Genomic DNA, 144,179 nt, shown 5'->3' with positions numbered 1-144,179 from the left:
ACACAAAAAGATTTTAGAGCAATATCTGAACCATACATCACTTACTAAGGGTTAGCTTTTATTTTGAGAGAACAAAACAGGAAGCCCATATTTCACTTAAGTTAGGAACGTTCTTTCTGCATTCCTGGCAGAGGGAGCAGGATGTGCAAGGGCCCTGGGGCAGGAAGAAGTTGTGAATTCAAGAAACTAGACACAGACCAGAGGATAGCGTGGCATCAAGTGAAGATGTGGGGCAAACTGAGGCCACATGAAGCAAGTTCTTGGAAGCCACTGTGAGGATGTGATCTGGGACCTGGTAGCCGTGGAAAACTTTGGAATGCTTTTTAGGCAGGGGAGTGGTATAGTGTGATTTGCACCCTTTAAAGATTACTCTGATGGCTGAGTGGAGACAGGAAGGGAGGGGAGTCAGAGAGGCTATGGGGAGAATAGAGAAATGATTTTAGCAATTTGGAGAGGAGAGTCAGGCACGCTTCCCAGGGACAGTTGTCTTGGATTAGGTCAAGAAAACTAAGAAGCGGAGTAGAAGTCGGAAGTCAGAAGAAGCAAGAGAGACAGCATTTTCGGATGCCCATTTGCACGGAGGAGCCTGATGCGTATGGAACAAAGAGGGATACAGGGTGACAAGCAGGTGGGAAAGGCAGGTGGAGTCACAGGGTGAGAACAACAGAAGATGAGTGCCGCAGCATGGTTCAGACGCCCAAAGAGACTGTCCTGTCCAGGGCTGCCATGTACAGTGGAGCAGGCTGGTCACTGCATAAGGGTACACTTGTAGGGTGCCCCTGCCCTGGTATAACCCCTGCCGTGGTCATCCCGGAGATGAGACTGAACACATCTCAAAGCTCCGGCATCTGTGGTGGGGGCAGAACAGTGGGGAGGGGCCACTGCTCAGTGCTTAAGGGATTTCCAGCAGAACTCCTGCCCTGTCAGCCTCCTTCTGTTCTGGGAAAGGGGACAATGCATTCTCCTCCACTCTGCTCACCAGAGTCCTGGGCCTCAGAAAGGATTGAGGGAGCCTGCACGGCACCCAGGTCTCCCTACAAACCGCCAGGTCCCCACAGCGGGAGGCATCACGCGTGTGCTGTTACCTTGCTAGTTTCTGCAGCGCGTTCTAACCCCACCTCTGCACACGGACTCCTGACCTCCAGGTCACCAAGAGACCTTCCCTGACCACCGGTGGTCCCATTCCTCTTAACGTTGCTTCCTTCCCAGCAATCATCCCCACTCGTACTTAGCTTTCTATTTTTTGTTTGTTTCTTTCCCCTCATGAAACTACAAATTATATCCATCTCTTCCATCTCAGCTGCTTTTGAACCTCCGGCACCCAGATCCGTGCCTGGTATATGTTAGGTCCTTGATAAATATTCATTGAGTGACTTGAAGGAGTGAATGGGTGTAGGGCCCCTGGAGAACCTCTCTGTATGTCTCATATGCACTGACACCCTAGTACTGCCCGGAGGCGGCTCTGAGGCTGACCAAAATGGGGGCGGGGACAGGCATCTGCTTGTCCTTTCTAGAAAGTGGCAAAGAAGCCGGGAGGTGGGGTGGAGGGGTTGAATATCAGCATGAGAAGATGAACGAAAGAGAAAGGGGCTAGGTGCGTATTTTAAATTTTGTTGCAACTTCTCCGCATTTCCAGGCTGTGCCCGATGCCTGGAATGCTGCAGCTGGTCCCTTGTTGCCAAGCAGGCCTCAGTTAAGAATGGTTGATCTGAGGTCCCTTCTGTCTGATTTCACAGAACGAGAAAGCCAGGTCATGGAGACGTTAAGGGGGCACTAAAAAAGCAGAACCTTTGATTCAGATCCATCGGGTGTTAATGAAAGATTGTGAGAATGTTTTAGAAAGGTGTTTTGGAGCCTCTGAGATGCTTCTGTGGAGGCTCCCATGGAGCAGGGTTTTAGACGTACAGCTGAGAAACCGCTCTGTAGTTTCCCTCTGCTGGGCAGCCGGAGCAGAGGAAGAAAGCTTTGGAGCCTTGTTCCACGTCCTGCTTGAGTTTCTGGGGAATTTGGTCTTGCCATCTGCTCTGAGCTCTCTCTCTCTCTCTCTCAGCTCCCGAAACAAGCCTGCCTCCCCGCCTTGAAATTTCCGGAATGTACTTAGGACTCATCTTGGAGAGAAGCTCCTTGGAGCAAGCGATCCATGCATCTTGGTGAACTCTTCAACGCAAATGTAGAAAAATCAAATTTTTTCGTAATGAGATTTCCCTAACGTCAATTTATTTATTGGATGCTTTCTGAGCTGTCCTCGGGTGCAGAGGCTGTGGCCCCAGCCCCTGGCTCAGTCATATACGATTTCACTAATCAGAAGGGTTTGGAAAATATTTTACCCTTGACAGTGACCTGTATTACAATTAAAGCTTATGAGGGGGCCTCTTATTTGCCTAAGGAGACAACGAGATTTGCTATGTAATTTGAGAAGCGCTTACAGTACAGCTACCATGCTGTAAGCTGATTATAAATAAAGTTCAGCCCAACTGCTTCTCTAAGAATATCAGGATTCACAGTCAAAGAAAAGGACACAACCCCAATGTGCTGTTGCTTTGCATTGCTTTTGTACATAAATCAGATTTTCTTAGGAACTGCTGCATATCATGTTTATTAAACACTTCCTGGTTATTACAGAGCAGGGTACTAAAAAATCCCTCTCAAAGTCTCAGAAAATCTTTCCACACATCAACTATTTTAAAAGTCTCCCAGGAGTGGGGCGGGGGTGGGGCACGCTGCCTTCTTTCTGCACAAGGAGGCACTTTGGGGGCTCCCGGTATTGGGTGGGCTCTGGGAATCCTGTGATGAGAGGGCTTGATTTTATTTTATTCTTTTTTTCTTATTTTGTTTTCTCCCCAGCAAAGCAACTGGTTGGGTCCTCATGCCGTGGTCCTCAAGGTCCCATCTGAAGGATGGGAAATGAATCTTTTCTTTTGTCACTGCAAACAGAGAACTGGGGACTCTTTGAGTTCCAAGGGGCTTGGGACATTGCTGGTGGGACAGAGGAAGAGACCACAGAGCAGAGGGGGGAGGCAACGTGTGCCCACGTGCCCACACGGGAGTGAAGGGGCAAAGTGCCTGTCTACAGTTCTGGGCTCCGCTTCAGTGCACAAAAGCTTTTCAGCTTCTTCTATGCATCCAGCTGTGTTCCTAATGTCTAGTATTGGAACAGTGCACACTTAGAGAATGCAAAAGGCAAAGCCCGCTGCCCCCACCACTCCCCTCCCAAGGCCACCTCCCTCCTCCCAGCTACACACGGTATGATACCCGAAGCAAGATGCCCATGGGATCTTTTGCTATCAGTGTGTGCAAATCTGCCTCTCGCTTTTTGCTGGCTAAGTAGTATTCCACAACACAGACAAACACCATGCATTCAATACTTCCCTGTTTGAAATATTTAACTCCCTTCCACCTTTTTTTTTTTTTTTCCGGTTACAAGCAATGTTCCAGCGAATGCCTTACACAAGTTATCTGCAAGGTATTTGAGAATTTCTCCGAGAAGATGCCTGGGAGTGAAACCGCTGGATCAAAGGGTATGTGCGGTTTAAATTTTAATAGACATTGCCCGATTGTTCTCTAAAAGGACTGAACTAATCCCCATCCCCCCAGGGGTATTGGAAGGTCTCCCAGCAGGCAGATAACTTTGCTGACGACTTCATACTAAGGACCTCATTTTAAAACACAGTATTTCAATTCCAATTAAAGATGTTATAAAAAATAAGACCTTAAAAATATTATGCAAGTGCAGATTCCATGGTAGAAGGAATTAGCAAAGGTGGAAAGAGAGGGAAAAAAATTAATAAAAGCCCAAATCACCCAGAACTCCCCCAACCACTGATAATCACACTTAGTGAGCTTTTCTTCTAGGCTTTTCCTAAGCAGAAGAGATGCGCCCGTAATACAGACACGGATTCACACCACACACACTAACGACGGCTCTCATATGCTTGCAGAGCTGGAGCTCTGTCCAAGGCAGCTCACTACCACGAATTTGCACAATCATGTCAACACTGGACAATAGTTCCCAATCCCTTACAGTTGGACCCTTGGCACGTTTCCAGTTCTCCGCCATGGTGCGCAACGCTGTGGCTTCTGTCCAGGCGTCCGCGTGCTCATGTCCCATCTCTCTTATTTATCTCATCCCTCTTTCCTGCTTCTCTGCTCTTGTCCCAGAGCCCCCTCCAAGGTTCCTGACATAGGCTGCTGCCCCTTGCTCGCTGGTGGCATTTTCCTGGAGCTCCCTGGGCATGCCCACCTCTGCCTCTCCCCCCTGGGGCCATCAGGGATGGCCCTGACCTCCTAAAATGACAAAAGCCTGCCTCTGCCCAGAGAGGCCTGTGTTGGTTTCCTGGGGCTGCCTTCCCATGGCCGACAGACATGTATTCTTTCCCAATCCAGAAGCTCTACATCTGACATCAGGGTTCTCTCCTGGAGAGCTCGAGGGGAGACTCCGTCCTGGCCTTGTCCACCTTCTGGAGCCTCCTGGTCTTGCCTCATGCTGATCCCTGCCTTGGCCTTCATGAGACCTTCTCCTCTATCTCTGTGTGTCTCTTATAAGGACTCGTCAGGTGCAGGCTCCTCCTCCTCACCTAATCCAGGATTAGATAATAATAATAATTCACTTAATTTCATCTACAAAGACCCTTTTTACACATAGGGTCACATTCCCAGCTTTCAAGGACCACACTGAAGCCACGACAAGACCCTTCGTGGGATCCTGTTCCCACTAGAGTCTCCTTCCCGCCGTCACGGCATCTGCACCAAGACCTCTTCACTCATAAAACCCCTTCTCACCGCCAGAGCACTCCAGGGCCTGTGGGTGCTGAAAGCTTTTGAAACCATGGCTTTTGGGGCTGTTCCTCAAGTCTTGGCCAAAGAATGAGACCCTGTTTGGGAGGGCCCAGCATCCCACATGCTTCTCCAAGCAGATCTTAGTCATCTGCCTCCTTCGAAGATGGTTTCTACACTTGTTTCTCTATCCAGCCTTACCCTCGTGCACTGTGGCCCAAGACATGAGGCCAAGTGGGGCCGGGGTCTGGGGTCCCTTAGACAAGCAGGAATGGCACCAACCAAGATAGTAGGGTCGTGCACGAATACCCAGGCCCATAAGGTAAGAAGAAGTAAGATAGATTTGTTGGCATTCCAGAGCCTTCTGTTCCTTGTGGGCATCTCCTGGACCTTGGCAAATCTCCATTCTCTATGGACAGACTCCATTTTTAGAAACGATCACGAGCCACAGGGGACTAGAACAATTCATGAGATGGGTGACAAAAAAGCTGGAGAAACCATCTGGAGTGAAGAAGGTTGGGGGATGGGAAGCCAGAGGTAGGGGGGTACAAAGAGCAACTCTGGTGGTCCCCTGGGGTAGAGAGCCCCCCAAGTCACTGCTCCACAAGGGACTCCCAGCAGTCTCCAAAATACTCACATTTTTGTCCTGAAAAAAGAGAGGAGCACATTGTTCTTTCTGTCCCTCAAAAACAAGGGGGGCCGTTTGGTGGGGGACACGTGCTTCTTTGCTTCCCAGCTCCTTCTCCTGCCTCCAGTGCAGACATGGACCTGGGGTATTCAATCAGGAAATCCCAGCAGAGCCCCAGCCTTGCTGGTTGCTCTGAGCCCTTCTTGTTTTGAGCCAAATACTGTGGGCATCAACGGGACTCAGCGTCATTGCCTGCTGTGTTTTGTGTGTGTCTGTCTGATCAAAAATATAGACACAATAAAACAACTTCTCACGTCCAGTCGCCATCACTTTATAAACAAAAGGAGGTGTTAGCAGCAAAAATGTAGCAATCCTATCATGTCTGAGCAAAGAAATCCTCCAAATTGAATAGATTTGGATTTAAGAAGATTTTACCGGACGAGTCTCATTTTTCTCACTTGGCCGCCGGTTAGTGACAACTTTGTTGATAAAGTGACGCTAGCTGACGATGAATGGGAAAGAGAAGACTCCAAGCCACAGAGTCAGGTGGTACCATCTAGAGGACCTTGAACCCCAAAGCAACTCTGCAAGGCAGACACTGTGGTCCTACGTTCCGTGGGAGGCCAAGTCACTTTGCTCACGAGCACCCAGCGGCCTGTGATGGGGAGGACTGGGAACCAGTGGGTCTGGTTCCAAATGCTGTGTCCCTTCCCACCCTCTGTACTGTGTGACAGCCAGCCCAAGCGTGCTCTCTGGGGAAGGAACCGAGGGCTTCACATGCACCAGCACGGGCCTTGGTGGAGCCAGTCCCCTGGGGGAGGTCGGGCCAGGCCCTGGGTTTAGGGACTAGAATAAAGTGCCCCCCCCCACAACCCCAGCTGGCTCTCGCCCCAGCCCAAGGAACCAGCCTGTTGACACAAAATCACCAATGACACACAGCTGGGAAAGCCATGCCACTGAGAGAGGTTGCAGGGTGGGAGGGTCTGGGGGGAGACGGCATGGAAGGCACGCAAGTATTTTGTCTTTAATCGACATGGAATCCAAACATGCAGGTGATAAAGATGACAACAACTTATCGTCAGAAGCAGACGAGTTTTTCCGGAGGGCGGCTTGACCATTTACATTATTTTTAAAGACCTGTGTTCCCTTTGAACTGATAATTCCATAGCTAGGAAATTGTGATTATTATTACTATTATTATTTAAAATTTATTATTTATTTTGAGAGCCAGAGAGAGTGCATGTGAGTGGGAAGGAAGGGGCAGAGGGAGAGTCAAGCAGACTCCACGCCCAGTGAGGAGCCCGACGGGGGGGCTCGATCTCATGACTCTGAGATCACGACCTGAGCCACAACCAAAAGTCAGGTGCACCACCCAGGCACCCCATGTAGGAAATTATTTTAAGGGCATAATCAGAGGACAGTGTGTGAAGGTGAACATCTCATGGACGTTCACTATAGTCCTCCCCGTGGCGTGATACAGGAAGCCTATTTGAAATATAAACTTCTGTCCTCAAGGAGAGTTCTGCTCCATAAAGAAGCATAAACTGAGGGAAGCCATGCATGGATTCGAGGTCAAGTACTCCCGTCGAAGAAGAGACAGAGAGAGGTCTGGGGCCAGGCATGGCTGGAGGCCGAGTTCGTGACCTCGAGCAGGTCACAACCTCTTCGATGCTCAGTTTTGGGCTAAGGACGTGGCAAGAAGAGAAACTGCCTTCCCAGAGTCACCACGGCCTGCGAGGTACAGGACAATAATCCAACCAAATCTATCAGTGGCGGGGGGGGGGGGCGGGCAGAGAGGGGAGATAGTCCCTGCAGGTGTCAGTGGGAGTTGTCATTTTAAAAATTCATTTCCAGTTTCAGCTCTAAACCCTTCGTATTACAGCAACCGGTGCAGGGCGAGTCAGACAGGTGGTGGGGGGAGGCTGCCTGTCTGCACGATGTAGGCCCTGGGGCTCCCTGCTCCTGGCAGCCCCGCCGCCTGAATGGGGGTGCAGAACCGCAGGTCTGTACCACTTGGGTCATTTACGTTCCCCTGGTATTTAGCACGAGAGGAGGAGTAATTGCCCTGGCAGTGTCCTGGCTGAGTTCCAATTTGGGTGATTACATTCTGCCTACTTAAAATTCCCCTCTCTGGTATCCATGGTAGAAGCAATTCTTCAAACCCTCTCCTGTTAGGGGGAAAAAAAATTAAAAGAAAGGAACCAGCCTCATCTTCTCCAGCACAAAGTATATGGGACTGCTCTGAGCACCCAGGAACGGTTTCTTTTTAAACAGGGAGTCAACGATCCCCATTGGAATAAATCTGTCACACAGGCTGGAATTTTCCAGAAAGGTCCCGTTGAAGGAGGGGAAGCCGAGGGAGTGGGGGCTGTGTGTCTGAACATGGAGAATCCTTATGTGGAGTCTCTTGGGTGAGGCCGCCCGGTTGCCTGCTCAGGTCGGGTGCCATGGGGTTGCAGCTCAGACCTCAGACGCTCCCCCATCTGGCCCCCCGTGCCCCCAGCCCTCCCCAGAACACCTCCCTCCTGTTGCATGCTCCGTATTGCTTAATTATAGAATATGAAATTGTTTCCTTTCATTTGGATGCTATTGGGAATGATGTATGGATAACAGCTTGAGAATTCAAATTATACTACAGATCAACATGACCCGAGAGAAGAAAAAATGTTTTGACTATTACACTAAACAAACCGGGCTGGGTGTCAGAGAGACACGGGCTGTGCAAAGCTCCCCGTGCGTGATTTGCACCCATCCTAAGTGGCTTTATTAATTAAAGTGCGCCAGGACCTTGCAACTAATGTGTTTTCTCGACACACGCACGCACAACAAACAGGTCCGTGAAAAAACAGGAAAGTTGGATTTCATCAAGTTTGCCCCTCCCTCCATGCCCTTACTTGCAAGTGGTTCTTCCGAAGTCTCAGGCTCCCGTGGCCACTGCTCTGGAAGAAGCACAATTAACCCCTGATTGACAGGAGGGCCAGAGGGTATGAAATATGGGAAAGATCCGCCTTGGAGCGAGAAACGCAGTGAGACTCCTGGGCCGGGAGGATGCTGGAAAACCCATCTTCTAGCACCGTGTCTGTGCTCTGGAATTTACAGCAGCTGCATAGAACGGCAAGACACTCACGGCCGTTGAAGCCCGCACATCTCAGTGTGGATCAACCCGTGTATCCGCCCCCCTCCCCCCACACACACCGTGTGGCACAAAAGGCAAGTGGCCCTGCACAGCCCTGTGTTCACCCTTCCCCTTGGAGGCAGCAGTGGCCGTGAGCTAATTCTTTCACGGCGGTTTGGGCGCTTTTCAAACCTCCTCAGTGTCTGCTTGAGATGGGAATCACACGCAATTAAACCGTACCTCCCCTAGTCATCCGCTCTCAGATGGACAGTCAAGGCTGCATCTTGTGGTTTTGTTCTGTGGATGCCGACGTGAGCCAAAAGGAGTCGTGCTGCCTGGAAATCCGAGTAACCTGAGGGCATGTGCCCAGGCACCTGGCTCCTCCGGGGGAGGCGGCAGATCTAACTGCCAGTATGTCTTCCGGAGGACCTGCGGGGGCTCCTGTCACTGCAGCTGTAACTGCCTGGGAAGATCAACCCTTTGGTGGACGACAAACTCCGTTCCCTTGCTCTAACACTTGGAACCAGCCAGCTTGATGCTAGACAGTTTCCATCTCAGGCCGGTCCCCCGCGGCCCAGGAGGGTGTGTTTTGGTCTGGAAAACAAGGGAGGATAGCTTAGGATCTGGGCAGGGAGGCAACTCAATGCCATCCCCTTCTGTTCTGTAGTCTTGCCCTGCAAGTTCTCTCCCGCACACACACCTCCCTCCTTCCTCCTTCCTTGGTGCGTCCTGCACGCCTGGAGATCCACACCGTTAACCCCGGTGAGTGCCATCTCAGGTGGCCCTCGCCTCCGAGCTTCCCACCACCACGCGATGGCAGTTGGGGTTCTTTCTGCAAAAATAAAACCTAACGGGATGGGCTAAGACCCAGCAGCAACAGGAGAGCAAAGGGACAGGTTTCCGTATCCTCCAAATCGTGAATGTATTTTTCTATCATTATGTTTTTCTAGCTCCAAAACCCTGTTTCAAGGAATGTTTCAGGAACGCTTGCTGAGAAAGCATCCGTTGCGAAAGCCCTCTGACATAGCAGTGCCATGGTAGCGGGGATGGCTCAAAATAACATCCTACAAGAGAAAAGAGGAATAAAATAAAGGTGATAGTTCTATCAATAATGGTAAAAATATGGCAATCGGCACGGCTCCTTTCCAAGTGGAGTGTTCCTTTCCTGGTCGAAGCCATGATGTATTAATATCACTGCCTGTAACTACCGGGTTTTATTTTCTTTCAGGGCAGCTGACTGACAAGAGGTGAGGAGTGAAAATTGCAATTTGAGAACCTCTTTGGTCAGCTATTGGAAAAGAACTAATTCTCTCCTGTTAAAACAAGCTCAAGGTTTTTCAAGAAGCCAGCGTGAGCAGCTTGGATTCCAAAGCCCAGACAAAAGTGAGTGGCAGGACTTTCAGGGGGAGGGGGAAGGAGAGGGGCTTCTCCTGGATGCTTCTCCACTTTACCGGGGCTTTCACTGGCTGGCACTATTTACTGGAAAACAAGACCCATTCTGTGAGTCCTTCCCTGGGTAAAGCACAGAGCAGCGCCCCCCCACACACCCCTACCCCTACCCCCGCCCCACTGCCTGCATCCACGGCAGCTGTTCTGTTCTTTACATATATTATCACTTTTAAAACTGATGGTAGAGGAACGAATATATTCATTTTTCAGCCCAACGAGGCTGCAGGAAAAAGCAGGTTCTGCTGCTGAGGAACAACATGGCTTAATGTTTTTCAAAACACCACCAGCTCTGCCTCCCTTCTTTTAATGGTATTCATTTTCCTTCTTAGAAAAGGGGTTAAAATTAGTAGGCACATTTCATATTAGCGTATTTCATGCAATAAAGCATAAATTATTTAAAATAACACGACCTTTTATCTTGCACCTTTTGAAGGAAGCAAATTAAAAATGTAAATTGGGAGCTAATTAATATGCAAATGTATTCATTCGCAGTTAACAATTAGCAATTAAACCTGCAGTGTCTACAAAGAGCACGGACAAAATTAGTAACTTAATTTATCATTAAAAAATGAAAACGTACACAAAATTTTAATTGACTTTCAAAATATTTCCCCTGCTTTTTTCCTTTCATTTTTTTAATACCAAAAAAAAATATTTTTTTATATTACGCCTTAGCTCTGCAGATGAAACTGGGTACATGCAGCATTTGGGGGAGTTCATTAAATAGGATCGGAGGAAAGCATGTTAGGAAAAGTTTGTCTTTTATATGAGGTATTAAAAGATGACATTTAAGAGTGTTGACTTGTGTTTCGTAGTTGAGTTCAAGAGAGAAATAAATACATAGATTCTCCTGTGTTTGGGAATATAGGGATGCCAGACATTTGTACATTTAAGGGGGGTAACACTCTGCCTGTGTGCATAGACATGGGACCGGCTCTGTGTGTGTGTGTGTGTGTGTGTGTGTGTGTGTGCACGCGCATGCTCGCACAAGCCAGAGCCTTCTAGAAGACACAAAACAAATGCACAGGGTCATTTAAATGCTTCTGGTTCAGCTTTGAGAATTCCAGTACAAAACAGTTACATAGAAAATTAGTAACCAATAGCTTAAGATGTAAATAAGACACTGTAGGTTGGTCACGATGCATATTAACGTTCCGTGTTTCATCTGTCTTTCCTCACTATGGCCGGGACACCTTTTTTCCACTTTCTGTTCTTCCCCCGGATTTAAAGCACAAACCTTTTGCATATTTTCCTGAATTGGGGGTTCATTCTCTACATCTCCTTGCCACCAGCCCAGCTCTGTCTGCAGATGTGGGCTTATATTTTTACACACTGCCTCTCTCATGTCATGCAGCGGAGGGAAGAACCCAGCAGACATCAGATCTGTTGCTCGCAACCTTATTTTGGTTATTTAAACAGCACCTGCTGCTCCAGCTCCATTGAGAGCTTGCTAAGTTTCATTCACAAGTGTTCTCTTTCGGCTTTTCTTGACTCAGGGCTGACTTAGGCTAGCTGTTCTGCATCCTCTCCCTGGTGAACTGTATTCCTGTTTCAGACAGGGCTGTATCTCGCTCCCCGTGCCTGCAGGTTGTCATTCTGGTGAGAGCTGGACGGGGTTCTCATTTGCTAGAGCGGGATTTCACAGTCAACAGGACATCGCCATGTGTCGCTGCAGCACTCGGAGGGTACTCTGAGCTGGGATGGGGCTCTGGCTGCTTTCCTCGCCAGGCCCCAAACTGGCTTGTGTACAATTTAGCCTGCATGTTCCACCAAGCTCTTCACTTACAATCAGAGAAAAACAGCATCGAGGGCGAGGAAGTCAAAGACCACAAGGCCATGGCAATTCACATTAAGTCGATTTCACTTGGTTCCACAAAAGGCATTTTGGCCTTCCCAACTGATGGAACAACACTGAGAAATTGTCCTTGATGACACTGTTATTATTCTCTTGCATTTATTTAGCTGTTGGCATACTTTTAGGGAAGATAAATGTGTTGGGGCAAAAGGAAATATCCTATCTTTTCATAATTGTACCAAAGCTACATTTTTTCCTTCTCCTAACTGTCCTTCTTGGGGGCCCTGTGATATCTGTCCAATATATTCCATACTCCACAACCTCCCAGCCATAAGAATGGCCACTAGAAAAAAAAAAAAAAAACACACCTTAGTTTTAGAGGAAAATTAGATAATACACTAAATACAGCTCTTGACTTGGGTAAAATTTCTACTTGCCAGGAGGGAATTTTAAATCAGATCCCCCGACCCCCACTCTAGGGATAGAAAAGCTCTTCATTCTGGTGAACAAGCTGATACCCCGGCCAGAAACTGTGTGACTTGGAGGTTCATAGAAGGCACTTAGAAACCAGCTTCTAAAAATCGATGTGTTCTCTTTTTGTAGCAAGCAGACACTATTCTCTTTCAGGGTGGAGAAAGCACGGACCTCCTCAACCATCACTTTTCATGCACTATTTAGATTTTGACCATCTCAGAAGCCCCTTTATGCCTTCTGCTCTCCTTGGGATGCTGAAGGGAATAAAGATTTCTCCCTTCCAGAACGCACATTTCATGATAGGAACTGTCACCAAACTCAATAAAAATCGAAGCCTGCACACCTTCTCACACATCTGCCCCCAGAAGATCCAAACGGCCTTCCAGTCTTGCTGTGTGTGTATGCGCTGGGGCGCCTGTGATATTAAGCAGCTAACAACGATCTGAGAATTAAGTTACCACAATTAGGAATTAGAAGCAGGTGGCATAATAATGGTGCTTTTTTCATTTCATTTATTAGCAAAAAGAGAGAGAGGAGCTTCATTTATTTTCATCAGCGCCTCAGTAAAAGCATAGCAATTTGCAAAACAAAAATCATTTCAAGTACCTCAGCCTCTCGCAAACCTCGCTTTTCTTTTTTTGCTTTAAAAGCCTTTTAAAGTTCACCCCTCCCTCCCCGCATCCTGAAAGGGTGTTCTGTGTCTTCTGTGCGGTGGTGAGTGCAAGTGGGATCTGACTCTCTCCTCCTAAGCAGTTTTGGGGTGCAGTTTGGAGACCAGGGTTGGAGGTGCGGGGGTCCCGGGAGTAAGTGGCATCACCCCGCCCACCGTTCCCCCACCCCACGCATCCCCTTCCGTTTCACACATGCTTGTCTCAGCTTTGTCAAGGCTCCACGCAGAAGCATCTCCCCCAAATAAAGTGCACGACATCTCGACATCCGTTTGCAAGGCATCAGCCACCCTGCCAGCGCCCCCGCCCCGCGGTGGCCCGCGCACCCCACGGACCGCCGACACCCGGCTCCCTGCAGGGCACCCCCGCTGTGCGCGTGTCTCCCGGGCAGCTCCTAGCGGACCCGGCGCGACGCAGCGACCCTTGCGCGCCCTCTAGCGTCGACATCTGGGATCGCCGCGGGCCGGCTGGCCCTCCCCGGCCAGCACGCAGGGTTCCGGGAGAGGGGCCTGGAGCTGCAGGGGGTGGGGGTGCAGGGCGGGGGAGGGAAGCGTGCCGGCGCGTGAGTTTAACACGCGTCCCCTGCCAGGAGCGGGGCCGGGGCAGATGCTATGTCTAACTTCGGCGAACTCCTTCCACGGCTGGGGCGTCTCGCTCGTGGTGCCCCGCACCCGAGATCCTCTGGGCGCAGGGCGAGTAGACCCAGGTGGGCCAGCCGCCCGCGGTCGTCCCATCCCGCCGCCTGAGTTCGCTGGGACCCCGCGGAGCTCGCAGCGCGCCGCGGGACAGGATTTCCTCGCGGGCCCCGGCTCAGTGCGACCCTCTTCTGCCAGTCTGCAGCCTGCTCTCGGTGTCCCCTCGCCCTCCCGCCCCCCGTGCTCGCCCCTGCTGAATCGGGGGCGGGGGGGGGCTGCCCCACTGCTGCGCCCCCGACCGTCCGTCTCCATCCCCGGGCTCTCGTTTCCTCTCCGTGTCACTGATTTTAAAGAGCGAGTCCTCATCCCCATTCTCTTTTCTCCTAATTTCGGCCTCGCCTTTCTTTCTCCCCTACAGTTTTCTCGCTGCTTCTCTCCGGTTTCACGTTTTCTTTTCCCACATTATCGCCCCACGATCTCTTCGCTCCTTCTCAATTCCTGTGTCTTAGCCTCCAACTTTGCATTTCTGATTATATTTTCTTTGCCCCGTTCCTCTCCTTCCTCTTCCTCCCCCACCCCCTTCTCTCTCCTGCTCCCCCGGGAATTTCACAAATAAATCACGGGCCTCCAGTTTAATCATCTCTAATGCAAGCCGACTTCCCCGTCATCCACTGCATGCGAATGAGCTGCCGCCCGAGCCTTGTGAGATGAGCCACGGTCTGTATGCGGGGGTCACTGTAGCCCGACCTGGCCAGGCTGTTGGGACTTCTTAAGGCTTTGTTTTGCTTGCTTGTTTTTGTTTGTTTTGTTCTTTTTTTGTCTTTGCTTAAGGAACACAGATGAATAGGCAACTCCTTTGGAATCCACTGCCCTTATGGGAGGAATGACATTAGGTAAGGGTGGAAATGTGGCTGGGGGGTTGGCCCCCCAGGCTGAGTGAAATCCCTAGAGTCACTTGTCAGGGAGAGAATGGGTGTGGGGGGGGGCTCACAGTGTGGACTTTCCAGGAACAACTGTGGCACTAACTCGGAGGCTTGGCAGCCTCTGAACCCAGTACACCTTTCTTAACAAATGCATACAGCTTCAGTCACCAGGAAACTTTGGGAGGGTTGTTGAGCCTTGAGAAAAGCATCGGCCACTCAGCCAATGAAAGGAATTCCCGTTCCAACAACGAGTCACTACCTCCATCCACCAGGCGGGCACAGAGGAGCATAAAGAAGTTCCAGGCAGGTGAGAGGGGAGAGAGGAAGGAATGCACGCCCAGCTTTGGAGAATATAAACCCATACAGCCCTTTTGGAAAGAAACTTGGCAATCTGTATCAAGGACCTTTAAAATGCTCATACCTTTTGATCCAGTAATTCCACTTCTGGGAATCTGGCCCAAAGAAATCATCTGAAATGCGGAAAGAGCTTTCTGCCCAGAGATGTAAATTTTGAGCTGCCATTTATGAAAGAAAAATTGGAAATTCCAGAAGTGGACTGTTTAAGTCAACTGTGGTCTCTCCACTGCCCGAAATTGAGGCCGGCATGGAAAGTCGTGTTTGGAAGAGGACAGTGACCTGGGAGATGTTGGTGGTCAAATGTCAAGACAAAAGCAGGATTCAAAGCTGCCTGGACAGTGTAATTACAATGCTGGCCAGCAGAGTAAAAGTGACACGCAAAAACCATGCTACAGCCCGCCTCTGTATGGTGGAACTAGGTTGATTTCTGCCCCACCCGCCTTCTCCTTCTACCTCTCTTTTGCCTTCTGGTTTTCTGGAAGGAGTGCATATTTCCCTTTAGAATAGAATGACACAGATATATTTTGTGTTTTTCTCTTTTTCCCTTTTCCAAAGCGGTGGTAAAAGTAACAAGGGCTAGAAGAAGAAAGTTCTAGATGACTGAGGGGAAGGAACCCCATTCTGGATGAGCAGGGGCTGTGGCATAGAGGAGGTGGGGGAGCTCAGTTTCTAGGATGATGCAGGGGTCAGGGACAGGGCTTGCGCATTAGAGAAAAAGGGGCCCCGGGCTTGAAGCTGGCTCTACTCCCGGACCTGGGCAGTGCTAATTTCCACCCAGTACTTGGTGTCACCTTTGCTGTCCAGTGTGCGGTTGTTTTCTGAAACAGCTGACCTGATGACCTCTTTGTGTCCACATCTGATGCACTCCAAGGCCATCACCCTCCTCCTTTATGCTAATGGCACCCGAGGAGAGAAAGCTACTTCTCAAATGGGGTTTCAGCCAAAGCCAGACCCTCGGTTGCCCGGCAACTGCACATTCCCACAGTGGAGCCCCAGCTCTGGGTTCCAGGGACTAGAGACAGCTACGCGTCCGGACAGGCATCTCCCAGAGTGTGCTCTGGGAAACACTGTTCTGGAGATGGCTCCAAATGCTTGGTGTGTGCGTTGAGCACCTGCTCTGTGCCAGGGCTGTAAATTCCTCAGTGAAAGGCGGTAGACTGACCCAGCACCTTGACTTTGCTTTCTTTCGCTCAGTCCCTTCTTCATTGCAGGCTGGCCCTTGGTAAAATTGGTAAGTCCAGGAAGTTTATTTTAGATGACCTTGCCCCTCCTGTTTTGGAATTTCCCTTCCCTTGGTGGGAACTCACGCTCACCCTCCCTTCTACCCGACAAGCCTTGTCCAATAGGACATTCTGTGATGCTGGAAACATTCCGTAGTCTGAGCTGTCCAGTATGGTAGCCGCGAGCCACGTGGGACTACGGAGCACTTATGCCATGTCTAGTGCCACGGAGCGACTGAATTTTTAGTTTAATTTAATTTTAATTAATTTAAATTTAAATCAAATAGCCACATATGGCTAGTGACTGCAGTATTGGACAGTGCCGCTCTATAAAAACCTGTCCTCAGTTCTGCCTCTGGTCTCACTCAAACTCAAATCTATCTTTTATAACCACATGGTATGAGCTCTCTGAGGCTCAGCTGGATGCCGCGTCCGTGGTGTGCTGGAGCCGGCCTGTCCTGGCCACACAGGCCTGTCCCAGCGCTCGAGAGCTGGGACTTCTTATTATAGCTTGAAATCGGTTGTCGTGGGAGTCTTTGTACCACAGACGTGGGCCAATACTGCACACGAGGTCTGTTCTCTCCATGGGGCCAGTTGTTTGGTATTTACCAGCAGGTGACAGGGTAATGGCTTGCATGCTCCGAAGAGCCAGGACCCCCTTGAATTTTGCTCGCTGGACACATCACTGCTCTGGCTCTGTTGAGTAACCTCCCGCCAGCTTCCCCGGGGCAGATGGAGCCCATTGTCTGGGAGACAGGGACTTGCAAGGCTTGCATCTCTCAGTGGACTGTCCCACGGCATCTTTTTGTCTGTCTCCTCCGTTAGATTCAGAGTTCCTTGAAGGTAGGTAGTGCCCGTGTCCTGTCAGATGCTGTAGCTCCGGAGCCTAGTGCACAGGAAGGAGTTGATGGTTGGAGTCATAAAAAAGCTTCATGGAAGGACTTTGGAGCCCCAGTTGGAGTCTTGCTCTGGCTCTTCCCAGCTCTGCGATGTTGACTCTGTCTTCTCTGAGTCAGGGTCTTTATGTGTTCCTTGGGCACAGTGAACGATCTCTTTCCTGCCAAGCATACTGTAACAGGGTCGGTAGCATAGAAGGAGCGTGTTGAAAAACCATGCAAATAGATAACTTGCTTTTGAATGTCCTACGGCACTTTGAAATCTCTGTGGTCCTTTGCCTTCTTAGGTTTGTGGGCAAAGAGGACCAAAGGGGTCTGTATTCTTCCCCTGATTTAAATGAAATGGGCCCAGGGCAGCAACCCGCCAGGGAGGACGAGGACTCAGGACGCATGCTCGCATTTGCAGCTCAGCCGACAATGCTCTCCCGGGAAAGTTTGCACGTGGTTTTCTCTCCCTCACCGGGGAAGGTAAACTTGGCTTCGACCAGAGAGCATTCTTTCTGTTTGTGGACTTCCGTGAGGAGGGGCGGGGCATGGATGGTGAAGGCTGAACTCTCGGATGAGAGATGGTTTTCTTCTGACATTTAGGGAAGAAGTTCTCTTTTTCTAAAGCCCACAAATATTTGTCAGTTATTTTTCTCTTTGAAACGTGTTTTTCTCAAATCTGCAAAGCTAAAGACCATCGTGGGCATTTCAGCTTCCGCAGCCTGTGAAAGTTGACTGCTTCCCAGGGCTGCTCCAAAGGGGTTAATTGCATGTAAGCATTGGAAAGTGATTATCTAATTAAACTTTGAAATGGAATGGTAAAAACACTGGGTGACAGACTGTCTGTAGGAGGGTCCCCTGAGGTGCTCCCCATTTATTGCTAATCATCATCCCTGCCCAGGCTGTGCCTGTTTCCAGTTGAGCCCAAGCTCAGACCTCGCTCTCTGAGCTCAGGATTCATTCAGAGATTTGCCAGGCAGATTTCCCACCTCCATGTTCTGTGCCCTGCCTGCCCTCTTGCTCTCACTTTGCTGAAGTGCCTGGCTACCCCAAGACTTCCATCACTGGTCTTTGGCTCCCCGATTCCTATTTCAAACCAAAAGCTTATTTCTATACTTAGAAACACGAAATCAAAGAAATTGGAAGTGTTCACAGTTAGTCTGGATATTTTTGGACACTGCCCAGGGAATGTGGGTTCAAGTCCCAGAGCGCACGTGTCGTATCCCTCGTGTTTAAAATCTGCCGGGTGTATTCAGTCCTGCGGAGCAAGGTCCCTGGAAGGCACCCGCTGGACGCAGGGGTGACTCAGAAAACCTCGTTCTCGAGCAGCTTGCAGGTGGGAGGGAGGCTGGCTGGACGGGCAGGCATTAGGATGGTCATTGTGGCTTAGAGAACTAGCTCGTCTGCTCCTCCTTCCTGCCTTGTGATGTGGTTATCTGCAGTGCTGAGGTGGAAACTGAGGCTCAGGCTTCTTCCCCTGAGCTGCTTCCTCAGATGACTTCCCCGGGGCCTTCAAAGCAGGGTTTCTGACACTGGGATCCACGTCTCTTCACCCGCCGCCCACGATCAGCAGCAGCCTGTGCTGGTCCAGACCTTGAGAAGGAGGGGATCATCTCCCCTGTGGGCGAGGAGGAGAATGTCATAGAGGAGGTGGCGTATGAGGACAATTTTCACAGATAGGGCTTGGTCCGTAAGAGGGGAGTCACGGAGAAAGGCCAGTGGCATCCAGTTTGGGGACCAGCAAGTTGGCAGGAGTGACCTGAGACTTTGTGCTTTGTTTTGATTTCTTATTTTTGAATGATCCCTTTAGGCAGCAGTGAATGCTTCCTGAGCACCTGTCTCGTGCCACATGCCGGGGGGGGGGGGGGGGGTTTAGGGAAAAACGGAACAGTCAAGGCTCTGCCCCCGGGGGGGACAGTGGCCGTGTTTTGAGCACGGGAAGATGTGCTCAGATCTGAGGGTTAGGACCATCACCTTGGTGGCAGTTGGGGGGAGGGGCTGGCGGTGGTGGGGTTAGATGCTGGGAGGCCTTGAGGAGACTTCTGTGATAGGCTAGGGAGAGACGGGGACCTGCCCTGGGGCCATGGCAGCCTGGATAAGGAGGAGGGGACAGATCTGAGAGAGGCTTAACTACAATTCCTTTGTCTAGAATCAAGGCGCTTGAGTGACTTAAATTCCCCTTTAGAACTGCGTCTGTGGACCAACACTTTAACATTCTGCCCTCAGCAAAGATTACACGATGGTGTAAGAAGAGCCACCCAAGGAACATCATTCCTTTTTTTTTGAAATGGCTATTGGGGACATCATTCATTACAGTGCTCAATGCCACTTATGCAAATGTCCCTATGACAAATGCATCCTAGGGCACTGGGCCAAGAAAAATCGGTCCTCCTGACATGCAGGCTGGATCCTACCTCTAGACGAGAAGGACCCCGTGGCCTGCCATCCTTCCCTCTAGACTCCAGGTGTCCGGAGCTGAGAGGGCAGTTTTGGGCTTAATTTCTTTAGTGTCACCTGGAATCTTGTAGCCCCCGCTCCACTAAACTGTATTCTATCTGTATTGTAAGCTGCCGTTTGGAAATGGAGGTGGAGAGAAAGCCCAGTGATGAAGGCAGTCAGCACGTGGTTTAATATACCTTCTGGCAGCATTAAACGGAGTTTGCGAACACCATTTCCCAAACTCTGTTCCGTGGCACATGGAGGTTCCAAAGGAGGGATGTGATCACAGCTGCTGATATTTTTCATCTCCCACTTATTTTAAAGTAAAATGTTAGAAAAAGGCTAAGCTTATCGACAGAGCTGTTCTAATGGTTAAACAAGAGAGTCTGGATGGCACGACGGCTCCAAGTGCAGGCTCTGGACCCGGAATCCTCAGGCACAGCCTGACCTGGGAAGTTCCTCGACCTGTTCGTGACTCAGCTCCTTCATCTATAAAATGGCACCAGGGATGGGAGCTGCGCCCGAGGACTAGAACAGTGCCTGCCCCTCAGTGATCCTCCGACTTGGGATAGCTGTTCTTGCTAAGCGATCATCTACCTTTGGGAAGGGGTCTGCATCACCTGGCAACCCCCGAAAGTCCTGAGGCAGATGGCCACAGGGAGCGTGAGTTTCAGGAGCACGTTGTGTATTTGCCTCCCCACTGCCAAGCCGTGTGTTTTCTATTTGACAATTGCTGGTCTTTGTTAGGCATTTTTATCTCATAATTCTAACATTTATGGGTGCAATTATTCAATGTTTACTTTATTTAAGCATATGGATCACATTTTGATCATTTCTTACCGCAATTAATTCAACTGCGAGACCATTTTGGTGCTGTCGACTTTCATTTAAACGATACTGTGGGAACTTCCATTGGCGCCCCGACAAAACATTACGATTTGAGTCATCTTCATGGTCAAACTAGTTTGGGAAATACTGCCCGAGGTTACATCTTTGCTGTGTATCGTAGTCTTTGAGCAAGAGCGCTCAGGTACTTGACTAGATGACTTGGACCTTCAAAGCCTCACTGCTCTTCATCATGAAAATTTGATCTGTGTAAGCCATGGGTGTTCTTACCGTGGATTAGATAGATCAAATTTTCACCACCTTTAAAACAATGCCTGTGTGTTTATCACTGGTTCATTCATTTATTTAATAATTATTTATCGAGGCCCTGGGAGGTGCCAGATGCCATGCTATGCATTGTTTTCTATCATCCACATTCTAGATCTGTACTGTCCAATATGGTAGCCATAAGCCACACAGGGTATTGAGCACTTGAAATGTTAGATACACATCAAACTTCGAAGACTTCATGTGAAAGGGAATGCAAAATATATATTTTTAAAGATTTTATTTATTTATTTGACAGAGATCATAAGTAGGCAGAGAGGCAGAAGTGGGGGGTGGGGGAAGCAGGCTCCCTGCTGAGCAGAGAGCCCGATGTGGGGCTCGATCCCAGGACCCTGAGACCATGAGCTGAGTTGAAGGCAGAGGCTTAACCCACTGAGCCACCCAGGCGACCTAGGAATGCAAACATCTTTAAAATAATACATAGTTCATGTCATATTTGTTATACATTAAATATATATAAGTATAGTTTAAATAATATCAGTTACATGTTGGAATAGTAATATTTTAGGCATATTGGGTTAAATAAAATTTACTATTAGAATTAATTTCAGCTGCTTCTTTTTACTTTTTGAATGCAGCCATCAGTTGGTTCACATTCTCTTTCTACTGGACAGAGCTGGTCTAGAAGGTTTGCAGACATGGAACTGGTTGATTAGAGAACAACAAGGGGAGTGCTGTCATTTTCCACATCTCCTTGGAGCTGGAGCCTGACATCGAGAGGCTTCCGAAAAGGCAGGCAGGAGAGGGCAACAGAAGCCCTAGCTCTGTGAGAAGCCTCGAGGCGCTGACTGGGGTTGGGGTGAGGAGGTTGGAATTGTAATCCATGGTGCCGAGAACGAGCACCAGAATCCTGGGATCCAATGGTGACTTGAGAGTATATACATCAGTTTTTGCTGTGTAACAAACAGTCACAAAACCCGAAAGACATACAAGATTATGCATTTGCTTCTCATTCATGGGATTCGACGGGGCTTCTGCTGATCTAGGCTGGGCTTGGCTTCTCCCTGACAATTGGGCTCAACTTCAAGGCCGTTCAGTTCAGGGCCCAGGCTGAAGGGGCAGCAACCAGCCGAGAGAAGCAGTCACATGATGGTGTAGGTTGTGCAAGTGCTTCCAACCCTCAGCTCAGTCACACTGGCTGACATCCCATCAGCCACAGCACATCACATGGCTGCGGCCCATTGTGGCAGCAGAGAAGAGTACTCTGCCTGAGTATCCTACCAGGGCGAGTTGTAATGGCCAAGCCCTACTGTGCTGGACAGAGGAAAATACTCCTTCCTTGGTAGTGGGGTTGAGGCGGGGAGTGCATTCTGTGCAACTATAATCAAATCTCTCAATGTGGGGCCGCGATTAGGGGCGGGGTCGGGCAGGTCTGTTCTGAATGGCTGGGATAAAAGGGGCAGAGGACTCATGGTCCATGGGAAGGGTGACCATGTGGTTCACCAGTCCTTCTGAGAGTGAAGGGGAGCTATTAGTAATTCCACTAGGATAAGGATAAACGGGGATGATCCCAGGACCACCGTCACTGTGAGCCAGATCCCCAGTACAGATGTTCTTTGTTTTACTGAAATATTTTCATTTTTTTCTTTAAGAATAAATTTGAGAGGCACCTGGGGGGCTCAGTCATCTAAGCGTCTACCTTTGGTTCAGGTCATGATCTCAGGGTCCGGTGATCCAGCCCCTCATTGGGCTCTCTGCTTAGCAGGAAGTCTGCTTCTCCCTCTTCCTCTGCCCCTCCCCACTGCTCATGCTTTATCTCTCACCCACCCCCAAATACATAAATAAATAAATGAAATCTTAAAAAAAAAAGAATAAATTTGAATGTTCTTTAGGGAAGCCTGTGTTCTCATGCTCCACACAGCCCTGGCACTCTGTTTGGTCTTCATCAGATCACCTGCCTGGCACCTGAGTTGCAGCTCCCGATGAAACAGCCGTGGCTTGCTCTTAGTGGCCACACTGAGCAGTTCCCACATTGGATCCCCAGGGCTGCTGTTCCAATTACTGCACATTTGGTGGCTAAAACAACAGAAACTCATCTTCTCACAATTCTTGAAGCCAGAAGTTTAAAATCAAGGATGCCAGCAGGGTTGGTTCCTTTAAAGGCTCTGAGTTAGAATCCATTCCATGCCTCTCTTCCCACTTCTGGGGGTGGCCAGAAATCCTCGGGGTGCCTTGGCTCATGGCTGCATCTCTCCCATCTCTGCCTCCATCTTCATATGGCCTTCTCCCTGTGTCTTCCTGTATCCCCGTGTCAAATTTTCCTCTCCGTTCTCTTATAAGGACACCAGTCTTGGATCCGAGATGATCTCGTCTTGGGATCCTCAGTGTAATTGCATTTTCAGAGACCCCATGCCCAGATATGGTCACGTTCACAAGTACCAGAGGTGAGGATTCCAACGTATCTTTTCTCAGGAGCACAATTCAACCCAATACAGGTGGACTGCCAGGTGGGCTGGGGAGAGCACAGGCCTGGTGTGGGAGCGGCTAACGTGGCTCGGAGGGGGTGGCCTTCAGACCCCTTACTCCTGCCCTGTTTGGACCAGGCGAGCTCACCTGGTAAGACTAAGTCTCTAGGGACTGGCCACGGCAGGCACCCTTCCCAACGAGGTACGAGGCAGAAAGACCAGAGTGGCCAGAAGCGTTTGGGGGGGGGGGGTGGAGTCCGCAGGGAGGGAGTCCCCTGCCGAAGGGCGCAGTTGCTGGAAGCGTGAGCGGAAGCAAAGGCTGGAGGCCGAGGCGGGGAACTCAGCGCGGCTTAGGTGCACCGTAGGACCGTGAGAAGGTGTCGGGGCTGCATGTGGGAGTCCAGCCCACGGCAGCACCTGCCGGCTGCGAGGCGACGGCGGCTGTGACATGAGGTGTGCCGCGGGTTCTAACGATACGGGACGGAAACCGCGCGGAGCCCCTCCGGAGGCAGCAGTGGTCTTGGCGCTCATTCACTCATTCATTGATTCATTCCACCCGTGAGCCGGCGTGAGCGCCTCACACAGCCTGGCCTCCGAGGCGCAGCTGGTGCAGAGGGAGGCTCGCAGGCCACCGTAGGCGGCGGGGGGGAGGGGGGGGGGGGGGCGGGGGGGGGGGGGGGGGCGGGCCCCGGGGGGGGGGGGGGGGGGGGGGGGGGGGGGTTCCTAGAGCGGAGCATGCGCACTGCCCCACAGAGGGCGGACGTGGGTGCGGAGGAGGCTGTAGGTGGCCCCTGTCCAGAGCCCCGGGGCAGGGTGCCCCCGATCACAGTGGCGGCCCCGAAGTGGACCCCTCCCTCACCTCCGGAATGACGCAGGGGGTGCTCTCCAGGTACAGAACTGTGCCTTCCTAATTTACCAGTGAAAGCCTCCTTTGTCCCTCTTCTTAGGAAGGACAAGGCCGTGGTCTGGTCCCCTTGTGCTGAGGAACTGGAAGGCTCTTGGTGGATGTTAAATGCAGTAACACCCACTTATTTTAGCAGTGTCTGCTTTGGTGCCCACTGGTAGCTCGAGAACACACACACACACACACACACACAGCCCATGGGGTCTGGCAGATGCAATTAGCCTCTGGGTCCCTCAGAATTAGATGCAGGTGGCTAATTGTCCATGCCAGGAGGCAACTGTGGGCACAATTAGTCATGTCTCTCCCCCCACTCGGGGCTAATAATGGGTGGGGAATCTGAGGGGGGAGGGAGAAAATCCGATGGGGCTCGGTCTCTCCCTTAGCCCTGGGCTCTGACGCGCAGCCTTGAGTGAGAGTGCTCATCCTTTGGGCCTGGGGAGGAATAGGGTTTCCAGGGCAGGTGAGGGGGAGGGTGGCGGCTCTTCTGAGGATGCAGGGGCTCCTCACCTCCCCTTCCCCGCCCTGCTGGGCAGCCGAGTCTCCACGTCCCAGTCTGCTAATGATGACAACCCCCTGCTTTTGTGTAGCTTGTTAGGGCTTTCAAAGCCCTTTTGCATACATTATTACATCCAACAACCCCATGACTGAGTGGAGCTGTGGTTATTACATCCCACTTCACAGATGAGGAAGTGGAGGTTCACTGGGCCATTGGCAGAGCCGCTGGTAGAACCCAGGCCTGGGACACTCTGCCCCTGAGCTGCCTTTGTCATTCTCCTTTTTTCCCCTGTGGGGGCAAAGGGGCAGCTCCCCAGGGGCCAGAGAGAGCTGCTTAGAGCCAAGCAGGCCGTGGAAATTCCAGATGTAAAGTTTACTTCTATAAATTTTAAATGATTGTTTAAGCATTTAAGTTCTTCCCTGTCCAAGACCTGTTCAAGGAGCCATGGGGTTCTTGAGATGGGGCAGGCACAGTTCCGGCTTCTGAGGAAAGTACGGTCCAGTAGAGAGAATAAGATGTGGGCATCATATCCATCATCCCAGCCAGAATGCTTCCCTAATGAGCCCCCTAAACTGCGGGGTGACTTTGGTCACTTCTGCTTGTCTCTCTGGGCCTCCGTTTCCCGAGCTGCTAAAGTAGGGTGTTGAGCCTCAGTAATGTCTTGGGCTCTGACCAGTTCTTCCAACTGATTTCTAACGGTGCAATGGAATCAAGAAGGACACAATTCCTATGACTGGGGAAGAGAAACTGAAGGGGGCGCACTGAGAAGCATATTGCATTTGTTCTTGGCAAGTAGGATTTCAGCACGGGAGAGGGCAGAGCAGGTCTGTATTCTGATTCAGGCTCTGAATTCAGGCTCCAAACTTGCTTTTGATTGCAAGTAGTGGAAGTTTAACTCAGAGGGCATCAAAGGGAATATATTGGCTAGCATATTGTGGTCACCAGTGTCTAAAACTGTGGTCTCAGCAAATCAAGCCTGTCAGCACACATGCCTTGTGTAGCTCCTCCTGTTGGATCTAGGTTGATCCAGAAACTTGCTTGCAGCCGGAAGTGGCAGAAATGATGCTGCCTGGCTCCTGGGACTGAAGTGTTAGAGCTCCCACCTTCTCTTGGAACCACTCATCCCAAGGAAAGCCACATGTTGTATGAAGTTCACCTCTGATGATACTTCCATGCTGTGAGGAACCCCAAACCAGCCACGTGGACAGGCTGTGTGGAGAGAGATGTCTGATCAGCCTGCAGGGGGTCCACCTAGCCAACAGACATGTTGGTGAAGATGCCATTTTACATATTAAGTTTGCTTCATATTTGAATACAACAACATGAATGATTCCGAATCAGAACCACCTAACTGAGCCCATCAACCCACAGAATCATGACAGTAATGATGAATTACTGTCACAAGCCACTAAATTTTGGGATTGTTTCTTATGGCAGCAATAGATGACCAAAATATGTATGTAATGCAAAAGTCCAGGGAAGGCTGGTTTCAGGTGTGGCTAGATCCAGAGGCTCAAATAATATTGCTGGATCTTGTTTTTCTCTCTTTTTCATGTCTTTTTCTCTTCCATGATAGCTTCTTTCTAAACCACTGATATTGTCCACTGATATTGTCCAAAATTTCCAGACTTGTATCACCCCTGCTTCCAAAAATCCCAGGAACACACTTGTTCTGTCTCAGTAGGTACATGAAATTCCTGGAAATACATCCCATCAGCCTAGTACGTGATCTTCCTTCAGGTTAAGGGTGCAGAAGGAGCATTCTCCCCCTCTAGAAGCAGGACTAGGCATCAGCCAAAGCCAAAACCATGTTTGAGCATGGGGGATGACACTCTCTAAAAGGATCTTTAAGGGGAATATTATCATGGGAGAGTGGAAAACGGACCCTGGATAGGCACAAAAATAGGTATTCATTTCTGTCATCTTGTGTAAGATACAGAACTTCTCTACATCTTTGTCTCCTTCTGTTTTAGAAAAATTCAGGGAATAATTCCTATCCTGCCCAAGTTATGGTGAGGCTCAGGGTTGGGAACCATGTGCTGGTAGGCCTGTGAAAGCTGTCCACGGAATCTATCTGGAAGAGGTGACCATCAGCACTAGTGGCAACCTAGGGATGCCTTAAGAGCTGAGTAAAGCAGGGCAAGATGTGGCTCCCCCAAACCCAAACCCTGTTTCTAGATCAGAAGGCAGATGTTTGTGTCACCGGACACTCTGCCTCTCAGGAGTCGTTTACCCTGTGTTCCCTGGGTCATGCATTTCTTTGCACTAGCCGAGTCTGTGTCATCTAAGGATTTTCTGAAATCGGGGTCCCAGCTTGAAGTAGGGGGGAGGAGACGTCCACCTGCTGGAAGGAGGAGTTCAGATTTTCCCTAAACCTGAGATCAGAGACCCAGCTCAGGAGGCCCCCATCTAGAACGATCCATCTTACCTGAGAGCATATGTACTATCTTCTCTGTAGCCATCAATATCAAAAGGCCAGGAACATACCTAAAGAAAAGAGACTTTTCCGTTAGTCAAGGGCACAGGGCTAAAACACAAGGCAATATAAAAAAAATAATAAAAAGAAAATGCTAGAAGCAAGAAAACCAACACTCTTTCTACTATGCAAGCAATTCAGTTCTTAAAATCTGGTGTGCACTAAAATGCTATCATGCATTCATCCATGTGTTGATGTATTCATGCATCTGTCTGTCCCCCTAGCCTTTCACCCTTTGCTTTTTTAACATGGTCAACTATACCCCTAGTCATACCCATACTAGCCTCAGTCAGAGAAAAACTCCAGTGCCTGGTAGAGGCCTAGAGAGAAATTCTTAGAGCAGAGAAATAGTTAAAATAAATCAAAATAAAATCGGAATTGGCTGCGGTGCTTATTCTTAATGATACACAGGAAACTATAAACCAGCCATGCTACATAATTGACCACTGAGGATTTTTCGCTCTCAGTCAGTTTGAGATGTACCGAATCCAATATCATATCAGTGATTTGATTTGTTAATAATCAAATTGCAAATACCTTTTCATTTGGCTTCAAAAAGCAAACAGCCATTCGGAATAATTTTTATGGGTCTCGGAAAGCAATATAAACTTAAAATATTGTGTTTGCAAGTCGTATTGGCATGACCATATTATAATTTATATTGGCCTATTTTGATGTACAGTGGCATAATGAAACTTTAAAAAATATATTCTGCAAAGCTGCATCTAAGCCCAAGCTAGCAGCACAGATTAGTGTGAGAATGTCATGGGGATTCTTTGCATATTTTCTTAAGGAGATTTCTAGGGAATGATGGTTCTACTCACCAAAATTCTAACTGAAGCAGAGATTGCAAAGTGTTTCAGAGTTTTGCCCCTTGTCACCTTTTCAGACCCCCTGTCTGACACTTCTCCTCCTGCCCTATGCACCCTCACCCCTGCCCTACTTGCTTTTTTCTGAGTGTATTGTTTATGTACATTTCCATATTCAGTTTCCTGTTCCCTCTGTCTGGGTTGTCCTTCCTCTCTTCTCTGCTTGGAGAATATCTCTTAGATATTCTTCAGCTCCTGGGTAAAACGTCGTCCCTGCTGAGAACTTTTTCTTACCCTGCCCATGGTTATTACTTCCATTCTCCTATAGCAATTTCAAGGGGACTCTATTATAGCACTTGTCACAGTGTGTTATTGTTATATGTTTACACACAGAAGTATCTTGACCAAGATGGATTCAATTTGAAAGCCCCAGTGTCTACCACTGTGGTGCATAATACATGCTCAATGAGTGTCTGTGGAATGGTGCTGTGGATGGGTAGATGGATGAATGGGTGGGTAGTTGGATGGGTGGGTGGGTAGTAGGTTGTGGGTAGGTAGATGAATGGGTGGGTAGATAAATGAATGGATGGGTTGGTGGATGGATTGAAGGAACAGATCCTCCTAGAGGATAATGTTTTCTTTGGCACTGGAAGCATTCCAGCACAGGTTGTAGAGAGCCTTCAGGACCTAGATGGCTTGTCAGACAAACTAATCTGTTAGATTTCTTCCACCCAGAGAGCCCCTAATTCCATTAAATTCCTGTAGAGTTTTGCCTCAGCACAGAAATGCAGTAGAGACTTACTACCCTCTCAGAAACTTAGACATCTCTTTTTACTCTTGTAATAGATAGATGTGTGGGATTCCCGATTATAGCTGAAAAAGAAAGAAGGGAAGGAATAGAATTTACTGAGTGCCTACTATATGTCAGGCATGGGGCTAGGCATTTTCCAGTCATTTTCTCATTTAATCTTCATGAGAATCCCATGAGGAACTATTATTCCCCTTTTGTAAGCAAGGAACTGAGTCTCAAAATCTCCTATATTTTAGCACTTACTGAAATCTCTTACCACTTCTAGTCGTTCTTAGAAGGAAAGCAGATAATGTTGCCCACACATAATGGAAATTTTAATTTTCCTTTCTAATAGTTATTATTTTTTCTCACCTAATTGCTAGGATATGGCTAGGACATGCAGCAAAATGTTGAATAATACAGAAAGCAGGTATTCTTTTCTTGTTCCTGATTTTAATGAGAATGCTTCTACGATTCACGACTTAAAATTATGTTTGCGGTGACTTACGGTAACTACTGCGTTCCCATGCTGGTTAGGGCCTTGAATACTGGGCACCACAAAGCGAGTCTAGACTACCGTGGCTTAAGTAAGATAGACGCTAATTTCTCTCCTACGTAAGAGTTCACGGTGATGGTCCAGGTTAAGCAGCCCAGGGCTAGTTCCTCCAGTCTCCCTAAGAAGCTTCCACACTCTCCAGGAAGTGACATTTTCCGGCCAGCTGGAAGGGGAAAGGGAAATTCAAAGGAAAACAGACAGTTCCCTCTTTAGGGCCATAACCTAGCAATTGCAGGTATCATTTCTACTCACATCCTATTGGCTTGAAGTGAATCACCTGATCACACCCAACTGCAAGGAATGCTGGGAAATGTAGTCTCTGGCTCGGTGGCCATATTGCCCTCTAACACTGGGGGGTTAGGTACAACTGGTGAAATGGAGAATGTTTGATGGGGGACTAGAACAATGTCTGCCACAATACCCTTTATCTACTCACATAAATCTCCTTCTATTTCTAGTTAACAAGCAGCTTGTTTTATTTTTTAAATGTAGGATTAGATGCTTGGTTTCACCTGATGATTTTTCAGTAACTTTTGAAGCAACCATATGATTTTCTACTTTAATCCATAAGTGAGGTGGACTTCCTCATGTTGAACCATATTTGCATTTCTAGCATCCGACTCTACTGGATTAAATTGCATTACTCTCTTAAGAGACCACTAATCATGTTTTATTTAGGATTTGCTTCTGTATTCATAAGAGATATTGACCTATAGTTTTAATGCGTCATTCTTGGTTTTAGTATTGGGACCACCCCATCCTGAAAGGCCGAACTTGGAAACTTTCTGTCCTTTCCCACACTCAGTAACAGAGGACTGTGGAGGATGTATCCTGAAACGCTCTATTTCTTAAAGGTTTGGGATAATTTGTTCATAAAATCATCCAGCATGGTGTTTTAGGTTTTGTTGTGGTTGTTTGTTTGTTTGTCTGTTTTTAAGAGAAAGATCTTTGACTCCTGTGGCCCATACTGCTGGTTGTCCACAGTATCTGTTCTCTCATTTTTCAATTTTTAGCTGGGTATAAATGCCTGGAATGAGACAACATTTCCTAGCTTCTCTTAATGGCTGGATGTGACCAAGTCCCAAAGTTCAGGTTGGGGAATGCAAAAAAAAAAAAAAAAAAAAGCTTCAGAATGCAGGTTGTAAAGGAAGTGAGGTTTGTGTGCGGTTCCTGGCATGTGCCTTTAAACGTGGGAGTGTTTCCCTTCTTTCCCCAATGTGCTGCTTGGAAGGGCCACTGAGAGCTGACAAGAAGCTGAGATGTGGATCAATAGAAGGAGCCCAAGGTGAGACCTTAGTGATATAGCCTCTTTGTTTTTTGCTACAACCACTGACCCACATCTAATTAATATAAGCTACATTTTCAAAAGCTTCTATTTAAAAACAAAAAAAACAAGGGGCACCTGGGTGGCTCAGTGGGTTAAAGCCCCTGCCTTTGGCTCAGGTCATGATCTCGGGGTCCTGGGATCGAGCCCCACATCGGGCTTTCTGCTCAGCAGGGAGCCTACTTTCTCTTTTCTCTCTCTCTACCTGCCTCTCTGCCTATCTGTGATCTCTATCTGTTAAATAAATAAATAAAATATTAAAAAAAAAATCTCCTCTTTGCCTCTTTGTTGTATATTTTTTCTCGCCCCACCGCTCCCCATCAGTATCTTTCTTGCCTCCTTTGCAAACATACCAGGTATATGCCTCCTTGAGCATATTTGCACTTGGTCTTCCCTCTGCCAGGAATACTTTTCCCCAGATATCTTCAAGACTTTGTTCCCTCCTTCCCCCTGGTCTTTTCCCAAATGTGCCTTCTCAGTGAGTCTCCACCATCCTCTTTGTAATTGTGAACCAACCCAGTCTAAGGTTCTGTATCTTTCTTCCATGCCTTTTCCCTCTCTAGAACATTCATCCTCATCAGACATTTTAGATTGACTTGCTTATTAATTTATTGTCTCCCCACTTCCACTAGAGCATCATCTCTACAAAGGTAGGGGACCCTTTGCTCTGCTCAATTTCTTTTCCAGTGCCTGGAACAATACCTGGTTCATTGCCTATGTTCCAGAATCTTCAGTGAATCTCTGATGAAACATACTTGCCGAAAGTATTTCTATTCCATCTGCCTCTCAAAGTGCAAGTGTTTGTTTTTACTGACTGCCTATTTTCTGGTTTTCTATTTAACTAATTTCTGCTTTTGTGTTTATTAATTTCTTCCTTCTACCATTTTTTGGTTTATTTTCTTATTTCTCCCAGCTCTTCAGTCTCCTGAGTTAAATGTTTAGCTCATTTATTTTCAATCTTCCTGATAGAAGGATTTTCAGATAGAAGATTTAGGACTATAGGTTTTCCTCTGAGTATTAATTTGGCTGCAATCCATGGGTTTTTATATGTTGTGCTCTCATTATTGCTCATTTCTTAACAGTTTTTAATTTTGGTTTGCTTTTCTCTTTTATTCAGGAATTACTGAAAATGACATTTTAACATTTTGCGGCAGTTTGACTCTATTTAGCTATCTTCACATTTGCTGTTAATTTCTAACAGTATTGATTTGTGGTCAGAAAAGTGTTTGTGTTCACCTTTTTTTTTTTTTTAAGACTTTTTATATGGCTTACTATATGATCACATTTTGTGAGAATTCCTTGAAAAGAAAATGGGTTCTCTGCCTGCTGGTTCAAATTTCTATGCTTCTATTATATGAAGCTTGTTAATTGTGCTATTTGAATCTTCTACACATTTCTTTCTTCATTTGATCCCTTCATTTTTGAGAAAAGTGTGTTAAAGACTTGCAGTATGATTTTATAGGAGTAAATTTCCTGCTCTGCATCCGTCTTTTAAAATAATGTTGTCAGGTGCAAAAAAAAGTCATAACTATTAACATTTTCTTGTAAATTATACTTTTTATTAATATGAAATATTGATTTGGGTTGTATTCAATGTAGTCTTCTATTAACATTATTACCACAATGGCCTTCATTTTTGACTCGCTCCTCGTCTTATGTCTTTATTTCAGTCTTTGTGTGCCATTTTTAAATTGTACCTCTTGAACGTGATAGGTATTTGCATCGAAACAACTCATTCTGAGCTTCTGACTTTTAACGTAAGAATTTAATGCATTTACATTTCTTTTTCCGCAGACATGATTTTATGTTTTTGAGTTACCATGCTCCTTTCCACTCTTTCCAGACTTTTACTGAAAAGATTGGTTTTTCTTTGTTCCATTCCTTTTTCCTTTCCTAGCATTTGGAAGCTCTGTGTCTCATTCATATCTATTAACTTTCACCCTTTAGCCACAGCACGTATATTTAAACATATAGCCCTGGCATCAGCTAGAATGGGTATTCTTCCACACAAGACAAGAACTGCTGTTGATTTGATGTGTATCCCCGCAGAGCCTTTCCTTGGCATTTATACACATGTGGATAGTCTCCTACGAGGTAGACAGACTTCTAAGAATGACTGCTAATAACCCTTTTCCTATATGCGCCTTCTGGGTGTGATTGAAACCCGCCAATATGGTGAGCTATCGTTCCTACAGTTGCGTCCCCTTCCATGACAGAGGAAGGTTATCAGGGTGGGTCTAACCTAATCACATGAGCTCTTTAAAAACAAGAGTTTTCTGTTTTTCCAGTGGCAGAAGAAAGATCTGAGGCACAAGAGGGATTTGATTTGCTGTAGCTGATTTGAGAATGGTGGGGACCCCTGGCAAGGACCAGAGAGCAGCCGCCATGAGCTGATGTGACCTCCCAGTCCATAGACAATAAGGAAATATGGGTCTTGGACTAAGAACCATAAGGAACTGAATTTTGCCAATAACAGAAATAGCTTGGAAGAGGACCTGAGCTCCAAAGGAAAAGTCAGCAGGCCAACACCTTCATTTCAGGCATGAGAGACCCTGAGCAGAGAGTCCAAGCATACCATGTGTGACATCTGACCTACAAAGCTAACTCCTTCCTTCCTCCCTTCCTCTCCACTTCCCTTTCTCCTTCTCTCCTTCTCTCCCTCTCCTCCTTTCCTTCCCTCCCACCTTCTCTTTCTTCTTTCTTCTTCCGAGGTCATATTACATAAGACACCATATACATATGCCATTGCATAAGACACCTAGACCCCAGGGTGCTATTAAAATGCTCACAGCTTGGGAAGGGAGGCCCCAGAAGGCACACTCAGGTGCCTGCATTAAATGGTACAAGACAACATCCTCCAGCTTCAAAGCAGGTGGGCCTTGACTAACCAGGAGTGGGGAATGAAGATTCTGGTCCATTCAGTGACCTGCCTTTTGGGTGTATCCTTCTGGTAGGACCACAATACCAAAGCACTGCACGCTGGCAGCTTAAGCCACAGAAATGACGTCCTCCCAGTTCTGGAGGCTAGAAGTCTGAGATCAAAGTATCAGCACCAGAGAGGACTGCAGGTGCTCTGGGACGGCTGACACTGCTTCCTGGGGTGGGCGTTCAGTGCTGTGCAAAGCTATTTGAGGTATGGTCTCCTGGGAGTCACACAGCTGACCCGTCTGAGTCTCCGTCCTGGACCCCCAGGGACTGGCTTTTGAGCTGTTTTATGGTCCCTTCTGTTGATGAAATACACCCAATGTTATGTCCTTATTAAGGACGCTTCTAAAGAAAGCTTTGAGTAAGGACATTCTCCTCAGATCTGAGCTTCCTTCTCTCCTTGTCAACTTCAGCTCTTCAAGTAGGTAGATAAAGGGGGTTTTCCTGAAAGAACAGGACTCTATGAAAAAACAAAGCCACTTTTTGAACACTTTGAAGATCTGTCTGGGGCCAAAGGCAAGGCTCCATCTCGACGTGAACACACGGAGGTGTGTATGTGTGTGGGGTCATGGCCAACCCACCTGGAAAAGTCGGAAGTCCCAATTTTACAATTTCTCTGGTGCGGGTTTTACTTTTGAGAGTATTATACGTGAATAAACTGACATACAGCGAGGAACTAATAAGGAAAATGAGGTAAATTAACATAAAAGATCAATTCATAATAGGCCTCCATTTCACAATAATGTCTACGCACAAAGGCCCCAGGTTAGAGCATTCATTTTGAATTTGTTACTCAATAAGAATAACATAGATGAGGCTTGAATAATTGAAAATTCCCAATTACAGTTCCGACGAGTGGGGTTTTCCAGCCTCTCGTGAGTGACGTGCGAGACAGTCTTGCTAAGCCCAGTCGTCACGGGAGAGGGAGATGCTATCCGTCCTACCTTTCTTCCTGAGAACAAAAGCCATGATGGCTTTGTCAGGTCCCATTTGGAAACACAATATCAATCTTGCCTGATCCATGTTATTGATGGGTTGTGGGTATTCTACTGTAATTATGTCAAAAATGAAATATTTCAAAATGTGATTGGCAGGCTGATTACAATAATGCATGTGATTAAAGCCAGGGCTTGCTTCTGTAACTAAAGGGAGACTGTCAGTGGCAATTAACTGTATTTTCTTTAAAGTTTGCCAAGATTTCTCTTGTTTTTCATTGTGTCGTTGGGAAATAACCCACCGAGGCACCTGGCGGTAGACACACTCAGTATTCTTCCTCAGAAGAGCCAATGGGATTGGAGGCAGCGACAAAGGGACTCCTTAGCTCCTGTCTCCGTCCTTGGATAGCCTCAGGAAGGGACTAGAACCAGGGACAAAGACAATTCAAATTCCCTCTCCATCTCTCTCTCTCTCTCTCTCTTTCTCTCTCATTCTCTGTCTCTCTCTTTCTCTGGGTCTTCATTTCTGTCTCAGACTCTCTTGGAGTCCACCTGTCTCTTTCATTATCTCTTTTCCTCATCTCTTTAGTTGAAAACCCTTGGAAAATGTACTCAGTGGGTGCATCAGTGAGTACAGTGCATCAGGTCCAGCTGCCTGCCATTTTGCATGATGCGCCATCTCCCTCCTACTCTTGTCCATCACATTGGCCACGGATGCGTGGACGTGATGAATAGGTCCTCAGCTGGCAGGAAGGAGCAGGCGGCCACAGTGGTCTACATGAGCTGTGCAGACACTCCTAGGCACCTTGGAGCCCAGTGACCCCAGAAATGGGCTGACCCGGAGTTCAGTTCTGCTCTCATTTCTGTTCAGGAAGCACCTTCAGAGAACCTACCAGGTGCCAGGCTCTGATCGGAACGCTGTTGGGCGTAGAGTCCATGTGCTACAAACCTTCCCTGCCCCAGGGAGTTCATATGGAATCGTGAAATCACTAGGAGTCCTCACTGACCTTCTCCAAGCTTCTAGCTGTTCCCTCTGCTAACAGGAATCCCTGTGTAGAAAAGGGATTCTTGTCTTGGACACATCTTGCCACTTGAGGTTTTATCTTGAGATGGAAGAGCATGAGTGAAGTGCCAGAATCCTCCAGGGGAAACATAACAGTGGGCCTTTTCAAGTGGGGAACCTGTCCCTCACAGCCTGACAGGTTCCTCAAATCTGCTATGTCACTTCCTCGCCGAGCCTGCCCCAACCCCCTGGGCTGGGGGAGGTGCCTTTTCTCAGCCACTTTTGCACCTGCCCTGGTTTTGAACTTAGTGTGTGGCCTTGGGATGAGGTTTTCTCTTTGGAAGGCCCTTGAGTGCAGGGAAGGGGTGTGTCTCGGTCATCTCTGTGTATGAGGCCTGATATGTAAAAGAAACAGGAAACACAAGTTTATCAAATGAATGGCCCATTGTATGAATTTCCTCTGGCTGCCATAACAAAGTACTACCCACTTGGTGGTGTACGACAATAGAAACTCACTTTCACGCTTCCGGAGGCTGGGGCTCTGAGGTCAAGGTGTCTACAGGGTCATGCTTCCTCTGAAGTCTCTAGAGAAGGATGTGTTCTGGGCCTCTGTCCCAGCTTCCAGTAGATCCTTGGCTTGTGGCAGATTAACTCCACTCTTTATGTAGCATTCTCTGTGTGTGACTATGTGTGCATATTTCTGCTTTCTTTCTTCTCTCCCCCCATCTCCTCCTCTTCCTCTTCCTCCTCCTCCTCCTCCTTCTTCTTCAGTAAGTAGGCTCCACACCAGGTGTGGAGGCTCCACACCCGGTGTGGAGCTCAGTGTAGGGCTTGAACTCATGATCCTGAGATCAAGACCTGAGCTGAGACCAGGAGTCAGATGCTTAACTGACTGAGCCACCCAGGCGCCCCCATACTTCTGCTTTTCTGTAAGGATACCAGTCACATTGGCTTAGGGGCCCACTGCGCTCCAGTATAACCTGATCTTAGAGTAACAAATCACCTCTACAATGACCCTGTTTCCAAAAAAGGCCATCTTTCTAGGTACTGGAAAGTTACTGGTACTGGTACTGGAAAGGTACTGGGAGTTGGGACTTTAACATGAATTTTAGGAAGATGCATTCCACCCTGAACAACCTTCAAGGAAGCTGATCTCAAGGCTCCTTGTCCCAGACAGAGGGTTTGCAACCTTGCCTCTTTGCTGTGTTCCCACAATATCCCTGAGACAGATAAACAGCTGTCATGTTTCAGAGACCCTTAGGTTCAGAATCAGAACCTGAATTCAGCTCTCTTGATCACAGAGCAGGGCCAGGGCCTCTCTGGGTTTGGCCTGGTAGGGAGGATGTTCTCTGCAAGGTCCTCTGGGACTATGCTTCTCCTTCCCACAGAGGGCACACTACCCGCCACCCCCCCCCTCCCGCCCCCGGTCCCAAGGCCTCTCTCAGCCCCTGCATTTCCAGTACAGAAAGCCAGGGTGAAGCTGAGCTTTGCCTTTGGCTATGCTAGGCTGACTTTGAGCCTTGGGAGGAGATGAATGGCTTGAAATCCCCCCAAATACCTTCCTTGAAGGGAGGTTTTTGCTGGCTTTGCACTGAGGTCTTGGATTTGACCCAGGAACATAAGAAAGTGCCGCAGAGATGATCTCACCGTCCCGACTGACATGCTGTTCTTGCTGGGCTCCTGGAATTGCACTAAATTCTTATCAACGAGACCCACCTATTAATAACACTCTCCATATTTACATTGTGTTCTTTGTCCAATTGGCCACCGTCCCTACACCTTCAGAATTGTGGCCACAGAGAGACTCATGCCGGAGTGGAGGTCAGAGCAAGAAGGAACTATGACATAGGAGCTGTGTCTGAGAAGTGTGAGTTCATATGTGTGCACGTGTGTGTGCACATGTGTACACTACTTCCTATTTGTTTCAGGAGATATATATATATCTAGTAAAAAAAATCTAGATATATATATATATATATAGAGAGAGAGAGAGAGAGAGAGATCTAGAGATCTAGAGATATATATATATATATCTAGATTTTTTTTTACTAGATCTGATGCTTTGAGCTTGTCCAGTGCTCTATTTAGCTCTTGCTGTGTAACAAACCACCCCAAAACTTAATGGCATAAGACAATAGCCATTTAATTACATGCACAATTTTGTGGGTTAGAAATTGGGGCAGAGAGGCATGCAGGACAGCTTGTTTCTGCTCCACGGTGGCTTGGCCTCAGCCCAGAGGACTTGAGCAACCGGAGATAGCTGACCAGCTCGACTGGGGCTGTGGTGCTTGGCCTTGGTGCTCCCTGCTGGCTGGGTTCCTTTGGTTCTTCACATTGTATTTACTTGGGCTGCATTATCCAAGATGGCATCTGTCCTCACATGTCTGATGACTGGGCTGGGGTGACTAGAGCAGCTGGGGAGGCTGGACATTGAGCTCTCAATACACAGCTCCCCACGTGGTTAGCTTGGGCTTCCTTACAGCATGGCTGTCTTAGGGGAGTTGGACAGCTGGTCTCCCTCCAGAGTGAGTGTTCCAAGCAGGCTGAGTGGAAACACCAAGGGCTTATACGACCTAGACTTAGAATTCACATGCTGTCCCTTCTTCCATGTTCTATTGGCCAACAAGTCACTAAGGACAGTCCTGATTCAGGAATGTAAATGTACCCCACCTCTCAGTAAGAGGATCGACAGTGAATTTGCAGCCATCTTTAACCACCCAAGCACACCCTGCCTATTAGCCATTGTCCAATGCTTTAGTTGTCTCCCCAAGCCCTTCTCCATGGGGTTTCAGAACTATCGTTCTTAATCACACATCTACTGATGTTGTTCCCCTGCCCCCTCACACACACACACACCCAAGCACACACACTCATAAACATGCAGCTCTTTACTTCCTTTGAAGGATTCCCACGCTCCCTGGCACACATGCTCAGTAAATTCTTCATGGTCTGGCCCCTCCATACTTTTGTACTCCTTTTCCCTCCTCCTCTATTCTCCATCCTAATTTTATTACTTGTAATTCCAGAAATCCCTTTATCTTCCTCCTGGGCCTTTGCACATGCTGTCTCTGCAGTATTCCTGCCTCCTCTGACTGTTTCTTTGGGCAGCAACTCGTTCAAACAACGCTTTCCTGACATCCGCCCCACGCCCTATCCCACCCCACAAAGTGTACATTTATCCTATGGGCCTTGTCACTTTGCATGTAATTATCTGTTCAGGTGTCTGTCTTCCCTTTTAGACAATGAGCTCCTTGCAGCCAGGAGCTGAATTTGGAGTGTATTCTCTTTGCCTCGGAGACACATGGGAAGCCGAGAATGCTCTGTAAATACAGAATACACGCATGAAAGAATGCTTTGGGAATGGATGGGTGGTGTGGCCCAAGGAATGGCTTCGTAGCGAAATACCTGAATGAAAGCATCTGAAGTATTGGCAGGGATAGCACAACTAAGAAATAGCAGGAAAATTCCACTTCTGCTCCTGAAATCTTGGAGCCTTGTTCCCCAAGTATGCTCTGCCCTCCATGAGTGCTATGGATCGGTGACAGATGTTCCGTGGTGGAGTTTGGGAAGCCCATATTAAACAAAATGAATTTTTCCCTTTGACTATAAAAGCTAATTGGAGATCTCATAGAAAGTATGGCATGCCATGCTTCCCAAACTTATTTCACCCTGGAACCCTGGAAGGGCCGCTGGTCCGTGCTACATTCTCCGGGAAATGTTGTTCAGTTGCTCCGACTTCTCGCTGCTCTCTGACCACAGCTCCTCTCGGGGATACCCCTGCCTTTAGCCCCTGACAACCAGGGAGTGAGCCAAATGTCCCTCGTGCTCAGCTATTAGAAAAGCTCGGTCACTGGCCGAGAAGTGCTAATCATATTCCTCTTTTCCATGGCAGGTGACTGAGCTGGAGGCTCTCATGGAATCATGGTTGCAAGTGGCCATATTGGCCCATGCACAGCATGAGTGACCATCACAATTCTGTGACATATTCAACTGTCCCTTTACAACAAGGAAGCGGGGGCTTAGAGAAGGGAATGGCCTGCACAGGGTAAAGCTGAGAGATCGGTGGTCTCTGGGCTCCAAGTGTGGGGTTCTTTCCACTACACCACAGCTCCTGGGGGGAGTAGGGTTAGGGTTAGGGTGAGATATTGAAGAAAGCCTCAGTTATTGAAGAATCACACCCACCGGGACAGGGACCCCACATTCACAGAGCACCTATCTGTACTAGGCTTCTTAGCAACTGTACTCAAGTGACCCCTCACGGGGACACTGGGAGCTGGTCCTGCTAAACTTACTTTGTAGATGAAGTGACCCGGTGAACACACTGGGAGTGAAGGGGACTGAGAACTGGAACTCTGGGCATTCCGCATGGCTGGGTGTTTTTAGCTAGAGCAGTGTGCTTGAAGAAGCTCATTACGGTCCAGCCAGAATGGCTTCAATATCTGCAAACGGGCGCACGGGAAGTGTCTCACTCCCTAGCTGGAGGTCCAGCCCCGCCATGGGATTTGCTACCGCATGGGCTGCTTCCAGAGCGGTCTTCTGGGGAAAAGGATCAATGGCAAAATTGGTGGATCCAGCAAGGCATTTGCAATAAAAGCTCTTTATGCCTCTTGTTCAAAGCATTTAAGTGCCTTTTAGATCACAGATTGAACCATCGACATTATAAAGTGGAGCCTTTTAATACCAAAATACACTTCCAGAGTAAAATTCCATTATGGGAAAAAGCATTTCACGGCATCGAGCTAGATAATAATTCTCTCACGTGTAATAGGATGTATGAAATGTTTGATGATAAACAGAGTTTCTCAGCATTGTAATAAGACGACTCACACAGCAGAGTGTGTGTGTGTGTGTGTGTGTTGTATACACATAACAAGATACGTCTCATTCCGGATACCATTTTCTTTATCTGTAAAGAGTGGAATTGGACTTGATGGGTCCTGAGGTGTTTCCTGCTGTCAGATTACAAGGAAAAGCCACTTTCCACTCCCAGCTTCCATTCCTCATCCTTAAAATGAAGCCTTTTGTATCAATCAGGACACTTAGTTGCAATGACAACTTAAAGTGGCTTCAGACACCACGTGGGGACTAAGCAGCTCTTGTAACCACAAACCTCGGAGGTGTTGTAGGTTCAGGCAAAGGTGTGTCAGATGCTTCAACAGGCTTCCCAGGACTTGGTTTCCCTCCCTCTCTTGACATCTCAGCTCCTCAGACACACAACCTTGTGCTGCCTTCCCTTCGCTTCAGGCTCACATTCTCACGCGTGGCAACACCAGCGGAAGGATAACTTCTTTCTCTAAGTATTTTCAATAAAAACCCTGGGATTGGATCTCACTGGCTCTGATAGAACCACACTCCTGTCCCTGAACTACTCCCCATTTTCAGGGTGCAAACTGCCCCGAGAGGTCAGACCTAGGTCACAGGCCCACTCGGGGGCAGAAGCAGGAATGGGGTCAGTCCCTCCCCACCGTAAAGTCAAAGTTACAGAGGGCAGCTCCCCCTTGGAATAGAGAGGGGCTGCTCTCAGTGGGAGGGTAAAAGGATGACAGGCAGACCCAACACCAGACATCCCCTGGGGGATTGAACCAGGTCTATTTGGCTTGCAAACATTCTAGAAGCTGATGAACAACAAGGCAATTTTGAGATGATTAAATTCAACATTTTTGTTTCAACTTGAGGAGACTGAGGGAAGACGTGACCTGCTCAAGGTCACTTGATTTTTTTTTGTGGCAGGCCTATCCCTGAGACTCAGGTCTCTAACCCTCAGTTCCCTGCTCTTTACTTCTCCTCTCTGAACTATGCAGGGAGGGAGGCCTCTTGGGAAGGGTCAGCCCAAGGGAGCCTTTTGGCCGAGTCTGGCGAGGACCTCACTATTACCACTTCCTTCCAACAACAGCAAACCTTTGGCACAGCCAACACAGGATATGCCAAACTGGCTGATGCTTCCAGGTTTTCTTGTGCGGAATCAGGACTCCCGGCTGTGGTTTCCGGTTAGGCTGCTGATTTGCTGCGCACTCTTGCTCAAGTCACTTAACCTCTCTATGCATCGGTCTCTCAATTTGCAAATTTACCCTCCTCCTTAATACCTCTCTCCCCACATACACACTCTGGGATCTCTTATGTTCTTAAAAAGGTGAAATATGCATCTCTACAATCTGGGGTTCTACAAAGGCTTGTGTAACCTCTCTCAGGAAGTGTCTGCATTTTAGCAAAGGTGTTTAAAGAATATGGTGACTCTCAGGGCGCCTGGGTGGCTCAGTCGGTTAAGGTCTGCCTTCAGCTCAGGTCATGATCTCAGGGTCCTGCAATTAAATCCCGAGTTCGGGCTCCCTGCTCAGTGGGGAGTCTGCTTCTCCTTCTCCCTGTGCTCCTCCCCACTGCTCATGCTGTCTCTCTCTCTCTCTCTCAAATAAATAAATAAAATCTTGAAAAAAGAATTGGGCAACTCTCTAATAATGGGAGTGTTTCAGGCAGTATAGGATGGGATCTCGCTGGCTTTGGAGAGGACATACCTAAGGTCAACCTTGACTTTGGCATGTGTGTGACCTTGAGCAGCTGATTTAACCCATTTGGCCTCTGTTTCCTTCTTTGGAGAGTGGGGACCTTGCAGAGTGGAGGTACATGAGCCACTCCAATTTGGGGAGGATGCATTGCAGCAGAACATGCCCACAGCACCTGGGGTCAGTGGGCAATTGTCAGAGCAGGCTCCTGTCTTGATTCCATTAAAGGGAGTGATGGCAGCAACCTTGGCCATGGCTGTTGTAGTGGGTTCAACAGTGTTTGCCCCAAAGATATGTCCAAGTCCCAACCCCCTCCTGGGATTGTGACCTTGTTTGGACAGAGGGTCTTTTTGCAGGTGTAACCAAGGTAAAGATTTCAAGATGAGATCATCCTGGATTTGGGGTGGCCCTAGGTCTGATGACTGGTGTCCTTAAAAGAGGAAGGAGACGCTGATTTTGCAGACACAGAGACAAGGCGGCCATGAAGACAGACTCAGACATGGGGGCTATGCAGCAGCAAACGAGGAAATGCCTGGGGCACTGGGAGCTGCTAGAGACGAGGAAGGATTCTCCCCTGGAGCCTCCAGACAGAAGCACAACCCTGCCCACACTTTGATTTTGGACTTTCGGCCTTCAGAACCGTGTGAGAATAAATGTCTCTTAGGTCACCAAGTTTGTGGTCATGCACGTGGCAGCCACAACCTGTTTATGATAAAACAGGAACTTCAGAAGTTCTGTAGCATTGACTCGAACTGCCTTTCTGACTACAAAAAAAAAAAAAAAAAAATCTTATCTCTCTTTCTGCCCCCCACTCAGTCTCAGCATGCCCTATCTTTATGTTCAGTCTGATTACCCATGGAAATTTTCCCTACTGAGCTGATTAATCAAAATACTGAGTCATTCCTGTTACGCTTAGAAATTCCTGATTGTGCTTAAAAATAATTGGTAGCAGATATGTACAAATAAGCCCAGCTACAAACCAGAGTGTTTATTGGTGATTTAATTCACTCCAGGATCATAAGGGGGTGTGTGAGATTATATGGCAGGAAGGCATTTTTAATCACATGTCTTCACTAATAAACAAATATGTTAATGCGTTATACACATGCAGGCTTTGGTGAGTCATTTATGTGTTCCACAGGTACATGTTGGACAGTGGGTCAGGCGCCCGGCCAGCCCTCTGCTTATATGGAGCTTTGGTTCAGTGCGAGGGACTCTTAGCAATGTCATCGGGTATTGAATTTGGTGACGAGTGCTTCAGAGGAAGGATGTGGGCTGCTTGGGTTGAGGGCTGAGTGCGTGGTCGAGGTTGAGGGCTTGAGTTCTGGAGCCGGGGCCCCTGGGTTTGAATCCCAGCCCTGCCTGGACAAGCTAATGACACGGTGGGGCCTCTGTGTCTTAGTTCTCCAGTCCTTGAGCCTAGCCTTTCTTCTCAAGTCATGGTCTTTTGTGAATTTCAGTGGGTGGACAGTCTGACACATTGATCAAATGCCGCCAGCTTGGTAAGACTGGAACCCCTAACTCAGTCTCCCCTGTGGTGGGCAGAAGCTGAGATCTCTGCCTGTTCTTCCAGACGGCCAATTGTGCCCCTTTTTCGGCTTCTTGGAGTGTTGCTCCTGCAGATGGAATGCATTAATCAGCCAAAGATTTCAGGGGTCTTTGTATGGGAGTCTTCGGGCTGCCCCTGTGGCTCTATTCTGCCGTCCTTCCCCATTTCCAGTTGCTCCAGCGTCCAGATCCCATCATCTGACTCCTCGGGCTAGTGAGATTGCAACTTTCCTTTTGAGTTCTAGCCACCTTGTGGTATGTAGGCCGGGGAATGCCCTCAGTGGAAAGGTCAGAAAATAAACACGGATCTTCCTCTTCTTTCCAGGATCACGTCCCCTTCAGTTTCTGCGTAATTTTGGCTGCCATCCTGTGGGAGGTTGGTATGCAACAAGCTCCTCCCCATTGCCAGCAGAACTGTCTGACTTCCTTCAGTCTATACTCGCTCCTTAGGTTAGTTCCCCCGTCCTCATAAATAACCCAACATTTCTAACAAGCCAACTATGTGCTGATGACCTCCAAGTTTTTATCTCTACCCTCTGAAATCAGTGTGGATTTGAATGGAATCTCCTTGAAGACTCAGAAATTGGAGCCAAAGAAATGCTAGCAAAAGGCACAGAAAAGAAGTTTTAAGAAAAGGAAACAGAAACCAGGGCCAAAGTGTATTCTAGACACCAAGAGGAGAAAGTGCCTCAAGAAGAGGAGAATGGCAGGTTGGGGTGGGGGAGACTGCTGTGAGGAGGCCCAGTGACTTGAGCAAAGGTCACCATGATTAGTAACATGGGGTCATTGCAACCATCATAAGGATGCTTTTGGTGGCATGAAGGAGACAGAGGGCATACTGGAGGGGTTAGAGAGAGGGTCAAAAAGGAGATGAAGGAGCAAAGACATAGATGTAGAGAGAGGGCCACAGGTAAGGAAGGTGCAGTCCATGGAGCATCATAAGACAAGAGTAGCTTTTTACAGTTTCTCAAAAGCACCAGGCCTCATACTCCCATGCCTTTGCATATGTCCTTCCCTCCGCCAGGAATTGCCCTTCCCAGCACTGTCTGCTTGATTCATATCCATACCTCCTTCAAGACTTCATTCAAGGATCCAGCTTTGGCTACTGTCCTACTCCCCCTGCTTGGTTAGATATTGCTATTCATTCATTCATTCATTCATTCATTCATTCATTCATTTTTATTCTCCTTCAGCTCCTCCTGCTTACCCCTGGTCACAACTACTGGAGTTCAGGAATCTAGTGAACTAATGCCCCATCTATTTTCTTCTGAAATAAATTTAAATATAGACTTAGGATCAAACAGATGAAGAGCAGGGTGCCACCTTTACGATTGGTAAAGCTTCCCTGGAGAATGCGGTTTCACCTGGGGACTTGTGAGCTTCCTTGAGACTTTGGTCCCCAATCTAAACCTTAGCTTGAGCTCGCTGAGCTGCAGACAGCCAGATGCCATGGTGGGTGGGTGGTCTCTGGCCCACACCTGTTAGCTTCAACAGAAAGGTTCGTGCTTCCAGCCTTAGTCAAGAAGGCAAGGCCAGCTAGGACCTGAACCTTCTTCCTCCTTGGTGGCAGGAGCAGGCAGATCAGAGAGAAAGGCCCCGAGCCCCATCCCCATGCTCAGCGACTTCTCAGTCTACCCATCCGATGAGTCCCTTCTTATTTGCGAGGAGTCAGTTGGGGAGAGGGCTGAAATTCCTTCCTATTGCTGCTTTTCCTGGGATGTGGGATGGAATTGTCCTCATGGGAATTTGAGGGAAGGAATAGCAATCCCATTTCCTAATGCAGCCATCACTGTCCTGTAACAGTCACTTTGTGTCCATCTGCCCCAGCAGAGCGTGGCCTCTTGGGGACAGCAATCTCATTTTGTTCCTCCCCATCCTGAGAACCAATACTGTGCCTAGGGCATATTAGGTGCTCAGTAAACTTTGTTCAACAATGCGTGTATAATGTTAAGCAGGCAATTGCATCAAAGGCATGCTGCAAATGGACGCCAAATGTCCTGAGTCCTCTTAAAGCTGCTTGACAAATTTTTAAAACACCTGAGTCCTTATGATTGCGCTTACCTAAGACCAATGACAGTCGGGGGGAAGAATGATCACGTTCACAAATTATCCTTTGGCTTGTATTTTCATTCCCAGAGATAAATGTTACCACAGTTAAGTCATGCCTTATGCTTCTGTTGCAGGTGTTAGCTTATGAAAATATTGGCTGAGCTCAGCTCCCTGGTGTGAAATGCAAATCCGGGGAAATTCAAACATACTGGTGGATTGCAGCCCGAGCTTCTTTTATTAATGGTCACTAATGGTCTGCAATCAAGCCACACCTGCTGGCACAAAACGATTGGCTTGTTTGCTTGAAGTGAGTATAATCCATCAACCTGCTGATTCTTCATCTCTCTCAAGGCATCAGCCAGAAAAAGAGAAGAAAAAAGTCTACTACCTCATTTCAGTGGGCGTTGTGGAGTTACCATAGTTCTGGAGTCAGACCATCCTGAGTATAAAGCCCCATTCGGTCACTAACTAGCTACGGCCACAGTCAACAGGTCTGTGCCTCATGTGCCAGGTCCTGATAATCACACCTGCCTTTCAGGGCAGATAGTAAGGATTCAAGAGGTCAACACCCTCTCAAAGTCTCCCTTAACAGACATATGACACATTTCCATTCCTGTGCCCTTCTGCTATTTTCCCAAAATTCTATTTGTCTAGCTTACATCTGAAAGCACACTTGGGCCATCTTCTCTCCGTTCACTCCTTCCGCCTCATAGAAGTTTCCCTCTAAACAGAGTAACAGGATAAGCATGGGCGCTTGGGCTGGTGGTCAGCCGGGTTGCTGCACCTGCTGGTGCCCAGTAGAGACAGAGCGCTAAGCCCAGAGCCGGGTGCTGGAACCTCAGGAACGGGCAGGAGAAGTACCCCGGTGCTGTGGGATTGGCAGCCCAGCTCTGCAGCTTGAGGGCGTGGTTACAGTGCGTATTCATTGGCTTGAGCTACTAGAGCAAAACACTGCAGACTGGCTTCAACAGAAGAAACGTATTTACACTGCAAGTCCAAGATTAAAGTGATGACAAGACTGCTTTCTTCTGACGCCTGTCTCCTTGGCTTGTAGGTGGCCCCCTTCTCCCTGTGGCCTCACGTGGTTGTCCTTCCGTGCTTGTTTGTGTCCTAACCTCCTGGGATTGAACCCTACGTTGGGCTCCATGCTAAGCATGGAGTTTATGTCTCCCTCCCTCTGCTGTTTCCCCAGCTTGGGTATGCTCTTGCTCTCTCTCTCTCTCTCTCTCTCTCTCTCAAATAAATAAAATCTATAAGAAAAAGAGGACACCAGTCATATTGGGTCAGGGCCCACCCATATGACCTTATTTTAACTTAATCACCTCTTAAAGACCCTATCTATAAATAAAGGCATATTCTGAGATGCCAGGGGTCAGGATTTCCAAATATAAACTTTTGGGGGACCTCCAAATCAGCGCAGAGCACCATGGAAGCAGGGTCCAAGACCCAACAAGCAGCCCAGGGTTTGGGAGACAAGGTGGGCTCCCATGCCTTGAGGCACATCAGATTTGTCCCACATGGGGTTCTAGCACACTCACTGTCTGGGGTTGGTCTTGGGAAGGGGCAGGACACACACAGGACCCTTCTCAGGGACACCTTGGCACCTCATCCGTTTGCCTCCCTCTTCCTTCTCTGCTTCCTCCACCCTCAGTGTTGGTCTTACCTCCGAGACCTTGACCTTTGACACTTAAAAACCCAACCTTTTGAAACTCACAAATCTTTTCGGAATTATATTGCTTCGGCCATGAGTTTCAAAAGTTAAAATTTTTAAATTAAAAAGCTGAGAATTGCTGTCTCTGTTCTCTGGCTCTCTTCCTTCTGACTTTCTGCCCCTGAGGCTGAGGGTACAGAGAGATTAATGGGGGGAGGGAAGAGGAATAAAGGAATTCATATTAACAAAATCCAGCCCACTGTACTCGGTCTTCTCAAAGAGCCCTGGCTCACTCAGATTTCTCCTGCGGCTGACCTTGACATTTACCTCAATGACCAGATCCCAGATTTCTGAAGGTCAGGGGCCCTGTGCCAGTCTACACTGTCAGATACCACATTCCCTTTGACATACAGGAAAAGCATAATCATCGACATTGTACAGATTGAGTTCAAATCTGCCTCCATCACTTACTAGCTATATGACTTTGGGCAAGTGGCCCAACTTCTTTCTCCAAGACTCAACTTCCTTGCCTGCAAAATAAGTTAATAATGGTACTTCCCTCACAGAGCTCCTGGGAAGACCAGTTGAGATGGGTATATATCGTGTACTTAGGACCATGCCTGGCACAGGGTAACTGCTAAAATCTTTCAGTTACTTTTTTAAGGATTTATTTATTTTATTTTAGAGAGAGCGAGTGAGCACATGTGTGCGTGCGTGTGTGCAAGTGGGGGAGGAGCAGAGGGAGAATGTGAGAGAGAATCTCAAGCAGGCTCCCCACTGAGCACAGAGCCCAATGCGGGGCTCAATCCCAGCACCCCGAGATCATGACCTGAGCTGAAATCAAGAGTTGCTTTCTCAATTGATTGGGCCTCCCAGGGACCCCATCTTTCACTTACTATTATTGAAAAATATTTGCCTATAGATTAATTGACAGGCTATGGGTTTAGTTAAAGCAAGGTGGTGGTGATGGTGTTGATGTGTGGAAAATGGGAAAAAATGCATTTTGCGGGCAACGACTACATTGGGAAACAAGTCTCTCCAATTCCTTTGTGATAAAATGATTTTGTTTTGCTCAGGGCCCCTTTGAGTCTCATAACAATGCTCACAAATAGTGTCTTTTGTTCCGGAATCTTGGAGCAGCCCTGAAATCAAAACATAATAACAATTGGATGGTTGAAAAGAAAAGCAACAATTTGCTTTTGTTTTGGAAGAGCACTCCTTCCTCTCCTAGTTTGCAACCTGGCAGCTGATATGAACATGTACGTGTATTGGACTTGAGTCTATAGCTAGTCACTGGCAATCAATGATGACAGCCTCTGGCAGGGGTTCCTGGAGGTGGACCTCCTGATGTTTAGAAGGAGAGAAGTAAGAGAGGGATGAACAGGAGAAGGAAAGCAACTTTTACTGAGTGGCCAAGGAGGCATGAATTTGGCACGCACTGTCTCATTTAATCCCGATAACTACAAGCAGTTCCAGGAGAAGAAAGAGGCTCAGTGAGGTAAATAACATCTACAAGGTCACACAGCAATTAGATGGCAGAAGGAGGTTCCAGACTCCTGTCTGTCTCAATCACAAAACCCATGCTACTATCATATTACCACCCTGCTTCTCTAAGGACATTTGTCTTCACTTTCAGAAAGTGTGGAGTGGGAGAAAGGAGGAAAGCTCATGCCCCTGAGTGTTTGAGAGTGTCAAATCCAGTGTGCGATGTGGGAAGTGGAGTGAACGGGAGAGATGATCTAGAGAGAAGTTCTAATGAAGCAAGCACCGGATACCCTGGAATTTATTCAAATCCACCAATCATAACATGCCCCATTATTTTATATGCTACTGATAAAGAAAAGATGAAATCACTGCCAATTACAATTGGCATTGGTCACGAGACATATTCTGGTTTCAGAGATGGTAAATAGTGAAAAGCCTTCATATTAGAATTGATACGAGAGGCCCTTTACCAAGGCCAGCTCCTGTCCTGTCTTAAAGTTTAACCCAGGACACAACAACCATTCAAGGCATTTTAAGCACAAAGTGGTTTTTTAAAAAGATTTTATTTATTTATTTGAGAGAGAGAGAGAGAGAATGAGAGAGAGAGCACGAGAAGGGGGAGGGTCAGAGGGAGAAGCAGATTCTCCACTGAGCAGGGAGCCCAACGTGGGACTTGATCCCGGGACTCCAAGATCATGACCTGAGCCGAAGGCAGTCGCTTAGCCAACTGAGCCACCCAGTTGTCCCAGCTCAAACTGATTTAATACAAGAGGTTAGTGCTTTATAAGATTGTGGAAGGGGTGGACTAGCAGAACTAGCTGGAACTCTGCAGAACTGCCTTGCCAGTTGAAGAGGGGAAGGACGAGGAGGATGCCATTGGGACTTGAAAGTTTAGATAAAGTTGTGAGTTCTAGCCAATTCATGGTATACTCATGGGTAAGATACAGATTAAAATTGCCAAGGGAACGAGCAGAGCCCAGGATTCCAAGTGTAGAGCATCAGTTGTCCTCTTCCCATGGGGTTAGGAAAGCATGACTTCCCAGCATCAATATGGGATGATACTGTTAGTTTTGCCCACCAGACACCCAAGTCTCAATGTCCAGAGTTCTTATTGGGGCTCTGCCCCAAAGTATGATCGATGGCCCACGTGGCTGATATCAGTCTCTAAACCCTCTGGAGGTTGACTGATATTGCATGACCCAAGGCACCTGCCATAAATTGTGTTGTTGGTACTTCCAACATGGCCCTACCCTAAATCATATTGTTGGACCATCTGGTGACCCAAGGCTCCCAGGCAAATAGAGACACTCCTATCAAACGTGGCATTTCAAGGTCTTCAAGATCACCTCCCAGAAGCTGGGATGAAGGTCAGAGCTCTTTTGGGCAAGGTTAAATTCTTTACTACACATACTCACAACTGTAGCTGCCATCCAGGGATCAGGAATCTGGTGGCAGGGATCTCCTGCCACCAGAGCAACCGCTTTCTGACACTTGTGAAATAAGACACGTGGGATTGGAATGCGGTGGCATAAAATCCCAAGACTCCATGACTGGGTTGATTCCTCACTCTTGCCCTCCAAATCTTCTTGAGGAGTTTCGCCTGGTGGAGTCTAATACACATTTCGAGTCCTAAACGCTTAGGGGGGTGGGCAATGCAGGTTTTAGCTTTGCAGCCTCTGTAGTAGGAAGGGGCAGCAGATGATGGTAGAAGTGTCTGCTGAATGTCAGTGATCCCATTTGTCACTCCTCCCGAGTAGGCAGACAGTAATGCATCTCCCAGCATCCTCCACTGAGAGCTGGTGAGCCAGGACACTGAGAAGCAGCACCGTCATTCTTGGAGGTGCACACATTAAAATTTCCTGTACCATTAATCTCTCAGAACTTGGGGAAGACAAATAACTATGGTGTCTTGAAAACTGGCTGAAGACATAGAAGCACATGAAATAATAAATGGTTGGTGCGCTGCACGAGAGGTGGTTAAACATTCAGTCTTCTGAGTTGGTTGAAATCTTGGCTTAAAGTCCACTGCATCACTCACTAGCTCTGTGAGCATGAGCCAGTTGCTTACCTTCTCTGAGCTTTAGTTTATCTCTGCAGTGGGGGAGGGAGGGGTAATACCAACCTCCAAGGGCTATTGTGAAGATTTCTTGAAATCTGGTTGGGAAAGTATTAGCACAATTCCTGGAAAATGCTTAAAACAATGAATGGAAGTGGTCATCATCACCATCACCTCCATCGTCATCATCATCAGGATAAAGACAAGGAGGAGGAGGAAGCAATTTCCCAGGCCTTTAAACCTCCCCTTGTCCACTTCTGACCTTGGAATAATCTATAATCATCAATTATTGTGTCATTAAATCCAAAAGGACCTGTTTCTACTGTGGTACTCACCAGATTAGTTCAGTAGAGTAACTAGGTCAGTGTCTGTCACCTTGTTTATGGAGCTTGGCAGGACAACGTGCCCTTCTTTCTGTGTTCTCACTGCAGAGTCTGTGAGCCACCAGTAGTTAGTCCTTACATCATTACCTTTTCCAGTATCGGCAGCTGTAACTGGTATCAGGATGAATATGGAATCAGACAGCTCTATTGGTCAGTAGCAGTGTCCTTGAACAAATCAGTTCATTTTTCTGGGGCTTTGTCTCCTCACCTGGACACTGGGGATCATATTATGCACCTCTCAGGGTTATTGGGGGTAGTTTTCCCACACGAAATACATGCTCATAAAGATTCATGGCTCCTAGAATTTGTAGACATGTCTGGCTTTCCCACTGGATTATAAATTTTTTAAGGAAACTTGTGCCTGGCACATGGTAGATGCTCAAAAGTCCTTGCTAAAGTGGAAATAATGGCTCTGGGAACCTGGGATGAAAGGAGACATTGAAACCAGGGGCAAGGGACTCAGAAGACCCTCATACACATTCTACCCCTCCCTCTTCTCCCTTTCCCCTCCTCCCAGGAGGTAATATTCCCTGGGGTTATTGTTAGGTTGCCTATATTAACTAATGACGCCCCAGCAGCTTTGTTCCAAGTAGATCAAAGTCCTCTCAAAGTACTGGGGAAGGCAGAGAACTGGTTGGTCCAGGATGATTATTCCCATCCTACAGATGAAAGCAACAAGGACCAGGACTCATGAACTGACTCATGAGCAGAACCAGCGACTGCTGGGCAGCCTGCCAGGGCAATGTTTCCTCTTGGTGACTACATTTGTTTGAACTTTGCAGACCTTTTCCACCATGGTCTAGCCAATACCAACATTCTCTCTCATCGTCAAAGTGCCCTGCTCTATTGTTACATTTCTGTGCCTTTGTACCAGGGTTACAAGAGCTGGTAGGTCTCCTGGAAATAAAAAAAGGGCAATCTGGGGCCTGGCTATCTGGCAAATCAATAAAGATCCCATGCATAGATTTTTGGCTGGTCTCCCTTTGCTAGGAAGCTGGGAAATTTTTATTCATTGAGCTGAGCCCACTTACAGGTCACCCTGCTTTATCTATGATGATCTGTGAGCCAGGAATCCCATTAACTAACTATGACAGCTTTTTGTACAAATCTCTATTCCTGCATTGAAAATATTTCTTTCTAAGAAGTTTCCTAATATATACTGGGGCTGTGCATAAGGAGGCAGTGAAAACAATACTTAGTAGATTCAGGGGACCTGGAATAATTTAAAGTCTTGGAGATATTTTTCCCCCTTTAAGAACTGAAATAATGGATGTGAAAAAGCACAGTGTCTAACAGGTGATAGAGGCTCCTCAAACATTAGTTAAAACAGAATCCCTAGAGTCCCCAGAGGTAAGCTCATACCCTGGCTCAGAGTAAGAGCTCAGTAAGCATCTGTTTGGACTGTAGATGATTTTTGCATAGATGTCAGGGTTATATTCATGAATCTGTCTTCTCTAGTTCAATTCTGAAGTTCTAAAACCCAGCCATAGCAAGTTCTCATGGGTCAACTTTCTGCGCAACCCTGATCTTGTTACCAAGCTACCAACTCCTCAGAATTCAGTGATGTCCCAGGGGTGTATCCCCATCTATAGAGGTATATCCCAGAAGTGTATCCCTGGGATACCTATGTCCCAGGGGTGTATCCCCATCTACAGCATTTCAGACACACTGTCTCCATGACGGCATCTTGGACTGCTCCCTTGCCACGCTCTGCACTGGAAGGACATTTCAGCATGTGTGGGTGGTGCTGGAGGTGTTAGCTACTGCCTTGGAACATAGCTGCACTAGAGTAGCATTTAACAGTAAGCCATCCAACTTTGGGTGACGTAACTACAAGCTCCAGAATAAGTATATTCCATTCTCACCTTGGAACACTCCAGGCACTGCTGCTGGCCTAACTGTGCTTTAAGGCCAGCCTGTTGTGAACCCAGCATCGAAGCAGGGACAGTTCTTCTGTGTGTGTATGTTGAAGTTAGGGGAACATGGTCACAGTGTGACAGAAAAATCCTGTTCCAAGTCTTAGCATAGGAGTGCATGTGCGTGTGTGTGCATGTGTGTGTGTAGAGTGTAACTTTCGCAATAGATTCTGAACATATTGTCTTGTTGGGGAATTCCACACTCATGAGATGTGTGATCTTGAGACCTCTTTGGTGACAAATATTTGAGTGCTCACCTTGTACATGTGTTTCCTTTGGGGTCTCAACAGAAAGCAGATGACACGTTTGAGATAAGATGATCTGAGGAGGGTTTATTTGCAAGGAGACTATTAACAAAAGTGTGGGTGTGGGAACCACGGGGTGGGACAGTAACTTGGGGCTCAGAATAGTTGCGGTCCTTGTCTGCAGATCTGAGGCACACAGGGAGGGAGCTGTCATTGTAAGCTGGAGGGGAGGGCCGGGGATCAGTGACCTTCAGCTGAGGCACCCAGCCAACTGGAGGTGCCTTGCCAACGAGGATCCAGGGGAATACCCATCCTCCTCAACAAACCTCCTCACCAATATCCTTCTGCCTATGGTTTTGGTGATTTTGAGCTAGAACATTGTTCCAGTCCACAGTTAGCTTACAGCTGCATGGCTGATGGAGGTTTAGACAATTTATTGTAAATATAAAGGAAACCATGGCATAAGATAATTATAGATGAGATGATACAGAAGGTTAGGTAGACATTGAAGTAGGCTTTGAAAGACAGGATTTAGAAGTCTGACAATCGTTGGGCAGAATAATATTAATACTATCTACTACTTATTGAGCACCTACTATGTGCAAAATACTGTATAGATCATCTAATTTAATCCTGACAAACAGGAAAGCAAGATTTATAGGGGTTAAGTAACTTGCCTTAGGTCACAAAGCTACAAAGTGAAAGAGCTAGGGTTTGCATTGCGGGCTGTTCTCTTCCAGATCCAGGCCCTGGTGCACTGAACCAAGCTGGGGAGATGGTGAGGGGGACGAGCCTTCCAGGGTGCTGGAGCAGAAGGGGGGAAAACGCGAGCGCAAGTAGGCAGAAGGAGACCCTTAGTCCACGGGACTATAGGCCTTCTTTTACATCCACCCTTTGCAAACACACTTACTTAACAAATCAAGCAACTGCGAACACTGGCAATACTTATATCGATTCCAACAGCATTGAAGGGTACAGTACCTGATCAGGACTGACTCACAAGCAGTAAACCACACTTCCCGGAAGCCCAGGTGGGCAGAGGGACCCGGATGGCCTTGGGCCTGGGAAAGACTCCATTTCCCAGCATACAGTGGGAGCGCCGGCCCACAACTCCCGACATGCATGCGGAGGCGGCACGGGCTGGCGCGGGCTCCGCCCCTCTCCGCGGCTGCCCCGCCTCTCCCGCTCGCCCTCAGCCAATGGGAAGGCTCTATACTGCAGGGTGTGACGGGGCCGCCACCGCCGTGGAGTTGCAAGTCGGCGAAAGCGGCGGGAAGTTCGTACAGTGCCGAAGGCGACGCATCTCCGGCTCGGGGTAGGGAGGTCGCGGGCGGCGGGGTCCGAGAGCGCGGGCGCCGAGCGGGGGCTGCGGAGGGGCGGCCGGCGGCTGGGCCGGCGCGGGACGTCCGGGCGTCTGTGACTTCGGGCGGCGCCGCGCGGGCGTCCCTTCCTGCCGCTTCCCCTCAGGCCCGGCGGCGGCCCCGGCTTCCTGCACCTGCCAGGCCGCCCTCTCCCACTCCACCCCTCCCCGCCTGTTTGCTCGCTCTCGCGCGCTCAGACCTGCCTCGCGTCCTGGGCACTCGGGGCCCGGTCTCAGGGCCGGGGACCAGGGGCCAGCAAGGACCGAGGAGGTCCCTCTGGCATCATGAAGTTCACATTCGGGAGGGGAAACACCGAATAGAAGCAAACGCTGCAGTTTGCAGACCCCGAAATCTCCTTTGAAACCAGGACAGGCGATTGGAGGCCAGAGTGATGGGGGTGAGGAAGGGCATCCCAGAGGAGGTGAGGTTTGACTGGAGAACTGAGAGGGGAGAAGGAGCCTGTTCCCCTGAGGAGAGCGTTCCAGGCCCGGGACACTTAGGGTGGGAGACTGTCTCCTTAGCACCGTGTCAAGGGCCGGGGAGGCCGGGTCAGAGCTTGCCTGGGGGGCATGGTGCCGGGCGTGGAGCTCCGTGCGTCGTTCACATTCTAAGGGATTTCGTACGCCTCCTCCTGCCCTGGCTGACCCGGGGCAGCCTTTACTGACGCAGGGGTATCCGAGGGCATCACCCAGTTTTTCCTACCGCCGAAATAGTTTTTGGTTCTAGTCTCAGAGCGCTTAGGTGCTGCACTTAAATTCCACGGGCCGTACCAGAGTCGCTGGGCTGAGAGGTAGAGAGAGGCAGACACTAGGTTCCTCTTGAGGCCATCCATTTTTTTAAACTTCTTTTTTGTCAAGTCACTCATTTTTGTTTTTCTTTGTATCGACTCTTCCTTTCCTCCCCCCAACTCCCTTTCTTGCACCAACTTGGAGAGAACAGTTTTGCTGTTGGAGAGGCGGTTTTAGGGAGCTGTCGAAGAGCCTCATGAGTCCACCCATCCTCTCTCCCCGACTCCCCCCTCCTTCCTTCCCTCCCTCCTCCCTCCCCGAATTGCTTGTCTGTTGAGTCTGAACGCACAAGAGGGAAAAAAATGTCATGATTTATTTTTCAGAGTTCAGAATCAAGACCCCTTTTTACCATATGCTGAGCATCTCTTTGGGGAGAATTTAATCTACAATTTTAAAGCAATTTCAGAGGAAAGCTAGGGTTCTATGTAATCATTTTATTTAGATTATGCTGTTCAAAATGGCGTGTAGTGATTGGAATTACATTTCTGGATAGATAAGGTTATGTGCATCTACCCATAGAAGGAATGTGACTTAAGTAGTCACCTAATAATAGCTTTCTCTGCTGAAGCGATCCCAGATGGTTATTCCCTGTGCATCTCAAACATTGCTGATCCGATTCTGTTTTAATACAGTGGAACAACTTGAATTTAATAACAAAAAACTTGTGTGAAGTATCACTGTAAATTTAGTGCTAGTATCTGGTACAGATATCAGGTTTATAGTGTAGTGGCTTCTGGTTTAGTACTGCAAAATTATGAGAGGGTATTTGTTAAACAAATGGGATAATGGAGTAACGTGTCAAGCATAGAACCTGGCATAGAATAAGTTACTAAGTGCCCAGGAAATGGTTCTGTGGAAAGCTTAGGCTAAGTTCTATTCCAGGAAGCAAGTGTATAAATAAAACCAGCAGTACATTCCAAATGTTGACAGACCCTAAAATTTCTTAAATAGGCCACTTTTTTTTTTTTTGTATTTGAGAACTAATGTGAAATAATGAATATACAAGTGAATGCCTAAATGTCTAGAAAAGAAAAAATACGATTTTTATTTTGACAACTGTATTTTGCCTTAAAGTCATCGTAATAAGATAACAGTGTACTATGAATAGAATTTTGAATTGAAAAATACAATTTTGAAAGGATTTTTGATTTGAAAAATAAAACTTACTGGAAGCTTTAAAATTTACCTTATATCAAATGAAGGGTGATTCCTGAATTTATGCAAATGTGCAAATGCTGATAACACCATCTATCAGGCAGTGAACCTAATGGGAGTTAAGCACTGCCCCTGGTGTGTGTGGGTGAGGCTTTCATGAAAATTGGTCTTCTTGGGTTATGAGAGTGGATTGATAACTGAATAGGACTGGAGGGTAGTTTTTGGATTTGTGGGATATTTTCCATGCTTGCCGAGTTTATTTTTCAGAGTGAGCAGAAATGGACTCATTGATTCACCAGACATCCCGTACCTGCTTACTGTATGTCGAGAACTGGACTAGGAACAGTCTGTTCTTGCCATTGGAGAGTTGTGTTTAAACACTTTATTGTTTGTTTGTTTTAAGTTAATAGAGGTCATTTTTTCATTTCAGTTGTCTAGCATCCAGCACGCAAGAAGTTATTATATGTTTAGGACATATTTTAAAAACTACATTCTTATTGATAAATTTAGAAAATACGGAATTTTTAATAAGGATATAATATTAGTTTAGAAGGTCCAATCTTGACAAAGCACTTAGCTAGGATGTGTTTGTAATCTAGAATACGTTTATCCCCTTGACTGAAACGCCTGTGAATATGTTCTTACTTGGCACTGTAAATATGAGAAGAAGGCCAGACCCTTTAATTTTTTCCCAGCTTGGTTCCTGAATGCTGTTTACCTAGCATTGAGGTTGCTGTTTTGAAGTAATTTCATTCACTTTCCCAATTCCTTCTGCCCCACCTCTCCTAGTGTCGTCTTTCATCTCTGCACTCAAACCAAGCACAGTCCACTACAATTCTTTTTTTTTTTTTTTCAAGATTATTTATTTATTTACTTGGCAGGGAGAGAGAGCCAGTGAGAGAGGAAACACAAGCAGAGGGAGTGGGAGAGGGAGAAGCCGCCTTCCCGCCAAGCAGGGAGTCCATGCGGACTTGATCCCAGAACTCTGGGATCATGACCTGAGCCAAAGGCGGACGCTTAATGACTGAGCCACCCAGGTGCTCTAGGACCTACTACCCTTCCTTCAAAAAGGAACGCTCGCTCTCTAGAGAGCCTAGAGAGGGACGAGATGTGTCCTTCCCTCCCAGTAGGAGTTAGATTTTTAATATTCATCAGTAAATACTAATGACAGAAGAACTACTTAATAGTAGCATTCTCCAGTAAATTTATTAAGACATTTGTTAGCCACAGCATCTTTGTCAACTTGGGAAAATACAGTGTGAATCATATTGTTTCTTTAGTCTTCATGTAGATACATGGATTTTGATGATTCTTTGCAATAATTCCTGTCTCTCCGTGGGTTTCTGGCCTATTGGATGGGAACCAGTACTCTAGGATTAAATTAAGATCGACACTGTTCACACTGGCTAATATTTAGGAGGAATATTAAACATATGCACATACCAAGATATTTACCAATAAAGCCATATACATTAAATGGGATGATGTAGTAGGTGGAGTCATATAATTAAATTGCAGGGTTCTTAGTTGGGAGATTTAGGAGTGTTCCAACCTCTGCCTTTTAAAGAGATAATATACTTTATTGGAAAGGCACATTTGTCTTAGGACCTCACTATCTAGTTGGTCCCACAAGGGACTGAAGAACTGGATAGTCATTAGGAACGAGGACAGCAGCACCCCCCCCCCCCAAATCTCCCACTCTTTCAGGGGAAGTTAGAGTTCTTTCTGTGCATTTTTTTCATCTCTTTGCAGGCTGGCTGTCTTGCTGCTGTTTGCACGTGGATGTCTGCTCCATAGCTAGCTCCTAGTTTTAAGAACCCAAAAGAGATTCCATTATCCATCTTTGTCAATTATATTTAAAATTTAAAAAAATCATGAATTTGGAAATTTTACAGCTAAGATAACTATAGCTTTATTTCAGATTAATTGCTTTTTCTCCAATTGTTTTACCAAGTAACAGCTGAACAAGTGCCATTGTTTGATGATACTATGTATAAATGCATTGTGAACACATTTCACAATACTAAGAGTTGGAAAGTGCTTTTAAACCTTCAGTCTTCAAAAGCTATGTCTGGAAGACATAGAAGCAAACTTGTACTGTTTCTGTTGGCAATATTGCCTTTTTTTTCACTTCTTATTGCAGTTTACTATATAATATGGCAACAGAGCTTGCTAGCAACAAAGGGATTATATCTAAGTATAAATTTTTTTGTGAGAGGTAGTAAGGAAAAGTCTTTTATTTGGGAATCAAGATAAAAATTTTAAAAATTCATTTTTTACAAACTAAGCTCAGGTTATGACACTTCAGAGGCTTAGTCTTCCTGGTTTTTCAGGCCTTTAGAAAGTATTTTAGAAACTGTGACTTTGCAAATTTACGTTACCTTTCATGCTGCCGGTAGGAATGTAAAATGGTACAGCCTCTCTGGAAATGAGTTTGGCAGTTTCTTAAGAAGCTAAACATACACTTAACAATTGCATTCTTGAGTATTTATCCTAGAAAAATGAAAACTTTTTCACACAAAGACCTGTACATGAATGTTCATAGCAGCTTTTCAAATAATAGCCAGAACCCGAGAACAAGTCTACCTGTCCTTCAGTGGGTAAACGGTTCAATAAAATGTGGTCTAGCCATATAATGGAACACCCCCTCATAATAAAAAAAGGAACAATATTGTCGACATGCGACAGTTTGGGTGGAGCTCAGCAGGCATTGTACTGCCGAGTGACAAAAGCCAATCTCAGGGCTGCCTGGGTGGCTCAGTGGGTTAAAGCCTCTGCCTTCAGCTCAGGTCATGATCTCAGGGTCCTGGGATCGAGTCTCGCATCAGGCTCTCTGCTAGTCAGGGAGCCTGCTTCCTCCTCTGTCTCTCTACTTGTGATCTCTCTCTGTCAAATAAAATCTTAAAAAAAAAAAAAAAGCCAATCTCAGAAGGGTGTGTGACTGTATCATTTTGTTTATATAGTATTCTTTTAAAAAAATTTTTTTTAAAAGATTTTATTTATTTATTTGACAGAGAGATCACGAGCAGGCAGAGAGGCAGGCAGAGGGGCGGGGGAGCAGACTCCCCACTAAGCAGAGAGCCCAGTGTGGGGCTCAATCCCAGGACCCTGAGACCGTGTCCTGAGCCGAAGGCAGAGGCTTAACCCACTGAGCTACCCAGGCGCCCCTGTTTATATAGTATTCTTGAAGTGATAAAATTGTAGAAATGGAGAACAAATCATTGTCTGTGGGATTGAGGCTGGTGGGGTGGTGTGTTAACTCTGAAGAGGTAGCACAGAGGAGTTTCTACGTAGTAACAGTTCTGTATCCTGATTGTTGTGATGGTTACAAAAGTCTTTACACATGATGAACTGTCCTAGGACTATACATACACTCAGAAAAAGAATGTAAAAACTGAAATTCGAATAAGTAGTTTAATTATTAATACTGTATCAATGTCAATTTTCTGGTTTTGCTAATAGTACTGTGTGTGTCCAGTGTATGGCTCAGTCACATTTCATTTAACTGTTAACCCCTGAAGGAGCTGTGGATTGTTTCTGGTTTTTGGCAATTAGAGATAAAGCTGCTATGAACACTCAAGTTCAGGGTTTGTCTGCCCCCCCCATTTATTTAAGTATAATTGACACAACGTTACATTAGTTTCAGGTGTACAAAAGTTATTGGACATATTATGGATTTTACTGCCTACACCGCACATATAGCTACCATCTGTCAGGATGCATCACTGTTACATTATTAATTATATTCCTTACAATGTGCCTTCCTGTGACTCATTCATTCCATAATTGGAAGTGTGTATTCATGTACAGGTTTTAGTGTGAATTTAAGTTTTTATTCTTCTAGGATAAATGCCTGGGAGTACGAATGTTGGGTTGTGGGGTAAGTGAGTGTTTAACTTAAGAAACTGCCAAACGTCTCCACTATAGCTGTACCATTTTACAGTCCTATCATCACTCTATGAGAGATGCAGTTTTGTCACATTCTCACCAGCATTTGGGGTTGGCAGTATTTTTTATGTTAGCCATGATGATAGGTGTGCAGTACTATCGCATCATGGCTTTAATTTGCATTTCCTAGTGGCTAATGATGTTGAACATCTATCTTTTTTGGTGACTTGTCTGTTCGTATATTTTGCCCATTTTGTGTTTGGATTGTTTGTTTTCTTACTGTTGATTTTATTTTATTTAATTAATTTATTTTTTAAAAAAATATTTTATTTATTTGTCATACAGAGATCACAAGTAGGCAGAGAGGCAGTCGGAGAGAGGAGGAAGCAGGCTCCCTGCTGAGCAGAGAGCCCAATGCGGGACTCAATCCCAGGACCCTGAGATCATGACCTGAGCCAAAAGCAGAGGCTTAACCCACTGAGCCACCCAAGCGCCCCTTATTGTTGATTTTAGAGTGTCCTTTGTATATTGTATATTCTGAATACGAGCGCTTTGACAGATAAGTGATTTGTAAATATACTCTCTCAGTCTGTGGCTTGTCTTTTCCTCTATTGTCTTTTGTAGTCCAAAAGATTTTAATTGATGAATTCCAACTTATTGATATAAGAATTGTGTTTTTGGCATCATGCATGTGTCAGAACTCTTTTATCTAATCCTAGGTCAGAGAGATACTTGGAATTCGATGTCTTACATTTAGATCTGTGATCCATTTTGGGTTAATTTTTGCATAGGATAGGAGGTTTATGTCTTTAGTCTTTGTTTTTCTTTTCCTTTTGCCTGTGGATGTCCAACTCTTCCAAAACCATTAGTTGAAAAGACTACACTTGCCCCATTGAATCATATTTTACCTTTATGAAAAAAAATCAGATGGCCATACACGGTAAACTTCATACCAAAATGAAGATAGGGAGTGAGTGTGCAGTGAAGTATGAAAATTGATACAGATTTATGTAAGTATGGCATGGCTTGAGTCTTAAGTATGTACAGATTTGGGAGGAGTGGGAAAGCGCTCTAGGGAATGGCATGAGGAAAGACAAGTCCTGGAAAAAATAAGAACTGACTGTTTTCGGGAGCAGGCAAGTTCTGAAGGGGAGGAAGGAAATGGATAGTTGTTCAGGAATGTAACTGTTGGCTAGATTATAGTGTCACTAACTGGTTTCATTTGATCCTGCGGGTTCTTGAGCAGGAAAATGATACAGCAGAAATGGCATGCATAGAGGATGTTGTAGACCCTATGTGGCGTATAACCATGGGTATAACCATGGCCCCTGGCTTAGCGCTTTGTGTCACAGCTGTCTACTGGAAACTCAAAAAGTGGTGTAATGTCAGAGTATGAAGTCCCTAGTATTTTCTGGAAGAATCCTGGTAGATTTCAGACTTTTGCCACTGTCTTTGGCAAACAGAACTCTGCTGCACTTCCAAACTCTTTCAAATTAATACTACTTTCAGTACATTTCAGTACACGTGGGAGGAAGAGTAGTTTCTGTTGACTCATTGACATGGTTGACATTTCTTATCAACCTGAGGGTCCTCCAGGTGAGCAACTGAAATGGTGAAAATAAAGAGTTAATAAGTTGTTCCAATGAGGAGAGCTAATGGCACTGCCTTTATTTCATCACGGCAGAGAGGAGACTTGGGTTATTTGGTCAGTGTGTCCTGCCGCTTGTATATGAAGAGCTCTACAGAGAATGAGGGCCAGCAGTCCTAAATTACTGAAGGCTAAACAAGGACACGTGTTTCAAACTGCAGCATCAGGATGAGTTATAGGTCAGAATCTGGAAGAATTTCCAGATGATAAAAACATTAGATACTTCATAAAAGCAACCCGACAGATCCTTAAGGTCAGAATAGGAACCTCCCTGTACTTGGGGAGCGTTTTCCTTTAGTCAGGAGGATGTGACAGGGACAGGCCATGAGTCCTCATTTGCTAATTTGTGACCCAGATTACTCAGTTTTTGTTTCTTAGCACCTGTTTCCTTTCTTGATTTCTTTATCTAAACAAATTATACTCCCCCCCTCCCCCGCCATTCATCTGTGGGAATCTCTTTTGGTTTCTGCTTTCTTTCTTGCATTTAAAAGATTATCTTGGATATTGATTGGACTTCTGTCATTTAAAAAATAATCACCCAACAAATAGAACTTAATCTCAGGCAGATTGCCAAATATCAGTGCATTTCTGCTTTTTTTACTTAGAACATGGAAAAGCATGTCATCCCATTTTCTAAAACAATGATGACTTCTTGAGCAAGAATTTACTGCCTAAAAGATCACTGTGACGTGCGTTAATGAAAGATTGGCAGTGTGAAAAGCTTTGGTGCAACCGCTTGTCTTCAGAGTAGCTTTCCTGTTTGATTTAATTTCTTCAGTCTGATTCTTTTCTACTGGTCTAGATCTTTTTCCCATTGAAGTGTTGAAATTGACCAAGAATATTTCATTTGTGATTGCAGCCCTTCAGTATTGTCATGGAGGTTTTTTTTTTTTTTCTTTTTTTTTTCTTTTTTTCTTTTTCTGCAGAAGAGCAAGCTCTGACAGTGCTATGCAAGCTGCCCATTTAAAACTATCATTGCTTGGCACCTATGCCCTGGTGACAGTTTGACCAACATGTGAGCAGGCACACCGCCATCCTGACAGATGGGCGGGCGCATAGGCAGCCAAGAAACCATGTATCTGCATCTAGTGTATTTGTTAAGGGCAGGATTCCCAGTCGGGGATGTTCAAACGTCTGTCCATCCTGAGCTTTCACGCCTATGGATAAAGGGATGTCATCATTAATTTCAGCTTCTGACTGAGATTCCATGGGTATATAAGAGCTTCTTGGCTCTTACAGAAGTAGGCAATTGGGGACAATCAGGATAATTGTTCTCTCCTTCATCACAGGACTACTACAAATAATCCTTTCCTCTTTCTTCTGGCCAGCTAGGTTTGCAGTGAGTACAAACCTGTTCAGTCCCTATACTTCTAGAATATGTGCTATTCATTTATGTTCTAGAGAACAAAAGCTTTGAAAGTCATTTAATATTTGTGCTTTGGACAGCAAGCTATATGATTGAAGTCAGGTAGATCTGGGCTCAAATGTTAACCCCTGTATGACATTAGGGCCACCTGATTTTACCATCAAATCAAGGTAATATAATACCTATTTCGGCCTGGCTGTGATCATGAACTGTGAGATGTGTATGTGAATTACTTGGTATAACGTCTGGCCCACAGTGTATGTTCAGTCAGTGTTCATCATCACTACCATCATTGTTGCTTTAACATACCTGAGGGAATTTTTCTCTGGAGAATTTTTGGAAACAGGAAATATTTTTTTCAGCTTATCTCCCACCATTTTTTAAAGTCATGTATTGGATATTAGTAGATTGGTCTATAATGGAACGCTTCCAATGACAGGGAACTCACTACCTCTAGAGCAGGTTATTCACACATGGCACTAGTGACATTTTAGGCAGGTCATTCCTGGTTGGGGCAAGGGGTTCTCCGAAATGTAGGCTGTTTAGCAGCATCTCTTGCCATGGGGACAAAATCATCCCAGGTTGAGAATCCCTGCTCTACAGACAGCCTATCCTGTTTTTTGAAGGTTTTATTTATTTGAGAGAGCAAGAGAGAGGGAGAAAGTACAAGAGGGGGAAAGGATCAGAGGGAGAAGAAGACTCCCCCTGAGTGTGAGAAGCCAACGTAGGACTGGATCCCGTGACTCCTGGATCATGACCTGAGCCGAAGGCAGACACCTAACTGACTGAGCCACCCAGGTGCCCCATACTATCCTGTTTTTTAATCAAGTTAGCAAGCTTTTTCTTATAGTGAGTGGAAGTCTTCTTTCTGATTTCTGCTACCCAATTCTGTCTTTTGGAGACACTTAGAACAGGTGGCGTCTCTGTTCTGTGTAATGTCTTTTCAAATACTTGAAGATAGTCATCAGGTTTTCTCAGTCTTCTTGAGCTGAGACATCTCTAGTTCATTAGCTGTTCCTTACAAAGCATGTTTTTGTGTCATTTCACCCCATTGGTGGCTTTCCTTTGATTTAATTCCATTTTTAGACTGTAGTGCATAGGATTGAATGCAGTACTCTGGGGCTGGTTTGATCAGTAAAAATAGAGTCATATCTCTTGTTTTGGATATAGCATTTCTATAAACTTGTATTAGTTGGGGAAGAATAATACCTTTCTTCTACATACTGTGTTCTTATTATCAGCTATATAATAGCTTTGATGACCACATCATACATCGAACTTGGATGATGTTGAATAGATATATCTAAGCTGTATCTTTAGCCTTTTCTCAGGCATTAGTTTTGGGGTCCAACACGGGAGCTTATGTGTATCCTGTTAAATTTTTTTTTCAATTGGATTTAGCTAACTACAGTATTAATTCTTGGTTGACTTGGAAGTTTTTTTTTTAAAGGAAGTAGGTGATGATGCCATCAACTAAGATTGAAAATACAGGAACAGGGCCTTTGTGTTTGCATCTGTGTGCATTTGCGCATGGAGATTGAAAAGGGGATTAAGATGGAAGCTTGGGGAACCCTGATACTAAGAGGCATCTGGGAGAAAGGAAGGAAAAAAGGCTACCAAGGGGAGAGGTGGGTAGAAGGTAGGATGAAAATGAGAGGAGTGTCTTGGAGGCTGGAGTGACTGTGTGAAGTACAGTGATAGATACTTGAATACAAAATGAATAGGATGTGGTCTGCTTTCTCTGCCCATTGGTATTTGCCCTATCATTTAACTGTTCAGTTAATGGCATTACCTAGTCAGTTGCAGCTGGAAAATTAGAGTCATTCTTCATTTCTTCTTCACACTCTTGCATCTCTTTGAGTTACCAAGTTCTACTGATTAAAAGGAAATTTTTTTCCCCCTGAAGTATAATATACATACTGGAAAAAAAAGCACAAATACTAAGGACCTACCTCAGTGACTTTTTTTTTTTTAAAACAAAGTGAACGTACTAAAATCACCACCACCCAGAGCAAGACGTTCACTCTTCTAGCACTCCACATGCCCCTGTTGTGCCTCTTTCCAGTAATTGCTCCCACCCAAGGTAACCAGTAGTCTGACTTACATAACTATAGCTTAGTTTTGCCCGCTAAGTGCAATCTTACTGTATATAGTCCTTTTACCAAGCTTTTTTCATGCAGAGCCGTGTCTGAGGTTCATCTTTGCTCTGTGTAGTTTGTTGTTTTACAGCTCTGTTTTTCTGGTTATCTTTTACTGTACAATCATTAGTTTTGGTTTTTGATTACTGCATAATGCACCACTCCAAACTTAGTGGGGTGAAACAGCAGCCGTTGTGTTGGCTCACGGATTCTGTGGGCTAGGAATTTGGTGGGCATAACTTGTCCATGCGCTGTGATAGTTGTGGTCTAGAATCGGTTAGAGGCTCCTTCACTGACATGCATGGTACCTTGGCTGGGGTGTCTCAAAGACGAGGTTCATGTGGGATTGTTGACCACAACAGCTGCACATAGAATTCTCCACTAGGCCTTGGGTTTTCACAGCATGTCGGCTGGGTTCCCAGAGGAAGCTTCCTGAAAGTGACTTATCCTTGAAAGTCATACAATGTCGCTCTGCTGTACTATTGGTTGAAATAGATACAAGCCTGCCTGGATTCAAGAGGAGGGAACATAGACCTCATGTCTTTCTGGGAGAGGTGTCCGAAATTGTGGCCATTTCTAAAAGTCCTCACAAATTATAAACTACAGTTTATCCACCGTTTTGCAGATGAGTTTGAGTAATGACTACTTTGGAGCAGTTATGGATAATGCTGTCTTAATAATTCTTACTCATATCTTTTGGTTCACATATATATTCATTTTAGTTGGGTATGTGAGAGTAGAGTTACTGACCATAGTGTGTATGTATCTTCAGCTTTGATGAACATATACTGCTGACAGTTTTCCAAAGCGGTTGTACCAATTTATGCTCCTACTGATAATGTGTATGAGATCTAGTTGCTGTGCGGTCTTGCCTCTACTTGGTACTGTCATTTAAACATTTGGAACTTTTTAAAACCATTCCTTGGTTGTGTAGAAGATCTCAGTGTGATTTTAATTGGCATTTCCTTGATAGGCGTTTTGAGCACCTTTTCATATACTTGTTACTCATTTGGTTATTCTGTGTTGCAGAGTGACTGTTCAAGTCTTTTGCCTATTTTAGTTTAAGTTGGGTTGTCATTTTCTTATTGAACTATTGGAGTTTGCATATATTCTGGATATAAATTCTGTGTCGAATACATGAATTGTAAAAAATCTCTTCCCATCCTGTGGCTTGCCATGTCCTTCTTGTAATGTGTCTTTTGATGAACTAAAATTCTAAATTTTAGTCAGTTCCATCTTACCAGTCTTTTCTTTGTGGTTAGTGCTTTTTGTGACCTGTTTACTTTTGCTACCCAACAGTCATGAAGATTTTTTTTTTTAAGATTTTATTTATTTATTTGACAGAGAGAGACACAGTGAGAGAGGGTACACAAGCTGGGGGAATGGGAGAGGGAGAAGCAGGCTTCCCGCCGAGCAGGGAGCCCGATGTGGGGCTTGATCCCAGGACCCCAGGATCATCACCTTAGCCAAAGGCAGAGGCTTAACGACCAAGCCACCCAGGTGCTCCGAAGATTTTTTTTTATGTTATCTTCTACTGGCTTTATTATTTTACCTTTCATATTTAGATCTGAGTCTCCAGGAATTGATTTTTGTGTGTTATGAGTTAGGGAGGTCAGGATCCTCTCTACCCTCCTCCCCCTGTATATTTAACCATACAAGTAGTAGCCGGTAGCATCGGGTCAGGTGGACACAGCTGGGAATTAGGGTTCCTATATGCCTAGCCTTAACTTACCTTTCATGCACCGTCTGAACTCTGGCTTATTATTAAACCCTTCTGGCCTTAGCTTCATCTGTAAAAGGAAGGATTTGAAAGAAACGTGTTCCGATTTTTGTTCTGACTCTGGTTTATTAGATCATTCTGTGTAGTTCTACAGTTTTATTTAGGCTTGTTAGACTCTTAGATCTGAATTCTATCTGATGTGTTCCTGGTAACTCCCAGCTTTCTGCTATTGCCAGTAGTGATGAGTATGCCATTTAGAGCTTCATCTAAGCTACCGATGAAACACAGCTTTTTGATCATGTTGGCAAGTTACTGCCCAGACATGGTCTTCTGATCTTCTTGGTATTTTTTGTCCCCTGCCAGGAACTCATTATTCTGTTTTAGTAAGCCAGGGTGCAGGACACGAGTTCAATTTTTGAAAGCCTTTTGCATATACTATTCCTTAATGCTTGTCCCTTACTTCAGTTTCTACTTGAACTTCTAAGAGTCACAGATATGGTGTAGAGTTTCATGAATCATCAGAAGTCATTTGTGACTGGTGAGTTCTAATCTCAACAGTCTCCCTTCCAAGCATCTTGCATATGCGCTTCTGGAAAGTGGTGTGCCTTTGAATGTCAGGTTTACACACTGTAATTGTGTCCTAAGTAGAGTAGTCAGGAACCACCTGGATGACAGAACAGGAAATCTGTCATTTGCTGGTTCCTTTGTGTTCTTTGGGGCCTGCTTTGGGGTAAGTTCTACCCTTCTTTCAGGAGATAAAGTTTTGTTTCTACAAAACAGTGTAACTCCAGTAGAGATATATTGTTCCTTCCTTCATTATCCTTGATACTGCATTTTTTTTTCTCATTAACTTCTTTAAACACCTTTATTGAGATGTAGTTCACATAACCTACGATTCCCTCATTTAAGGAGTATTGTTCAATGGTTTTTAGCATCTCCCCAGGACTGCAACTATCATCATAATCTAATTGTACAATATTTTCATCAACCTTAAAAGAAACCTCCTACCCATTAGCAGTCACTCCATTCTCTGCTCACCCCCCACAGCCCTAGGAAACTATTAGTCTGCTTTTGTCTCTGTAATGCCTATTTTGGAAGTCTTGCATAATTGGAGTTGTAAAATATGGGGTCTTTTGTAACTGGCTTCTTTCACTTAGTATAATGTTTTCAAGGCGCATCCATGTTGTAGCAGGTGTCAGTGCTTCATTTTTTATTGCTGGGCAATAGCCCATTGTATGGGTAGAGCACATTGGTTTATTCATAAATCCGCCCAAGGGCAACGAAGTTGTTTCCAAGTTTTGACTATTATGAATAATACTGTTATGAACATTTATGTACAGTTTTTTTGTGGATGTATGTTTTTATTTCCTTTAAGTTATGTGCCTACCAGTAGACCTGCCATGTCATGAGATAACTCTATGTTTAACATCTTTAGAAGAACTGCCGGGTTGTTTTCCAAAGTCAGCTGCACCATTATACACTTTGAGTAGCACTGTAGGTGGGTTCAGATATCTCCATATCCTCACCAGTGCTTGTTATATTGTCTCTTTTTGTTAGAATCTTTGTGATTGTGAAGTGGTATCTCACTGTAGTTTTGGTTTTCATTTCCCTAATGACTGCCATTGTCCAGCCCCTTTTTGTGTGCTGTTGGCCATTTGTACATCTGTTTTGGAGAAATGTCTGTTTAAATCCTTTGCCCATATTTAAATTGGGCTGTCTTTTTATTATTGAGTTTGTTAACCTTTTAACGTTTAGTTTGATTTATTTGCAACTAGAAATATTCTTTTGCCTTGGTTTTCTTTCCTTTGTTTTTCTTTCATTTTGTTAAGGGACCATCATTCTTTCTGTAGTATGGGGAGAGGGTGAAGAACGTTTCCAGGCCATTTGCATTCTCTTGGTGGCAGCTTCCCTTGGCGACCCACAGAATTGTGGGATACGGTAGGCTGCAAAATGTACATCTCCTGGTTATTGGAATAGATCCTTTACGGTTCATACTGGTTCTAAAATGAACCATCCTTCTTTCTCTACACATCAGTAGGTAAAACTCCTGGCTTAGATTTTAATCCAAGTAATTTTAGAGGTGAGGAAGAAAGACCTGGAGAAGTTGCATCATGTCTAGGTTCATAGCAGATAGACCTGGAGCATAGCTTTAATTCAGTCCATTCTTAAGAAAAATCTGTTGGTTTCTCACAAGGTGACAACTTCATGTTAGACTTGGGATACCAGGGCTAGGGTCTTTAATTTCCAGATTCTCACAAAAAATGTCAAAAGAGCGTGACATATATGCAATTAATGGTAATATAGTGTTGTAGTGCTGTGAAATGTGGGCAAGGTTGTAGAGTCTAGTGCTCTTAACACCACTCAGTGCAGAAATTTGCATTTTACTTTCCTTTGCATGTAGGCAAAATTAGATTTTTGAATTGTTGATTTTGTCTGGACCACCTAGTAAAGAATGGTAACAAGAGTGCCATCATTCAGATGCTGAATTTGCGGGAGAAACGGACTTTAGAATGTTTTGGGTTTTACACTGGAACCTGAAGATAGTCTCATCAAGTACAGTGTTTCTATACATATACCATTAACTGTTTTTTTCAAATATTCTGCAGTGGTTTATAACATTTTTTCCCCCCTGAGTTTATGTCAATATTTTATGTTAAAAACAACAACTAAAAACTTCTTTTTGAAGATCTTTACATCAGAGATTTATTTCATTACTACTTTTGTTCTTTTGATCTTTGGAAGTCATTCTTTTTATTCAGAGTTGGGCTGGGTATTTATAGTAACATGTGAATGTATTTCTCTTTTATTTTTTATATTGTTTTGATGGTGTTTGTAATAGTATTCGGTTGTAATATTAAAGTAAATATTTTACCACCTTAAGACTTCTTGTTTTGCAAATGATTTATTACGTGGTATGTGCTCTCTTTTAGTGCTTGTGTTAAGTAACCAAAAGGCATTTTTGCAAAAATTTTATTTTTCATACACGTGTTTTGAATCTCGGTTGGCCCTCCTAACTTATTGGTTGTAAAAGCCATGGACAAATTATTTAACTTCTCTTACTCCCAGTTTTGTTATATGCAGTCAAGATAATGCCACCTATGTTTTGTGGTTATTTTAAGAGTAAGAGATCATGCATTTAAAGTAGCCAACATAGAGCCTGCCATATGGGTGCTTAATATTGAGGGTAGCTGTTGTTATATGTTAGTTCATTCATATGTAGGAACTGTAATTAATGGTTAATTCTTTCTCGTATAGATTCAGTCGTCTATATTTTTACTCATTTAGGATTACTTGGCCAAAAGTAAATGATCATATTAATGTAAGAACTTCATGTCAGTATTCACTTTCAGTCAGTAGTCTTTCAGATTGTATTGCTCTTTAAAGACTGACTTAGGCTTTACCTCAAAACCATAAAGGTATGGTCTTGTCTGCTAATCTAGGCACTGAGAGTTGTTTCTCTACATAGTCGACTGCTCTGTTTTTAATTTGAAGCGGTGGCTGGGCTGACTTAGGCAGATCTGAGTACAGGCAGATTCCAAAGTAACAACACTAGAGAGAGCTACTTGGTATTTTATGTAATACAAGTTCTTTCATTATTCATGAAGAACGCTTTAAAAATATTTTAATTGAAAAATAAATGCAGAGAATGAGAAATTTAGACAGTATAGGAGGATAAAGAATGGAAACTAAACCTACCATGAAGGCATCTTTCCCCTATTGATTATATAGGGTAGCAGTAATATGCTGTCCCCAAGCATGGTGCGTTGTTGCACAAGTCCTGGGAGTGCTGGTCATATATATCCAAGCATATGCAGCATACATTTTTCACTTAACTGTATCTTGGAGGCTGTTCCATACTGATGTATATAGGTTTACCTCATTTTTTTAAGTTGCATGTTCATTCTGTGGATATGACATCATTCACTTAATAAGTTCCCTTCTGATGTAAATTAAGGATGTTTCTAGTCTTTTGTTATATTATGCTGCAGTGAATATCCATGTACATGTTAACCTTAAAATAACATTTATTTTACTAGCAGAAATGGATTCTTTCAGAAATAACTGTAACTCAGGACAAGCAAACTATGGCAAAACCAGAGGGTAGTTCCACAAAGGAGAGGAACATTATTTTATGGAGAAGAAAGAGGAAGCTGGGAGAGGTTGTTCTGAGTGAAAGTCCACTGGAGAGAAGCAAGGATTCTGGGTGCTGAGGTTCCTCATTGGCTGAGCTGGGCTGGTGACTGTTTCTTGTGGGAGATAAAATGTACGTCTATTCCTGTGGGGCCTGTAATTGATGTTTTTTTCTGTTGACCATTCTTTTGCTGGGTCTGTCATGGACAGTTCTCGTAATTGATGTTGAGTGGTATGGCTCCCCTTCTAGCCCCCGGATTCCACTTCAGTGAGATTTCCCTTCACTAATTTTCACATACATTTGACAGGATGTGAGTGTACCTGTAGGACGAATTGCTAGAAGTGGGCTGAGCCATAGGGCTGTGTATGTAACATTTTGGTAGCTAATGCTAAAGGGATGGGCCTCATACTCTTGTCGACCCAGTGTATTTTCTAACTCTTGGAATTTGGCTAATCTGATAGCTTAACAATGTGATTTTAGTGCTAAATTAAGTCTTACTGTAATTTTATTTTGCATTTTGTTAATGAATGAAGCTGAGCCTATTTGCTATTGATCTTTAGGATATAGTGTTAGTAAAAGAAATCATGATGACAGACAAGGTATAAATATTTTGCCTGTTAACCTAAGACACAGGTGATACAGATAAATGTATTTTACTTGCTGCTTAAAAAGAAAAAATGAAGGATAAACTAAAAACTAATAAAAACAGTTATGTGGAGGGAAAGGACCGGAAGGCTGGGGAATGGAAGCTAGATTTCTGAACACACCTTGTGTTGTTTTAGTTTTGGAAATGTAAATGTTTTATAAAATAACAAAAATTTGGGAGGAAGAAATATGTATCAGTTAAGTATTTAGGTTAATGTTTGGAATGAAGAATTTTGACACATGAGAATAGAGACAGATAGGCAAAGAAGTTAAGCAAAAACCCTTTAATCTTAAATTTGAATAGAATATATCAATATAAACTTGTGATGTGTTTTCTCACTGAAAAGAATTCTTCTAGCTTTGTCCACTAAAAAGATCTAGAAATAATGACAACCTGGGACCAATGAATATTGTAGGGCCCAGATTTTGGTCTCTAATCCATTTTCCACTAAAAGGAGACAGGCTTTTTGTAGAAGTGATTGATTTTAGGTTTGGGACAGGAAAATGTGCATGAGGAACCTGGAACATCTTATTCTAGAAAGCAAGGAAAATATCCAGGACCGTTGGGGTTGAATCAGAACGATACAGTGGCCAGCCCAAAGGGCTTCCATTGTTCAGTGCAAAAAGGAAAGAGCAGCCCTGGCCGCAGAAGCTGCCCGACATTCACAGACAGGCCGTGTTGTCCTTGCAGAATACCTCAGACGGGGTTTCACTCACGTTATGATAAAATGAAACCAGGCACAAAGCCAAGGTCTCTGCGTCATCCACAAAATTCTTGACCAAAATGAGTGATGGCTACTTCTTTACTACTTACAGCCTTATCTTCATTCTAGTATCCCCTCCCTGACATAGGATTTATGGAGATACCCATTCATAGAATTACCCCACTTTCTGACATCTAATTTAGGGAAACTCCTGCTTCCTCATATCCTCCCCCAAATTACCCAACCAAAGCCTGAATCCTATAATAGATTCTTTTTAAAAAATTATTAACATATAATATATTATTTGTTTTAGGGGTACAGGTCTGTAATTCATCAGTCTCACGCAATGCACAGCACCCAGCACAATAGATACCCTCCCCTGTGTCCATCACCCAATCACTCCATCCCTCCCACCCCGCTCTACTGCAGCAACCCTCAGTTTGTTTCCTGAGATTGAGTCTCTTATGGTTTGTCTCCCTTTTTGGTTTGATCTTGTTTCATTTTTTCCTCTCTTCCCCTATGATCGTAGGTTTCTTTATAACATAATCTTACTGAGCCACCCTGGTGTTCCATGTGGAATGTGTTCTCCCACCTTGTTTCACTCTAGGTGTGTTCCTGGTGTTCTTTTACCGAGGGGCTCTGACATCAAATAGGTGGCAGAACAGTGTGTGCAAAAACAGTAACAAAGGATGGGGGGAACACATTCAGTGACAGTAGAGGGACCTAGTTAGCAAAATTCACAAAGGGGGAAGTTTTACAAAACAAATGACAAGGGAAGGAAAAAAAAAAAGAGGGAGGTGGCATTTGTCCATTAAAGAGATTGAAAGACTCGTTTGCCAGATGTGGCAAGTAAAAAATAAGCTCTAAGTGCTTGGGGCACCTGGGTGGCTCAGTGGGTTAAGCCTCTGCCTTCGGCTCAGGTCATGATCTCAGGGTCCTGGGATCGAGCCCCGCATCAGGCTCTCTGCTTAGTGGGGAGCCTGCTTCCTCCTCTCTCTCTCTGCCTGCCTCTCTGCCTACTTGTGATATCTGTCTGTCAAATAAATAAATAAAATCTTAAAAAAATAAAAAGACACTTTTTGAGACAATTAGAGAGTCTTTGAACTTGGTAGTAGATGATATTACAGAATGATTGTTAATTTTGTTAGGTGTGAAGATATTTATTGACTATATTTTTAAAAAGTAACTTAGAAGAATTTGTGTATGAAACGATGTAATGTGTGGGGTTTACTTTGAAACTGTCTGGAGGGGCGAGTGGATTGGGTAAAGGGAAGAAACAGATTGGCTGTGTGGGTTTAGTTGTTGAAACTGGGTGACTTGTATGCGGGAGTTTATCATACACCTTCTCTGCTTCGTATGAATTTGAAAATTCTCATAGTAAGGAGTTTCTAGAAGCCTTTTGTATTTGTTTTTCTGTGAATTTCCGTCTGCACCTCACTTCTCCATTTTTCTCTTGGATTTTTGTCTTTTTTTTTCTTTAGAAAGGAATCTTTAAATACTAAGAAAGTTAGCCTTTTTTCATGTTTTACAGATTTCATATGTCTTTCAGGTTTGTTTATGCTATTTTTAACCTGTGGAGTATTTTTATTTTGTCAAATATATAAATTTTCTTTACGGCTTGACTTTTATTTTGTTGTCTCAGAAAACCTTCTTGTCTCTGAGAGTCTTTAAAGTTTTTCTTTTATGTTTTCATGAAGACTTTTTTAATGACTGGACTACACTTCTGATACGCTTGTACTATTTGGTCATCCTAATTTCCTTTCTGAGTATTTAGAGCTATTCTCCCCTTAAGCCCTGCTGCAAGAATATATAAGGAAAAATGTTGCGCGGTTGCTATCCCGTGTAGATTTAAATGTGAACATCCAGCGAATTAACTAAACAAAGCTTCGTTGTTAATTTTTGCCCCCAGATCAGAGAACTAATGGGAAATCTATCATTTATAAAATTCCCAAACATACTAAGTGCTGTATAAACATAAACAGTATAGTTCAGCCTTTCCAATTTTAGAACAGTTTCAGTGTTTGCTTAACATATGGAAGCATTCCTTTTCGTTCCTTTCGTAGGGCCTATGGGTCACCTACCTTTGAAGTCCGCATCTTCACACTTGCTCCCCTCTTAGATGCCATGCTCTGTTGTGGGCAGAGCAGGACGTTCCCAGCATCTGCTCTCTGTAGGATGAACGAATGTTACTGTAAAGTCTTCTTCATGATTGGTTCCTAGAGACCTGTTAGGACTCCAGGGGTGGATCTTCTAACCAGCACATCTAAAGTCAGGAGGAGAGATACACGGCGAGACCTCACTAGATCCTTTGCTTTTCCGGGCAAGTGTTGACAGCGAGGCTTCCTGAGCTTGTGTTTGAAATTGGACCATCCTGTATATTCTCACTTGAAAATTAATTCTGCAGTTAGTGCTCCTCTTTTAGAACTTCTAGAAATCATTTAAAGGAAATAAAAGTAGAGGAAGTACACTTGATATACTGTATTTTAAACATTTGCTATACCAAAAAATGTTATAGTGTAATGTAAATCAGTTTTTCAATACAAGTGGAAAACATTCTGACTAGGAAGAAATTTTTCTTCTCTGAAAATACCCACTTTCTTTCTCAGAATTAGAAGCGTGAGTCTTCACCTAGTTCTTTCCAGCGTAGGTGTGAAAACCTGAGTAGTGTGACAATTGCTTCCAAAGATGGTGTCACAGTTTGAGTTTAGCTTAATGTTTTTCAGGAATAAGTCTATGAATTTATAGGATCATTATCTCTGGAGGTTCACTTCTGTATGCTCATGGATTGTTGTGCTGTAGTTGACTCTTGTTTTGTTAATGTCCTTACAGATACCATACAGCCCTGAATCCTTTTGCAACTTAAGTTGATATGCCTAGTTCTCAGAGTGAGACCTGGGGACTGATTGATTGAGTGTCCCTAATAGGAACTCAACAATGAGATTTTCTTTGTCACAGGTTTTTATGTTAAATGGTATTGGTAATAAGTATAATTTTATTCCATGGATATCCTTACAGTTCAGTCTCAGCCATAGGATTTGTGGGAATAAAAAAAGTAAGTATATGAAGACCATTGGTCTGATTGGGAAGGGGCTATATAAACTCAAGATGCTGTATTTTAGTTTTTAGATGATTTCTTCATGGTAATCAAATGTATTAATCAACTTCTGATTAGCTGGCTCATTTGTAAGAGAATTGTCTTTAAATATATTGCTTTGAAATTGTTCCTGAAGTAATTTAGCAAAAGAGGTGATGAAGTTCTTTGTTGACTGATTATCTGTTTGCTTTTATTCTTTGACTTACTGTAGTTTGGCGGGAAGCCATTTATACCAAAACATGTAATTACTTTTTAATCCCAACTAAGTTTGAAGTGTAAATGAGTGATCTTTGATTTGGGATGCGATGGGTTGGGGAAAGGGTGGTCTTTTGGGGAGCTGCTCTTGAGTCCTTCATTCACTAATTTTGTATTTTTTTTCCAACTTTTGAAATGAACTAGAGGGAGCCTTTATTGACATCCTCTAATACGGTAGAGTTGTGTGTAACAGAGCTGTAACAGAGCTAGTATGTTGAAAACGAGTGACTGAATGAAGGAAGGAACATGTGTTGGCGTATCTAGATCGGTGGTCCAGTCTGTGCATCACCTCGTCTGTGTGGCATTTCAACTCACGGGCTCACCAGGCAGGGCTCTTGAGGAAGAGGGCCTTTCTGGTTTCAGAGTTCTGCTGGTAATTACCATGTGTAGCCAGGACTGAGAGCTACTCCCTCAGACCGTGATACTTATGTAATTGGAGTTTATAATTTTTCTCTGAACTTGCTGGCACTAGTTGAAAAAATGAGAAAACAGGTTGCAGAGCTCTTGCTGTCTTAAAAACTTGTACCCTACTGGAAGAGGTACTTTCTCCCTGCCCTGAAACCAACAGAGTTTGGTTCTGTAGATGTCTACGACTGCTCACTGTCTCTAATAAATAGTTTTATCAGAGGATTCAGAAACATTCTTTACCTGGAGGGCTTTTTATTGATTCTTGTTTGAAGCTGATGATATAAAAATCCTAACTGTATGAAGGTGTTTCTGCATGAAACTAAGTGCAGCTTCTTGAGGCCAGAGGTTGCATTTTATCCATGCGCATTTCCAGCTCCACACATCAGTTTTGGAGGTGTTTTGTAAATGCCTTTGGAATAAAGGAGTTCAGATATTTGATATTCTGGTGAACTACTTTGTTGTAAAGATCGAGCTCAGAAAATCTAGAGTAAGAGATGATTAGCATGTTTCCTAGACCATCTGTCACTAATATCAATTGTTTCTACTTGGCACTGAAGACTTGTTTGAGGGTTGGGGGCTGGTAGCTCGTGTAAAGTTTAAAAAAATCTAAAAAACGTCCTAGGTTATTCTGGACCCCTCTGTTTGGTGGTTAAAAGTCGGTGCAGTGTTTAAAAAATTGAGATCCTTATTATCCAGGAAGGATTAATGCAGTCATTGGTTTTTCCAGTAGCAACACCAATGTAATAAGTGGTAGCTGTTTCTGCTTTGCCCCCTCCTAATCTGTTTGATGGATGCACCAGAGCGAGCCTTTGGAAAACGTAAGCCAGAGCATGCCACTTCTCTGCGCAAAACCTTCCCTGGATTTCCCATCTCCCTGAGAGCTAAAGTGGGTGTCATTACAGTGAGTGGCCTGTGTGTTGGGTGTGACCGCCAACCCTGTGCCCTTGTATATCTGTGACATCAGCTAATGCTCTCCCCCGGCGGTTTCTTTTGCCGCTGCCCCACCTCCCTGCTTCCAGAACAAGCTGGTCATACTCTTGCCTTAAGGCTTTTGCACTTGCTGCTCCCTCTCTGTGGGCTGCTCCTCCTCTAGATCACTGCATGGCCAGCTTCCCTCACTGTGTTGCAGGTCTTTGCCCAAGTGTCATTTTCTCCTAAGGGTTTACCAGATCATCTTTTAAATTTCACCCCCCTCCCTCATCCCCTCTCCTTACTTTTTTTTTTTCCTTAGCACTTACTACCATTGGACACTGAGCATGTTTTAATTTTTAACAAGTTATCTTAAATTTAAAAAAGCTTAATGAGGGCTGGATTTTTTAAAAAAGATTTTATTTATTTATTTGACAGAGCCAGATCACAAGTAGGCAGAGAAGCCGGCAGAGAGAGAGGAGGAAGCAGGCTCCCTGCCGAGCAGAGAGCCCGGTGCGGAGATCCATCCCAGGACCCTGAGATCATGACCTGAGCCCAAGGCAGTGGCTTACCCCTCTGAGCCACCCAGGCGCCCCAAGGGCAGGAATTTTTATCTGTTTTGTTCACTGCTTTATCCTTGTGTTCTAGAATAGTTCCTGGCACAGAGTGTGCGCGACATAAATACTTGTCAGCCAGGTGAATTAGGGAAGCAGGCGCTACGCATTAGAGTGGTACAGAAGTGCATGGAGCTCAGTCTTATTTTTATTTGAAATTAGGAGGTGTAGCATGGTAAAACTTTTTATATTTCCTGTCAAAAAGTTACAAACCATTTACTCTAATAGCACTAGTAAGTTACTTAATGTTAAAGTTAAGGGGAAACTAGGGCTTTGTCCTAGGCTCTACTTTTTAGGAATGGAAGCTGATCCGTTTTAAACCCATTCCTACCTGAGGTGACATTAGTGACAGAGGCACTAAGATTTTGAATTTCTATCAGGCTTACATAGTTTAGCCTATGGATGGAGTGGATTCTGAGAATGGAATAACACATTAGCAAAAACTATCAAACATATGAAAACTTCGGTGAGAAATAGGTCAATGAGAGAATTCTTTACTCGTGTTCAGAATATGATTTTTATTTTGATTGAAGTATTGTGAATTAAAAGTACAAGCATAATACATGTCCCCAAATCTTGAAGAAGTACGTTTCCCCTTTTGCTAAAGTCAGAGTCCTTAAGTGGACTGCAGGGCTCTGTTGGAAGCGTTGCTCCCATGTTACCTGGCTGTCCCCTCCTCCCACCACCTCCCCTGTTCCCGCGTAAGCCACACCAGAATCCTTCTTCGTTCGTGTGGTGTGCTCTTACCTTAAGATCTTTGCACTGCTTGTCCCTCTGCCCGCAATATCCTCCCAGTTATACCACCTGTGAGTCTGCTCAGATCTCACCTACCTTCTCCGTGAGGCTCACGTGCCCCCCGCCATCCTGCTCTCCCTGTCCTCTACCCTCCTGATCTCTGTTACTTTCCTTTCCTTTTTTTCCCCTCTAAAGCACAGCACCTACATTTTATAAAATATTATATAGTTTACCCATTATCTCTGTCTGTCTTCCTTTCCTTCCTTTCCCTTTCCCTTTCTTTCTGTCTGTCTGTCCTTATGCTAGAATATGTGTCAAAAGAACAGGACCTCTGGGCCGCCTGGGTGGCTCAGTGGGTTAAAGCCTCTGCCTTCGGCTCAGGTCATGATCCCAGCATCCTGGGATCAAGCCCTGTGTCGAGCTCTCTGCTCAGTGGGGAGTGAGCTCTCTGCTCAGCGGGGAGCCTGCTGCCCTCTCTCTCTCTGCCTGCCTCTCTGCCTACTTGTGATCTCTCTCTGTGTCAAATAAATTTAAAAAAAAAAAAAAAAAAAAAAGAGCAGGACCTTTGTTTTGTTCCTTAAGGTCAAGTAAGCATCGAGAACAGTGCTTGGCACATGGCATATACTCAATAAATATTTGTTAAGTGAGTGAATGAATTAATGCAATTCATATAACAAATTCATATAATTCACAGTTAGCCTTTATTTACTATTGTGGTAACTAGTAGATTTCGCTACAGGCATACCTTGGAAATACTATAGGTTCGGTTCTAGACCACCACAATCAAGTGAGTATTATGGTAAAGCAAGTCAAATGAGTATCTTGGTTTCTTAGTGCAAATATAAATGTTACATTTACACTGTTCTGTAGTGTTTTAAGTGTGCAATAGCATTATGGATAAAAAAACAATTATATACTTTAATTAAAAAACCTTATTGCTAAAAAATGCTATCATCTGAACTTTCAGTGAGTTGTAATCACTGATCACAGATAATAAGTAAAATAATAATGAAAATGTTTGAAATACTGCGAAAATTCCAAGATTACATAAGAGACATGAAGTGAGGAAATGCTGTTGGAAAAATGGTGCAAATAGACTTGCTCTGCCGAAGGTTGCCACAAACCTTCAATTTGTAAAAAAACACAGTATCCCTGAAGTGTAATAAAGCAAAGTGCAATAAAGGGCGATAGGCCTGTAATTAGCATCTGTAAGGACAACCTTTGAAATAACACCACTTGTAATGCTTTTCCAATTCTGAGTGTGCACATGCAGGGGAAGGGTGATTTCATAGTCTCCAAGAATATATTGGGATTGTACTATGTCCGTTTTACCTTTTGTATCTATAAACTCTTCATTCTTTTTTTTTAATTGTGGGAGGAAAATAACAACATAGAATCACAAAATTTACCATCCTGTTTTTTAGTGTACAGTTCAATAGTGTTAGGTATGTTCACACTCTTGTGTAACCAGTCTCCTGAATTCTCTTTATCTTGCAAATTGGAAACTGTACCCATTAAACAATAGCTCCCTTCTTCCCCCTCCCCTCAGCCCTGGCAACCATTCTATTTTCTGTTTCTATACATTTGACTTTTGTAAGATACCTCGTATTAGTGGAATCCTACAATATTTGTCTTTTGGGGACAGGCTTATTTCACTTAGCATAATGTCTTCAAGATTTCACCCTTACTGTAGCAGGTGTCAGAATGTCCTTCCTTTTTAAGGCTGAATAATACCACAATGTATGTATACACCACATCTTGTTTATTCACCTGCCCACAGACACTTGGGTTGCTTCCACCTTTTAGCTCTTGTCAGTAGTGCTGCTGTGAACATGGGTGTGCGACTCTCTCTTTGAGACCATAAAGTGTTTTCTTGAGATCTGTTAGCTTATAGGAAAGGCCTATCAACGAGTTCTGTTTTTGTATATGCCTCCATCTTAATTTCAAAGCCTTAATTTTATTTCTAAGATCTTCAGTTTATTGAGTAACATGTTTTTTCTTTTATGTAATTTACTTTCACATTATAAAATGTGTACTTTGGTGTAAGCTAGGGAAGTGTAGGTGGTCTGCTTTTTTAACACGATTCCTCCTGGAAAACTGTATGTGAAAAAGCAGGACAAACTCCCTGAAAAAACAGGCTGTTACTCATTGTTGTGTTTCCCAAATTACCTAGACTGTGAGTGGCCTAAACCATAGAACGAGCCCCAGGATAGTATTGTGTTGTGAAGCAAAGGAAGAGAATGTTTCCAGAAGGAGTGAACTACAGTGTCACAGCTCCTGAGCAGGCAGATGGGAGGGTGATGTGTCATTTGCACTCAGTGCCCTTAACGAGAGCAGTAGGAGCGGATCCTGAAGACAAAGTCCTTTGTTGGCAGGGATCGACGTTTGGCCCCAGGGAGGAGAGCAGAGATGGTAGTAGGGCCACATGATCACTGAGACATTTGCATGAGAGGAAGAGGAAAGTTGGGATGATAATGGGGAGAGACTAATTAATAGTGTAAGTCCTAAGAAGGCTGGGGGGATGGGATACAAGACAGAGGCCCTTCACCTCTGGTAGAGGAACAGAGCTTCCCTGAGTTGTGATGGGGGGACGGAAGATACAGAGGAATGCCCAGGTGGGCTTGATGTGGGTGCAGGTGGTACGCAGGTTTTGGTCTTAGAAAGATAAAAGAATTCCTACTTAAGGCTTCAGTTTTCCCTCTGAACTGGGAGATGAGGTTGTCTGTTGAAATTTGTGAGTTAAGAAGGGGAAAGATGGTTATGAGGAACATAAGCAGTGTTGGCATAGTCATTGGAGGGAGTGGGGAAAAGCCGTCCGCTGCCAGGCTTGTAGGAGGAGGGCAGTGTCCATTGCAGCTGAGGGAGGTACAGTCAGCATAAAGGTAGACATCAGATACTTGAGAAGAAAAACCCTTTTTGCTGTTTAATTTGACACATTTATTGAATTCCTACCTACTGCATGTGTTGGAAGATAGTTCTTGTACCCAGGGAGCTTAGAAACTTGCAGAACATTTATTACAAAAAAGAAGAGGTGACAACAGTCCTGAAACCTCAGAGATCAGATCTGATTGAAGAAGAGAGAGCTCTTTGGGTTTGGAAAAGACTTGAGTCAGCGTAGATGGGGGAGGGTGAGAAAAAGCTTTATACCGCTGTGTGGAGAGAAGAGTCAGAGTCCTTAGGTGCCATGTTAATGGATGGAATAGCGAATAGTGCAGTTTGTTCGGAATTATCCCTGAGTCAGTGTGTCTCCATGCAGTTTAAAAACATATCAGAGAAACTTACGATTTAAAGATTCTGTAAAAGCGTGTGACCCCCCCCCCCCGCCCCCGTACCACCCCAGGGGAGCTTCCGTGCATATCTGTTGTAAGGGAATGAATGACTAGTCGTCCATGTATGGCAGGCTCTGTTGCTGCCCTGTAAATTCCCAGTTTGGATCGGATGAATTTGTAGAGCTCATCAAGTGTAAGTGGTACTTTTCGATCCATTCAAGCTTTTTTTCTGTCTTGAAAATTTCAGATTGGAATCCAGGACTTGAAAAATGTCAGTTGTCTAAATACAGTACCATATTGTGATAAATATAGCTATTGAAATTAAAAAAAAAAACTCTTCACAAAACTTTATTTTAATATTCACAGCAGAACTTTTTGGGGAATGTTATCTGAGAAACAGGACCATTTTATTATCAGAGCTGACTATTAATTAGGGTATTGTTTCAGAAATAAAAGTTGATCTGCCACTGAAATTCTATTTGAATATGTATAGTTCCAAGCTTGCTTTGTGTATTTAATAACTTTAGTACCATAATTACTCTGTTTACAATTAAATTTTGGTGGATATGCTAATACAGAATATGGCAGTGAGTGATTTCAGCAAAGGGCAGTGCTGATTTGCATCTTGATGTGCTTTTCACTTGCATCTGCATTTCATTTAATATCACTGGGAAGAGAAATGGTCAGATTATGTAATGGATTTTGTGACAGTGAAGTTTTCCTTCTCTTTGAAACCTCCTGTAAGCTACCACGATAGTGGATTTGCTTAGTTCTGAGTGGGCAGATAGTGATGCCGAAGGGTTGAATCTGGTTGAGGTTTGTGCCCTCCAGCGTATTGTTTAGTAGGAACCTGATGTAGGTACGGGCTTCATCATTAGAAGGAACCTGTAATGTATTGAGGTGATTGTAGAATTCAAATTAGTGTTGTAAGTTCTTTAGGAAAGTCACTGAGGAACTGAGGCAAATGCTTATGGTTGTAAAACTTAATAGTTTTTGAGCAGGGGCGTCTGGTTTTAATACTTAAAACTTTTTTCTTTTCAGAAATCACCTGAGAAGGAACAAGGAGATTGAGAAACGCAGCTCTCATATTCTCTGAAACTAAGAGACTTCTGTGACCCTGAACCAGGAAACCAGAGGGGTGGCCAAACGCTGTGCCAGTCAAATGGGGGTGTGGCAGGATGTGGAAAGGGGATGCGCTTAGGGCTGAGACCCAGATCTTGGACCAAGCTGGTGACAGAGGGGTGTTCTTCAGAGCGAGAGGAACACAGCCGGTTGAGGCACAACCAGTAAGCCTTTGTTTAGAAGAACAGGAAATGGGTGTTGGCAGAACAACTTCATGTGAAAAAAAGAGAAAGAAAGAAAAAAATAATAACTGTGTATGAGCTTTTTTTGTCCTTAGTTTACTTAGGCCGTATAGTATTTTTAAGTTCCTCGAACCCTGTGGATCTCCCTAATATGCATGCGTGACCGAGGAAAAGAAAAGAAACTGGATAACCATTTGGAAAAATCCAGGATTCCTACCTCTGATTATCTTATACCAGTATAAGTGTAAACAAATCAAAATACCAGCAAAATATGAAATAAACTGCAAAATAACTAAACCGTAATAAACCGTACAATAACTAAAAGAAGACATGATATTTGCAAAGAATAATTTGGTTGGGGACTTTCCAAGGGTGACATAAAGTCCAAAAGCTAAAAATGAACAATATCAAAAGACAAACAGGGAAGACTATTTGCAGTATCAAGAGCCAGTTTCTTCACTAGAGAATACAAGAAGTGCCTATAAATAAAAAAGCAAAAGGCAACCCATAGTTCTTAAAAAATGAGGTACAGATTTTACTTAGGACTGCGTGGGTGTGTGTGTCTGTCTGATTGGACAAGCTCATAAAATATGAAAAGATTCTCAGTTTTGGTCCCTTGATAATTGTTAATTATAGGAACAGCAGTTTTTTAATGCTTAAAACCATGAAATAGTTCACGATACAGAAGACCTTATTAAGCAGATACAGACTTAATGAATTATAAGGTACTATTAGAACCACCACCCATGTCATGAAATAGAACCACTGGCCTGTCCCCATCACAACTTCTTATACTTCCTGAAAGTAACTTCTGTCTTTTATGGCAATCACTTCCTTTTCTTTATCAGTTTACCGCGCAAATGTGCGTCCCGAAACACCGTGGTACAGATTTGCCTGATTTTGTTTTGTTTTGGCTGTGTTCTTTCAACTCTTTCTGCATCTGGCTCTCTTCTCTCCCATCTCTTCTTTTTTTCCCTTTATCTGTTGAAGAAATGGGATTATATGTACTCTAGGGTTTCTCACCCTTGGGAATTTGCTGACTGCATTCCTGTGCTATAGTTTATCATGTTCTACTGTTCTTTTCATATCCTGTGAATCAGGACCAGGCTTGATCAGATTCGGAGTCTATTAATTTTTTATTTTTCTTTTTTGGCAAGATTACTTCATAGGTAATGGCGTGGTCTTTTATCAGGAGACGTATAATGTCTGGACATTTCTCATTTTTTTTTTTAAAGATTTTATTTATTTATTTGACAGACAGAGATCACAAGTAGGCAGAGAGCGAGGAGGAAGCAGGCTCCCCGCGGAGCAGAGAGCCCGATGCGGGACTCCATCCCAGGACTCTGGGATCATGACCTGAGCCGAAGGCAGAGGCTTTAACCCACTGAGCCACCCAGGCGCCCTGGACATTTCTCATATTTTGATGTTAGTAACTATCAGTGCTCAGTGTCTGGATCCATTAATTCATTAGGAGGTGGAAATGTGTTAACCTAAAACCATCCTTATTCATTTTTTAGCTGAAATTTTTCAGGAGATTTTTCTCTTCATCTAATATTTGGTTACGCAGTGGTACAATTCATGTAAGAAAGAGGGTAAATACTTGATTCTTTTCCCTCCTTCCTTTTTTCTTTTCTTTTTTTTTTTTTTTTTTTGAAAGCAGCTTTCAAAATTGAGTGTTTCCTGTTATTCTCTAGTGGTGACCACTTAGTTTTTCTGGCTATTACAAACTCTTGGATTTACTTCCATTTTATGTGTTTTAATCCATTTATCTTTATTGACTCAAAGTGGCCCATCTTTGGTCAGTGGAAACACCTAAGTTGGCTTCTTAGACTTATCTGACATCACTCTAGTAGTTTTTGATCGCTTCCTTGACACCTAGAAATGACAAGATGTTCCAGGTCTGTCTTGTACGTTTCTGGTTTCACATCTGGAATCAGTCCTCTCTTCAAAGAATCTGGTTTCTTTTACAAGAAACTGTAGTTTTAAGAATACAATTTGTATACTAGAGATACTCATTACTACTAGGTTGGTTATTTTTCCTAAGCTTTTTTTGTGGTTCGGGCTGGGAAATGGAAAGCGGTGTGTGTGTGCACGTGCGTGTGGTATGTTGTGCATGTGTGCTTTTTTAAAAGATTAAATAACTTCTGTATTAAAAATATTTCCGAATAAAGCATTTTCAGCTTTCACTCTTCTTTCATTTCTTTCCCCTTTCTTTTGTATTTGAATCTCGATTTCTAAGGACACAAGGGGGTGACTGAATTAAAATATCACGGAATTATTCACTTGCATTATTGCACAGATACGTGTACAGTAACCTTTGTTTACAAAACCAAGTATCACTTACGGTGTGATTATTGGAGAGTTGGGTTTTTTGGCATATGTTCTCCCGTTTTTTACCGTCGTACTGTATCTACTTTGTCAGAGCATATACCCATTATGTATTCTGTCCTCTTCTTACAGTCCTTGTTGAATCTCATTCTACAAATCAATGTCTGCTTACTGCTCACTACCAGTTCTTACGGTGACGTTTCTTCAGGCATTTCGGATATCTAAGGCTTGTTCTCTGATGGATTCTTAATTCTCTTTTTCTATGTTGAGAACGCTCTGGTCTTTATACTTGAAATTTGACTGCATATAAAATCTTCGATTCTTGTTTCCTTTGTCTTAACTGTGTTACTTCCCCTTTCTTTTCTGGCATAAGTGTCGCTGTCAGAGTGATGACAGTCTGATTTATTTTCCTTATAAAAGATCTGTTTTTGGCCTGGATGCTCAAAGAATACTTCTTTTCCATGGAGTTCTGTAATTTTATGAGGTGGTATCAGAGCGTGGGTTGTCCTGGGCTGATTTCTCTGTGTATGGTGTGAGATGTGAGCTTTCATTTTGTAGTTTTTCTTTTTTATTTTGTTTTTTAAGTTTAGGAAAGTCTTCTTAGATTAAAGCATTTTTAGTATTTTGTTCTCTTGCTTTGATTTTCTTTGTTATATGTTCACTGGCTTTTCTTTTTCTGCTTTCTGAATCTATGATTTTCTCTTGAAATGTTTATCTTTTTCACCCTTTTTGATTTTTAGAATTTTTTCCTTTTCACTTTCTATCTATTAAGTCACTGTGTTTCAATTGCCTTCAGTCTCATGTTCCTTCTAGTTTAGTTTTCATCTCTTAAATGATTGTGACTTTAGTTATTTCCTTCTACCGCTTAGTCTCTGAGTTTTTCTAATTCTGATCTGTTAATCTTTCTATATAAAAATTTTAAGTTTGTATTGAAATATTGGTTCAGAGCTCTCGACTTTTTGGCAAGCCTGTTTTATGTATTTTTCTGCAGGAACTTTTAAAAAAATTCAGTTTGCAGAGACTAGGTTTTGTTCCTTTTCTGTTGCTGAGTCCTTCAAGCAGTTATTTTTCTTTTATGTGCGATTAGTTCTAGATGGTATAGTTCAAGTTGACTTTATGTCATTTTCTAGAGCTTCCTCTTCTGTTTTGTTCTCGTGTAGGGTTCCAAAACACGGAGGCTGACTTGCCATATCTACCTTTGTATGTGAACCTTCTTTTTCCTTTCTTTGTATTATCTTTGTGATGCTCATTTTGGATTCCATTCCCAGCCCTTTCCCACCCACCCAGGGAGGTTTTGACCTGAGAGCTTTTCCACGGGTTGGTCCTGTGAGCTGTGGAGGCCAGCCTGCTCCAGCCCCTCCGGCAGAGCCCCACACAAGCTCATGGCTGGAGAACTCACGGCTGGAGTGCGCACGGCAATTCCCGGCTTCGGCTACTGCTCCCACGTTCTCTCTGTGCTTCTGAGAAGTGACTTGGGGTCACTCGGGGATTCTCAAACTCACCAGAGACACCGCTCTTGCTTCTGCTGCTTCCCTCACCGCTGCTGGTAGCACGTAGGTCATCTTGCATTAAGCGACCTCTTCACCCACTCCCATTTGGCGGTTTTGTAGGGAATAGTGTCGCCTAGTTTTGTTGTGGTTGCTGTCCACTGGGTTTGACTCCTGCTCTCCAGTTGTCCTGTTTGGCTTTACGGGGGAAGTCTAGGGAGATTAGACGTGTGCACAGCCAGCCCTACCGTCTTCAGTGGCAGCGAGACTTTGGACGCCGTGGTGTGTTCAGGGCTTCGGCAGACTCACAGTGACGGCTGACTCTTTGGGACTGCTTTCAGGAAGGAGGAAAAGTCATTCCAGACTGCATTAATTGTTACAAGTAGGCTGTAGGAATAAAACTCAGAGGAGTAAAAGCTAACCACTTAATTTGGAGGAAAAACACACTTTTTGTTGACTACAATTTATATTGAGTGGAAGGTGAGCTAGCATATTTCTTGAAATATGGTCACTTTGGGAAAGAAATTCCAGTAAAACCCAAAAGATAGTATGGTTACTCTCTTGAGTTACAGAAAGAGGAAAAGTTTTTTTTTTTTTTTTTTTAAACTCATTTTAAATTGTCTTAGCTTCTATAAGGAAATCATCAAATAGGAGATTACTCTGATGATTTGTTACAGTGGGGTAAATTCAGAAGGCATCCATTTTCGTATTTAGAAGTGCTATGCCTTGGTTTGTTCTTTTTTTTCTTTTTTTTTTTTCTTTTGGGTCTTGGTCATTTCTTGCGCTCAGTCTACAACCATAGCTATAAAACTCACCTTGTCTGGTGTATTGAGTCTGGTCTGTTGTGGTTTACACTGAAACTCCATTCAGGAAGATTTTACAGTGATTAAAAATACACATTAAGAGACCTGTTTGATAGGAAGAAATAATAGCCACACTCATTTATTTTGAAGATTTATTATTTATTATTTGTTAGAGAAGATTTCGACAATGAAGGAGGATTGGCATTCTATAGGAAAAATTAAATTTAAAAATCCCCAATAAGTTAATAAAGAGCATTTGCATGTATGGAGTTTATGTATGTGGTGTGATAATGCGTGGATATTTGCTAACAAAAATCTGCATCTAGTATTGTGTGTATGTACTTAGGGTATCCAGGCTCCAAAGCAAACCACCTTACATATTGTAAGTTGTCCGGTCTTAACAAACCTGTCTTTCACCTGAAGAGCCATTTCAGGTGTTGCAGACTGTAGCCTCTGAGAAAGTATTTGTTTCAAATTATTTATTTATTTGAGAGAGAAAGAGAGAGTGAGAGACAGCACGAGAGCGGGAAGGGGCAGAGGCACAGAGAGAAGCAGGCTCCCTCCTGAGCAGAGAGCCGGACGACCGCGGGCCTCCATCCCAGGACCCTGGGATTATGACCTGTGCCAAAGGCAGGTGCTTAATTGTCTGAGCCACCCAGGTGTCCTCGAGAGAGTATTTGTTTTAAATCTTTTTCAATTAGTAGTTGTAGACCTGAGAGTTTGAGCCCTCCTCGTCCACCCCCCAGTGCTTTCTCTCAGTGAGGTAAGCTACGTCTCAGGGCAGTTAAAGCCCAGAGAGAAGTGACTTGGTTACGGTCACCAGACTAACTGGTGTCCTAGCTGCACCGGAATCTGGGGCTTTTGATTCTAGCCCGGGGCTGTTTTCACTACAGCACACTGCTTTCTCTCAGTGTTACGTTCAGCTTGGCTGTGAGTGAGAAAGGTGAATCCAGATTCACTGCCAAAAGCATAGGGGTGAGAAGGGAAGCCTGGAGCGCTGGGTGTCGCCAGCTTTGCCTTTTCTGCGAAGCCAAATGACCAGACAGCCACCATTCCCTTGTCACTGTTCTGGAACGTTCTCTCCTCCACTGTGGTGACTTGTAACGGTCGCCCATGGCATTGAGGCTGTGGAGCCAGGTTAGTCCTCAGAGCAGATTTCTGTTGCTTTGCCACCTTGTAGGTACTATAGCCTCAGACAGCTTGCTAAGCTTTGCCGAGTCTTCATTTCCTCATCTGTGCAGTGGGATGATGATGTGATCTTCACGGAGATGTGAGGATGGGTCGGGGGCTGTGTATAAAGTAGCTGCTCTCATGTCGTACGTCCTCTTCCACATTTGAAAAGTGCCTTCGTAGCACAGAGCTTTCCTTAGTGGAAAATGTTTTCAGCACTTCGAGGATTGTAATTCTGAGTGTTGCTTTCTTTCGTTTTATAGTGAAAATGCCTCGTGTAAAAGCCGCTCAAGCTGGAAGACAGGGCCCTGGAAAGAGACGACTTGCGGAAAACTTTGCCCCTGGGGAGGTAATCACTGACATGACGAAGAAAGAGTGGAAGCTGGGCTCTCCCATTGGCCAGGGCGGCTTTGGTTGTATATATCTTGGTAAGTATAACCAATTCTCAAAATAGTTTCTCAGTTGGGAGAGGTTCCTAATTATCTACATTTAACTTAATACTGTATGATTTGGCAAAAATGTATCAATGACACAGGAGTGGACAAAAAGTTAGTTCATTTAGTCACAGTAGAAAAAGAAGGTGATATATCTGCAGTATTGTGCTTTAGATTTTAAAGATATTGTGTAAACCTGCCCTGGTGCCGCTCATTTTCAGGCTCGTTTGGATCCTCACTGCGGCAGTGACTCTTCTCTGCTGGGTCTTGTCCCTTTGCATCCCATTGTCCACGCTGTGGCTTGAGTGACCTAGCCTAGTTGAATTTCCGGAATGGCTCCCCCCGGCCTTGGGGATAAAGTGGCAGACACAGGAGAATGGCATAGAGACCCTCCCTCTCGTTGGTCCCTCCTTAGTTTTAATCTTCATCCCTCGCATTCCCTCAGGGTCTGCGCTTTGGCCGTCCTGCTGCCCTTTGCCTCTTGATCTCCATACGTGATGCTTCTCTGGTTTCATTTTTCCCAAGCTCAGGCTAGGGCGGGTACTGTCAGTTTATAGGCCCTTTGTGTCAGCGCTTTCACAGTCCTTTCACGCTGTGTTGAAATTACTTTTCCGTCTCAGCAATAGGGCATCTCTTCTTACTGTGTTCCTCGTGCTTGGCGTATTTATAACACGATGTTTGAATGAATTATCAAGCTTCCTTTTCCCCCTTTCCTCATTTGAACTGTGCGGTATTATTGGGATACTATCCTCATTTTGTACACTAAATGCTTATTTAAAAAGTTCTAATCTTGCTGTATTACTAATCAGCCTCTGAACGATGTGTCTTGGAGCTCACACCTTTCCATCTGCCCATGGTAGTTGTTTTTGCGACTTGGTGTTCCTTCTTCTCTCTGAACTACTGTAGCTGCCATTTCTTCAAAATCCTTCTGTTCCCCGTTGGTTGGTTGTTTCTTGTTTTCCTTTGCCGTTCTCCGTCTCTTCACATCTAGTGCGAGAATGCCTTAGGACTCGGGCCTAGCGTTTCTTCTTTTCTCTGGTACTCTCATGCCCTGGGGCTCTTCCAGAGTCATGGCTTTAAATGACTAGTGTTTCAATGTCAGTGACTCTCAAACTTATTTCTCCAACTTGGGCCATTCTTCTGAAGTCAAGACATGTATATCAACTGCCTCTTAAGCGCGTGAACTTGGATGTTTACTAAGCATCTCAGACATAAGGCTCGCCAGAGCACCAGCTCTTCCTGCAGTTTCCTCCATCTTAGTAAGTAGCAACTTCCTCTTTCCAGTTGCTTAGGCTGTAAACCTGGAGCCCTCCTTACCTCCTTTCTACCTTTTGCCCTCCTATCCAGTTTATCAACAAATTCTGTTGGCTCTTCTTTGAACATACGTCCACAGTGTGACCACTTACCACCACCTTGACTGCTACCATGTAGCCTACCTAGTAGCCTGGCTGACCTCTCTGCTTCTGCCCTTGCCCTCTGCACTCCGTTCTCCACTAAGAAGCCTGAGGAATTCTTAAATCAAAGTCTGATCTTGCCAGTTCTCTTCCTAGAACCTTCCCGTGGCTCTCCAGCTCAGTCATAGTGACAGCCTTATGTCACCTGTCATGCTGCTGTTTGGTCCCTGCTGCTTTTCTGATCTGTCCCTTGTTACTTTCCACCTCACTTACTTTTCTCCAGCTGCTCTGGCCTCCTTGCTTTCCTCAGACTTGCAGAAGCCTTCCATGTCAGGGTGTTCGTGCTGGTTTGCCTGGAATATTCTTCCCAGGTATTTATGTGGCTTATTCCCTCATTGTCACCTCACTGTCACAGGGTGTCAGCTCCAGGGACACCCTGTCACGTTTCTCTTAGGAGCTTGCAGCACATCTTCCTGCCTCATTTTCCCGCTGTAGCACTTACTACACCATTAAGCATTCTTTATATTTTAATTGTGGTCTGTGTCCTACCACTGAAACGTTAGCTTCATAAGAGTAGCGATTATATCTTCCTGCTCATTACTAAGTCAGTTTCCTAGAAACTGGCATATCATAGGTACTTGGTAAAAATACGTGTTTCATGAATGTGGGCAGTCTTATGTTCCTGACTGGAATACTGATTCCTGTGCTTTATTTGCGTGAAATAAAATGGCAGCCATGTGACAGTTATGGTTGGCAGTTCAAAGTTCTAGTGCCAACATCCTAACTGTTGATACAGATGAATTTCCTCTCCCAAATTAGTGCTTCTGGAACTTTAGCTCCCTTTTACCTCCCCGCCGCCCTTCTTAGGAAGGTTCCCTGGTTTGTGAAATTTAAGAAATGTCATCAGTTATCATCCTCTTTGGACTTCACAACCTACATTAGCATATCAAAAGCCATGAGTACGTTTAAATTAAGGAAATCTTTAACTCAGAGTTTTCCATACTTAATTGATGATCATATTGAAGATACCAGCAATTATAAAAATGCATTCCAATTTCAGACATGTTAAATCATGAAAAAAAAAAGTCTTCAAATTGATGAAATATACTGTAATGATATGCTGAGACACATACTTGGGAACAGAAATTTATTCTATCAAGGAGTTATAGATATACAAACTGAAAGATTAACAAAGGGTTAGTAACAGACTAATTAAAATAATGCTACTTCTTGTTCTGATATTACATATGTCACTTTTTCAAACAGCTGATATGAATTCTTCAAAATCGGTGGGCAACGATGCACCTTGTGTTGTAAAAGTGGTAAGAAAATATTTTAGCTGATTTTCTTTTTTGTTGAATGGGTGTAGTGTTTATTTTATAAGGATAAAGGATATTTTATATCCTTTTTGATAACTAGAATTAATTAAACCATAAGGTACTACGTTTTTAGCAGTGTTTAATAAGACACAAAAGTATCTTTATAGTTTTAAATAATTTGAATTCAAAAAGTCCATTTCCTCTCTTTTAAATTAGAGTGATCCTAGTATTTGGGGAAAAAAAATGAACGAAAGTATGGAGGTGTACAAATGTAGAATAAAAATATTCAGCTCATTCTTATTATTTCAGCTGTATTTACAATAGATGAGATACTTTCTTATTTTTATCCCACAAGACCATACTACTTTAATGAAACTTTACTGTATTTTATCTAGCATTTGCTTCTGAACTTCCACTTGGTCAGTCTTTTTCATTTTATTCCCAGTTTTCTTCCCTTCCACATCCATTTTAGTAAATTATATATTTAATTGTGATCACTTTGAACCTTCTTTTTGCTCAACTAATGTTGAAATTGGTTTGTAATGAGTAAAGGTTAACAGCATCCCATCTGATATGAGCATGCTTATACACTTATACAGCTTATACAGTGGTACACTAAAAGGCATTTAACTACTGTTTTTGTTAAGACTATATTATGCATCTTTCTGCTTACAAACTTCCATTTTTAACTCTTCTCTCAAAGTTCTTTACTTGTGTGAAGAATATGTTTTTGTTAAATAATAGGAGAGATAACAGGGTCTGTTATTGGGGCAAATTACTATCATAAGTTCCCCATTCGTCCTTTTTTTCTAAGGGCTACAGAAGTCAGAATTATCCTGGAGTTTTGTGTGTTGGTTTGTTTTATTTCACATTCTTTTAAATGAGGAATATATTTGATCCCTTGTGAATTAACTCTTTTGGACCTGAATTGTTTTAGTGATTGTTTTTAATACTTTTTTATTAAGGCATAGTTTTTACAAGGAAAACCATAATATATATTAAATAATTTGAATACTTTTGACAAGTGCCTATACCTGTATGGCTTCCACCTGTATCAAAATATACAGCATTTCTGTCAACCCAGAAAGATTTCTTATAGACTTTTTTGGTCAGACCCCTACTTCAGGGACCCTTTGAGGTTTTATTTTGTTTTGTTTTGTTTTTGGTGCTGTGGATTAGTCTTGTCTAGAACATCATATAAATGGTATTATACAGGGTATACTGTTTTGTTTCTGACTTCTCATGCTCTGCAGAATGTTTAATAGGCTCATTTGTATTGTTGGTATATCAGTCACTCATTCAGTCTTACTCGTCAGAATATTATATAGACATAGTCTTTTTTTTCCATTTCCTGTTGATTGTCAGTTTTTGGCTATTATAAATACAGCTCTTATGAAAGTTTTTCTACAGGGTTTTTATTTTTCTTGGATAAATACCTGGAAGAAGAATTGCTGGTTTGTAGGGAAGGTGTATATTTAAATCTATAAGAAAGTACCAGACAGATTTCCCAAGTGGTTGTGCCCTTTTGTACATCCGCCAGTGATGGAGGAGAGTTCTGGTTGCTCCAGATTCTCCAGAGTGTGTGGTTGTCGGGTGGGTTGGAATGTTTTGCCGCCGTGATGTTGCGTGTGTAGGAAGGTCTCAGAGTTTTACCTGATGGCTCACTTTGATTAGTTTTTCCAAGTAATTGTGCCTATTGGCCATTCATGTATTTTCCTTTGTGAAGTGCCTCCTCAGTTTTTGTTTGTTTGCTTGAAAGACCTAGGTAGTTTTACTCTTTATAATTGAGTAGTAAGAAAGTTGTTCTGGATGCAGGTCCTATTCCAGATGTGTGCATTGTGAATATTTTCTCCCCGTTTGTCGTTTGCGTGTTTGTTGGTTGAATGCTTTTTGTGCACCTTTTGAGGTGGATCATAGGATTTCTCTCCTTCATTCCGTTAATGTGGCAGTAATATCGACTGGTAATTTGAGTGTAAAACTTGTATTCTTAACATACATGCCACTGAGTTCTGATGTATTATACTTTATACATAATGCTGGCATTGATTTGCCAGTATTTTGTTAAGAAGTTTTCCATTTTTGTTCGTGAGGGATATTGGTCTTTGTTTTATCTAATATTTCTAAATTTTAAAAATGTCCAATCTCATTGTTTGGTTTTGGCATCAGGGTTATTGGCGCCTGGTCTCCTTTTTGCCCTGCAGAACCCTGAATCGCCTCCTTTTTACTCCTTGTGCCTCTATGAGGAAAGCGGAGGCTGGCCTGGGGCTCACTGTGTTGGTCCCCCCCCCCCCCCCCCGTCGCCTTTTTAAGATGTTATTTATTTATTTACTAGAGCAAGAGAAAGAGTGTGTGTGTGCAAGAGGGAGGCGGGGCCAGAGGGAGAGAATCTCAAGCAGACTCCCTGCTGAGTGCAGAGCCTGACTCGGGCCTAGTTTCGGGACCCTGAGACTGTGACCTGATCTGAAACCAAGGGTTGGCCGCTCAGCTATCTGGGCCACGCACATGCCCTGATTTGTTTCCCAATTTTTAGAGGTCACAGTCTCTACTGCCTATTCTGTCTAATGTCTGAAAGGAGTGATTCCATCTGTTTTGTCCAATTTTTACATTTGTTTACAGCAGGGGGCTAATTGGCTCCCAGTTACTCTGTCAGGCCTGTAAGTAAAGTTGATACCCTGATGGGTGTGTCCTGGCATTTTGCTTTTCTTTAATAAGCCTTTTCATTTTGGATTTTTCTCTCTCTTTATGGACTAATATTTCTTTTGAAATATTTACTTGCTGCTCTATCAGAGGAAGGAAAATTCTTGCTATTAAATTGAGTTGTTTATATGGAAACGCAGAATGTTATCTGCATTTGCCTTTGGTATGTCAGATTAAAATTAAAAATCTAAGGGCAAGACTACTTTCTTCTTAGGATCTTTAAGAAGTTTCCATTGTGAGAAGAGAGCAAGTCCACTTATATATCTATGACTTCTCATAATCTTGAGGTTCAAAAAATGTGGCTGGCTGTGACCATCTTGCAGCTGGCTAACCTGCACTACCCTCCCCATGTGTTGGAAGGACACTGCCAGGGCCGCACCTTATGGGTGGCACTGGTGGGGCACTGTCTTTCTTCTGGAGAGCCCGAGGTTCTCCCAGCCATGGTTTAGTGTAGAATGATGATGCTCTTCTTTATTATGGGTCATTCTAAATGTTTTAGTTGTTATTTAATGTAACATCACTTGTACTACCTGTTTTACTTACAGAGTTATGAAAAAAATGTGTAGGAACAAGTATTTCCTAACTGCTTAATAAGGTAGTAAATTACTCTCTATTTCTAATTTTAAAGCCTTTTGTTATCAAACCTCGTTTAGTGCTCTGCATCTCTCCTGTCTCCTAATTTAGTTCTGTTTCCATTGGCTGGTATTACTCCTTCTCTTTGTAATGAGGACAATGATAAATATTCAGTCAATTTCTCTTTTGCATTTAATATCTCAGTAACATTTTCAGTGTGGTAGTTTGTCTGTGATCCTGGAAGAATGCCGTAAACAAATCAGTGTTACTGACGTTCCCTTTTCTCTCTCAGGGAGAGCCCAGTAGCTGCTATTGCTGATTCCTTTCCAGATCCTCATCCTCTCTGAACTCCTTGAAACTCTAGTAGCATTCATTCTGTTTACATTTATTTTACCATTTCAGATGCTAATATCCTTCCCAGGCCACAGTCGCTTTTAATCTTGTAAGTGTTTTTTTCCTTAGCTGGATTTCAAGTTGTTTTCTTGTAAACTTACTTTGTTGTTCTTGTTGTAAACTTATTTTCTTTATGACGTTTATAAATGCCTGCTTTATTCTGAAAACTTTATAACCGTAATTTCGCAGCACCTTTTGATTTCTTGGGGCCACCCACTTTCATCTGCGGTCTGTGTCTTTTCAAGTAGCATCATTTGCCTTCACTTGTGATGTGCTGTGACGTAGCTCTGTCCACAACTACTCTGTAAGTCTTTGCTCTCAGAGCTTTATAATATTAAAGGTGGAAATGGTTTGTCAAACACAAACCTGTAAAATGAATGTCAGTTCTTTCCAGTATGAAAATCAACTGCTTATGAACATTTGCCATTTAAAACATTAGGGTCTATTAAAAATCATGTTTTCAAAGAACGGGTACTACTCTTTGGGGACCTTTCATAAGTAATTACTAAAAAACAAAAAGCAAAATACAAAACTATATGTAGTATGGAGGTAATTTTATAAAATAGCCATATATATGAAGAAAATATGTCAAAATATCTCCAAATTTTCTAACGTAAGCACATATATTATCTTTGGAGAAAAATCACCTTAGCAAATGTTATTTAAAAAATAATGGAAGACTGGGGCACCTGGGTGGCTCAGTTGGTTAAGTGTCTCCCTTCAGCTCGGGTCATCATCTCGGGGTCCTGGGATGGAGCCTGCATAAGCCTTCCTGCTCAGCTGGGAGTCTGCTTCTCCCTCTCCTTTGGTGCATGCGTTCTCTCCCCCACCCCCTCATATAAATAAATAAATAAATCTTAAAAAAATAGTCGAAGGCAAGTTGATTTTTAACGTGAAGTTAGACTTAATAATGCAGTGGCATATCAAATCAAACAGTGGTTCTCTACTAAGAAGTAGAGTGACTATACCACAGTGGTAGTGCGCTATAATCAGAATCTCCGATTGCAGAGCCTGGTTATTGGTATTTTTAGTAAAGCTCCCCAGGGGATTCTTCTGTGCCTCAAGGTTGAGAACCGCTGGTAGAGTGTGGTGCACAGAGCACCGTAATTATTTTCCGTGGAATCATGCGTGCTCATGTGTACCTTTGGGGTCCTTTCATTCAGTGGAGGCGGCAGGTACCCCGTGCTTCTGTTCGGGCTTCCCCTGCGGGTGGAAGATTTGTCAGAAGACGTGGCTGCTGCTAATATGCGTCCCTGCTCCGTGAAAGAGCCTCAGATGGTTAACCCGCAGATTCTTACATTTGGTCTGGAAATGAAGTGAAGACAGACATGTTCAAGATAGATGTTTAGGTACATACTAAGTATTTTCTTTCTCCTACCAAATGACCACTCTGGTTTTGCTTAGGGCCTTACTCCGTATTGACTTAGGGAGCAGCCTCAGAGTCATGGTGCTAAGGTCACCAGAGATGGTAAACTTGTATTCTTTGCCTTTAGATAACTGAGACACCATGTCTGTATTTTATCTCAGGAAAGATGATGTGCCCCGAGAAATGGGAAATTGGTAATAAGTTGGATAATGCAAGAAGAAAAAAATACTCTTTTGTGTTTTCTTGTTAACAGCCTTGATAACAAATTAGTTTTCAGTTATACTCCCCTTTTGCAGTCACATCAGTGAGCTCAGAGCAGAACTGAGGGGGAGGGCGGACTTTTGGGTCTTGTACCCTAACAGTTCTTTATATCCTGGTCACTTTGAACAGACATAAAGTCTTTGTTTCAAAGTTCCGTGGCAAGAAGTTTGCAGACTGATGTTTAATTTCTTTCACTGACTTTATGAGAAGTGACCTGAATTTTCAATTCATATATCATAATTTTTTGGTGGGAAGGGGAAACTTTATACAGCTTCATTTTTAAATGGCAGCCAGTTGCTTTTAGAGGGTGCCATTGAAATATATCACATTTTAATTTTTTTTCTGTTGTCATCTTCATTTTGACACTTAGAAGTCTTAAAGAAACGTTTAGTGATATTCTAGTTAAAATGTCAGTCCCAATTTCTTTTCTAAATCTTGGCTATTATAGAGTTGGCAAAGTATTTTAGATTTGAAATATGTTAATAAAATTTTAGTTATGAGTTAAGGTATTTTCTTCCACAGAAATAGCGAGCTTTGGCCAGAGTGCAATGCCAAGGAAGTAGCTCCTTTATTTTGTTATAATGGAACCTTATTGGATTAGAAAAAAGTATGAAATGAGCTCAAAGAGCCTTCATTGTAGTGGGGCTTTCATTATAATAGTCTGATTTATATAGGTTGATTCTTATTATTATAAGTTTAATAAATTATTGCCCAAAGGGAAGCTTGGAAATTAAAGTTGATATGACATAGGTTGGAACGGAATGAATCAGAATTTTATACTGATGGTAATAAGCCAGGATTTGTCTTAGGAAAACCCCTTTCAAACCTGAATTATATTAATAAGCTATTCTAAAAGTTAGTCTTTGGAGAGTAACTTCACCAAAATGTCTTCTCTTGAATTTCCACTACTTTCATTTCTTTCACTGAGAGTGCTGCTCCTGCTGAGGGCCTGCTGTGGGCCCTGAACAGGGACAGGTGTCTGTCCAGAGAGCATCGATGCCAAGGAATGAGCCATAGGTTATGGTGAAGCTTGAGGTACTGCGTCCAAAGATGAGGGACTTGCATTCATAGCTTGTGTGTTGGTTAGTTTCTATTTCTTAAGAGGTGTTGAGATGCCAAGCCCCATGTACCATTCTGTTTCCAGGCTGGGCTAACAAGTACACCTGGAACAAGGCACGTTTATTTTCAGGTTCTGGTCCACGTGTTGGTTATGCATGTTGCCTGTTTGCTATTGACTGCTTGTTCTTAACTAGGTGCTGCCCGATTCCTTGCAGATTGGCTGACCCGTCTTCCTATACACACTTTAACTGGGGATTCCTGAAGCTAGTGGGCCTCATGGTCATTTCTTCTAATGCTCTGCTGACCTTGCAACTCCAGCTACACGGCTGTTCTGTCCAAGATAACTTTCTTCCTGCATTTCCTAAAGGAAAAGCAACCTTATAATTAGTTTAGAAATGTTAGCTTCCTCGTTCGAAGTTTTCACTGCTTTTCAGAATTTTTCTCGGGTTCTTGATAAACAAGATAATACCAACAGAAATGATCAACATGACATACAAACCACTTTTTTTTTTTTAAATTTTATTTATTTATTTGACAGACCGAGATCATAGGTAGGCAGAGAGGCAGGCAGAGAGAGGGGAAGGGAAGCAGGCTCCCCGCTGAGCAGAGAGCCCAATGCGATGTGGGGCTCTATCCCAGGACCTTGGGATCACGACCTGAGCCGAAGGCAGAGCTTTTAACCCACTGAGCCACCCAGGTGCCCACAAACCACTTTTGATTCAGATACAATTTACTATTTAAGAAGTCCACAAAATTGTAATATCTTTTTTATCTTTCCATGTCTATTTAACAAGGCACAAAACTCCCCAACAGGCTGATATTTCTTGTTTGTCCATGCCTTTTTGTGCATATATAATTCTTTACAAATCATTTTAACTGTTAGTAGCCTTTAAAATGTAAAATGAATGTAGTCTGGTAAAGTTGGTTGGAAACAGTTATTACTGAGCCCTGGTTTCCTCTTGACTTTGAATTCTCATGTGGGAAGGTAATCGTGGGGCTCCTTAGTTTGAAAAAGGCAGGAATCAGTGTCAGCAAGGAAGGGATACCACTAAGTGGACAGTACTTGCTCGAGGCTCTGGAGTTCTAGAAGATTCCCTTTGTGACAAGGTTGGTGTCTGCCAGTCCTGATCAACTGGATACAGCTGTACTGAGAAACAGGGAAAAGAGTTGGATTTTGTCACTAATTGGTTAAGTCAGGTATTGGAATTTTATTGGATCTCAGAAACATCTGGTAGCCCCTTGGTTCACATGGTTGCCAATCATTGCTTAAGAGAAAGCTTAACAAAGATGAAAATGAGTTTAAAGATTTTTCTTAAACTTCTGCAAAGACAGAGCTGTTTATCTGATTTTGAACATTTTCACTTACAGAAATGGACTTTGAGAAAAATATAAGATTCATGGACTCTTCTGAGAATATCTAAAACGTTTTGAAAGAGTGTGTCCCATAAAAATAGTTACAAACTTAAGTATCATAATTACATTGGAAAGAAACACTGATGTTAGTGTTCTTTGAAGTTTCATTGAAAATGACTCCATAATGTTAATGACTGCTAGCGCCAATAACCTCTTATGTTTTAAGGAGCCCAGTGACAATGGACCGCTCTTTACTGAACTCAAGTTCTACCAGCGAGCCGCCAAACCAGAGCAAAGTAAGGAGCACAGCACACATGTGTCTACCTTGTTAAAGTGACCGCTGCTTGTTGTGTGAAGTCAAGACAAGAGCACTGGATCTGATATTATGACGCTTTGTTATATCTATTTTTTCTCTTTTTAAGTAAATTTCATTTTAATGAGATTTGTTTGAAAGAATTTTGATCTCTTACTGGGTTTGGTATAAGATTTCATCTATATTGATACAGAATAAAGTTAGTTAGAGGATATAGGATTTAGGAAATAGCATAAAAAATTAAGAAGTAATCCTAATTCATGCATGGGACTCCCAGTCTTTTTGAACATTTTTTCTAAACTTTGGGGAACATAACCTGGGTGGAGGGGGGATGCTGTAGTTGATGAGTTAGAACAGCCTGCGGGGAAGAGAGCAGGACCTCTTCAAGCTCCTGCCACCCCTTGAGCGTCATTTCCTGGTTACTGACCTTTAGAAATGAGGTAAACAACTTCTAGGTTAGGTAAAAAGTAAGTCTTTCTGGAGAAGTGAGTAACCATTTACATCATTAGCGCTCGTAAGGACAGCTGGCATGCTGTGGTTGGGTTTTCTTTTTTTTTAATGCCTATCGGAGATTTTTCATTTTAAAGACAATGTTTAGAGCAGGATAAAGTTTTGTATGTTAATAAAAATGCTTTGATTGAAAGGTACTTGTTATTTGTTATTATAATGTATTGCTCACTTTTTTATGAAAAAAAGATGAAATCTTATTACATGTGCAAGTGCATTCTGCTCTTAATGATTTAAAAAATCATGTAGAAGAAAAGTGAAATCATAAGCCTGTGTTTTTAACTTGTAGTTCAGAAGTGGATTCGTACCCATAAACTGAAGTACCTGGGTGTTCCTAAGTATTGGGGGTCTGGCCTACATGATAAAAATGGAAAGAGGTAAAAATTTGCATGCTTTGTGTTTCTTCTCCCTCTTTTGAGCACTCACTGACCATGGTTTACTGAGCACCTGCGTTTCTGCTTGGTCTCCCTCTGGGCTGCGGGGCACGCACTTGGCAGAGACGAACAGGACATGAGCCCTAGTCCGGAGGACTTGTGTGGAGCACTGGCACCTGCCTGGAGCCCAGCTGACGAGCAGGAACAGAGCAGATGCACCCTGCATTATCTCCTCTTATAAATAAGCAAGCAAGCAGACAAGAACTCCATGTCATTTATGGGAAAGGGAGCCCTTCAGGCTTCAGTTTGGCCTTTTGTATTAGATACACGATCTGCCCGTAGCAGCGTCCTCTTTATGACATTTCAGCGTGGCTGGTGAGAGAAAACAAACATGAATGAGACAATTAACAGCCACGAAGTGCTACTAAACTCTGTGACTCTGATTTGTTCGTGTCTTAGGAGTTCTGAGATTGGAGAGAGAGCATTGCTGGCACTGCTGAGTTGGAGAAAACCTCCCGTGCTTTGGTGCATGATTGACATTTTTAAAAATACTCGCATGAATGAATGGAACTTCCTGGAGTAGGCTGGCAGCCGTCCGAGGAGTAGATTTAGTTCGGCCCTGGGGGTGTATTGGTTAGGGTGCTTTCAGCTGTAAGTAAAGGAAAACTCTGCTCTCTGATGTGACTGTCAGGGGCCCCGGTTCCTTTATCTTGCTCTTTTGCCCTCCTCCTCTTGGCTTTGTGCTGTATTAATTCTCCACTGTACGGCCTCAGGTGGCTGCCCCATTTCTGGGCGTCACATGCAGACAGACACAGCAGTCCACGGCAATAGGAGGTATTGCTTGTTGTGTGTTTTCCTTTCCTGGCAAAGGAACCTCCCTTCCTCTCATGTTTCTTGGTCTGGGTTTTATCGGTGCTCATTGTCAAACCTGCCACGGGCAGGGGCTGAGTGATCAAGTGGCTGGCCCGGTGAAGTGCAGCCGTGTGGCAGAGGATGGACTGCTTGGACGCAGTTGCCGCTCCGTTGGGAAGGGTGGAGAGGAGAGGTAGTTGCTGGGTGGGCAGCCCGCGCTGTTTTATGTTTGGAAGTTCTTATCCTGTATCTGTATCTCTTAGGAAATAGGATGAATTTACTGAAATGACAGCGTTTTTTTACATATGGTTTTGCTGGGACAAGTCTCTGTAGTTTTTATGAAAATTTCTGGAGAAGTAGGATAGAACCAGGAATAATTACACATATAGCAGGGGTTCTACATCCGAAGTAATTAGAATAGTGCCGTGTTCAGAAGGCTTCAGTCCATGCTCACTGTTGTTATGATGGTCATCACTCATCTTAGGCAGTTGGAAGGGACATTGTGAATGTGGTCTTAGTTTTTACTGATTTATGGAGTGATTTAACCAGACGAGTCAGAATCTGGAACGCTGGATAAAGATAAAAGTGATCCTCAGAGCATACAGTGAACTGTGTTACTGGAGTGAGGTGTTGCTTTTCAGGTACACATAGAAATGTCACTTATGGTTGTCGAATGTTGGAATTTGAGTGCCAGAAAAGACCTCAGCACGCAGGAGGCCCCACGCTGTCATTCAGTACCTGTGGGAATTGGGGCTTACAGAAGTAATGTGACTTGGCCAAGGTAACATAGTGGGTTTGTGGCAAAAGCAGAAATCTGTCCGTTTCCCCAGGATATTTGTTCTTCGCTAGGTTTTGTCCTTTGAGTATTTAACATACAGCCCCTTTATACCTTTTACATAATTTTATGGAATTTAGTTACTGTGACAGCATCTCTTTATAGTCTCAATTTTAGTAAAATGTTAATACTGCCAAAATGTACCCTAAAAGTAAAGAAAAACAGTCACAGACAACAAGCTAAATACAGAAACATAAATTAACTTCAGTTTGGGGAAAATCCATGATACCAGTCTTACACGGATTGTTTTATCTTTCCTGTGAATGAATCTGCCAGTGTCTTGTCTGTAGACTGGTCACCTTACGTTGACCAGTATCTCAGGAAACTCCCTGGCTGCCACCAGGAGGCCCTCAAGGCAGCACAGGGAAACACTCCCAACTCTTGAGATTTCTAGTTGGAAGAAGGGGTTTCAAACATTTGCCTTTCTTTCCTTCTCTCTCCTTTCTTCCCCTTTCATTCTGCTCTCTCACTAAACATGGCCTTGGAAAAATTACTGTCAAGGGAGACTAGTCACCGCAAAGTAGGTTTTTTCGAGTTCTGTTTAGTTCATTGACTTTTCTTGTTTGTCTTTAGTTACAGGTTTATGATAATGGATCGCTTTGGGAGTGACCTTCAGAAAATATATGAAGCAAATGCCAGAAGGTTTTCTCGGAAAACTGTCTTGCAGCTAAGCTTGAGAATTGTGAGCTACATTCCTCTTCTTTTAATCCAGTAAAGGCGAGTTGTGTTGAAGCTCGGTCCTCTGCTGGCTGGTGTTAGGTACTGCATTAATTTATTCTATATGATGCTTTCGTAGCTGGATATTCTGGAATATATTCACGAGCACGAGTATGTACACGGAGATATCAAGGCCTCAAATCTTCTTTTGAGCTACAAGAATCCTGACCAGGTAGTTTTATTAACTTTAATTTCTACTATTTAAAAGCTGTTGTTTGAAAACAAATATGGTTGCTTTGAACTTTTGAACTTGTGCAGAAGTTTTACTTTTTGGAGTAGATATGGTAATAATAATATTTCTTCTTGACACTTTTATCTAGTTAACATTCTACACTTTTGATGCGATTTGTTGGCACTTTATCAAGTTGGCTATTTTGCCCTAAATAATATTCAGAAGAAGTGCTTGTGATACAAAATGAATTTCAAATAGCTATTTGGGGGTGGAAGCTTAAAATTATATAGTGCACCGATGAATTATGTTTGCCTGTCTGCTTTGTCATTTTTTTATTTCCTTTGTTCAAGAAATCCATCAAATATAAGTGTTCTGTTACTTGGAAAATTTGGTCTTTAACATGTTGATTATTCAAATCAATTGGTTTACAGAAATATCTTAGCTGTCTAAATTTGTATACCCTTAGTGTTTAGAATTCAAATGTGCATTTTTTTTTTTAGTTTATTGCATTCACTTTGTAATTTTTACTTTTTAAGGAAAAGAGAAAAGCTAATGTTATTATACCTTTATTCAGATCAGTTTAGTTGGAATAGAGGGGTTTATACAATTTTCTTGAAGCCGTTTCCACAATTTTGTTTAAAGTAAGGTTTGGCTGGCACTCCTGGTCAGGCCACTGCATGGAATTGGCGCCATGTATATTCTTGCGTCTTACTGATGCTGTATAAGAAAGGGTTGTCTACATATTTTAAGTGTGTTTATGTTGACATTCCATTTTATTTTTTTCCCTCAAACCAGTCTTTAACTTTGTCTTGCCTAGCTTTCCCTTTCTCCTTCGCCTTCCCTTTATTTTCTACCATCTCAGGTATTGCCCCCATCCCCTGTCTCTGTCATGCTGGCGGTCAGGGATCTCCCTGTACAGCAGAGGAAAGTTGCTTAACTCTAGCATGCTCATGGGGAAATCTTACAGGCACTCACAGGACTCCCAGATGTCTTGTGTTAGATGTTTTTAAAAAGGTTAAAAGCGAGTGAGCAAACAAAGAGGACACGCTGAGAACCTGAACCATAAGGATTCCATTAATTGAAATGAACTGGACGTATACAATGTAATAAATAAAAATATAGTTCAGTTTGCAGTTAGCTAAAATATGCTGCCTCTTGTTTATAGGAAAATATTTTTGCAGCTCTGTTATCCTTCGGGCATATGCTTTGGATGGGATTATTTTTCTGGTGTTAAATGTGTGTGCTAGATCCGTCCCCATATTTTTACTTTAGTTTCCTCTTGTGATCACATGCATACATTTCTGAGACAGTTACCCAGAATTGGAGATGTGGTATGTGACTATGGAATAGAAGAAAGCCAAATTTACTGGCTTTTTATGCTCATCAGACCCACACGTACGTGCCCACAGATATGTGCTATTAAATATTAAAATTTAGTTTCAATTATGAAACTTGGCTTTTTTTTTTTTAAATTAATTAATTTATTTATTTGACAGAGAGAGAGAGAGAGATCACAAGTAGGCAGAGCAGCAGGCAGAGAGAGAGAGAGGGAGAAGCAGGCTCACCACTGAGCAGAGAGCCCAACGTGGGGCTCGATCCCAGGACCCAGGAATCATGACCCGAGCCAAAGGCAGAGGCTTAACCCACTGAGCCACCAGGCGCCCGAAACTTGACTTTAATATACAATATTTAAATGGCGATAAGAGCCTTAGCTGAAGGTTATTCAGATCATTATTGTTATCTGAGATATTTTTGTGAAATGAATTGATAAATTGATTATTTCATACGTGGAGGAGCAGAAGAATAGAAAATAATTGATGTATCATGTGTCATCTAAGTCAGTAGTCTTATACTTGGTGTGGGGCTGTTGTTTTGCAACAAGTATTGGTTTCCTCTGTGCTCAATTGTGTTTTGGACTCTGAGGAAAAAAGTATAAGATTTATAGTCTTTGCTCAAGTTGAGGAAACAGGATTAATTACAAGTATAATATATTTACCTAAAGAAGTATACAGAGTCAGGTGATATTATCTGGACTATAGTGACATGGGCATTCAGCATTTTTCTTGAAATAAAAGGTCTTTCAGAATTGGGGCATGTGGGTGGCAAAGTCAGTTAATTGTCTGATCTTGGTTTTGGCTCAGGTCATGATCTCAGGGTCCTGAGATCAAGCCCTGCATTGGGCTCTGCACTCAGCATGGAGTCTGCTTAAGACTGTCTCTCCCTGCGCCCCTCCCTGCCTGTACACTCATGCACCCACTCTTTCTCACTCTAAAAATAAATAAATAAATTAAAAAAAAAAGTTTCAGGATTAAGTATTTGCTCTTTTTAGCATATTGGATTTCACTTATTCGGGGTACAATGTTGTGGTCTTGCAGATGAATCCACCCTCGAATGACAGTATTTTGTCTCTGGGCCATAAAGGAGTGTATGTGCAATCATTTGGCTTTGATTTTTCTTGGTGCTTGGACATTTGTAGGTGTACTTGGTAGATTACGGCCTTGCTTACCGGTATTGCCCAGAAGGAATTCATAAAGAATACAAAGAAGACCCCAAAAGATGTCACGATGGCACTATTGAATTCACCAGCATCGATGCACACAATGGTGTTGGTATGTCAACAGTGCCTGACCAAGAAATATGCTGCTAACATTTCAGTTGAAGTCCTACATAGTTCATAATTTTGTACAAACAAACAAGCAGATAAATCAGAATTGCAGAGGCAGGATAGGGTGGGGAAAGGGTGGGGGGGGAGGCTGGACTCCTATAGTTGCATAATAGGGCCACAGCTCACTGAGGATTTCTTTTTGGTTCTGTTTAGCTTAGTCAAATGGAGGGTGTTTTTTTTTTTTCCCCTTAAAAGTCTGTCCATTTCTTAGGCAGCCACAACTTTGTAGCAGACAAACTGACTTTGTCACCTCTGAAGTCAGCCTGTTCCTTTAGCAGGTGGTTTGCCTTTCTATGCCCAGCACTGTGGAGGAGCTGAGCCCCCAGCTCTCTGGGCTTCTCCGTAGCTTATAGCATTTTAGTGTCTTTGAGTTTTCCAAGGACAGTATTAAATGTCTCTGTTTTATAATTTATTTCCTAGACCAACAGTCTTGGTTTGCAACTCTAGTTTGCTAGTTGGATTTTAAAGTAAGTCGTTAGTTGGATGTAAATTCATATTTTGATATTGTCCAATATTTATTCAATACTTTTATTAAATACAGTGATAAGTTTTGATGAAAAACAAGACTGTAAGACTGACTGTTTAACCTTATTGGTTTATATATATTTGAGACTATACCTCAAAGTGATTTTGGTGCTTGACCTGTTTCTTTTATATTCATAGCCCCGTCAAGACGTGGTGATTTGGAAATCCTTGGTTATTGCATGATCCAGTGGCTTAGTGGCCATCTTCCTTGGGAGGATAATTTGAAAGATCCTAACTATGTTAGAGATTCCAAAATTAGGTAAAGGAAAACTTATAATAAATTATTTTGGGCAAAATCTTGATAAGGTACATGTATTTAAGTCAGAATTTCTTGACGGATACTGTAGTTTTAACTGCTCCAAAATAGAAATAAGAAAGTACTTGCTACATAGGAAGAATCTTTGGTCTTCTGTTCAGTTTGTTTTAGAAGAAAGTCTGTAGGCGGATTTAGGATGTAACACAGTGCCGCTTATTGTGCTATTTACTGTTATTAAATATTAATAAATTTCCATGGAGTAAACCTTCAAACAGTGATTCATTCTTTAACTTTTAACAGATACAGAGAAAATATTGCAGATTTGATGGACAAATGTTTTCCCGAGAGAAACAAGCCAGGTAGGATTTCTTAAATGCTTATATGGGTTTCATTTAATATGAAAAAAAGACTAAAAGTCATGATGTCTACAGCATTTCCTGTAATGTGAAAGCTTAGGTATTTGCAAGTGTGATCATTGTAGTGGGGCCTGTTCTCATCACCACAGCAGTTCCCTTTCCAGAGGTGGGCTAAAGGGGTCCTTGAACTTCCTTAAATTATTAATTCAGCTTTCAGGAGAGAAACCAGATTTCTTTCATTCATTCAGCGATTTTTTTTTGTTGAGGCTTGATTGTGTGCCAGGGAGCATTCTAGGCACTAGAGATAGACCAGTGAGCAAAATAAAGCAAAATTCCTGTCTTTATGAAGCTTGTGCTCTAGTCGGGAGCGAGGGACAGTAAACACGTGAGTGAATTGTACAGCATATTATGCGGTTAGTACTACGGAAAAAAAAGAAAGCAGGGGTTAGAGTTAGTGGGTGTGGGGATGAAGTGAGGAGTAGAGTGGGAGGGAGTTGGAGTTTTATTTTTTTATTTTTTATTTATTTATTTATTTATTTTTTGGGGGGCAGCAAAGAAAAGTTTATTAAGTGATAGTACAAAGCTCGGGAAGAGGGAGGGGACCAAGAGGGCTGCCCAGGAGTTGGAGTTTTAAATACAGTCACCAGGATGGCCTTACTGAGGAGGTGACATTTGAGCAGTCGGAGATTGGGAGTAAGCTGTGTGGAAGTCTGGGGAACAGTGTTGGAGGCAGGAGGCATCTAAGTTCCTGGTGTGCTTGCGGGCATCCATCAGAAGAGCTTTGGTTTTTACTTTGAGCAGGAGTGTGAGGTTTGGAATAGAAGAGTGGCATCGATGTCTGCCTTTAAGCAAAATTTCCATCTCCTGTCCCGAGCATAGACTGCCAAGGGAGGAAGGCAGGTATGAACAGGAGCAGGCTTGGAGGGCCCCCCAGTAATCCAGGCAAGGGAAGTAGCAGTGGGGGTCTCGAGAAGTGGTCACTTGGCATATATTCGATGTGTTTTTAAGCCTTTGCTCATTTGTCTCCTTTTCAGGGAAGTCCACCCTGACCTCATGCTGTTTAAGATTACAGTCCTGCCACCCACACAGGAAATGGAACCGTATAGGCTTCTCAGAGTCCCCCCTTGTGCCTTCTACCAATCACAAGCCTTTCCCGCTGGCTTAATAAATAACTAGCCTAACTCCCAACCCCAAAGATTTGTTTGTGAGCTATGTAAAAATGGAATCATAGAGTGAACAACATAGAAAAAAAATCCCTGTCCTCCTGACATTAACTTCTAGCTCTGTTAGAGTCCTGTTTCTTTTACTCAGTATTGGATTTGTGAAATTCATTCCTATTGTTGCATGGCTTTTTTTTTTTTTTTAACATTTCTATTTATTTTTTTTAACTTTATTGACGAATATAGTTGTATGCATTTAAAGTGTACAGTGTGATTTGACTTACATTTATATCGTAAAATGATTAACAAGATCAAGATAATTAACACTTCTATTACCTTACAGTTAGCGTTGTGTTTGTGTGTGTGAGTGTGTGAGTGTGTGAGTGTGTGGTGAGAATGCTCAAGATCTGTTCTCAGCCGCTCTCCAGTCTGCAGTACCAAATTATGAACTGTAGTCCCCATGCTGTGCACTGGGTCCTCCTGGGACCCTGTTGTTGCACGTTTAACAGGGATGTGTTCGTTATCATTTCTAATAGTATTCTGTTGTGTTTATATCCTATTACCTATTCTGCTGTTGGCTGTTTCCAGTTTTTGGCAATCACAGGCCACCAGTTACACATATAGGTGTATAGTCCCCCCATAACTGATTATCACGCCTTACATGAAGAGGGGCCAGATTTCTTCCCCATCCCCATATTTATAAACAGTTGTTTATAAACAGTTCCATTATTTATAAACAGTTGACCAAGTAGCTTTTCTTGAAAGAAACAAAACCAAAAACCCGCTCTTTCCATTTGGTGCTACCTTTGTCTTAAATCAGCTGTGGATCTGTGGATTGGTTTCTGGACTCCTTTCTTGCTATTATTTTTGTCCCTTCTTGGGCTGTAGTGTCAGAATGACTCTAGCTTTATCGTGAGTCTTGACCTCTGGTCGTGTAAGTCCTCCAGTACTGTTGTTCTTTTAACTTGACTTTGCTGTTTTGCAAATCTTGACCCTGTGAGTGTCTCTATACATTTTAGAGCCACCTGTCAGTTCCACGCATATCCCCTCCCTTTCCGGGTTGCTGGAATTTTGAGTGGGGTTGCACTGACTTTAGATCGGCTGATGTCCTCACGCTGTTGAGTCTTCCGATTCACTAATGGGGTGTGTTCTCCACTTCATTTCTTTCACTGCGTTTTGTAATTTTGTCCGGAAAAAAATCTTGCCCGTCTTCATTGTATTAGTTGCCAGGTGTTTGATGGTTTTTCATGCCATTGTAAATGATCTGTTATTTTATTTTAAGATTTTATTTTATTAGAGAGTGCATGCGCATGAGTGAAAGGTGGGGCAGAGGGGGAGGGGAAGCAGACTCCCTGCTGAGTGTGGAGCCAGCTGTGGGGCTGGATCTCATGACACGGAGATCATGACCCCAGCTGAACCAGGAGTCGGGGGTTTAACTGATTGAGCCACTCAGGTGCCCCGGAATTTTTTTTAAATTTTATTTTCCAATTGCTTGTTGCTAGTACCTAGAAAACAATGTTTTAATATTTACTTTGTATCCTGTGACCCTGGTAAATTTACCTATTAGTCCCACTAGTATTTTATGGATTCCTTAGGATTTTCTGCATCATTGCTGTATTTTTGAATACACCATTCCACTCTATGCCCTCTCTTTCTTTTCTTGTCTTACTGTACTGACTATGACACTGAATGGAAGTGGTGAACGTGGACATGCTTGACATTTCCCCCTCTCAGAAGGAGACTTTTCCATATGAGACCACGTAAGGTGATGTTTGCTTTAGGTTTTCCACAGATCCCCCTTATCAGGTTAACAAAGTTGAAGGGAGGGATTCTCATTTCTTTTTTCCTCATCTTTCTCAAGTACCTAGAATTGTGCCTGCTGCTGAGTAAGTGCTAGTCAGTGAATGAATGGAGGGGTGTGTGTGTGTGTGTGTGTGTGTGTGTGTGTGTGTGTAGCACTGACACGATCTCTTGGTTTATTGCATGTGGGGTGTGGGAGGAGATTTCTGGTTTGAGGAGCTGGAACAATGGAATTCTCAGTAACTGGGGTAGGGGAAACCACAGGGGAGCAGGTTTAGGGGTAGGTCAGGAGTCTGGATTTGCATCTGTTGGGATTCCAGAGGACAGTTAGAGATCCAGGAGTCAGTGTATGAGGCCCTGGGCACACAAGTTCCTGGAGGCTGGTGGAAGGGTGAGGCTGGGGAATGTAGGAGTTGTTAGCCCAAACATGGATTTCTGGTGTTGAGGAGTATCAATCTTGACTAGTAAGATTTCTTTTTAGGGGAGTGGTCCTGCCTCAGTGTGCAGTGGGCCTTTCATCATTCAGAAGCTGATTTTTCTCTTTTATGGGAAAACTAGGTCTTGCTTCTTTCTTCCTTTTTCAACCTGGTTTTGGTATGTTTTATTTCCCATTTATACAAAGAATGCAGCTGTTTTCTATAGAACTAATGGCTTTCATGTCAAAAAAAAAAAATGGACTGTGATATTCCTTGTACTTTAGTACCTTTTACTTTATAATCTATTTGAGGTCCTTTCCTGTTTTGTTTTTGTACCCTTAAAAGTACAGCAGTTATTTCGTGCCTGTTAAATTCTAGTATGTCTCTTATCTTTTGTCCCTGTTACATAATATCTCTTATATCTTATCTTTTGTCCCTTTTACATTATATCTCAAAATAAGTTTCTTATTTCACTTACCTGACAGTTCCTGACTTCAAAAACATACTTTCCATTGAAGAAGTGATTTATGTAAAAAACATGGTCTAACAGGATACACATTTGTATTCTAATGTTGCTATAACCGTGAGTCATTTTCTTCAAAGAGATAAATTTGTTGTATTCGTAATTAAAAAATTACAGAATAATTGTGTTACTCTTTTAGATGAGATTGCTAAATACATGGAAACAGTGAAATTACTGGACTATGCCGAGAAACCTCTTTATCAGAACTTGCGAGACACTCTTCTGCAAGGACTGAGAGCTATAGGAAGCAAGGATGACGGCAAACTGGACCTCAGCCTCGTGGAGAATGGAGGCTTGAGAACAAAGTCAATAACGAAGGTGAATTTTGTCCCTCAGTTATCCTTTGGCTTCCTGTGATGGTAATTGTAACAAACACTAATTTTAGGGAAATAAATCAGTAAAGAAAAGTGTGGCAGATTGCTTGGCAGTTACATATCTGTCACCGTTAGGTAAAGGAACATTCTTTATGAGACATGAAAGATGTAGACGGTTGTAGAAGAATAGATAGATATCTTTTTCTTTCGTCCGGTAGCAAGTTTGTAAATTCCTGGAGGAGTCTAACTTGGCATATTGACATCTGGCAGGGCGATTTGGATGGGGCACTCGATTCATGGCGTGGGTATTTTTTCCTTCCAGGCTACCTAGAAGGGATGGTCTTGTCTATTAGCTCTTCCTCCTTTGTTGGTGGGCTCAGAGCGTTTATCATTTGAAAATTGGTATTTGAAAGTTACTATTTGAAAATTAGTGTTTGAAAGTTACTGTGTGAAAATTAACATTCAAAGGTTTCCTTGTTTGGTGGTGTTTACCATTTGAACGTTATTTTGCTCTTTATAGAAATATTATATAAAACTATATCTGCATATAAAGAGGTTAATTTATCGGAGAGATAGGTTAACAGTGAACTTTATGGGCAAATTATGGTGCAGGATGTAAATAACTCCTGGTATCCTTTAAAATTTAGATTTTACAGGAATGCACTAACTTATTGGTTATTATTAATAGTTAAATTATTGATTAACTCAGAGATTTCCTTGATAGTTTGAAATTATTGAATAAAACGTGCTAGCTGCTTTTAAATGGGAAAGATCTACTTTTAGAAGAAAAAAAATATATATATTTTAAAGATTTCATTTATTTATTTGAGAGTGGCAGTATGAGAGAGAGAGCACAGGGAGGGGGAACTGCAGAGGGAGAGGGAGAAACAGGCTCCCTGCTGACGCGGGGCTCAATCCCAGGATCCTGAGATCATGGTATAAGCTGAAGGCAGAACAACTGAGCCACCCAAGTGCCCCAGAAAAATATTTTTTCTACAATATTGACTATTTTTACTGTCATTGACTCTGTAAATTCCAGTAGATTCCTTTGGAAATCTTGTATTCTGAGCTATGAGAAAAAGGGTTTAAAAACAAATTTTCTGTCTTTAAAATAAGAAGCAGCATTATTAAAAGGTTTCTGTAATTCTTTTTAACTTAGAAAGGAGATGGGAATTTTGAAATTGTATTTTGAATTTTACTTTTTGGCAAATAATTGGTATTTTTGTAGTTCTGCTCCAAAATCTGAATTAGACACATACATCTACATCTACATTTTTTTTTTCTTTTGTAAGTTTTGTCTTAATTGCATCGCTCCATTTTTGTGGTCAACAAGTGTACTGAGAGCCACATCCAGCTCTGAAATGAAGAGGATAAAATGGCAGCCCGAGTGGAACTTTTCAGTAAGGAAGTGGACTTAGAGTTTGCATGTCTGTATAAACATACAGCATGGATCTTCGTGCTCAGGACAGATTTCTGTGCATTAATATTTATAGGTAGCTTTTGTGGTGTTTTCCTCTAAAATTTTGCTGATTGAGCTGTGAAGATCTCTGCTGCAGTGAGAACTTGTCCAGTGCCATACCCCCTTACTTTGCAGATCACTGTTATTTGGACTTACATGCTGGAGAAAATTTGGTTTCTGCAGCTTGGCTGACTTTATAGCTGAATAGGTCAGTCTGCTGCAGAGCTAACATCTGTGACCTGACAATTCTCCTGTGTCCTTGGGTAGTTCAGAAGGCTGAAAATTTTCTGCTGGATCATCCCCTACGTGTATAAAGCTTTATTTAGAGGGGGAAAAATAAATAACAACTGAACAAATTTCCTTTATTAGTTTACTGTCCCCTCTCCTCCCCATAGCTGACACAGGGCTATTCTTTGTATTAAAAAGAAGTTGATAAAAGTTAAGATTAGGTAAGATCATGAAGCTGCTTGATGGTTATGTAACTGGAGGTGAGTTGGTAATTTGGTGGCCTTTTGTCTTGCATTTTAATGTGAAAGAGTTGGACCAGGCCAGTTTTCCTTTTTAAGGGTTAGTTTGTTTCTTTCTTTTCTTCTTCTTCTTCTTTTTTTTTTTTTTTTTTTCCAAAAGCCCCAGAACATTTTCTTCAAATAAATTGTAAATACTCCACATTTAAAGCAGGTAAAAGCAGAGCTCCACCAACTGAGAAGTCAGGGGCTCTCTGCAAGGAAAAGCTTTTCCTTTGATAAGTTAGTATTCCCTCTCTCTCTTTTTTTTTTTTTTTTAAAACAAGGGTAGTATAATCAAGATGTCGTTTTTTGCTCTGGTTGCTAGGAAGCTCAAGGGTTCATTATGATGCTTAATCAGAAATTGTATTAATCCTTATAATTAGCATATATTCTCCTTTCCTTTTGTCATGATTTCTTAAAACTTTCTAAATATATGTTCTTTGTATTTATGACACTCAAATCTCTTTCAGAAAGGAGGGATAGTTTTAATCAATTCAATAATTATTTCTCTTTATGTTTCTGAGTGTTGTCCATTATGGTAAAAACCTATGAGAATTAATTAGCAGTGGACTGAAACAAGGTTTCTATCCATTTTTAAATAGCCATGCTTGATTATGGTACAGTAAATTTGGAAACTAGAGTGAACTGTGAATTTACGACTTGGAAATATTTTCAGCCTCAGTAGCCCAAGAGTTTTATTTAAAGCACAGGATATTGGGATGACATAAGGCTGAAGTAGAAAAAAACTAAGTATCAATCTACCCTTAGGAAGTACATAGCCAAAGATTTTCATTGTTGATTAGAACTGAACACTTGCATTAGAATTGGGCAGTCTAGTTCCAGCAGTTATTGGATTCAGTGTGTACTCTTAAACCAACATTCAACAATGTAAAGGTCTAATTTCTGTACCTGGTCTAGGCTAGGTCCCTGGGGCTATAAAGATCAATAGCATGTAGTTCCATCCTTAAAGAATTCCTCCCTGTCTCATCTGGGTTAAGAACAGCTTAATTTACTGGAAAGAACTCAGCAAGTTAAAAGGACATTAATACCTCCATTAGCTATTTTCTCGTAAGGTTTTGATTAAGTTGCTTGGCCCAAGCGGACAAAAAGGGCTGTTCATTAGATTTCTCGGGCTCATCCCTGGGGATTCATTGAGTAGGTCTGCAGTGTGGCCCTGCGATTTGCATTTTCTATTTTCAGACAGTATATGCTGTTGTTTCCTATGAATGACTCGCACATTCCCTTCTCTCCACTCCGTTTTTTAGTTCTTTTAAGTTATATTATGCTAGCTGGCCTTCCTAGAGTTTCTCTGAAAAATGATTAACCATTAAATAAATCCCTGCTGGCACTCAGCCTGGAACATGGTACAAAGAGACAAGTACTAGTAAAGGCCTTCCCTTGCCGACCAGTGGCCTGTGCTGCTCTGGCGGACAGCTTCCTGTCTCTTGAGGAGACGGCTCCCCGTGCAGCCGGTAGTTTCACTTAGATAGCCTCGGATAAACCTTGGGAATTTGATGGAAGTCTAACTTTGGTTAGCACGCTAGAATAATAGAAACAGTATTTTCCTTAGATTAATTTAGATGGTTGAAGTCGAGACGTTTCTTTCTGTTTTCTGATGGGGATTTAGCCTTAGTTTTCTATGCAAGAGGATTCATTGTTTACTAATGATTCTTTCCTTAGGTGCTTGAGCTCTCTATTTTAAAGCTTGTTTTATTTGGCTGGATTTTGTCAGGTAGCTTTTTTCCCCTATGTATATACATATTTTGAAAGATTTTATTTATTTATTTGTCAGAGAGAGAGAGAGAAAGCTTAAGTGGGGGGAGCAGCAGGCACAGGGGGGAAGCAGGCTCCCTGCTAAGCAAGAAGCTTGATGTGGGACTTGACCCCAGGCCCCCACAATCATGACCTGAGCCAAAGGCAGATGCTCATCTGACCAAGCCACCCAGGCATCCTTTTTCTCTTTATTTTTAAGTCAGATTATGACATATGTACAGAAAAACGCACAAGTAAGTGTGCAGTGTGAACTTTATAAAGTGAGTGTACACATTTAAACATCCCCCAGATCAAGAGCCCCAGAAACCTCTCTCAGGCCCCCTCTTGGCCTTATCCCTTCATTAAGAATAACTAGTGTTTTAACTGACAACACTGTAAAGTAATTTTGCCATTTAAAGAAAATTCATAGTAGTAGCACCATACAATGTGTACTTTTATTGGGTCTGGTTTTTATTCATTATATGTCTGAATTTCTATGCTGTTGTGTGCAACAGAAGTTTTCTATGTCTTATTACTGTTTAGTGTGGCACTCCATTATGTCAGTACGTCATAATTCCTTTATCTCTTCTGTTGGTGGACGTTTATACTGGTTCCGGTTTCTGGCAGTTGTAGTAATGCTGGTTAAGAACATTCTTGTAATTTCTTTTGGGAACTGCATGTATTTATTTCAAGTGGGCTCTATCCGTGGCAGAAGTACTGGGGTAGAGGGCTTACTTACTTACTTACTTACGTTTAGCTTTCGTAGGTGCTGCAAGCAGTTTTTCCCAGCAGCTGTCCTAGTTGATGCTCTCACCACCAGCTTATGAGAGGTTCAGTTGCTTGTCAACACTAGATGTTGCGTTATATTTAATTTTATCCATTTTGGTAGATGTGTACTGGTGTTTCTTTGTGGTTTTAATTTAATCTCCTTTATAATATTGATTTTGAATACTTTTCATATGCCTCCCCGTCTCCATTGCCCTTTTTCTGTAAGGTGCATTTCAATTCTTTTGTTCATTAAAAAGGGGGAGGTTGTCAGTTCTCTTTTGATTTGTCAGACTTGACTACTTTGTACATATACAATCTATGTATTACACATATATATATATATTTTTTTACAGTTGGTAGTTTATTTTTTCATTCTGTTAATGTGGTAATATCTCTTGATGAACAGAAAGTTCTTTGTTTTAGTGAAGCCTAATATATCAATCTTGTTTATGGTTAGTATTTTGTATTCTATCTTGGGAAAATTTTGTCTACCAAGATCGTGAAGATATTCTGTTATTATCAAGAAATATTATCTTTTATATTCAAGTCCATAATTTCACAGCAGCTGATTTTGTGCATGGTATAAGTCTATGTTTATTTACCTCCTATGGATAACCAGTCTGTAATGTCCCCACAACAGGTAGCAGACTTTCAGGTAACCATATGTGTTTGGGTCTGCTTCTAGAAACTGTTTTGTGCCACTGGCCCACTTATCTTTTTTGCCAAGCTGCACTGTTTGAACTCCTGGCTTCATAATGATACCATGATGATGGTGTAAGTCCTCCTACTTTGTTTTTCTTCTTCTTTTTTTTTTTTTTTTAAAGATTTTATTTATTTATTTGACACACAGAGATCACAAGTAGACAGAGAGGCAGGCAGAGAGAGAGGGGAAAGCAGGCTCCCTGCTGAGCAGAGAGCCCAATGCAGGGCTCGATCCCAGGACCCTGGGATCATGACCTGAACTGAAGGCAGAGGCTTAACCCACTGAGCCACCCAGGCGCCCCTGTTCTTCTTCTTTTTGTCTTAGCTATTCTTGGCCCTTCAGCTTTCCATATAAATATCAGACTCAGCCTATTAATTTCTATACAAATACTTCTGGGATTTTGATTGAGATTGTATTGACTCTATCAATTTGGGAAGAATTGACATCTTCACAATATTCTTTTCTGTCCATGAATATGGTACACCTGGATGTTTATTTAGGTGATCTTTCATGTATCTCAGTCATGTTTGCAGTTGTCCCTGGCTGTATAGAGATCATATGCATCTTCCATGGCTATTTTCTTGTAACTGCTTAATTCTTTTGTATTATCTGTAATTACCACAGAACTTCCCTTCATGTCATTTGGTTGTCAGCTCTGTCTGCTGTTTTTTGATGTTTCTAATATATTTATGAGTTCTGTAGTGATTATTATTCTATTTATTGGCTGTGCAGTTTCCTTGTAACCTCTTCATTTTCTTTTTTAAATTATAATTTCTCATTTACTCAGTTTTTAAAATCTTTTTCTTTTTTTTTTTTTTTAAGCCTCCAGGGCATGTTGTAAGATTTTCTTCTTTTGGGAGTACTGTGTTTTCTTTCAGAGTGGAATCTTCAGCTGTCTTTTGCATGCTATGACCATTTATTTCATCTTCTCTTTTTGTTCACAAGGATTATAACTTTGTTGGCATGCTTCTTCTCTGGGTCGTATTAATATTGAATAGAATAGCTTTACGTGGGCTTAACAGATTATTGTATTTGTGAATCCTTGGCTTTCCCATTTGATGAAACTGTTTTGTTTTTCCTCAGAGATTGGATTTGAGGGTTTGGCATTGCTAAGGGACTTTCCTTGCCTATAGTTCATACTCTGGGAGGATCTGGAGAGCCATGGCTCAGCTGGTACTGCAGGTCAGATTACATGTCTTTCCTCAGTAACTGCTCCATTCCCTTCCTGGCCAGACGATGCCAAAATTTGGTAAAATCTAAACCCAAAGTAAGAGAAACCCCATTGGGGATTCTTCTCTTAGCTATGCTTTACTCATTTTCTCTTTTGTAATCTATTTTGGTAAATCATTGTTTATTGCTGAAAATAATTAGTCTTGAATGATTATGGTTATTTGGCCCTTTCTCCAGGCTTCTACTCCAGGGAAGAAACAGAATCACATGTTCTGATTTCGCTGAGGGACTGTGTGGGAATAGGGAAGGTCTTTTCCAGGGGCTCTTCCAGTCTTTCTTTTCAAGCTTCCTATTTATATTTTATAAATTGAAGGTCAGTGGTGAAAAATTTCTGAATGGTGTTTGCTCATATTCTTTTCCCCAGTATGGTTCAGGGGTGCGTAGGAACCCCATGCTGCTTTCTAGCAGTGTCTGACTCTTCTTGGCCACCAGTTCCCAATGGTTATGGTGAGAGGCTCTGTCACTGTTGCTGCTGAAATATTACTTGTTATTTTGTGTTCATTTCTTCAGAGTTTAGGTGAGGCAGAGGTTGAAATACTACCCCCCAGATGTCCCTTATTTTTACACACAGTTTAGCTTGTTTGTGGGTGTGACATATCGGGGCCACTGGAATCTATGCCCTTCCCCCACAAAAGACCACGCGTGTTGTACTGTCACCTTCTCAGCTCCTCATAGACCGTCTCCCACATTACAGTCGCCTGGCAGTTCACTTTTGTACACGTGATAGCATTAATTCATTGTCGGATAACCAACAGTAAATTCTTCATTCCTCATGGTATCTTAGGAGTGGAGAACTTGAACTAGTGAAGAACACAGTGTTCCAAACTTTGTTAGTCACATGTGGAAACATTTTCTTTGGCTAAACCCTTTCCCCCAGACCTGTTAACAATTAGTGAATTCATGAGTTGTTCTTGCTTTCCCTACCTCCGGAGTAGATGAGCTAAACGTGTTGACAGGACATCTGAACGTAAGCAAATAGCAACAGCAACTGCAGATAAAATGAAGTCCCACATGGGCTCCATTTACGGTGCGTCGATACTGCACCACATGGCGTTCGTGCACGTGGGCTTACCTTGGACGCTTCCTTATGATGATTTGCAGAAGCCTGAAGTGATTTCTTCCAGGACTTAACAGTTGTAGAAACTTGATGTGTATGTGTTTAATGTTTTGGTAAAAACTAAGATCACTCTTTTGCTTGAATCTGTTTTTTTAGCATGTATTTTTTAGCTTGAGAATGCAGCCCGTGACCTTGCCAGGCACACAGTAGGTGCTTAGTAAATATATGGTGGGTTCTCTGCCCCGGCAACGTGAAGGCCCGTGTTACTGTGGAAGGAAGTTGTAATAGTCATGATTCTTGTTACAGCCTTTATCACTAGAACTCATTTAAAATAATAAATCACTTTAATGCATTCTAGCAGAATATTTTTAGATTATTCTCCAAATTAATCTGCTCTTCTTTTTAAGTCACTCACTTCCTGATCTGCTTCCCATCTTTTCATTTCTCCTTTTTCTGATTATGTCTGACCTTTTCCTGCTTTTTCTCAAAATATATCTGCAATGACTTAACGTGCACTTAAACGTCACACAGGCTGTAGAAGGCTTGGTGCGAAATAGGAAGTCATCTCTTCATTATCACGACACTAGTTGAATGGTTGCTCTGCAGCTGCAGCCCCGTAGGTATTTCTGTGTAAACTACCATGCTAGGCCCCACGGGAGCTGCACAGGTGAGGAGCCGTCGTCCCTGCCGTCTGGGAGTACGTGCAGAAGGGGGAAGCAGGAGTGCGGACGAGGCTCTGCTCTGTGGACTCTCCCTCTTTCGGAAGTGAGGCACTACCGTGAGAGCATAGCCGCCAGGAACTGTAAGGGAGGCGGCGTGGGTCTGAGACGGCCCCTGGAGCAGGAGCGAAGGGCTCTGAGTTCTAGTCTCTCCCACCCCAGCTGAGAAACACTGAGCCAGTTCTCTTAGCCTCCTGCTGTCTCCGGCCTCCGCGTTTTCTGCCTCCATTGTGAATTCTAACTAACTCCACTGGTTTTGTTAGTACTGTGTAACACACGTGTCTGCTTTGCTTTCATAGAAGATATGTGTTCTGTGGTTTTTTAGTTACTGTCGAGTAACAAATAATGTTTTTTTGGTTGCTATTAATGAATGTAGGAACTTAAGTAAATAACGCTATTAGTTTATAAACTACCTACCGTTTGCACGGTGACTTCAGGTGGCCTTAAGTAAATAAATAAGACAAACTGGCACAGTCAGTCTCCAAATAATTGTATTTAGAGTTCTCTGTTCATTGACACACGTACAGTACCAAACATTTAGAAATTTTAGGCTGTATATTCAAAGTTTCTATAGTAAACATTTGTGATTTTTGTAATAAAGAGTTAAAAACCAACAACAGTCCTAAATACTACTCACCTTTGATATAGCCGTGGATCTGACTGGCTTTTCTTAGAGGCTGTTGAAAGCATCTAGAGGTGATCTTTTGATGTGTGACCTGGGAAGCAAAGAATGAACGGGTCTTTGGTTTTTGCCTCACAAGATTTTTATTCTTTGTCCTGTTAAAACAGCTTTAAGTCTCTAAGTGGTCTCTAGTCAGTGTTTAGACTATTAGTAAATTATCAGTCCAAATGCATCTAGCTGATTTGTCTTCCTGTTTCTAAGCTGGAAGTGAGAAGCTGCTAATTAACTAAATTTTAGCCTAGCATAACTGAACACTTCAGAAATACAATGTGTAATACATACGCTAATGCCCTTTGAAATAAACCTAATTTTCTGCAGATATTTTAGCTGTGCTGAATTAAAAGAAAACTCTATTCTAAGTTTATAAGTCATTCTGGTGTGTCATATAATATTTTAATTTCATTTATAAATGCAGAGGCACTTTGTGGGACCTGGTGTGGAACATGACAGAATCAGATTCACGTAGTCCCTTTCTGAAGCCGTTTTCTGTTCGGAAAGAACCCAAATATGCACGACCTGAAGCCCAAGATGTTGACAAATAACAAAATGAAGCATTAGGAGATAATCAGGAGAAAGAAGCTGCCAGTGGATTGTTTGGAATTTTACTCATTGCCTTATAGAATCAGTAACACACTTAGATGCTTTTAAACATGAAGGGTTTTTTTTGTTTTGTTTTGTTTAACTGGTCTTTTCCTATAGACATGGGCCCCTTTTGTCAAAACTAAATACATTCTTAGAAAAGTTGGGCAGGAGATATCCAGCTGGAGTGTGGTCTAATGAAATTCAGTACTTTACCTATTGCATGGATGCTTAAAATACAGGTGTTTTTTTTGTTTTGTTTTGTTTTTTGTTTTTTTTTTTTTTTTGGCTTTTGTTTTTTGGTTGGTTGAATACTGGCTGATTTTCATTCCTATGTAATTTACTTGCATGGAGATTAAGATAGCTCTTTTTTATTAAATAAGCTTGAGAACAAGATGAATGCACTAGGTTCTTAGGTAGAATGTATTGGAGAGCTCCCTTTATAATGAGCGCTTAAAAATCTGCCTCCTTAAAATCGGAAAATGCATTCTTTCCTGTATGGAAAGCAATATAGTAGTGAAATATTCCTCCTTAATTTTGGTCCGAATGAACAAAAGTGTCTGTGTTTATTCCTGCCTAATGCATCACAAATCTGCTGACATGCTAACCTTGGAGTCTTGGCTGGCGTTAATCAGGCCTGTGCACCGGCAGGAAAGATGTACCTAATGCACTCCATCAGCGCGGTTTGCATATGGAAGTTCTCACAGGGGAGCTGCCCTGTGCCAGCTGAGGGTTACCTGCCCACTGCAGTTATTGTATGTAATTATCGAACCAATCTGTTCAGCCCAGCAGGGTCTAGATGGTAATCATGAAGCAACACTTTGGAAAAGAAAGATGGAAGGCACTCTCCCCTTCTCTCATCAGTTATATGAAGTTACAGCCACTCTGAACAGCTATTCTTGAGAGGCAATACCTCCATATACAAATCTGCTAAATGAATGCCTTTGAAGGTTTCTTAAGGGTTAGTCAAGTTGTTTTTGTCTGGGTGAAGCCTTTTCTTAAGGAGCATGGCGGGGATCTTGGAGCTCTGGTCTTTCCACGGCCACCTTAAGCATATTTTGAAACAGTGGGATTATTTGTAATATGTAGATAATAACAGTTCTGACCATTTGGGGGTTTTAAGGTAAAGCGGTTTGAGTAGAGTGGAGCTTTTCCACACAGCTCTCTGTGGAACAGAATCCGCGGTTGCCATCAGGCAGGAGAGCGGTGCGCTGTCAGCAGGCAGTGTACAGAATGGCCTGAAGCAAGGGAAATTCTCAGATGAAGTTCAACTTAATATTAATTGTTAGAAAATAGAAGCGAGGACTTTCTGGTGCATTGTGAATCTGAAATTTGGGACAGATGAGAGGATTTCCTAAATGAAATCTGGGCAACCCAGGGAAGCTTTGAGTTATCATTTGGATTTTAACACATTTAAATTTGAGACTACATGGGATAAAGCTATAATAGGAGAAATGCAAAGTTGTAAAGTTATTACTGAGTTCTTCGTAGTCATTCCTACATGTAGATGTGTTGAGTAATTTAAAAACTTCACACAGGACTGAATTAGAAAATGTCGTAGTGGTAGAAAATAAAAGAAACTGAACGAACACTTGGGAAGGCTGGCTGGTGACAGACTATAAGCATTAACTCCTAAGTAACCCTTAACTAGAAAAATAAATAGAAAGTTGGAAAAGCTTGAGGGGATGGTGGAAAACCCAACCTGTTTTTGAGATTTTAGGAGAGCTGTGTACTTTTAAGACTCTTCCTTTACAGGAAGGTGTCCCCCCTTAAACTTTTAATGAGAAGTATACCAAACGAAGACATTTATTGGAAGTTTGTCTTTATTGATTCATGAGTAGAATTTTACCACTGATTGATATGGTATAACCAGTGATACACTATATGGACAAGGCGTATATTTTCCCATTATCAAGTGGATTACCGCACCTCCCCCCGCATACGCCACACACATTGTAAAATGGGGGGAGTACGTGTCATTGGCCTGAGTGGTGAAACCAAATTTGTTAAATGGTTTGCTTTTAAAAGAGAGTTTCTGTATCATCAATTCTGCTGGTTAGGCTGTCAATGATGAACTATAAGAAGGGTAAAAAGTTCGAGGTGGTTGTAACAAACAAGCTGATGTTCAGACTAACTGTACAGTTGAAGATTCTCTTTATCCCATTTTCTTCAGCCACAGTCCCTTCCCCTTAGGTAACTACCACCCTGTAGTCGTGTGTATTCTTACTGTATGTTTTGTTATACCCACACCTTGATAGATTTACAAATATACTAGTATCTGGCAAGTTTGTGTATTTACTTATTTGACCATCAGACCGAATCTCTCTTTCTCTCTCTTTTAAAAAATCTATGTGTAACAAGCGCAAGAAAGGAATTGAGGAGAGCACCAAATCCAGTGTTGAAGATATGGAATGCTCCAATACACAGACAGAAGAGGTCACAAAAACCCGTAAGTTGAACAGTCTTGCCTATTAGCTTTTTCCATATAAAAATACACATTTCATTTCCTTCCACTAAGTAAGGGGTTAGCTTATAGTCATAACATTTTGATTTTATAATAAAATATCCTACAAGAAGATCTTCTATTTGTATAGTATCATCACAGTGTTCTTTGTACATACATTGTACTGTTTACTGTTCACAGTAATCACAAAGTTGGGGTGGGAAGCTACTCTGCTTTTGCATCGAGGGAGCCTGAGACACGGAGCCCTTAAATGGCAGAGCCGGAACTCTTAACCTCTCAGGCTACCGTCTCTCCACTTCTGCACATTGATCCACGTTACGGGATCCGAGGGAAGGTCCGGATCAGGCGAGTGCAATCTGGGCTTATGTGGCTGCCCATTCTACTGGCCTGAGCCACCCCAGTGCTCCCCACTGAGTCTGCCACCTCTTCTTTTCTCTCGACAAGTTGGGACTCAAGGAATTAAAGCCTCAATCATCACTTTTCCAAGCCCTTGAAGCAAAAAGCAGAGTATAAAGTCATTTCTGAGATGGTTCGTAAACTGGTGGTGAAGCCTCTTACGGTATGGAGTTGAGGCGGCATTGACATCAGCAGGGCCACATCTGCGAAGGGCACAGCGGGGCTGGGGCTGGGCGTCCTTCCGTGTGCTCCATTTAGGAGATGGCCAGTGCGGGACGTGTAGGCACACCTTTGGGTGGCTCAGAAAAGGGAAAACAGTTTCCAGGTTTCATAGGAGATAATTTCTTTGACGCAATGAAGAGATTCAGTGCTGGCTGCAGTACCATGTTTTTCTTTTTCCAGATTTCTTTTCTATCTCGCTGCCTTTTCGTTTATTTATTCTTTTGTTGGTTCTGAAACATTTCCCACTTTGTAGTAGAGAAGGCTCATTTTTGGTAAAAGTTTCATTAAAGCCCAAGTGCCCTGTTGAATCAGGCTAGGGAGGTATTTTACCTTTCCTTTGATCGTGTCGCCTTTGCCTGTTTGTGGAAGACAAACATTTGACTTTCAAAGAGAATCTTCTTCACTCAATTCTGTTAGCGTTGTCTTTCTTGTATAGTATGACTAGAACATCCTTAGGTTTACACGAATTCACCGCAGAGAATCCTGGGGGTATCTAGAGAGGGAGGATAGAACTTTACCCTGGAGGCTAAAGGTTTTGAAGAAGTTCCTTTTTGTCTCCTGCAGCCATTTTCCAAGCCCTACTGTTCTCCCCGCCTCCCCTTCTTGTTCGTTTTGTTATTAGGAAGTGAGGAGTCCCGAGGAGCAGTGCATGGAAGCCTGTCTCAGCCAGAGGCTAGCAGCAGCAGCTATGACAGTGAGTGGGAGCAAAATTAAGGAGCATTTGTAAAGATAGAGCAATATTCTTACTTAAAAAAAATCCCTTATATTTTAAAAAGGGCAGTTTTAGTTCAGCAAAGGGCCCACATTGTGGTAGTAAGGTTGAAACCCATTTAGACCAGAGTGAATTCACAGCTGTGCATGGAGAAGACTCATGCTTCTTTTGACTGCCTGAAGGTCATTTGTTACCTGAACTTTGCTTTAGTGAGCATTAGAGTTACTTGTTTTGATACATCAATGATTTTAAAATTGGACTATAATTATGAAAAAATGTTTTTTATACCTAAAATTTTAATTTAAGGTCCTTACGTTGCTGGTTTTTACGGGGAAAAAATATATTAGTATTTTTGTTTTATTTATTAATAACAAAAGAAGAGTGTGGACCCCGTTGCATATTTAAGGAGAACAATCCAGATTTTTTGTTTCAATTTAAACAAAAAGAAGATAGAGAATAATCGAATTCTCCCTTATTCATATAAACTCCAAATTGCTTTACTTAAATGCTATTTCTCTTCTTATTATAATTTTTCCTTTCTCATAAAGTTCAGGGCTAGTTAAAGTATTTTACTGTCTAAATATTCATAAATGAGAGAAATATTACCTGAGATGGTAAAATGTTATTGCCTCTGGAAAAAAAAAAAAGAAAGCCAGTGTTCATGAAAATATATATTTGTATTCATCATTTTAAAGTAACTTGAAGGAGGAGGCGCATTATTATGTTTGAATTTTGTTTTAAGGAAATCTATAATACAATTCAGTGACTTCTGTGTTCTAGAGCTTTAAGATTTTGTGTCATAAACGTGTTTCAAGAATGGTTCCCTCTAACAGCAGCAGCTTTAGAAATGTCAGTTTCTTCATTAACAATTTTATTTTCAAACACAATTTATGGTTTACAATATGGTAAGAGATTTTTCTCACTGTGTGATCTTTCAGAATGCTGTGCCTGGCAAAATGGGAGCAACTTTCCTTTAATATCTATTTAGACCATTTTAAAAACGCGTATAATTTTCTTGATACACCTAAACTCATTTTGACTAGTTGGGGGTCTATTGTGTAAGAACACATTCTGAAAGCTTTCAAAATGTGTATTGTGTAGGTTTTCTCAAAGAAAGAGAGGGGGTGACGGGGTGGTTTTCAAGAAGAACAGAGGCCTCTAATCCTTTTATTTTTATGCAAGGCATAATTTTTACCAATTGAGAAAATTTGGTTATTTGCTGCAAGTAATTTTTTCCCCCACAAAATGATAAGCCTTAAAAACCATGCATATTCTGGCATTTCGGAACTGTCCCAGTACTTCAGAATTGTACTAAAAATTAGTTAATGTAGCCATGATATTTATGACTAGCTGCTTTGTCCCTCCCGTTCATAAAATGGACAGTAATCCACAACCTTCTCTTGTTAATGTTATATTTGAACAATCTTGAATTTTGGTCCATTCTTGAGAAATCTGAGGGAAGCAGAATTGACAGTTACCTCTCGAATATCTATGATCCAGTCAAAAAAGGGATCTTTTTAAGGGCACACTACAAAGACACTTCCCACTTGTTTTAAATTTTTGCATTAATAAAATTATACAAGAGTATCCAGACTTATACTTTTCCTTTTTCAAAAAGATTTTAAATTTTACACATTAGTCTTTCACAGTAGTAATATATTATGAAAATGGGTACATTTTCATAATATATGAGAAGTGGAAAAATATTTTTTCTGCCACAGTTAGAATTATTAGAGAAAATACTGAATTGATACCTGCAGCAAAGACTCCACGTTGTAGAATCCTGATTATATAATAAATTCCAGGTAGTGTTTTTAGTTGCAGTGAAAAATTTTAAATCTAGATTGCAAGGTATAAGCAGCAGTGGTATTTAAGAGTAAAATGACAAATTAGGATGTTAATGAGAATAAGACTCCTTGAACATGGTGATAGCTATTGTTAAGTGCCCTTTGTAACATGACGATAGATTCCAAATTTTATTGAAATGAAGATGTACTATAGTACTGATTACTGACCTGGATTTTGGGATACCCTATTACACCCCATCTTAGCCCATCACCACATTCTTAGTTTTCTGTGCAAAATTAATTTCAAAATTCTTGAAATAAAAAATTAGAAATCTACCTTGGGATATATTTTTATCTATCACAAAAATTGAAGAAAAAGCTCAAAAGTTTAAACCATAGCATAGGCTATGCATGTCAATGGCAGGAACAAAATATCCACGTAAATTTGAAGTTTGCTTTAATTGAAGTATATGGCAACTAAATAAAAACTGGAACTTGGACAAATAAAAAAACACTAATTTTTAAACTGATCTTCCACAAAGTAACTAACTAAGCCTGTAGACAGGAAACCTTTAGAATTTATTATTAGATGTACGGTAAGTACTTTGTCCTGGATTCAAAGAACGTTTTGTACGTTTCAGGAAAGAAGTACTGATCTGTTGTTTAGTGCATTCATTGATTCACTCTGGGCGACCGCGCTGCCCCTCACCCTGGTACTGTCGCTCTTTTCCTGACCAAGGGAGTCAGAGGCGGCGGGAAGGCACACTTTGTTTGCCAGCGCTAGGCAGCCTGATCAGGCTTCCACATACGCTTCCGACGGCTGTGCTTGCCTTGAGGTAGAGTGGGGGTGCCGGGTGGGAACAGAGCCTCCTTGCTGAGGTGGAATTCCCGTGTGGAATTCCCATTCAGAACTCTGCCCCCAGTAAAGAATCACTGATTTATTCCAACTCGGGAGTAGTTGGCTAGAAACTGTCATAAGGTACTTAGACCAGGATCAGGTGTGACGTTTCTTTAGAAGGCTACTCAGTTGGGGTCTCTCTAACTCCTAGTGGAAAAGACTTCGTGTCTTGGAATGGCCCGGTGCTCTCCCGCCTAAAGAGTATAGGTAACAGGCTTTAAAAAGCAGCACCTTTTATTCCTTGCTTCTCAGAAATATGCATCACTTCATCGCTTCCCTCCCAGAAATGAATGCCCGTCTTGTTGCTATAGGTTACATTAGGACTTACTGTTTTAAATTGCAGATAAAAATTTGGGGGAGAAATATTTCAGTGCCCTTGTAAATGGGATGTGTTTTTTTACCTTTGGGAGAGTTCTGTTGTGACTTAAGACTGAAAGGTAGATGCTAGCATATTTTTTGACATATTAAAAAATTGACACAATTTCCAAAGATTTTCAGGCTATTAACCCTTACCTTTGTGAATTTTATCTCCACCAATCATCATGGTCAATTAGATTTTTAAATACAAATAAGTATATATGGAAATGCTTGTATTTCTCTTCTTTAGCTTTTATAAGTTAATGATTGGAATTTCTTTGTTTTTTCTCTTCAAGGTTCAAAAACCAGAAAGAGAGTCCAGAAGTAAATCAAATGCTGTAAATCGACTTTTCTTCCTGTCATTTGACTTATTCCTCTTTTTCTATTTTAAATGTTATATTTTCATGGGAGTCTTTGAGGATGGGGCTGACCATGAAATAACTATGTCTTTGAAAAATATAAACTTTTTTTTATTAAGTAAATACTGTGTACAATTTATTAAAGGCTGATTTATATAATTGAAAGTCTTTAGGTTATACTCTCTTTAAGCTTATCCTGAGCTGTATGTGTTTGAGGCTCTGCAGTAGCTACAAGAAAAACCGCCATGGTGTTACTTTCTAATCACTGTCTGTTGTCCCGAGTGTTGAGAAATGCTTGGCAAATTCCTCACCTTTAAGCAGATACACAAACCTTAAAATAAAGGTCTCTTTTTGTGTGATACAAATACACCATTTGTTGTGGCCATGAGATTGGGATTGCATTGGTTCTGCTCAGTTCCACAAGCATTTACTGGGCAGCTGCTGTATGAAGGAAGAGGAACAAAGAAGGGCAAGGGTTAAGGAGGCAAAAGCGGGGTAGTAAGTAGGTCTGTGGGAGAGCAGGCACACGTATTTGAAAGTTAGATTGTAGAAGGACCGCCTAAGCATGCAAGTGGCATGAGATGAAAGCAGGTTGATAAAGTGTTGGGTGGCAGTGTGAGTGCAGGTTTATAGACTGGCTTCTTTTAAGGAGATCCTGTGAAGCAAGTAAAACAAAGCAGGCTTACTGCTCATTCACAGGAGGTTATTACAAGTGTTGGCTTTTTGTGGCGTATGATGTCTGTGCAGTAAACCAAGCGCTCGAGAGTTCTAATGATCACACATTTTTAGATTTGGACTTTTTATAGTTGCCCTGACAATAAAAGCTTGGAATTTAAACCTTTGTGAACAATTTCAAGGTTTACTTTATTGCAGAAACTGAAATTGGGTTGGATTTCCTAAAGGGCCGTCCGTCTCACCGCTTAATGGCATGTTCCATGTTTGTAGATGTTGTAGAGACGCACTTTTATTTCAGTATTTAAGCATTAAGCATGTATTCTAATATGTATTCAGAACCTAAGTAGTACATGAAACTAGTGACTTCTCTTTTGCTTAGGACAAGCCTCAAGTAGGTATTTCTGTTTTTAAAAAAATGCGTTGATTTAAAGAAAATGGTAAGTAATAGTGCAGGTGGGACGTCGACATACCCCAAATTTGTCAAGGCGGTGCCACGTTTGAGCAGCTCTGAGCCGACACGGAGACTCGAAAACTTTGGCCCCTAGTGTGGGTGTTTAGGTGTCACGTGCGTGGAACGGGTGTCACGGCCGTGGTCAGATGCTGGAAAGTGCAGACCAGATCTGCAGACTTTCCTTTGAAAGTTCATCCTTTAATAAGCCTCCTGAAGTTCTCGAGCGTGTGTCTTTGCAGAAGCGAGAACTAGATTTTGGGCAGAGCCTCCTCCTGTTTTCTGTAGAATGTTGGATTTCTGTGCTCATCAGTGTTACGGTCCCAAGTTTATTTGTAACACCTAAATCAACTCTCAAGTTCTGTTTCAGACACACGGATGCTTAAAATAGGATAAAATGTGTGTGGTGTGTTTTTGTGTATATGCCTTAGCCTTTTTTATTTTTCAGAACACAAAAACATAGCAAAACCTGTTGGTTAAATATTAAGAAAACAAATATTTCCTCACATATTGTTTTTAACAAGTGCTGGCATCTTCGCGAATGTTACTCCGTTGGCAGAGCTGCAGAAATTAAAAACCAGTAGCCAGAGTAGCCAGTTGGATTCATTGGCTGCATCTCCTAATTCCGCTGCTCTTCTCCTTCCTACCTACACTAGGCTTCGTAGGCTCCCTTTGTTTTAAACCAGTGATCAAATGGCCTTGTCATTCGGAGTTATGCTTTTTTTTTTCCTTGCCGTTTTCAGTTTTGTACTTACTGTTTTTATCTTGCATCATTTCTGTTTCCTTTCCAGTCCGTGTTTCAGAGGACTTGGCCAGTCTCTGTTCCTTCATAACCCAGCGTCCACGTTCTGACAGGTGTTCCTGGCACCACACGGTCCTGCCTTCTCTGCCGTTTTCCTCGGTCGTTAGCGAGCTGAGATGGTCTGGTCTCTTGAGGATCGACACCTGTGCCAGGCTCTTGTCCTTCACACCGTGGGGCAGTATGTGCCCTAGATGTTCTAGAAAACAACCGATACATCTTTGGTAACCAGCTGAGCCCTGAAGTAAAACAGCTTCTAGGTAGTCTTCAGGGGTGATCTCATAAGACAAATAAAATGCTAATAGACCAGAGCTATAAAACTCCAGCTATTTTTTCGAATTACTAAATTAAATGTGCATATAAAGGCCCAAGTTACATAGCAGTAAATTAGTGGTGGAAATACAAATAAATTATATGTATTTATGTGTATGTGTTTATATGTGGTTGAGCAATCTGTGCTTGATTATCCCTTAAAGTGCTGTTTTGTTGGCTATATTCTTGTGATTACCAAAGTTTATTCATAATACCTGGTCACTGTAGGAAATTTGCAACACACAGAAAAGTATGAAAAGACAAACTAGCCATATTACTCCCACTCACAGGAAACCACTGTGAATGTTTTAACACATTTTCTCCCAGGCTTTTCTATTCATTTTTATCTTAAAATAATTATTATACTTTATATAAAACTTTATATATTGCCTTTTAAAGCTAGAATTAAATACTTTCCATGTTAGTATAGATACTTTATGGATATAATTTTTATATTTCTATAATATTTTTTCTTGTGGCTTTATGACACTTTCCTGACTATCTTCCTAATGGTCATTTGGACATTTAAGTTGTCTTTGGTATTAAGATATTACGAGTAATTTTTTTTTTTTTTTTTTGAGTTCATTCAGGTAATCTCTACACCCAGCATAGGGCTCGAACTCATGACCCCATGATCAAGAGTTGCATGCTCTGCCCACTGAGCCATCCAGGAGCTCCTATAAGTAATATTCTTGATTAAACTAGGCAGGAATCTTTGTCCACATGTGCGAATATTTCCTTAGATTTTCAGAAGGCAACCACTGGGTCAAAGACTATGAAAATGGAAGATTACTGATGCATATTAACAAGTTGCTTTGCAAAAATCCACCAGCCAGCTCTTTGCCCAGAAATCAGAGTACACAGCTTAGATTTGTCATCCTTGAGTATTACTAATTTTTATCATTTGATAAGGTAATTTTTTTTTTAATTGTTAGTGAACCTAAGCAATTTTTTATTTATAAACAAATCGCTCTGTTTTCTCCCTGGTGTATTTGTTTGTACTGTTTGTGTAGTGATGATCTTAATCCTTGGTTATGTTTGTTGCTGACTTTCCCATTCGTTTTTTGTTGATGGTAATGTTTTTTATTCTTGTGAAATTTAATATTTATGGTTTTAATCTTTTGATCTTTTTCATTGTAATTTCTACCACTGTTTTAAAATATTCCCCATCCTGAAATCAGAAACATTTACCATGACTTTTTCTAGGCTTTTTGTCTTAATGCTCCTAAATTTTTCATCCATATGGAATTAATTTTGGCACATGTATTCCAAGAGGTGAGGATCACAATTTATTTTTTTTCCAGGTAGCTAACTGGTAGCTCCAGTACCGTTGTTAAATAAATCTCCTTCCCCGGCCCCTTATACCCTGGTTTATGATGCCTGCCTTATTCTGTATTAAGTTATTTTACCAGGGTCTGTTTCTGTACTGTCTGTTCAATTTTATTGATCTGTCTTTCCTTATGCCAGCACCACCCTGATTTAATTAATGCCATTTTACTTATTAATTCTTACTGTTTCCCAGGTCGCATAACAGAAATCAAAATGAAAGAAAAAATTCACTTACGAGCTTACTGCACTACAGAAATTAGACTCTCGTTCTTTGGCTATGGTATCTTTTAAGTCCTGCTATCCTGCCTTTGTTACTTCTCACAATTACAACAGTTGAATAGATGAGGTTTTGTGAGTTTTGGTTTCTTTTAAAGTTCCACAGGTATTCTATGCCCCTCATTCATTAAGCTTTGCGTAATGAGGATAAGGCACACTGAAGACTCAGTACTGGAGAAGGGGCTCTGGGTACACATGCCACGGCCTCACGCATTGGATCAGGGATCTTTGCAGTGTACCGCTGACCGGGTGGTTTAGGCAACTCCTTGTTCCTTGGGTGTGATCTTGCAAATAAAATGCTTACCATTTCCACTGTACTAAGCGTGTTATTCATAGAGTGGTGAGTTTTCTCTTACTATGACAGAAGTGTGCAATTTATGAGTAGCGTTCCTGAATTTTTGTAATTTTGGCTCCAGTTAACCTATAATCTTTCTGCAGTGAGCAAATTTTGGTTTTATTTAAGTAAGCCACCATAAATGATCTTTGAAGAATTCTTTCCTCTTTTTGACGTAAAGTGCAGCGCTCGTTAGAAGTCTGAATTGTCAGAAGGGTGACTGGAGATGATCTGTAAGGTAACTTTTGTGCCTGGTGTTCGGCGGTGGGAAGAAGTTCTAAAGGCCAGTCCAGAGTTTGCAGGGGGAGGAGAGGGGACAGTGGTCTGAATCTGTTTCTGCTTTTCTGTAGGTTGTCTTTCTGCTGCCAGTACCTTTTAGAAGTGAGAGAGGAGTGATCGTAGTCATACACCTGAGAGCTTTGTAACACTCAGGCTAGTTTGTTTAAAAACTGAGAAATTGCTCATTCAGTACTCTTCCTGAACTTGAGACAAGAATCTTAGTACAGAAGTTCACGATGATCCTTCGTGGTATACTTCTGAGATGGGAGCAATGCCCCGACATGCTCTCGCAAACTTTCTTCATGAGTCCAGTTTGTGACAGTACTAAGTGTCCGAGTGGGGCCAATGAAGGGTCTGCTAACTGAACACTGGAAAGTTCCAGGGCAATAGATCACAGGGAAGGTTACAGTTGAGTGGTACGTACTGATTCTATCGATTCTGTTCCATTGCCCAGCGAGGAGAAAAGAAAGGAAGAGTTCTTGTACTTCCCTAGATAGAGAGATGTGCCCAAGATCCTAAGAAGAGCTCATCGCCCCCCAAAGTGGGGTAAGGAAGCTGTGTTCTTCTGTCTTCTTTTATTTCATTAACTATACAGAACATTTTGGGGCTAAGGCATGAGGCCATTGAGGGAGAAGTATTGTGCACATCCCAGTGGGTTTAACACTAGTTGCAAAGCTGTGTGATCTGGTGCCCCCGGCCCCTGCCCCTTCAGGCTTCTAGTTCAGAGATGCTTGGCAGAGATTGAAGAGCTTATGACAAAGATCCGTGATTTGTCCTACCACTTGTAATTTAAAGAAGAATCATTTAGACATTTCTTAAGATACATACATAGTTGTGGTGGGCTTTTTTTTTTTTTTTTTCTTCCTTCCCTTTTTTTTTAAAGTTCCTAACCAGGTTTTTGAAAGAAGTTGTCTGTATTCTAGGTGCTACAGCCCCCAAACAAGTCTTTTTGCTCTGCCATGCGAAGTGTTCAGAAAGCAGAGGTGGCAGAAATTACATGAAAATGGTTCCAAGGCCATGTCTGTTCCTGTAGAGGTCAGAGAAAGCACAGCCTGCAGAAGCACAATTCGAGGTCAAGAATCCCAGACCCCTGCTGTTCCCAGTGAACTGTGTGATGCACATAGAAAATGTTTGGAAGCAAGGGTCGAGCTAAGTGAACAGTCATGATAATACCTGGTTGGTCTTTTAGCAGCAAAATTGGGGGGAAATATGAAACTTTTTTTAAAACGGTGGCTTATTTTTTAATTTTTTGGGTGTTATTGTTGATATCCCTATTTGAATGTAAAGTCCCTAACAAAAGAAGCAAGCTGCCTTTAGACTGCATTTACTGCTCTTGATGACTCCAGTTGTGTGTAAATATTAGAAAACAGCAGGGTCCTACATTCCAAGAATCACTTGAGCAGTGCCACGAAGACAAGTGTCCTTACTGGTATTGTAGTCATACTCCCAAGCTCTCCCGCTGTTTCTAATCTGTGCGCACAGCCGTGAAAAAACTGGACTGACATTTACAGGCACAGCAGGGAGACACTTGACTAGGGAATGTTAAAGACTCCAGTACCTCCGATTCAAAGTGGCCACCACACATGATAAATCTTCACAGGAGAGCTAGTCTGCACTTCAGCTGATGCCATAATGAGGGTATCTGTAATGAAGCAAAGAAGTAGAACGTTTTTTTTTCCCTTAAGCTCAACTTTTTAGCAGTCATATTTATTGTTGTCTTTTTCAGACCTAGCCATCTACAGGGAGACTCTCCTTCTGGGTAGACGAAGGATCTTTTCCTTTCGAACTGTGCTTTTTGGAGGGCCTCTTCCTTCCATCCTCCGTCCTCAGTCCCTGCCGGGGCTATACAGGAACTTTCCTCAGTGAGACGGCACTTACCCATCAAGTGTGAATTAAAAAAAAAATTTCCCGGAATCTGCTCTAACTGGGATGTAAAGGAGGGTCAGTTGCTTTCTGACTCAAGTTTGACAGACTTTACTCCCGGTTTTGTCCCAGGGAGCTGCCAGATTTGTATGCCATAATACCAGTAATGCAATTAGGTTTGCTGCACATTGTCTGGTTGACTTCTCAGTTAAGAGTTTCCTTCCCTATGGGAATAAGACTAGACAGACTGTCATTTGCTATTACTAATTCTGCTTAGCATTATCACTGGAGCTTTTTTTTTGTAATTAGCTATCTTAGTTGGCTCTTAAATTTTAATAGCCAATTGAAGCTACGTTTTAGCCAAGTTCCATATCTAAATTGCATTCAGTCCATTAACAAAGTTGGTTAAAAGGCTATTAAAGCAAAAGCCAATATATGGTGGTTCACATTTCCATCTTTGCAGCCGCAGCAATGCCAGCCTCCCACGCCTTCTCTGAAGGAATTCTCCTCGAGCAAAGTTACGCACAAGCTGGACTGAACTTGCAAGTGGCAAGAAATTAATGTCGACAACATTTGTGTTACGTTCACATATTCAAAAATGTCACCGCTCATACCCGGTTCCTTGTTGTGAGGGTTCTTTTGGGGTTGGGCTTTATTTGCTTGGTGGCTGGCGACAGAGGGGAAAAAGGGGGCATTTTGTATTGCAACTTAAAATTGACAGTTTTTGAAAGTGAATAATTGAAATGGTGTTTTTCTCCATTTCAGCTGATCAAAATTATTAGCAAAACCATCTGAGGCACCTTCTGGTAGAATTGTAGTCTTGCTGGGTTTAGTTTGTAAAACATTCTGCCAGATATTAAAAAAAAAAATTGTAGCCGAGCCAGCACATAGGCTCCGAGCGCCCGTTGCCTAATTGATAGTCCCCATTGTCATTATTTTTAAATTCAGAGGACCATTTCTAACACTAACAGCCCCGCCCTTTGCAGATTTGTTTATGGTGATTTTAGTTTCTACATGGAGTCTTCCTCCTAGCAGATCGGAATGGTGGGTCTCTGGTCCCTGTTCAAAGATACTTGGTTTCAAAGATGTGTATAATTGTGAGGCAGGCTGTCAAGAGGAATTAGACTGGTATGGGGCGTGTTCAGTTGACATTTCGTCTCTGAATCCTTGGAACCCCGGGAACGAAGATCTGGGGAGAAACCAACAGGCAAATGAGTCTGTCACCTTGACCGAGCCAAGTGCGCCTGAAGCGCTTCTCCATCCCCACCCCGCCCGTTTGGCCAGTGTCCTGGTTTGAAACGAACAGGTAGTTTTTCTGCTTCAAAAACATGTATTAAGAAAAAAACCCCAGCAACTCCAAACAGCGGCCGTTGAGAAGGTATTGGGAGTTGTAGTTTAGCTTTAGGTTTTTTTAAAGCAGTGAGTGGGTTTGAGAACTTTTCCATTTCGCAGTGTCCGGCCATTCTCCTTGGCTCTCTGCGGCCCTCAGGACTGCTGTCCGGCTTCAGCTTGGCTGGTGCCGCTGTCCTCACCGGAGGCCGCCTGGCAGGCAGACTCTAGCGAAGGCCAGCCGCTCCTCATACTTGGGTTTCCGGGTGAGAAGCCCCAGCAGCCCGCCTCGTAGCCGCTTTTGTCCTGACCTGCTTCGCCAGCCTTTGGCAGAGTGGCCGGGGAGCCCTCAGTGGAAGTGTGGCCTCAGTGACAAAGAGCTTCACTTGTCTGAGCAAAGGACAAGCCAGGAATGCTGGAGGGCCTCTCTGGTGATTTTTGTTCTCTGCCAGAAGCTGATGGAACAGGGCGAGAGAGGCCATTTTATCCGGCATTAGATTATGTGTTAAAGTGAAAATTAACACACTGTTCAAAAGGTGTATGTGACTAATTAGCCTTTAATAAAGATGGAACTGGCTCTGAAGATTAGATCACAAACTCTCCAAAAGGTCAGGGCCCGAGGGCCTCTCCCTTGGAAGACTGAGGGCAGGACCAGCCCTGCTGCTGGCCTTTCAGGAACTCCTCTTGCTATTTATGGGTGAACTTTGAGGGCTTTAAGTGAATGTCTGGAATGTATGTTAGACCTCACCTGCCCATACATCAGTTGAAACTAATCATTAGGAAATTCTCGTTTTTTGAATAGGTAGTACATGTATGTGGCACATGATACAGAAATCAGTAGGGAGAGAGCAAATAGTGAGAAGTCTTCAATTGAAGATCACGGAGCTCCAAGGGGTCTGGATGGAGAATGATCCTGTTTTATTTGTTGCTTAATTAAAAACTGTGAAAGAATCTATGGCAGAAAAATTGAGACCTTTTCCTTCCCCCTAGGACCAGCTGCCCACTGTTACAGGCTTGGATAGTTTTCCAAAGCCACAGTCCATATATCTGTGTGTGTGTGTGAGAGAGAGACAGACAGACTCACCGAGATGGAGGGAGAGAGACAGGGTTGGGGTATATGGAAAGTTCTTATATTTTCTATATTGTGGTTTATTGGATAAAGCCTTTGAGTCAGGGTATGGGACCAAATGCCAGATTTTAATGTAACTCCTCGTGATGTTAGGGGACATAATTGTCTCATCATTTGGTCTCAGTTTTACATCATTATCTTTGAAGATCTCTTAATGACCTGTCAACAGAGGTGACTGGCTTCACACTGGAGACAAGTGCCTCTGGCTCTGGAGCCCAGCGCAAACCGTGGGCAGAGATTTGCAGAGCCACCACGTTTGTCTGCACAAGTCTTCCTGGTCCCCTTCTCCCCTACCTGGGGCTTCCTCTGTACGTCGCGTGTGTGGGATCTCCTGTTTCCTGGTCCAGCGTGTTCCTCTTTCTGGGTTTACTCCTCTTAGCTGGTGGAGCACTTCCTCCATTAGTCGCTTGAGGAAAAAGATGTGTGGGCGGTAATTGTTTTGAAATCTTCAGGTCTAAAAATGTCTTTGTTCTCCCCTTCCTCTTGACTGATAGTTTGACTCACATAGAATTACAGATTGGAAATCATTTTCCTTTGGTGTGTTGAAGGCATCACTCTGATGATTTCTGGGTTCCAGGATTGCTGTTGAGCACCTATCTGTCTTATCCTTCTGGAAGTTCTGTTATGCAGATGTTGGGAATCCTGGGCTGATCTCAGCCCTTGTTTCTTCTCCACCTGCCCTCCCTCCCCCTCACCTGCTTTCTGTCGCTTTTGTCTTTTATCCTCTACTCCCTGGGAGATTTCTTCAATTATTTCTTCTGTTCTTCTAGTTCTTAAATTTTTTCCAGGCACTCCTTAGTCATCCTACTTTCTTTAAAATATCTGATCTTAGTTTATAGATGCAGGCTCTTCTGACTCTGAGGGCACTAATTATAAGATCTGGAAGCTTTCTTGTCCTTACCTAGTCTCTTGTTCTCCCAAGTTGCATTCCCACTCTCCTTGTTTGTTTGTTTTGGTCTTTGTCTTTCGTTTGAGATGGTTTTCTCAAATGTCTGGTTTTCTTGGTTGTTCATATAGAGCCACTAAAAAGGTTATTGGGAGTCTGAGTCTGTGTGATGGGGAGGGGTTTGGAGCTGTCATTTATTTTTGGCTTCCCTGGAGCGTGGGTTGTTTTTAGAAGAACCGTGTTTCTTAACATGGTACCTTCAGAAAGCCACCCCAAGAGAAAGACTTATGTGCAGGTGGTTTATTGTGAATGTGGTCCCTGGGAGAGGTGAGGGATAGGCAGGAAGGGAGCCCAGGTACAGGGATACATCATCAGGTTGGCTGTGAACACAGAGTGACTGGCACTTAGACTTTGTAGGACCTTCTAAATAACGCAGTGAAATGCTTCTCACAGCCTTTCTTTGGGTGCTGACTTCCCCACAATTCTGAGTTGCACACGTGGAATGCCCACTGTTCCTGGCAGGTGCTCCCTGCAAATTCCAGAGAAGGAAACAAGAGGGGCTATCAGGTTATCCCCGGGAGCCATTGGAAGCCTGTGCAGAGTCCATTTCTGGAGCTTGGGCTGGAATGAGAGGATTTGAAGCAACACAAGAGGGACCCCATGCCCTGCCATCTGATTATCTTAGTCTTTGCCCTTGGACTGGTCAAGGTTCTCTGGAGAAGATTCTTCCTGTCCCTTGCTCAGAAGGTTGAAGTGTTAAGAGAGCCAAACTGTCTTACCTGAGGCTGCTGTGACAAAAATCTAATAGACCTCAGTGGCTTATAAACACCACAAATGTACTTGTCGTAGTTCTGGAGGCTGAAAGTCCGAGATTGGCGGGCCAGGATGGTCAGGTTCTGGTGAGGGTTCTGGGTTGTAGGCTGCTGACTTGTATCCTCCCGCATAGTCAGAAGCAGGGAGGGGAAATAAGCAATCTGTCTCACAACTCTTACAAGGGCGCTAATCCCATCCATGAAGGTTCTACCCTTGACTTCATCTCGCTCTCTGTTTCCTCCCAAAGACCCCACCTCCTAATACTATCACACTGGGTGTTGTGAGATACATTTCAGTGGGGGTAATTAAGAGGGCCTGTGAGATTTGTGTGCCAGAGTTCAACATGAATCTGGGGGGACACAAACATTCACCCTTAACACCCATCCCGTGTATCTATTTTTGCCTTGAATGCATTGTGCCATTGGTGTCAAGTCTAAGAACTCAGCCCTACATTGAAAAGATTTTCTATTTTTTCTAAGAGTTTTATAGTTTTGTGTTTTTTTTTAATGTACATCTGTCATCCATTTTGTTAATTTTTGTTTAAGGTCTGACTTTTAAGTGAGGTTTCAATTTTTTTTGCCAATAGATGTCCATTTGTTCCAGGACGATTTTTTGAAAAGGCCACCCTTTTCCATTAAATTACTTTTGCACTTTTGTCAGAAATCAATTGGACATATTCGTAGGTGCCTCTGTGTCAGGATCTTCTGTTCAGTTGATCTGTGTGGCCATCCCTTTGCAGCTGGGATTCTTGTAGCTATATGTCCGCCTTCACTTTAGGTAGAGTGATTCCTTGCACTTTCTCCCCCCACCCCTTTTTTTAAGCTTGTTTTAGTTATTACAGAACTTTTGCCTTTCTGTGTAAATTTTATTTATTAAAGATTTATTTATCAGAGAGAGCAAGAGCGACTGCGTACAGGTTGGGAAGGGGCAGAGGGAGAGAATCCTCAAGCAGACTCTTCCCTCACAGAGTAAGGAGCCCGTGGGTCTCAGTCCTGCAACCCATGGGATCAGGACCTTAGCCGAAACCCAAGAGTTGGATGCTCAACTGCCTGAACCAGCCAGGACCCCTGTAAATTTCAGAATAAACTCCTGTATCTTCAAAAATAACGTGCTGAGATTTTGATAGAAATTGCATTAAAACCATAGATCAATTTGGGAGAATTGCTGTCTCTGGTTTGTTGAGTCTTCTGATCTGTCAACACCATATGTCTCTCCATTTACTTAAGTCTTGATTTTTTTCATCAGATCTAGAATACAGATCCTCTACTTAATTTCTTTAAGTGGATACCTGGTCTTTCCCCCCACTTCCTTGAAGCACTTGTAAATGGTGGTGTGTGTTTACTTTTGGTTTCCACATGTTTATGGTGAGTATAAAGAAACACAATTGAGTTTTGTGCATTCATCTTGAATCTTGTGACATTGAAGAACTCACTGTCAAATTTAATACTCTCGTATTGTGTTCTTGTTATGGTAGAGGAGCTCTTAGTTCTTTTCCCTCTTCCATCCTCTCAACACAGTTGCGTTTTTACATGAATTGGTACTTGGTGTTTATATTATTTTGGCTAGGTAGGTATTATTTATTTCAATGTACTGGGATAGTTCTTCTTTCTTTTGTAAAGCTTTTTGTTTCTGTTGGCATTAAAAAGGACCTTTCTAAATTTTGTTATTTTCAAACTTTTCTACATAGTTTCGATCCTTTACAATTATTCCATCGACCCATGGTCACTGGTTTTTTCTTTTATATGCTCAATCCTATCAGAAAATCCATCAATTTTCTTTATTTTCCTTTTTTAAATTGGAGGCTTCCTTCTTGCTCCGTCGAATGTCAGTGAGTCCTGGGCTCCTGCATTGCTCTCCACCCAGAACTCCCCTCCCTGCACCACTTGCTCCTCTTTATCACTTGGCTGTATTGTGTCTCCTGTTCCTTATTTCTGTAGCTTCTTTCTTTATTTCCTCTTTTGCTTCCCACTAGTATATCCTCCAGGAGCTTCCTTAAAAACGTGCATGGGAGGTTCTTAATTTTTTAATCCGTGCCTGTCTGAAAATGTCATCTTTAGTCTACCTTCCCATCTGAGAGAAAGTTTGGCTCGGTATAGAAGTCTGGGTTGAAAATTCTTTCCTTTCAGATTTTTTTAGTGTTGGACCAGAATCCTCTAGCGTTTGATGATTGCTGAGAGCAAGTGTAAGGCACTCTGATGCCCTTTGCTCTCTGAAACTCTTAGGATCTTCTCGTTTTCCTTGCTTGGTGAGGCTTCTTGTCATTTGTTTACTGGGGACCCAGTTGTTTGTCAAATAATTGACTATTACTTTGTCCCAGGTGCTGATAATCCAGCAGGGGGTAAAGATAAGAAATGGGAAAATAGCTCAATAATTTCAGATAGTGACAAGTACAATGAAGAATACAACACAGAAAAGTGGTGTCGGAGGATGTCTGTCGGACAGTGTGGGCTACGTCGGGGCCCAGGGAGGCTCTCCGTGAAGAGGTGATGTTGGCGCTGAGGACTGGAGGGCGAGGAGGAAGCCCCCGGGGAACAGTTCCAGGCAGAGGCACAAGCTAGCGTAGAGGCCCTCAGAGGAGGAGCGGGGAGTGGAGTGTGGCTGGGAAGGTGTGCACAGAGTTAGCAGGGCTGCAAAGTGAAGTCCCAGAGTCCAGCAGAAGCTGTAGCTCATGTTCAGGATGGTGGAAGGGAGTAAGGATTCTGTCTGATTTGCAGGGAGAAGCCTTGGGAAGGGCCATAGGCTCCACTTTACCCTTTACAAGACACCCCGGCTGTTCTGGGAGGACAGGCCGGAGAGGAGCAGGAGTGGACTGTCTCGGATTTCCACGTGGCACGGCCTGGTGGCCCTTTCAGACCAGAGGACTTTGTTTCTCACTTCCAAGAAATGTTCGTGCATCATAGATTTGTTTCCTCCCTCCTGATTTCTGTTCTGTGTTTCCGAACCTCTTAGCCCTTACTTCTGTTAGACCTGTTTTATTTTTTTGTCTGTATTTTGAGAAATTTGTTTTAAACTTCAACATGTTGAGAGATGTCTTTAAATTTTTTTGGAGCTCTAGGCCATGCTGAGTGGGGAAGGAAGGCCAGGGTCCCCATGAGCACCCTTGTTTCCAGCCCTGCCCCTTTCCTCGCAGCTCCCGGGAATGGGGGTCCTGTGCTGACCAGGGGAGCCTCTGCTCTGCTGGGTCAGTTACCACCTCTCATCCTCTCTTCAAAAACTTCACTTACTTAACAAATGTTTATTTCATACCCACTATCTTTTCCAATGAAAGGATAAACAGAACTATTTGTGTGTTAATTCATTTCAGTTTTCCTGGTGGAAACTTTTCTTAAGGGATGCTCCCAGCTGAAGAAAAGTACAGACTTGAGAGGCGTACACTCCAGATGAATCCCAGGCACTGCCCTGTTGTCCCCCAGTGGGCAGGGAGGATGTCCTAGTGTGTGGTGACAGAAACAATGTTGGTGATTTTTTGAGAAATGGAAAAAGTGAAAAATGTCAGAGAATTGGAATGGGCGATTCTCTAAATTTGGATTTAGTTATTCAAATTGTTGATGGTAACCTGAAGCAAGTTTGCTTTCTGTCCTTTGTTCCCTCCTCCTTCCTTGTACACTGACTTTGCTAGCATTTAGGAGGAATAAACAGAGGGAAGCTCTATTTTAGCAAGGGAGAATGTCCTGGAAAAAGTGCAGAAAGATGGGCCTTACACTGTCAGAAGGAGTCCTAGCCGGCTGATGAGCTCACCCAGAGTCCCCCCGCTTATCCTGCTGTGATTCTCAGACCTTCTCTCCACATTTTAATTGTGTTTTATATAAAGACATAAAAATCTGCGTATTGTATTTACAGATGAAATAGTTTACTAGGACTAGCAGTTTATACTTGGGACGATTCCAAGAGTGTGAAGACCCGGGGCGGTACTGCTGATTGCTGAGGGTCCCCTGCGGCCGCCGGTGAGCATCTTGTCGTCTTGGTCATGGTAGCTCCAGTGCCGAACACAGTGTTTGGCACGTGGTCGATGGGGGATGGATATTTGCTGAACGAATGAATGAATGAGTGGTTGGAAGACAAGGAAAACCAGGAAGTGAAATTAATCCACCAGGCATTTGTATTAAGGGGAGGAAATACCCGTTACCTAAGAGCAGGACGAAGGAGACATGGCCCAGTAGCAGATGCCGGGGAAAGGGCAGGGAGTTTGGGTTGATCACCATCCCGTGGGTGAGGTCAGCAGAGCGGGATGGCCACAGGGAGGCTCCTTTATGACCCACTAGTCTGCACGCAGTAGCACATCTTGGTGCCCCAACCTGCGTGGCCCTGGACAAATCGAGGGGCTTCCAAGACAGGGTCCATGAGGAGTTGCTGGAAAAGCCAGGACTGTTCACTCCGGAGAAGACAACAGAAGTGGTCACTGGATGTGGAGGAGAAGGTCCGTGTGTGCGAACATGTGAAGGTCTGTGATGTGAGAGAAGAATAAGGCTTCACTGAGTCGCCGGAGAAGCGGGACGAGGGCCTGAGGAGGCGGAAGTTAAATGGATCTGGCCTCGGGCAGAGAGGTGACCAGGGTATGCGGTCCAAACAGCACCAGCAGCCCTTGGCGGCTTCCCGTGGCGCCTGCCAAATGTAGTGCGTGGGGGAGGGTACTGTCAGACCCTCCGTCTTGAAATAATAAATATGAAGACATACTAACATCAGCCCGCTTTCATTGAGTGTCTCCCGTGTTCCAGGCACGGTGCTCTGTGTATCTGCCTTATCCCCTGTAATCTTCCTAAAGAGCCCCTGACAGGGGTGCTGTCACTCTCCAGGAGTTTGATGCTGAGGTCAGGTGGCTCCCAGAGTCACAAGTAGGACTAGTGCAATGGGGTATGAGGCGAACCTTGTCCAGAGCCACCCTTTCTGCTACGGCCCCCGGTGGCCACCATCTCTGTGAGTGACCGGATACCCCATGATCAGCCATTGTGCCCTGACCTTGCGCCCCCCAAATATTTTCAACCCCGCTTGTGTCAGTGCGGCAGAGGTCATCCTGCAGCAGCAAACAATTCTGGAATCCCAGGGCCTTAAAAATCACAGGGATTTGTCCTTTCCCATGTTTTAGGACCCAGGCTGCTCTGGAAAGGATATCTGGAAATACTTGGTGACCGACAGAGGCTCTCACGTTGGCCAGTAGGAAGTTAAAAATAACAAATGATTGGTGTCAGAGCACGACCTAAAGGTCATGAATATTAGGTAACGAGACTTGACGTGTGGCTCCTGGAAGGGGATCTTGCGGTTTTGTCGTGACAAATGGACTGTGGGGACTCTCCTTCAGCAGCTGCCTGCGGTGTAAGCGTTGGTGGCTCATGTAGTCTGCAGAGGTGTGCAAACTCCCTTCTGCACCCAGCCTTTCCCTTGCCCTTTGGTCTGAGAACACTGGAGGAATCAAGGCGTTTTTCGTCTACAGCAGAGGGCAAGTCCTGTGCTACACTGGGTTTCCGCTTTCCCTCTGCCTCCCTCCCTCCGCCTCCCCTCCCTGCCCCGCCTTCCCAGGTGTG

At 43.2% G+C, this 144,179-nt stretch overlaps 1 protein-coding gene across 5 annotated transcripts; it reads left to right on the top strand.

The window, feature by feature from the left end:
- The first annotated feature begins 54,196 nt into the window (after positions 1-54,196).
- On the top strand, positions 54,197-128,353 carry VRK1 (VRK serine/threonine kinase 1). Of its 5 annotated transcripts, none has more exons than XM_032837463.1 (14): positions 54,197-54,298; positions 89,168-89,332; positions 91,999-92,054; positions 99,980-100,049; positions 100,863-100,950; positions 103,208-103,316; positions 103,431-103,523; positions 106,000-106,132; positions 106,852-106,972; positions 107,270-107,328; positions 111,364-111,542; positions 123,355-123,442; positions 124,698-124,769; positions 128,126-128,353. In XM_032837463.1, the coding sequence occupies exons 2-14, from the start codon at positions 89,173-89,175 to the stop codon at positions 128,155-128,157; spliced, it is 1,260 nt and encodes a 419-aa protein (XP_032693354.1). In that variant the 5' UTR covers positions 54,197-54,298; positions 89,168-89,172; the 3' UTR covers positions 128,158-128,353. The 5 variants fall into 5 exon arrangements, with proteins under 5 accessions (XP_032693354.1, XP_032693355.1, XP_032693356.1 ...); XM_032837464.1 differs by lacking the exon at positions 54,197-54,298 and adding an exon at positions 85,808-85,928; XM_032837465.1 differs by lacking the exon at positions 54,197-54,298 and adding an exon at positions 86,940-86,997.
- Positions 128,354-144,179: the final 15,826 nt, after the last annotated feature.

This window comes from Lontra canadensis, unplaced genomic scaffold, assembly GCF_010015895.1.
Source record: "Lontra canadensis isolate GAN:19392208 unplaced genomic scaffold, GSC_riverotter_1.0 scaffold98, whole genome shotgun sequence".
Classification (NCBI taxonomy): Eukaryota; Metazoa; Chordata; class Mammalia; order Carnivora; family Mustelidae; genus Lontra; species Lontra canadensis.
Note: the sequence above shows the minus strand (reverse complement) of the source record. Positions and strands in the feature narration are given on the sequence as shown.

Coding starts and splice junctions, on each gene's coding strand:
- VRK1 (XM_032837463.1), top strand. CDS start 89,173: ATGCCTCGTGTAAAAGCCGCTCAAGCTGGAAGACAGGGCCCTGGAAAG. Junction 100,050..100,862: donor AGCCGCCAAACCAGAGCAAA/GTAAGGAGCACA, acceptor TTTAACTTGTAG/TTCAGAAGTGGATTCGTACC. Junction 100,951..103,207: donor CATGATAAAAATGGAAAGAG/GTAAAAATTTGC, acceptor GTTTGTCTTTAG/TTACAGGTTTATGATAATGG.